Here is a 121,896-nt window from a genome sequence, read left to right on the forward strand (position 1 = left end):
TATTGCACCTCACCCAGAGGTGTGATATCTCACTCTCAGGTAAGGATGGAGTGTGGATCAGGACCCGACACCTGCATGCATTACACCACATTGCCGTGGGGCAGGGCGACCAATATGCCTCTGAGATGGGCACGACAGTCCCTGACCCTGGCTGGAGTGGGGGGAGGGAACACTGAGGAAGGGGAACCCTGTAGTGCAGGAACAGGGAGGAAGCAGTTCCTGGGTGCATTGAGAAGGGAGTATAAAAGGTGGGCACCATCTTAGTTCAGTGCAGAGAAGTCTGAGCAGAAGTGGCAGGGAGCAGGGGCTCTGCAAGAGCTCTGCTCCGGAGGCGGGCCTAGTAACAGAGGCCCAGGCCTGGAAGAGGGAGAAGGAAGGAAGAGGAGCGGAGAAGGCTCCAGGAACGAGGAATGAAGGGATCCCAGGGGTGCGGACGGGCGAGTCGCCACCGCACGCCCGAATCCACCTGCGTGGAGGGGTCAGGCCAAAGGGGGAGACCGGTCCCCGAAACTAGTGGAGGCAGGAAACGACCCTCAGCTAGAAACCGGAGGCTCTGACATTTTATGTGGCGCAGCCCCTCGCTACACCCGCTAGGAAGGCACCACATAGGGTCAGGGAAACTGGCGCCAAGTTTACCAAGAGGAGGCCCGAGGCAGCCGGACAGAAGGGTTGGTAAGAAAGGCCAGACAAAGGACACACAAAGGGGGTCCTGTGAAGCGCTCCAAAGTTATCTGGGAGTTGTCTGAGCCCCTCACCTGGTGAGCACAGTACGACGTGGGCAGCTGTTACCTGCAGACGTGGTCTGGATAATAAGAACTGTGAGTAAAGGCCCTGGACTGCATCACTGACTCCGTGTCGTTACTGCTGCTGCCCTGCACCATCACCCCCATCCTCCGCATACACTGCCCTGAGGCTATACTCCTCCCGTGGGAAGTTATGCTACGCTCTGCTGCACCCACAACACCAGCCTCAGCGGTCTGCCCTGCAGCGGCGGTTCACTCTGACCGCAATCCACGGGTGGCGTCGTCGGACATTTAAACATCAAAACCACATAAATAGTTCCGCCACTGGTTTGACCACCCTGAGCCACGGAACAGGGTTGCCGCCACGAAGACTACAACCATCAGCATCCACCAAAAAGGGTCCGACTCCGGGTGTCCCAAGGCCCAGGGGGTGCATCAGAACATTTTCATCACCTTTCACAATCACCAATGGGACAAGGCAGGGATGTCCTCTGTCCCCTCTCTTATACATCCTAGTGACGGAGCACCTGCTCTCATCAATTCGCCATAACCCCAATATTAGGTGGATTGAGGTGGGAGGCACCGAGTACAAGTGCTCTCTATTTGCTGATGATGTCCTAGTATATATCACTCAATCACATATATCCATCCATGCTGTTATGGCTGAAATAGATCACTTTGTTACATGGTCAAATTTTAAAATCAATGCAGCGAAGTCTGAGGCCCTCGATGTCTCCCTCCCCAAATCCATATAGGATTCCATCCAGTCCAACTTTCCCTTTGCCTGGCCCTCACAGGGTATCAAATACTTAGGAATTCCTATTCATAGAGACCTCTCCCATCTATGTTATCTTAATTTTGGGCCCTTTATTGAACAACTCCATACAGACCACGGTTGGCAAGTTAGAACTGTAAGATTCACTACGTGAACCACTGGTGTTTTGTGGAAAAGCACATGTACACTGTGTTCCAAATTATTATGCAAAAAGTGTTTAGGAGTGATAAGGGAAGAATTTGTTTGTTTGTCAGTTAAACTCATTGATGGTGATGTGTGTCAGGGCTCTTTATATCACTGTAAGCAATTGCAGACACCTGTGCTAATTAGTTTGGCAGGTGTGTCCATTGAAAGGCAAGACTACTTAAGAAGGCTGTCTCACATTATTAAGCAGCCTACATTTTCTGCCAAAATGGGAAAGAAAAAGGATGTGTCGGCTGCTGAGAAGCAACAAATTGTGGAGTGTTTAGGTCAAGGCATGACTACAATCAACATTGTGCGATGATCAGGATGAAGTGTCTTGGCAATCAAGAAGTATGTAGCTGATTCACAGTACACACGTGTGCGTGCTGATAAGGGCAAATTGAGGACTCTTTCCTACAGGCAATTACGTCAGGTTAAAAGAGCAGCGGCAAAAAAGCCTTGTCATAGCAGCAGACAAGTTTTTGAAGCTGCTGGTGCCTCCAACGTCCCCCGAACAACAAGATGCAGGGTCCTTCAGAGGTTTACAGCTGTGCATACGCCATCCTGTCGACCTCCTCTATCCACTTCACACAAGCAGAAACGGCTCCAGTGGGCTAAACATTACATGAAGACTGATTTCAAAACTGTTTTGTTCACGGATGAGTGCCGTGCAGCGCTCGATGGTCCAGATGGATGGAGTGGAGGATGGCTGGTTGATGGACAACCCACGCAAACACGGCTACAGCGCCAACAAGGAGGAGGTGGAGTAATGTTTTGGGCTGGAATCATGGGGAGAGAGATTGTCGGCCCCTTTAGGATCCCTGAAGGCGCTAAAGATGAACTCCATAATGTATGTGGATTTTCTCAAACAGCACTTCCTGCCATGGTTCAAGAAGAAGAACCGTGTATTTCACAGCAAGATCATTTTTTTGCATGATAATGCACCATCTCATGCTGCACATAAAACATCTGCATCTCTGGCTGATATGGGCAAAAAAGGGGACAAACATATGGTGTGACCCCCATGCTCCCCTGACCTCTACCACATTCAGAACCTCTGGAGCATCATCAAAAGGAGTGTCTATGATGGCGGGAGGCAGTTCACATCTAAGCAACACCTCTGGGAGGGTATTCTGTCCTCATGCAAAACAATTGAAGCAGAAACCATCCAAAACCTGACAAATTCAATGGACGAGAGAGTTCAGAAGCTCCTTTCGAACAAGGGGTCCTATGTGAAAATGTAACATCACCTAGAATAAAGTTTTGAGTTGAAAACTGTTTGATTTCAGTTTCTAATAACCTGCTAATGCTTATAATTTCAAAAATGACCATTTTTTTGGTCTTTATTAAAATGAAAAGGTTGATCGAAAAGTTTGGGGGATCTAAGAGTGTGGCAACCCAGTAGTCATGATTACTTCGAATTCTGACAATATGAGGGTCATGTTGCAGGTAGTGCAGCAAGAAGGCACTTATGTGTCTTGCGCATCTCGGAGCCCCAAAATTATTTTCCGGGCTAGATGCAGCTAAAAATTATTATTAATTTTAAATCTGGTGGAGCTTAGTATAGATGGCCTAATAGGATCAGTGCTGCACATTGCTACAAAGCCCAAATTATTTTCCAGACAAGATACAGATAAACATGATTAGTAATTTTAAATCTGGTGGAGCTTATTATAGATGGCCTAATAGAATCAGTGCTGCACACTGCTACAAAGCCAAAATTATTTTCCAGCCAAGATACAGATAAACATGATTAGTAATTTGAAAACTTAAAACGGTTGGTAGGGTGATTTTAACCAATCATCAAGCTTTTACTCTCCCCAGGATGACACAGGGGTAGAAAAGTCGTTTCGGATCCATGATTTGTTCATCTTTATGAACGTGAGTCTGTCTACATTATCAGTGGAGAGCCGCGTGCGCTTATCTGTCAGCACACCACCAGCAGCGCTGAACACACGTTCAGACAGAACGCTGGCTGCGGGGCATGACAAGATCTCCAAGGCGTAAGTGGCTAGCTCCGGCCATTTATCCAGATTGGAAGCCCAAAAAGAGCAAGGGTCCAGTGACACAGTCATGGCTTCAATGTTTACTTGGAGATACTCCTGTACCATCGTCTCTAGGCGTTGACTATGTGTCAGACTTCTTGTCTCCTGTGGCCTTGCAAAGGATGGGCTAAAAAAGTGGTGAAATGATTCCGCAAAATTGATGTTACCAGCAGATACTGTGGTTCTGTTACGGTTTGAGTGCTGAACACTTGACGGTCCCACGGTTGGCAAGTTGGAACTGTGAGATTCACTACGTGCACCACTGGTGTTTTGTGGAAAAGCACATGTAAGATTCTGCAACAGTCTCTGCTGATACTCCTGCATGCGTGCATCCCTTTCTATGGCAGGAATAATTTCGGCAAATTTACTTTTGTACCGGGGATCTAACAGTGTGGCAACCCAGTAGTCAGGATTATTTCTAATTCTCACAATTCGAGGGTCATGTTGCAGGTAGTGCAGCAAGAAGGCACTCATGTGTGTTGCGCATCCAGGAGCACCAAGTCCCTGTTGTGTTGGTGGCGAGGTAACAATCATGCTTCCTTCCTCTGTCCTCTCCCCCCAACCTCGCACAACAGAAATGTGATCAAGGTCTCCCTCATCTGATGAGTCTTCCATCAGTTCGTCCTCCACTTCTTCCTGGGCTCCTGCACCTTCCTCACTAGTTTGGCTGCTACCATGCGCCCTGGTAAAACCATCTCCCCCACCCTCACATGCCTGCCGCCTTGGTGCTGCCGACCGTCTGGACCTTGCAAATGTTAGCCCTTCCGCATACAACTCCTCCTCCTCTACTTCCTCCACCTCCTCTTGTGCCACCACCTGACTCCGAATTCTGTTTAACATGTGCTCTAGCATGTAAATCACCGGAATAGTCATGCTGATAATGGCATCGTCAGCACTAAACATCTTCGTCGCCATTTCAAAACTGTGCAGAAGGGTGCATAGGTCCCTGATCTGAGACCACTCCTCCAGCGTGATTTGCCCCACCTCTGGATCTCGTTGGAGCAGGCTATATGTCAGAACGTATTGTACCAGGGCTTGTCGGTGCTGCCACAGTCGCTGCAACATGTGCAGAGTTGAATTCCACCGGGTAGGCACATCGCATTTTAGCCGGTGAAGTGGCAGGCCCAACGAATTCTGTAGAGATGTAAGTCGCTGAGCTGCGGGATGCGAACGGCGGAAGTGAGCACACAGCGACCGTGCCCTCTGCAGAAGGCCATCTAGTCTGGGATAGTGGGCTAAAAATTGCTGGACAACCAGGTTCAACACGTGAGCCATACAAGGCACGTGTGTGACATTGCCCCGGCGAAGGGCTGCACCCAGGTTTGCAGCATTGTCGCACACGGCCTTCCCTGGTTTCAGGTCCAGTGGAGACAACCATTCATGAAATTGGTTCTCCAGAGCTGACCACAACTCCTCAGCTTTGTGACTCACATTTCCCAGACATTTCAAAGTAAAAACCGCCTGATGACGTTGAGCCCTACTGCCAGCATAGTAAGGAGGTGTGCAGGATCCCTTCTGCGTAGTTAGAAAGCTTGTGGCATGACCAGACAGGCTTTGGGTGCAGGTGGAAGACCGAGAGGAGGTTGAGGAGGCAGAAGCAGTGGAGGAACTTTGACATAAAGAGGATTGACGCACAACTCGTGGGGACGGCAAGACTTGGACAGCAGCCCCTTGTCCTGCTGTCACCATAGTTACCCAGTGCCCAGTCAGCGACATGTAACGCCCCTGTCCATGCCTACTCGTCCAAGTGTCTGTGGTGAAATGCACCCTGTCACACACAGAGTTTCTCAAAGAAGTGGTGATGTTGTGTGCGACATGCTGGTGGAGCGCAGGCACACCTTTCTTTGAGAAGTAGTGCTGACTGGGCATCTGGTACTGGGGCACTGCGATGGACATAAGGTCTCGAAAATCCTCTGTGTCCACCAGGCGGAAAGGCAGCATTTCTGTAGCCAAGAGCTTGCAGATGGTGAAATTCAACCTCTTAGCTTTCTCATGGCTAGGAGGAAATGGTCTTTTACTTGTCCACATCTGAGGGACCGAGGGCTGGCTATTGTGCTTAGACGGGGTTGATAAGGGTGTCCCCGGCAAACTGCCGGTCTGTGAGGAAGATGCAGGCGGACATGTTAGGTTGCCTTCATCCAAAGGTGGTGCTATCGATGTCGGACAGCGCTCAACACCAGCTGGTGTTACCACCTCCAAAGAAAATGATGACCTGCCAATCACGCTGGCTGTTGCGGGTAAAGAGGTGGCAGGTCTGCGCCCCAAAACAGGTGTGACTGCTGTCCCCCCAGTCACAGAGGATGAAGAGGCCGCGGATGCACAAGATATGGCAGATGGTGGTTGGCCCGGCCGGCTAGGCCGCATTGTAGCACAGTGAGCTTCCCACTGCAACTTATGCTTCATGTCCATGTGCCGGTTCATGCATGAAGTACTCAAACTATGTATTTTTTGGCCTCTACTTAGCTTTTGCTGACAAATGTTACAGATAACACGAGTTGGGTCATCTTTATAGATCTGAAAAAATGCCCAGGCTATGCAAGGCTTAGCACCCATGCGACCTGAAGAGCCACCACGACTTGTGGTGAGAGGCAGAGTTGTGTTTGAGGATGCAGTTGTTGACGTGCTTCCAGTACTACGTCTCTGTCCAGGAAGGCGCAACCTGACCTCGTCGTCACTGGCATCTTCCTCCACCTCCTCTGCTGACCTCATCTCTTGGCTGACTGTGGGTTGACAGTAAGTGGGATCTCCAACCTCATCATCATCACCCTGTGCATTATCACACCCGTCGTCCTCAGAGCCAACCTGTTCCTGCCCTGACAAAAAACTAAAGTTGTCGCTCCAATCAGGTATTTGAGTCTCATCATCGTCTTCCTCATTGTCTCCACCAACAGGAGTTACAGTTTGGGAATGAGGGTCTACATTATGGTCAGAACCTTCTGCGTCTGGTCCTGGATCCGACTCATAAAGATTCTGGACATCAGTGCAGATCATTTCCTCGTCTGGATTCACAGAAGCGCTGGAGTCGACCTCTGATTCCCAGGCTATAGTATGAGTAAACAGCTCTGCAGACTCAACCATCTGTTCTACCTCATACTCAGACGGGCAGCTGGAGATTTGGGAGCTGTGAGGAAGCAAGTGCGATTGGGGTGACACCTTTGAGGACTGGAGTATTTGTGATGTTGAAGTTGATGTGGAGGAGAGCCCACTTAAAGGAGCACTTGATATCCGTTGAAGCACCTGCTGTTTTTGTGCCTCATCTGGAATTTGTAGCGATTGGCGTGGCCGTAAGAAAGGGATCTTATCACATTGTCCGCTAAAAGAAGTAGACATTTTAGTTTGGCTGGAAGATGGTCTTTCTTCTGCAGATGTTACTGTTGCTTTAACACCTACCCCACGGACACAACCTTTTTTCCCCTTCCCAACACGCCTATTCCCCTTTCCACCAGCAGCAGGCCTTTTTCCACTCATTTTGGTGGTTAACTAATTCACAACTCTGGAGTTGTTTGCACAAAAAAAGAATGGATGGGAACCGAGCAGAGCTGAGTGGCCAAACTGTGGTATTAGGCCAAAACTATTGGCTGGGTTAGATGGAGAAAAAAATTATATTCGATTTACAACCTGATGGAGGTCAGTATAGATGGACTAATAGAACAAGTCCCACACACAGCTAGAAGCCCAAATATTTTTTCAGAGGTAGATGCAGAAAAAAAATATATTCAGTTTGCAACCTGATGGAGGTCAGTATAGATGGACTAATAGAGAAAGTCCCACACACTGCTAGAAGGCCAAATATTTTTTCAGAGCTAGATGCAGACAAAAAATTATTTTGAATTTGCAACCTGATGGAGGTCAGTATAGGTGGACTAATAGAACAAGTCCCACACACTGCTAGAAGGCCAAATATTTTTTCAGAGCTAGATGCAGAAAAAAATTATATTCAGTTTGCAACCTGATGGAGGTCAGTAAAGATGGACTAATAGAACAAGTCCCACACACAGCTAGAAACCCAAATATTTTTTCAGAGGTAGATGCAGAAAAAAATTATATTCAGTTTGCAACCTGATGGAGGTCTGTATAGATGGATTAATAGAACAAGTCCCACACACAGCTAGAAGCCCAATATTTTTTCAGAGGTAGATGCAGAAAAAAAATTATTTTTAATTTGCAACCTGATGGAGGTCAGTATAGATGGACTAATAGAGAAAGTCCCACACACTGCTAGAAGGCCAAATATTTTTTTTCAGAGATAGATGCAGAAAAAAATTATATTCAGTTTGCAACCTGATGGAGGTCAGTATAGATGGACTAATAGAAAAAGTCCCACACACAGCTAGAAGCCCAAATATTTTTTCAGAGGTAGATGCAGATAAAAATTATTTTTAATTTGCAACCTGATGGAGGTCAGTATAGATGGACTAATAGAGCAAGTCCCACACACTACTAGAAGGCCAAATATTTTTTCAGAGCTAGATGCAGAAAAAAATTATATTCAGTTTGCAACCTGATGGAGGTCAGTATAGATGGACTAATAGAACAAGTCGCACACACAGCTAGAAGCCCAAATATTTTTTCAGAGGTAGATGCAGATAAAAATTATTTTCAATTTGCAACCTGATGGAGGTCAGTATAGATGGACTAATAGAGAAAGTCCCACACACTGCTAGAAGGCCAAATATTTTTTCAGAGCTAGATGCAGACAAAAAATTATTTTGAATTTGCAACCTGATGGAGGTCAGTATAGGTGGACTAATAGAACAAGTCCCACACACTGCTAGAAGGCCAAATATTTTTTCAGAGCTAGATGCAGAAAAAATTATATTCAGTTTGCAACCTGATGGAGGTCAGTATAGATGGACTAATAGAACAAGCCCCACACACAGCTAGAAGCCCAAATATTTTTTCAGAGGTAGATGCAGAAAAAAATTATATTCAGTTTGCAACCTGATGGAGGTCTGTATAGATGGATTAATAGAACAAGTCCCACACACAGCTAGAAGCCCAATATTTTTTCAGAGGTAGATGCAGAAAAAAAATTATTTTTAATTTGCAACCTGATGGAGGTCAGTATAGATGGACTAATAGAGAAAGTCCCACACACTGCTAGAAGGCCAAATATTTTTTCAGAGATAGATGCAGAAAAAAATTATATTCAGTTTGCAACCTGATGGAGGTCAGTATAGATGGACTAATAGAAAAAGTCCCACACACAGCTAGAAGCCCAAATATTTTTTCAGAGGTAGATGCAGATAAAAATTATTTTTAATTTGCAACCTGATGGAGGTCAGTATAGATGGACTAATAGAGAAAGTCCCACACACTACTAGAAGGCCAAATATTTTTTCAGAGCTAGATGCAGAAAAAAATTATATTCAGTTTGCAACCTGATGGAGGTCAGTATAGATGGACTAATAGAGAAAGTCCCACACACTGCTAGAAGGCCAAATATTTTTTCAGAGCTAGATGCAGATAAAAATTATATTCAATTTGCAACCTGATGGAGGTCAGTATAGATGGACTAATAGAATGATGCTATGCCCAAAAGATTTTACTTCACTAGGTGCAGTAAAAAAATTGGTATTCTATACACAGGTGGTATATCTTGCAACACAGATAGGCTACTCCACTGACTAACACACTCTGCAATAGGCCAAAAAGGATTAGCTTTGCTAGATTCAGCCAAATGCTGTGAAAAAAACTTGCACAGCACTGGCACAGACCTGCCTGGCAAAAACTGATAGGAACTGATGTAACCTAGTCCTGAAAAGGACTGCAATTACAATTAGTCTTTACTCCCACAATCTATCTATTTAAGAGCACAGACCTGCCTGATAAAAGTCGTAGGAAATGCTGTAACCTAGTCCTTAAAAGGACTGCAATCACAACTATTCCCTACTCCCAAGCTATCTGTAGATTTGTGCGAAAATTGGCTTGAAATTAACAAGGTATAGTGCACACAGCAACAGCGGTGCCGTCTAACACGCAGCTGCAGCAGTGAGAAAATGGTGGCGACGGGGAAAATGGCTGGGTCTTTTAGGGCAAGGACATGTGACATACACTGCCAATGACACATGCCCTTGCTTGTGTGAAAAACAGCAGTTCGCTCCGTGTGTGTGCTGCTGATAGGCTGACAGACTGCACCTCCCCACTGTAAATGCGGGAAAGAGAAAAAAAAATGGAGATCTTCATTATTCCTGCAGAGATCCATCCCCTGCCCCTCCCCCCACCCCGCTGTACACTCAAACTGAGTATTAACATTAATTTTCATCATTACTGAGAAAAAATCCAGTTATGATTTTGGTGCACGAACAGTTATCGAACATAACCTCGAACAGCCGAATTTTTCTCAAATCGTTCGTGTTCGCCGAACGGCTCGAACACCGCCCAAAACAGCTCGAATTTCAGATTGGCGAACAGTTCGAGTAGAACAACGCTCATCTCTACTCACCACGGACGGCAGGTACAATTCTGACTCTGTATTGCTATGGCCAGTCTATGCCCAGTCTCTAGTTTGCACTGTGGGGGATGTTCGTATTAAACCACTTTTGATCAGAGGTATGCCAGAATGGTGACTTCCAACTTAACAAGAGTACTCCAAGCCTCAGGCTGTGCTGCCTTTATCTAACCTCTTTGGTAGCTTCTGCCAAAACAGACAATCCAATGTGACAGCTTGTGCTCTGACAAACTCACAATAGCTTGCGCCATTATTGCAATCCGCGAGCTCTGCACCGATTCCTTCTTCAGGACTGGCAGCTTCTTCTTAGACTAGGTGCACACAACTGTCTGATTTATATCCAGAAAAGTCGGACGATTGTAATCCATATGGTAGTCTGAATGCAAGCCGAGTGCATCTAATTGTGAGATTTTTTAATCGTATGCAATCTGTTTTTCTTGTCCGTTTTTTTAAAATTTCCTATAAAATTAAAGGCCTCTTTGATCCTAACCCTATAAAAACAACCACACTAAAGTCAAAGGATTGGAGCACATTGATTTTATTGGGATATCCCAAAGTGAATACTTAATGTTGGTCTGCTGTATTGAGCAAGCTCTCAATATGGTTTCCTATTTGGGTAGTGTGAAGGTAATTTGGAGAGCGGCGCTGAGTGATTATGGATCTGAGGATGTATTCCAAACTATGGGTTCATCCTCTGGTCAGCCAACAAGCCTCTGTATGGGGAGCTAAGGCGCAACCTCGACAAATTGTTCTCATTTTGTCGCATTCACTATGTAACCATTGATCGCCCTGATGGAGGAGCTTCGTCCTGGCCTTGCATTCTGAAATACAACGAGGCATTGTATTTCAGCAGAGGAATGTCTTGTTATCACCCTCAGGTAAGTTTAAACTGCTAGATTTGATTTGTGAAGTCTCCTTTAAGGCTGTTGGCTTGATAGTTTCAGTCCTTTTCTTGAATGTTCTCATTGATTATATCTCTCAGCAATGTATTTGATTCTAGTGGTGCCCAATTTATAACAGAGGTGCTGCAGCCCTTCCTTTGCGGACTGCTATTATCACCGGTGTGTCAGAAGTGACAGACAGTTGCCCTGCAGTTGGTTGCAGAAGATCTCTTTGTTTGGCATTACAGACACCTTCTTAGCTGTCTCACTCTAGGACCCAGCAGCTACCTCCCTCCGGTTAATTGACACCCAGGCCTGGGTGTTTAACTACTTGCTGGTTGCTAGAGGGAGGCACCAGTGATATTCACATGTTTCCTTGTGAAAGCCTTGAACAAGTGCAGTTACTTCCTCTCTGTGGTGCTAAGAGGATGTGTGCTCGTGTCTCTGAAGTCGGCTCAATCTAAGCTACTTTCCGCAGCATCTGTTTAACTTGTTGTCTTTAGTTGTTAGTGGGGACTGACTAGTGTTCATCCCCCCTTCCCTAGCTAGGGCCTAGCTCTAAGGAAATACAGGGTCTATGGTTCCGGTGGAGCAATTGGTGAGGAACCAATATAGGGACGATAGGGGATACAGGTGATATCAGATCAGTCTAGGAGGTCTCCACTCCCCCTTTCCCTAGTGTCTGGGCTCCCTTCCCCTTATCCCTTCGTGTTGAACTTAGTCTTTCCCACACCTTGCGTCACAGCTATGGCTCCTCACAAGCTTAACTGCTGCAATTAAAACCGCCACAGGCTGGAGGGTGGAGTGCTCGGTCAGAAAGCCAACATAAAAATAGCAAAAAGACTGACTGCCACTTCCAAATCAGAAAACTGGTGTGTACAGGTGCGAACTAAGAGAAACCATCTCTATACATAACAAACAAGTAAAATTGCACTCTGTAGTGCTAAATCATGTAAACATGAAATATATGAAATGTGAATAGCATTACTGCTCTGGATAATAAGTAAAAAATGGAGATGCTTAGCACATAATTTGGCCATTTCATGCATGCCCAGCAGCCAACGACAAGGCGATCTCTGGTTTGCTGGGAACCTATCTAGTGTAAACACTCTCCTAGGGTAAAGCCTGCGTTTAAGGGTAGGTAGGATCCTGCTGCAATTAAAACTGCCACAGGCTGGAGTGCTCGGTCAGAGAGCCAATATACAAAAAGCAAAAAGACTGACTGTCACTTTATTTTTTCTTATTATCTAGAGCAGTAAAGATATTCAAATTTAATATATTTCATATTGTAATGCAGCGGCTTGCTTGGCATTACGGTAATGGTCCAGGATGTGTTTTGAGCTGACCATGTACCTTCCCCCTCAGGTGACTGGTCACATGACTGTGACATAGCACAGGTCCTGTATGCACAGAATGTCAGATCACATGACTGTGACATCAGCACAGGTCCTGTGGGTGTGTACTACAGGATATATAAACCCTGGTAGTCTTGACACAGTGGTGTGTGTAAGGCGTGAGGCCTGTTCCTGTGTGGGACGCCGCTAGAGTGTGAGGCCTATAGAAGCCTGAAAGGCAAAGGCTGGATGTTGGCGGTGTAAGCATACCAGTAGCCTTGGATGGTACGAGGGCTGGAGACCCCCACCTGGGAAGCCTAAAAGCCACAGTGGTGGCAGAATAACCCTGAAGCAGCTAAACCCCGCCAAAGGTAAAAACACTGAGTTATATGGACACTTATGTTGTTGCCTAGCTGAGGGCTGTAACTGGAGCCAAGTGGACGTGTCTGTCGCTGGAAAGGCTCCCGAATGTTATGTGTGCAATATGCCGGTGAGCCACTAAGATGGACTGTGTGATAAGCAGTTATGAAGTGCAATAAACAGCTGAAGTGTGAAAAGTGAAAAACGTGGCTGGCGTGCTTTAATTGACCCGGTGCAGCGAGTATCCCCCAGTATGACGACTAGCGCTGCCTTACATGTGGTTCGAGAATGTGGGCAATTGCAGCCCGGTTGCTTGGGGCAGCTGCAGCCTGGTTGCTAGGGGCAACGGCAGCCTTGTTGCTAGAGGTAACGGCATTGAACGACAAGTGTGGATGCAAGCATCTTGCTATGGCTCGGCGGGGTCACGAAGATTAAAGTGACGCGCCCCTGGGCCTGTGTCGCGCTGCGTTGCGCACGCGGGAGCTTACCCGGAGCCGGATCTCTTGAGGGTTGTAGTCTCGTGGCGGTGACCCGGTCCGTGCCCAGGGAGTCAAACTGAGCGGCGATGTAACAGCGGTAGATGTAGGACGACTACGCCACCCGTTGAATGCAGCTATGGAGCTGCCGCTGCAGGACAGTCCGCTGAGGCCGGTGGATGGATGGTGCAGCGTAGATGGTATAACCCCCAACGGGAGGGGTATGGCCTCAGGGCAGCAGATGTGGATGATGGGGGTAGCAGGAACCACTCAGAGACGGTGCGGTGTAATTCAGGGTCTTTACTGGTAACAACGATAGACCCTCCCGGAGTACTTGCTAGTGAACGGGGCCTGGTCAGTCCTTGAGCAGATGGGATCTCCCCTGGCCAGGCGGAGTTGTAGGCCTCCCAAACTGACTGTACTCTTCTGGCTACCTTGCTAGAAGCGGATATAAGTAGCCCACGTCCCTGAGTGTACCGTGTGGTGCTCACCCGTATGGCCGGTGACTCGGGGCCTTCTAATGGCTTCCGCTCCACGATGGCGGTGCTGGTCCCACGCGTGTGACCGTGCCTTCGGGTTTCTGGGCCTGAGGACCTGAAATCCCCTGCCGGTCGGCTTCTGCTGCTGGGTAAGAGTTAGTCCCCACAGCCTCGGACGCCGGGTCCGGTAAGAAAGCTTCTCAGTCAGGGCGAGCTCTGCAGCTGCCAGCCCCTGACTCGTAGTAGTATTGCTTCTGCTGTTTCTTGTCTCTACTCTCCTTGACTGACTAACCCTGCTTCAGCCCCGGGTTTATATAGGGGAAGGTCTTCCCCTCCCAAGACTGGGCAGGAGGTGTGGCATGCACAGGATCCCTGACCAAAGGACCTCCCACCTGCTCTCAGACATAACATTACATTACTGTGGGAAACCAGACCCCTGGGGTGCCACAAAAGCATCTGGCTGCAACTCGGTGGGGTTGCGAAGATTGTCGTCGCACTCAAACCCGGTTTTGCTGTGGCTCGGCGGGGTCACGAAGATTAAAGCATCTTGCTGTGACTCGGCGGGGTCACGAAGATTAAAGCATCTTGCGGTAACTCGGCAGGGGTTACGAAAATTGTCGTCGCACTCAAACCTGGTTTGCTGTGGCTCGGTGGGGCCGCGAAAATTTTCTGGGGAGAGCGGTGTGTGTGAATAGTGTACCGCGATGGCTGTGAACGGAGCAGCAAAAGAAGATGAAGCTATTGAGCGATTAAAGTGCCGGTTAAAACCGCAGCAGGTATTTGAGAAACTTCTACAGGACATGGTGCAGGAACCGCAGGAGCTGTGGGAACCGTATGGAATGGCGGCAGTAGACCATTACGTGAACTCTCCGGGGGCACCATTGTTGTCCCAGAGTGCCCGGGGAGGTGGTAAGAGCTGTTGTGAATTGAGTCCTAAGACTATTGTTGATTTTTCTTGTAAAAATTCCCCTACCGATGTGGTTGTTAAAAAAGGGGGCGGAGTCTAAAAAAGGGGTGGTTGTTCAAAACAGCGTGGAGTATAGAAAATCAAAAAAATTTACTGGTGGTGGGTTGGTACCGCCTAAAAATGACAATGTGACCGTTGATAATGGAGCAGCTCCAGTAGAAGGGGGTGACGTCAAGGTGGGAGGTGACTTGCTGGTCCACGACACCATAGGGAGTGACGCAGACCCCGCAACTGACGGTGACACTACAAAAGTAGAAAGAGAGTTCAGTCAGGAGGGGCTAGACGAGGGGAGAGAGTCCCCCTCTTGTCGTCGACGGCGCAAGGGCCACATAAAGGTTGCTCCTGTAGTCTTTGCTGCAAGTGAAAATAAAGAAAATGTAGTTCTGTGTGCCTTTGTTTCAAGTGTGGATCCTTCCTCCTTTAGAAGCAAAAGAGGAGGCGGCCAGTCCTGACTAAGAGCTGGAGCCTATCAGGCAGCAGTATCAGAGTGACGTGCAGCAACTAAGGGAAAACCTGGGGAACGTGTCCTCAGACCAGCTGAACCTGGAGTCTGAACAGCAGAAAATATACCAGGTTGAGAGGAACTGGCAGCGAGACCTGGAGGGAAGCGACGAGGAGGTTAACCAATGGAAGGAAGCGTTCTACGAAATAGAGGAGGACTGCCGCAAAATCAAGGAGGAGGTTTTTCAATTAGAGATTGACAAAGCGGAGTGTGAAGATGAGTTGTGCGAGGTGAAAGGTCGCTTCTCTCTGGTACAGTTAGAGCTGTCTGCCCTCAAGGCAGCACTGCAGGATGAAGTTTCTGGGCGTGAACAAAACCTAGAACAACTGCTCGAACAGTTCAACCGGGAGCTGTGTAACTCCAAGAAGGAATATGGTGAACTCATGAGGGAGCTGCAGCAATTCCAGGACCAAGTAAAGCCTCTAATGCAGGAGAAGGAGCGGCTGGTGGACTCTCTGTACCAGCGAGACCGGGAGCTATCAGCCCTGAAAGAGGCAATAAAAGATGAAGTGTCTGGTCATGATCGTGAGGCAGAAAAGAGGCATGAAAAGTTCAATAGGGAACTGCAATGACGCGCCCCTGGGCCTGCTGTGTCGCGCAGCGTCTCGCGCACGGGGCTTACCCGGAACCGGATCAGATGAGGGTTGTAGTCTCCGAGTGGCGGGGACCCGGTCCGTGCCCAGGGAGTCAAACTCAGTGTGTGGCAGTCTTGATAGATGTTATTTGAGTGTCGACTACGCCACCCGTTGATTTGCAGCTATGGAGCTGCCGCTGCAGGGCAGACCGCTGAGGCCGGTGTAGAATTGTGCAGCGTGATAGTATAACCCCCAACGGGAGGGGTATGGCCTCAGGGCAGCCGACATGGAAGATGGGGGTAGCAGGAACCACTCAGAGACGGTGCGGTGTAATTCAGGGTCTTTACTGGTAACAACGATAGACCCTCCCGGAGTACTTGCTAGCGAACGGGGCCTGGTCAGTCCTTGAGCAGATGGGATCTCCCCTGGCCAGGCGGAGTTGTAGGCCTCCCAAACTGACTGTACTCTTCTGGCTACCTTGCTAGAGGCGGGTATAAGTAGCCCACGTCCCTGAGTGTACCGTGTGGTGCTCACCCGTATGGCCGGTGACTCGGGGCCTTCTATGGCTTCCGCTCCACGATGGCGGTGCTGGTCCCACGCGTGTGACCGTGCCTTCGGGTTTCTGGGCCTGAGGACCTGAAATCCCCTGCCGGTCGGCTTCTGCTGCTGGGTAAGAGTTAGTCCCCACAGCCTCGGACGCCGGGTCCGGTAAGAAAGCTTCTCAGTCAGGGCGAGCTCTGCAGCTGCCAGCCCCTGACTCGTAGTAGTATTGCTCCCACTGAGCTTCTGCTGTTTCTTCCTATGCTGCTTCTCTTCTCTACCTCTAACCCTGCCTCAGCCCCGGGTTTATACAGGGGAAGTTCTTCCCCTCCCAGGACTGGGCAGGAGGTGTGGCATGCATAGGATTCCTGACCAAGGGACCTCCCACCTGCTCTCAGACATAACATTACATTACTGTGGGAAACCAGACCCCTGGGGTGCCACAGCAACAAATCAAGAGAGACTATGAGGATCTCCTCAAGGTTAAAGAAAAAGTATAGGATGATAAGGCAGATGCAGAGCACATGCGCCAAGTGGTTGAGACCACTCTGCAGGACACCCGTGATGAAAATGGTGATCTCCGCAGAAAGTCCCTAGGTCTGGAAGCTCAGGTGAAGGAGCTGCAGACGTTCTGTGATAATCTCCAGAGGGCAGAGACGTGCCTTAAGGAAAGAATCAGCAAGATGGAAGCTGAGCAGAAACAGATGGAGGAGTCTATCTGAGAAGCCACAGATCAGGGCCAGGAGTTGGCCACTGGAGATGGGAGGTATGAAACAGATACCTCCTTGAATAATACGAGCTCGGATGATTCGGTGGATGTAGGAGCCGAGATCAAGGAGCTCAAGGAGTCACTACAAGCCCATTGGAAGCAAGAGAAGCTTCAGAGGCTGGCTGTCGAGAGCCGAGTGGGCGCATTGGAGACAGAGAGGTCTGAGAGAACTCTATTGTTAAAGGAGCAGCTGAAGCAGGAAGAGCTTCAGAGATGGGCTGCTGAGAGGCGAGTAGCCGAGCTAGAGGAAGAAGTTTTCAATCTCAAAAGTCGCCTGGCAAGGTATCATTCAGTGAACGAGGCCTCCTTGGAGAAGGAAAAGAAAAAACAAGTTGCACTCACTCCCTTATACCATGAGAAGGTGGACCTGAGGAGAGCTAAGAGAGTGTTAACCGAAGATAAATATGAAATGGAAGTGGTCAAGACGGAAATCCTTGAGTTTGTAGCTGTGAGTCAGCTCAGGGGAAGCATACAGGGTGAAGAAGCTGAAAGTCAGTTGCTCCTGAAACCTGAGCTAGATGATCTTTTGGGGACCACTGGTGAGACAGAAACGTCCCGGTACAAATGCCTCATAGATGTACCCGAGGATTTGAGGGAAGAATGCACCAGTGAGTCCGTGCATGAAGAGTTTAAGAAGGCCGTGGGAGCCTGTAAGGTGTACTCAACCTCAGGAGCTAAACAGCTGGTGGTCCTGTCCACGACCGAAGTCACAGTGAAGAGGGTGGCGATCCTAAGTGACATGCACTGGCGATGTATTTGCACGAAGCGGTTTCTCCGGTTGAAGACGTCACAAGCCGTTAGACAACTGGAGCTTATGAGAAAAGCTCACAGTCTGCGGGAAGAGGTCATCCGGGTGCCTCATGTTCTGGTGAGAAAGCTCATTGGTAGAAATGGCTGAGCCATGCAGATGATGGTAAAGAAGTCTGGGGTGGTGAAAGTAAGCAGTCCACATGATCGTCAGGACTGAATACCAGATGAAGACGGCGTGGTGTCATTCTCCGCTGTAGGAGCGGAAGAAAGCCTGGAATATATGCGCATGCTGATAGAGTACCGGGTGACCTACCTGCGAGAGGTAGAACAGTTGAATCTCGCCAGACTACAAATGGAAAGGCAGCATCGCCTGAGCAGCAGAAAGTGGCAGCCGTCTAGAAATTGTGAGACCAGACAGAGAAAGGGCCCCCTAAGTAACAGAACAGCTACAGCTGAAGTTAGGGACCTTTCAAGATGTCCTGAGAGTAGTGGGCATGGGTTTAGAGGTAGTGAGACCTCCAGTAACTCAGGTTTGAGTGGCCCATACAAATGACCCAATAGAGGACGGAACAGTACGGAGTTGAACCGGACCTTAGATACCAGGGCATGTGAGTCACACTGCTGTATTGACCGCTGGGAGCGGGGGAGGTCTGACAAGGTTACGACTGACCGCTGGGAGTGGGGGAGGTCTGACAAGGTTACGACTGACCGCTGGGAGCGGGGGAGGTCTGACAAAGTCACGAGGTCAGTGACAATAACGAATGGTAGGTCCCTAAGGAATGGGCTAATGTCGATGACTAATGTTCCAGGCGCTGAACAGCGCAATTGTCAAGTACATGGTCTCGGTGTGAACTGTGGGTTGTGAGGTAATTGTGTATACTATGTGTTCAACCCCACAAGTTTGAACAGAGGGGGGGGATATGTAATGCAGCTGCTTGCTTGACATTACGGTAATGGTCCAGGATGTGTTTTGGGCTGACCATGTACCTTCCCCCTCAGGTGACTGGTCACATGACTGTGACATACCACAGGTCCTGTATGCACAGAATGTCTGATCAGCACAGGTCCTGTGGGTGTGTTCTACAGGATATATAAACCCTGGTAGTCTTGACACAGTGGTGTGTGTAAGGCGTGAGGCCTGTTATTGTGTGGGACGCCGCTAGAGTGTGAGGCCTATAGAAGCCTGAAAGGCAAAGGCTGGATGTTGGCGGTGTAAGCATACCAGTAGCCTTGGATGGTACGAGGGCTGGAGACCCCCACCTGGGAAGCCTAAAAGCCACAGTGGTGGCAGAATAACCCTGAAGCAGCTAAACCCCGCCAAAGGTAAAAACACTGCGTTATATGGACACTTATGTTGTTGCCTAGCTGAGGGCTGTAACTGGAGCCAAGTGGACGTGTCTGTCGCTGGAAAGGCTCCCGAATGTTATGTGTGTAATATGCCGGTGAGCCACTAAGATGGACTGTGTGATAAGCAGTTATGAAGTGCAATAAACAGCTGAAGTGTGAAAACTGAAAAACGTGGCTGGCGTGCTTTAATTGACCCGGTGCAGCGAGTATCCCCCAGTATGACGACTAGCGCTGCCTTACAATATTTGCATGCTTTAGCACTACAGAGTGCAACTTTACTTGTTTGTTATGTATAGAGATGGCTACTCTTAGTTCTCACCTGTATACACCAGGTTTCTGATTTGTAAGTGACAGTCAGTCTTTTTGCTATTTCTTACAAGCTTGTCTGTGGCTGTTGGCACAACGTTGCTGTAACCAAACTAAGAGGTTTGTCCACAATCAGCTCTGCTAGGCCACATAAGTGGAACCAGTATGGTGTGTCTATATTTAATTTTATATATGATGGGTTCTGGTGCTCATGTCACTTGTAGATACAGTACAGACCAAAAGTTTGGACACATCTTTTCATTTAAAAATTTTTCTGTATTTTTATGACTATGAAAATTGTACATTCACACTGATGGCATCAAAACTATGAATTAATACATGTGAAATTATATACTTAACAAAAAAGTGTGAAACAACTGAAACTATATCTTATATTCTAGGTTCTTCAAAGTAGCCACCTTTTGCTTTGATGACTGCTTTGCACACTCTTGGCATTCTCTTGATGAGCTTCAAGAGGTAGTCACCGGAATTGGTCTTCCAACAATCTTGAAGGAGTTCCCAGAGATGCTTAGCATTTCTTGGCCCTTTTGCCTTCACTCTGCGCTCCAGCTCACCCCAAACCATCTCGATTGGGTTCAGGTCTGGTGACTGTGGAGGCCTGGTCATCTGGCGTAGCACCCCATCACTCTCCTTCTTGGTCAAATAGCCCTTACACAGCCTGGAGGTGTGTTTGGGGTCATTGTCCTGTTGAAAAATAAATGATGGTCCAACTAAACGCAAACCGGATGGAATAGCATGCCGCTGCAAGATGCTGTGGTAGCCATGCTGGTTCAGTATGCTATCAATTTTGAATAAATCCCCAACAGTGTCACCAGCAAAGCACCCCCACACCATCACACCTCCTCCTCCATGCTTCACGGTGGGAACTAGGCATGTAGAGTCCATCCGTTCACCTTTTCTGCATCGCACAAAGACACGGTGGTTGGAACCAAAGATCTCAAATTTGGACTCATCAGACCAAAGCACAGATTTCCACTGGTCTAATGTCCATTCCTTGTGTTCTTTAGCCCAAACAAGTCTCTTCTGCTTGTTACCTGTCCTTAGCAGTGGTTTCCTAGCAGCTATTTTACCATGAAGGCCTGCTGCACAAAGTCTCCTCTTAACAGTTGTTGTAGAGATGTGTCTGCTGCTAGAACTCTGTGTGGCATTGACCTGGGCTCTAATCTGAGCTGCTGTTAACCTGCGATTTCTGAGGCTGGTGACTCGGATAAACTTATCCTAAGAAGCAGAGGTGACTCTTGGTCTTCCTTTCATGGGGCGGTCCTCATGTGAGCCAGTTTCTTTGTAGCGCTTGATGGTTTTTGCAACTGCACTTGGGGACCCTTTCAAAGTTTTCCCAATTTTTCATACTGACTGACCTTGATTTCTTAAAGTAATGATGGCCACTCGTTTTTCCTAACTTAGCTGCTTTTTTCTTGCCATAATACAAATTCTAACAGTCTATTCAGTAGGACTATCAGCTGTGTATCCACCTGATTTCTGCACAACACAACTGATGGTCCCAACCCCATTTATAAGGCAAGAAATCCCACTTATTAAACCTGACAGGGCACACCTGTGAAGTGAAAACCATTTCCGGTGACTACCTCTTGAAGCTCATCAAGAGAATGCCAAGAGTGTGCAAAGCAGTCATCAAAGCAAAAGGTGGCTACTTTGAAGAACCTAGAATATAAGACATATTTTCAGTTGTTTCACACTTTTTTGTTAAGTATATAATTCCACATGTGTTAATTCATAGTTTTGATGCCTTCAGTGTGAATGTACAATTTTCATAGTCATGAAAATACAGAAAAATCTTTAAATGAGAAGGTGTGTCCAAACTTTTGGTCTGCACTGTACATAAATGTGTTTTTTTTTTTAAATTTTAATAGCTTGTGCAATTACAGAAGGGTTTGATTCACATTATGCCATGTCCTTCCTCTCTCATCAATTAAATACTGTGGTTACCAGGCACCATATAATTGCCATCAGTGCACATAGCAATTGCTACACTAACCCAACCAAAAAGCAATATCATGTTCAAGCACCTTGTGATCTATAGATGATGTCAGTGTGGCCCTAATCACAGAAGGGAATGTGCTCCTTTAGTGAAAATTAGTGATGAGCGAGCACTAAAATGCTCGATTACTCGTTGCTCGGGTCGAGCAAATTGGAATACTCCGGTGCTTGACCCGAGCAACGAGCCCAATGTAAGTCTATGGGAAACTCGAGCATTTTTCAGACGGCAGTCTGCAGAGGGCCTAAAAATTGCCCAAATCGATGGGAACAGTGCTCAGATGACATGGGGACAGCATGGGGAAGACTCCTTGAAGCATCTCTGACTCCCAGATCACTGCTGTCAACAACGTGGTCAGAGTATTACTCCACTTTTACGGACTCACAATAAAACATCCAAAAACGAAACCAAAAAGGATTTTCCTGGGAAATATGTTAAGAAACATCCTTTCCAGGGTAATGACTTGTATATAAAGCAAAATAAATAACCAAAAACAAAAATACTCCTCCACACCTTTGGCTATGTTCACACGTAGCGTTTTTTATGTGTTTTTTCACTTTTGCATTGCTTTCAACCGTGACAAAAGCATTCACCAGGAAATTTCATTTTAACATTTTACAACCTTATCTGGCCATGTGGTGTGTGAGATATCATCAGACACATCGTGTTTCATTTATGAAGGAGGGACTCTGAAAGTCACAAAGCCTATTTTTATAGTGCCATCAGGCGACCTTTACTATTCTTAAAGGGCCAGCAGTCGGCCCTCACTATTTTTAGAGAGCCATCGGCCGGCTATGTTTTTTGTTCCCATTACTAAAGAGTAGGTCTCCTATACTGTTATTGCATATGCAGTGAGTGGCAGAGCTGCCCAAAATTTGGACGCATCCCAATACCACTTTGAAAATTTGGATGCACCCCAATACCCCTTTGAAGAGACTTAGAGGAGGGCCTCCTGAAAACAATGTTCCCATAATTAAGAAGTAGGTCTCCCATTGTGTTTGCCTATGCAGTGAATGGAAGGGCTGCCAAAAATTGGAAGGCACACCAATGCCCCTTGAAATAGACGTGGAGGAGGGCCTCATAAAAAAATGTTCCCATTAGAAAGGAGCGCGTCTCCTATACTTGTAATGTCCATGCACTAAGTGTATGGGCTGACAAACATTTACCCCTGGGGGGTATACATGAACATGCTGTATAAAAAATTTTTTTTATGGGCATCATAAACACCCTTTGAAAAAATTATGTGGGTGTTGCATCTCAGACCACGGTCACCCTGGTGATATGGTGGTGGAGGATGAGGAGAAGGAGGAGGACAAGAGCAAATAGACAAAATCAGGAAGCGTATGCCCTTGTGTGGGTGTGAAGAGGTGCATGGGAATATTCCTCCCAAAAAAAGACACTGGATTTGAGTTTATGTTACGCTGCTATCACACGGTGGTGTTGAGAAGTCTGGCCCAATCCAGCCCTTGTTCATTTTTATAAGAGTCAGCCTGTCAGCATTTTCAGTTGACATGCGGACACGCTTATTAGTTATAATTCCACCAGCGGTGATAAAACACTGGCAGCAGGCCAGGCTAGGACCTCCAAGGCATAGAGAGCCAGTTCATTCTACGTATCCAGCTTGGATACCCAATAATTATAAGGCACAGAGGAATCACGGAGGATGTTGGTACGGTCGGCAAGGTACTCCCTCAGCATCTTCCCAAATGTTGCACTCCTTGTGAGAGTACCCCGCGCCTCAGGGCTTGTGCGATGGGAGGGGCTGAGAAAATTCTCCCAGAACTTTGACAGTGTTCCCCTGCCTCTGTTGGATTGAAGTTGTGTCTCTCTCTCGCCTGTGCTCCTTGGTTGTCCAACGAAGTGTGACCTCTGCCGCCAGCGTTTTCAGATGGGAATTTTTTTAATTGTTCCGCAACAAGGGCCTTCTGGTATAGCCCCATTTTTGTAGACCTGCCCGCCTCAGGAATAAGAGATATAAAGTTCTCCTTGTAGCGTGGGTCTAGAAGTGTCACCAAACCGTAATGACTGTCACCCAAAACAACCCAACAACCTTTTGACACTGCTCTGGGTTCAGTAGTGGTGTGCTATGGTCCTTTAGGAATTGGGACAGGAAGGTCGGGCGAGAAGATGTGGATGTTTGTTGTGGCACAATTTCAGCTTGCCCACGGCCTTGGCCTCGGCCTCTGCATGCACCATCACCATCACGTCCAGTTCCCTGTCCCTTGCCACGCGCCTTGCCCATTTTAAATGGAGGACAATATCTTCCACGCTCACTACAAATGGCTGAATTTGGAGCGAAGTTATATGTAATCCGTGTGATGGAGAAACCACAGTTTTAAATACCTGGCCTGTAGGTAACTATTTTGAACAGCAAACCGGTGCCAAAAACTTTGCTGACACACTGAAAAAAAATTTGAATGGAGGCCAAAAATGGCAGTATTTTCAGTGCAATTATTTGTGATCCGTGTGACGGACAAACCACAGTTTTAAATAGCTGGATTTTTAGCGCTGTAATATGGAAAGGACCTGGCTGTATTCTGCAGTGTCAACAAGCAAATGGCGCAGAAAAATGGTGTTCTCTGGATTGCTTTTCAAGCAAATAATGAGGATTAAGATCCAAAAAAAATTATTCCTGGCCCCTGAGACCTGGGCCTTTGTCTAGAAATATGTAACAGCAGCAGAAGGCAGAACTGGAATGGAGCCTCTTGTGCTACATGCACTGCAGTCTGCTATATACACTGCCTGCCTGCCTAAATACCACCTGCCTGATATCTCTGCAGATGGATTAGTCCTCAGAAGGACTGTTTGTTGAGATGGATATGTGTAAGGTACTTGTTTTCTCCCTACACTACCTAATACACAACCAAATCTCTCCCTAGCTCAACAGCACCTCTCCCTACACTGCCTGATTGTGGAGTAGACTGATGAGCACAGCGGCGCCAGGTCTGATATAGATCTGATGATGCTGTGCGACCAGCCAATCACTGTAATGCCACAACCACCTGCGGCATTACAATGAGTGGCAGGCAATCCCTGCATGTTGATTGGCGCTCTAAAGAGCGCCAAACATGCAGGGAGGGGACCCGAGCATCGGCCCGAGCATCTCGCAAGTACTCGGCGAGCTCCGAGCATCTCGAGTACTGAGATGCTCGGACGAGTACCAAGTACTTGCGAGTATGCTCTCTCATCACTAGTGAAAATGTATTTATAATCCGTGATACATTGTGGAACATTATGATTGAAATTCATGTTTCCTTTTGTTTGTCCTACAGGTTTCTGGCAACTGGGATTTCTTTTGCTGCCTCGCATCTGGAGTTTCTGGTTGGGAAGTCCACCATCTCCTTCATTGTGCACTCCACCTGTCAAGTCATCTGGGACAAACTCCACCAATCGGTGATGCCGGATCCTACCCTCCAACACTGGGAACATATTGCCAAGGGGTTTGCACAAAATTGACAATTTCAACACTGTGTTGGGGCCATGGATGGGAAACCCATGTGTGTGAAGATGCCGTCGCACTCAGGGTCCCGATACTACAATTATAAACAATACTTTTCTGCCGTGCTCTTGGCCTTGGCCGACAGCACCTACAATTTTATAATTGTAGATATCGAGTCCTATGGAAGAACTGTAGATTCTAGAATCTTCAAATCTTCCATAATGGGTCGGTGGATTCAGATTGTTCAAATTGCCAATTGTTTACAATTTTTTTGTAACGCCAGAGAGTTTTTTACACTATGAAATAAAACAAAATTTACTTTAGAAAATGTGTGTTGTGCAAATGATTTCATGTAAGCCATGAATATCTTGTCCAATAACTTGTCAAACACAATGGTCACAATTACAACACAGGTTTTATTTTTTCATGTACAAATATTTACAAGGATTTCTACCTTAGCCCCAAGAAATGATTTTTGGAGGGACAAACCAAACAATAGGGCAACATTCCCTAAAAACTCATTAATACATTAAGGAAAAGGCAAAAAAGAATGTGTTACATATAAAATATACCTTACAAATTATAAAACGTACTGAGAGATCTAACCAGAGGTGCATTGGTGGGGGATCCTGACATTTAGCTGAAGTGGCCGCAATGTAGCTACAGAAGAGGGTTGTAGGATGGGATGTAGTGTCCGACTGAGGATCATGATAGGTCTTGCAGAATGGGAATCAGGATATGGATGCTCTCCCTGATACCCACGCACAAATGGTGTGTGATGTGGTGGTGCACAATACCCATGAGGCTCACCTTGTGACCCATCTCCAGCTCGGTAAGGCTCATATTGGCCAGAATGACCTATTTAATAATGGGAAGGAGCAGGCAAGTGTTGGGAAGGCACAGAGGGGTAGATTTACATGCTGAATGCCATTGGAGCTTGTTTGTTGCCATCACATCAAGATACTGAAGATCTCCCTGAGGTCATCGGTGGAGACGCTGTGTTCAAGACTATTTGGAGTGCCGCCCAGGTCCAAAGGTGAATAGGTCTTGGGACTTGTAATAAGAGATAACTAATTCGCGATAGACCTAGGCATATAGTAAGGAGGAGGCAAGTATTAAAATGTTAGAATTTTATTGGTTGCATCAAATATAAAATAAGGTAAAATAGGGGGTATATAGTAAAAAGTGAGACAATCAGAACAGAGTGGTGTGGATTCAAGGTTCCTTAGGATGATTGGTTGGGTTATAGATCCTGGAAATGGTGAATTTCCTGGTGGGAGGAAAAATAGGTGAATCAGAAGTTAAACTGTAATGGAGAATGTACTTGTAAGTAGGACAGGACAGGTGTTTACCTGGTTGATGTAGGGTGTGATCTTGGAACCGTCTCTGGTTAGGTGCAGTCAAGCGGTTTGGGGGGTAGCCGGTACGCTATCTCACGTGGGTCCTGGTGTGGGACTAACTGGCCCGAGGAGTGAAGGTCAGGCGAGGGCCTGAAATGTGACAATCTGTAGAGATATGTGGATTAGGTTAGAGAGGAATAAGGGCCTGCCCACTGCATGGGTAGACTGTGTGTGCAGTTGACTTACTGCTTGGATGTCGATGAGATTTTTGTGGATATTACTTTGGGACTTCCTGGTTTGGGGTACCTCTGGTGGGGATGATAATGATCCCCGCAGGGTCTGTGACCCAGGAACAGTTGTCTGGTACACAAGGAAAAAATTAGTATGGTAGGTAGGGTGGAAGTGGGGTGCTGGGAATAGATCACAGGCGTATTCCCACAGGTGGAGAAGGATGACCTCGACTAGTATCGGGTGGTAAGCTGCTCCTGGTATTAGGGAGTAGAGAGTACTCACTGTTATGGCGTTTGCAATGTGTGTGTAGACACACAGTGAAGTCCAGCAGCGGTGGTAAGCTGCTCCTGGTTTTAGGGAGGAGAGAGTACTCACTGTTATGGCGTTTGCAGTGTGTGTGTAGACACACAGTGAAGTCCAGCAGCGCCTGTATTGTCGGTAAGCAGCGGCAGAGGCTGCGGTTCTGCGGAGATGAGCCTGAGCAGAGAGTGGCAGAATGCTGCAAGGTCTGCAACCGCTGGCTTATCTCCGGTGGAGCAGTCCAGCAGTGTGTGTTCTGTCGGCAGGCAGTGACAGAGGCTGCGGTCGTGCTGGTGGATAGGTACTCACTGTTGCGATGGGTATTTAGCGGTGGAGGTCCGTAGCCAAACTGTGTGGTCTGGACTAGTTGGTGGTTGCTCGGTGTACAAATGGCGTTTGGTGGTAGCAAAGGTCGGCGCTGAAGGTGAGGCACTTGTTGATCTTGGTGATTCATCAGGGAATCTTGGTTCCACCCGCCATGACCCTCCATGTTTCTCCATGAAGTGTTTGGATAGAGGGTGGTCTCTAAATTTATTTCTAATGTTTCGGAAGTGTTCATAAATTCTGATGGTCATGGGTCATATAGTGCGACCTATGCATAATTTGTCACATGGGCACTTTAGGCTGTAAATAACTCCTTTTGTGGAGCAAGTGATGAAATTTGCAATAGTATGCTTTATATTACCACTCTGGATGTTTTTTTGTTTTTTAGCGTGTAGAGTTTTGCAGACAGAACATTTGCCAAAGAGAAAGAAGCCTTCTGCCCCTCCGGTAGAGGTAAGGTGTATGGGTGTTTTTCCTGTTTTTTTTATGGATGGGGCGATCATATTGCCCAGATTGTTGGCTTTCTTGAAAATAAATCTGGGATGTCGGGAAATTTGATCACTAATGATTTTATCCTCTTTTAGGATTTGGAGTTTTATTTTTTTACGATTTTCCTTAGAATGTTGGTATTGGCATTGTATGGAGTTATGATTGGGATGTTGAAGTCATCTAGGGTGTTGGTTTGTGGATGTCGGTCTTCCAAAGGTCCTAGGTCTTGGGACTTGCCTCAAATAAGGTGCAAAAGGACTCTTCCCCATCATCATTCACGGTGCGAGATAGATACTCCAGCACCCTGCTATGTATCTCGGCCTCTGTGCTGGTGGTGGAGGTTCTTACTCTTCCGGCTCCCTCTTGGCACACAGGAAGCGTCCGCTGGTAGCTCCAGTTGCACAGTTGTACTGGTGCTTGGATCCAGCTCATCAGGGTTAGCAATCTCTACATCCCTTACATTGGTTTTGAACCTAAAATGTTCAAAGAAATATTAGTACCACTTACCAGTGGAAAAGCCAAACTTCACTTGCCATAAATGCAAGTGGTGTCCCTGTTGGAGGATAAGTTGCGAAGTCTAGAAGAGCGAATAGCTACCTTTAAAATTATTAAGGAAGGTGAGGAATTCTTAGACAGAGCAAAAGTATCTCTTCAGAATACACAAAGAGAAGAAATGTGTAGTGCACCTGAAGAAACAGAAGAATGGAAGCATGTGACCCATAGAAGCAGGAGAATCAGGAGGCAGTCAGCATCTATACTGCTCAGGAACCAGTACCAGGCTCTCCTGCAGGAGAACGATGATCGAATACACCAAGATAAGACTTTGCCAACAAAGAACAACCTTGTAAGCCCTCAGAGTCCTATTGGATGGAGAAAGAAAAATGTTGTGAAGAAGAAACGGAGAGTGGTGGTCATGAGGGATTCTCTGTTGAGAGGAACAGAGGCCGCTATCTGCAGACTGTAGCATCGGCGTCTCTGCCCCGTACTAGGCAGAGACGCCGTCCCTCTCACCTCCCCGCTCCTGGCGCGGCGTCCTCCAGCGCTTCTCTCCCCGCTGCTTCCGGCACGCGCTCCTTACCCGGCAGTGTGCTTAGGGCGCGCTCCCCCTCTCTTAAAGGGACCGCGCGCGCCATCCTAAAGAGTCCCCGGCCAATTGCCGGAGGACCTCCCATATATAAGGCACCTCCTCCAAAATGGAGGTGCCCGAGCAATGTTGTTGCAAAGCCTTCACTCTGCTTCAGCCCTCAGGTCCCGTTGCCAGTTACCTGCCAGCCACCTGCCTGTCCAGAGACTCTTGCCCGCTCACCTGTTACTTGCCTGCTAGCCTACCTGGAGGCTCTGCCGTCACTTGCCGTGACCACCTGCCTGTCCAGAGACTCTTGCCTGCTCACCTGGGAGCGCTCACCTGCTACCTGCCTGCTAGCCTACCTGGAGGCTCTGCCGTCACTTGCTGTGACCACCTGCCTGTCCAGAGACTCTTGCCCGCTCACCTGGGAGCGTCCACCCGCTACCTGTCTGCTAGTCTACCTGGAGGTTCTGCTGTCACTTGCCGTGACCACCTGCCTGTCCAGAGACTCTCGCCCGCTCACCTGGGAGCGCTCACCAGCCACCAGCCCGCTGCCCTTCTACCCAGAGACTGTCCCTGTCACTTGCCGTGACTACCTGCCCCTCTACCCAGAGACTGTCCCTGTCACTTGCCGTGACTACCTGCCCGTCTTCCCTGGGAGCCACCCGCTTCCTTACAAGGACTGCCCCCTTGTATAGTTGCACTGAGGTTCCACCTCCCAGATCCGTTACAGTTTGCTCGGGCCATGGAACCCGGTGGCCCCCAGATCTCCGATCTGCACCAGGAAGTCTTACGTCAGAAAACTCAGCAGGAGGTGGTACTGTCCTATCTATGGTCCGTTAACTCTCGTCTAGGCGCATTGTGTGACTCGTCTATGTCTACCTCTGGTCCAGCCGTGCCCATTCCTGCGGTACCGCAATTCAGTCCCTTCATGGTACCCGACTATGGACCTCGGCTTCTGGCACCTCCACGCTTTGCCGGTGAACCTACTTTAGCTCGGGGTTTCATAAACCAGTGCACCCTGCACTTTGAGCTATTGGCATACCAGTTCATCTCCGACCGGGCCAAGGTGGCCTTCATCATGTCCCATCTCACTGGGGAGGCACTGGCATGGCTAAATCCCCTGTGGGAGAGAGGGGATCCCCTGGTGTCCGACCTGCCGTCTTTCCTCGCTGCTTTCCGGAAAGTCTTCGATGAACCTGGACGGAAAACCTCTTCTGCCTCCTCTCTGCTACGTCTCCGCCAAGGGAGTCTCACCGTGGGCCAATATGCCATACGGTTCCGCACCCTCGCTTCTGAGCTTGCCTGGGAAAATGAGGCTCTGGTGTCCGTCTTCTGGGAGGGTCTTTCCGGTCGGATTAAGGACGAATTAGCTGGTCGGGACATTCCTACCACTCTGGATGACCTGGTGTCACTAGCTACCCGGATTGGCATCCGGTTCCAAGAACGTGCCAAAGAGACTACCTGGGAGAAAGACTTTTCTTGCTCTGCTCCTACTTCCCTGAGACCTGCCTCTCAACCAGTCACTCCGCGGGCGCTCTCGCCTTAACCTATGCAGATCGACCAGACCAAGATGGTCAGATCTCGCCAAGAATCTCGCCGAGCCGAGGGAAGCTGTTTCAATTGTGGCAGTATGGAGCACTTCATCCGTTCCTGCCCGGAGAAGCTGGGAAACGCCAGTGTCTAGGACCGCTCGGAGAGGTCGTCCTAGACAAAAGTAAGCCCTCTCCGTCTCTGACTTTACCGGTCTCTATTGCTTGGGGAGAAAACCGTCACTTTGAACTCGCCCACCTGGATTCTGGAGCTGCTGGTAACCTCATCTCCCAGTCTCTGGTAGAGAGATACCGTATTCCCACCAAGTCCCTGGCTGAACCATTATCAGTCGCCTCCGTGGATGGAAGACTTCTCCCGGAGACCATCCTGCTCGTCACTGAACCCATAACCCTGCAGGTAGGAATGCTGCACTCTGAGGAAATGTCATTCCATGTGCTGTCCGGACTTTCTCACTCCCTGTTGCTAGGTCTACCTTGGCTCCAGACACACGAACCCATATTGAATTGGCGATCCGGTGAAGTACTCCGATGGGGTCCAGACTGTCATAGGACCTGCCTGGTTCCGGTCCGCCCAGCTCGCCCTCCGCCAACTCCAGCTAATTTACCAGGTCTCCCGGCTCCTTACTGGCCCTATGCGGACGTCTTCGGTAAGAAGGAAGCAGAGACGTTGCCACCCCATAGGCCATATGACTGCCCGATCGACCTGGTACCTGGCACCACTCCTCCCCGTGGGCGTATCTACCCATTGTCTGCAGCCGAGACCCGGGCCATGTCTGAGTACATTGAAGAGAATCTGGCTAGGGGATTTATCCGAAAATCTATCTCCCCAGCTGGAGCTAGATTCTTCTTTGTCAAAAAGAAAGACGGCTCGCTACGTCCCTGTATTGACTTCAGAGGACTCAATCTCATCACAGTAAAAAACAAATACCCCCTGCCGCTCATCTCCGAATTGTTTGACCGTCTCAAGGGCGCCAGGATCTTCTCCAAGCTGGATCTACGAGGAGCATATAACCTGGTCCGTATCCGTCAAGGAGACGAGTGGAAGACGGCATTCAATACCCGGGACGGTCACTATGAGTACCTTGTGATGCCCTTCGGTCTCTGTAATGCTCCCGCTGTCTTTCAAGAACTAGTCAACGACATCTTCCGCGACCTCCTGTACTCCTGCGTAGTGGTATACCTGGACGATATCTTGGTCTTCTCTCCGGATCTCCCCAAACACCAAAGGGATGTTCGTCAGGTCCTGTTTAGGCTTCGGCAGAACCACCTCTATGCCAAATACGAGAAGTGCCTCTTCGACCAGACCTCCCTACCGTTCTTGGGCTATGTCATCTTCCAGACAGGTCTGCAAATGGATCCCGAGAAGCTCTCTTCCGTTCTAAAATGGCCTCGTCCTGAAGGTTTGAAGACGATACAGCGATTCCTGGGCTTCGCTAATTACTATCGTCTTTTCATCCCACACTTCTCGTCTCGGACTGCGCCCATATCTGCACTTACCCGTAAGCGGGCTAATCCCAGGACATGGTCGCCTGAAGCCGAGGAGGCCTTCCTTTCCTTAAAGAAAGCCTTCGCCTCTGCTCCCGTCCTGCACCGTCCGGACTGTAATAAACAATTCTACCTGGAGGTTGATGCCTCCTCCTCCGGAGCCGGAGCAGTACTCACCCAAAAATCTTCTACCGGGAGAATGGTAACCTGCGGCTTCTTCTCCAAAATCTTCTCCTCGTCTGAGCGCAAATACTCCATAGGAGACTGTGAATTGTTAGCCATCAAATTGGCACTGGGGGAGTGGCGCTATCTGCTTGAAGGGGCTCTCTACCCGGTAATTATCTACACGGATCACAAAAACCTGGCATATCTCCAAAATGCCCAGAGACTCAATCCTCGCCAGGCCCGGTGGTCGTTGTTTTTTGCCCGCTTCGACTTCATTCTTCATTTCCGTCCGGCGGACAAGAACGTCAAAGCTGATGCCTTGTCCCGGTCCTTCCTGTCCTCCGATCAAGAGGAGGAGCCTATGCACATCATCGACTCCTCCAAGGTGATGAAAGTGGCCCCCTTGGATCTGACTCGTCTCCCACCCGGTAAGACGTTTGTAGCTGTACCAGATCGGGAGAGGGTTCTTCGCTGGGGACATTCTTCTAAGCTAGCTGGCCATGCTGGCCAAAAGAAGACCTTCCAACTCATTACCCGGCATTACTGGTGGCCTACCCTTCGTAAGGACATGGTAGACTTCGTCGCGACCTGCTCATCCTGTGCCCGTAACAAAGTTCCCAGACATCTACCAGCCGGCCATCTCCTGCCCCTTCCCGTACCTGCTGCTCCTTGGCAGCACATTGCTATGGACTTTATCACCGATCTTCCTATTTCTGCCGGTTGTACAGTCATTTGGGTTGTCGCTGACCGCTTTTCTAAGATGGCCCACTTCATTCCCCTGCCTGGTCTCCCATCTGCACCCGAGCTGGCTAAAGACTTTATCCACCACATCTTCCGTCTCCATGGCCTGCCCCTCCACATCGTGTCGGATCGTGGGGTTCAGTTCACCTCACGCTTCTGGAGAGCCACATGTAAGCTGCTAGACATCACCCTGGACTTCTCCTCCGCTTACCACCCACAGTCCAATGGTCAAGTGGAGCGGATCAATCAGATCCTGACCAGTTACCTCCGGCACTTCGTTAATGCACACCATTCGGACTGGGTGGATCTCCTACCATGGGCCGAGTTCTCTTACAATAACCATGAGAGCGAATCCTCTTCCAAATCCCCGTTCTTTATAGTCGGTGGCCAACATCCCCGGATTCCACTTCCTGTCTCCGTTTCTGTGGACAACCCTGCTGCGGAGTCTCTTGTCAGCGAATTTTCTACTATTTGGGAGAGTACCAGGTCCGCTCTTCTTCTGTCATCTGAGCGGATGAAGAGATATGCTGATAAGAGACGTCTGGATCCGCCTCAATTCCGTCCGGGAGACAAGGTTTGGCTCTCGTCCAAACATGTGCGGCTCAAAGTACCCTCCTTCAAGTTGGGCCCTCGATTCATCGGTCCCTTCGAAGTCCTCAGGCAAATTAACCCTGCGGCCTACAAATTAAATCTCCCGGCCACCCTACGGATTCCCACTTCCTTCCACGTATCTCTCCTCAAACCCGTTGTCTTTAACTCTTTTTCCAATAATCCAGGTACCCCTCCTGCTCCGGTTTCCGCTGATGACGTCTTTGAGGTAGAGAGTATTCTGGCCTCCAAGAGGGTAAGAGGAAAGACCTTTTTTCTGGTAGATTGGAAGGGGTTTGGTCCTGAGGAGAGAACTTGGGAACCCAGGGAGAACATCAACGCCCCGCTTCTCCTTGAAAAATTTCTTTCTGGCCAAAAAAAGAGGGGGCCTAAAGGGGGGGGTACTGTAGCATCGGCGTCTCTGCCCCGTACTAGGCAGAGACGCCGTCCCTCTCACCTCCCCGCTCCTGGCGCGGCGTCCTCCAGCGCTTCTCTCCCCGCTGCTTCCGGCACGCGCTCCTTCCCCGGCTGTGTGCTTAGGGCGCGCGCTCGCTCCCCCTCTCTTAAAGGGACCGCGCGCGCCGTCCTAAAGAGTCCCCGGCCAATTGCCGGAGGACCTCCCATATATAAGGCACCTCCTCCAAAATGGAGGTGCCCGAGCAATGTTGTTGCAAAGCCTTCACTCTGCTTCAGCCCTCAGGTCCCGTTGCCAGTTACCTGCCAGCCACCTGCCTGTCCGGAGACTCTTGCCCGCTCACCTGTTACTTGCCTGCTAGCCTACCTGGAGGCTCTGCCATCACTTGCCGTGACCACCTGCCTGTCCAGAGACTCTTGCCCGCTCACCTGGGAGCGCTCACCTGCTACCTGCCTGCTAGCCTACCTGGAGGCTCTGCCGTCACTTGCCGTGACCACCTGCCTGTCCAGAGACTCTTGCCCGCTCACCTGGGAGCGTCCACCCGCTACCTGTCTGCTAGTCTACCTGGAGGTTCTGCCGTCACTTGCCGTGACCACCTGCCTGTCCAGAGACTCTCGCCCGCTCACCTGGGAGCGCTCACCAGCCACCAGCCCGCTGCCCTTCTACCCAGAGACTGTCCCTGTCACTTGCCGTGACTACCTGCCCCTCTACCCAGAGACTGTCCCTGTCACTTGCCGTGACTACCTGCCCGTCTTCCCTGGGAGCCACCCGCTTCCTTACAAGGACTGCCCCCTTGTATAGTTGCACTGAAGTTCCACCTCCCAGATCCGTTACACAGACCAGATACAACCTCAAGAAAAAAATGTGCTGTCTTCCAGGTGCAAAAATCTAAGATCTGTCTGACAAGATATCAGGATTCTGCAGACCTACAGATGACTACTCATTCCTGTTAATACATGTGGGGACAAATGACACTGCAAGAAAGGACCTGGAAACCATCTGCAGTGACTTTGAAGACTTAGTCAAAAAAGTGAAAGAACTGGGAGCACAGGTGGTCTTCTCATCCATCCTCCCAGTGGATGGCCATGGAACAAGGAGGTGGAACAAGATTCTACAGGTAAACAACTGGCTATGTTGATGGTGCCATCAGCAAGGATTTGGATTTCTGGATCACGGAGTGAATAACCTATATGATGGACTACTTGCTAGAAATGGGCTGCACCTTACCAAGACTGGAAAACACAAGTCATATTTGGAAGTCACCTTGCTACAGTCATCAGGAGAGCTTTAAACTAGAACATTGTGGGAAGGGAAGCAAAAGGCCAGGGAAAGCCATACAGCAAACAAATACTATTGAGAGCTCTGCTATTAAAAGTGGAAAGGAAGAATAAAGACAAAAAAGTCAGAATAATAAAAAATATTGGAGAAACAGAAACCGATCACAAACTAAGATGTTTCTATACAAATGCCCAGAACATGGGCAGCAAACAAGGAGAATTGGAGCTACTAATGCGGAAAAAGAAATATGATGTCATTGGCATCACCGAAACTTGGTGGGATGATACACATGATTGGAATACAAGGCTAGAAGGATACAACTTATTTGCAAGAAACAGACTTAATAAACGGAGGAGGTGTATGTTAGTTTGTTAGAAAAGCGTATATCTGCACAGAGATTGAAGCTTCAGAGACTGGGAGTTCTGTGGAAACTGTTTGGGTAAGAATACAGGAAGAGAACAATGGAAAGGACACCACTGTAGGAGTGTGCTATAGGACACCTGGTAAGCTGAAGATATGGATGAACTCTTTATGCATCAGATGGCTAAGTTATAAAAAAAAAATTATGTAGTGATCATGGGAGATTTCAACTATCCAGACATTTGTTGGGAATCTCTCAGGCAAAAGTAACAGGTCCAGCAAATACTTATCTTCTCTTGCTGACAACTTTATCTTCCAAAAGGTAGAAGAGAGAACAAGGGGATCTGCTACCTTGGATCTAATCCTATAAACAGGGAGGAATTGGTTGAGGAGGTAAGGGTGGCTGGGACCTTATGAGACAGCGATCATGCTATCATAGAATTTTGGATAACTAGAGGAGGAAGACCTGTGAAGAGTCAGACTTTATGGATGGACTTCAGAAGGGATCCAATTGCTGGATGTCCTTAAGGACAGAAATGTCCAGGAAGGATGGGAAATTTTGAAAAATGAGATTCTGAAAGCGCAATCATTAACAATTCCTCAAAGAGGGAAGAATGGGAAGCATTTAAGGAAACCAAGATGGGTGAGTACAGGACTTAAACACATGCTAAAAAGGAAAAAAGAAATGTTTATCAAATGGAAAGAGGGAGGCATATCTAAAGAAGATTATAATGCTGTCTGAAGAACCTGCAGAGCACGTATCAGATTAAGAGAAAGCTGATAATGAATTAAGGCTTGCAAGAGATGTCAAAAGCAATAAAAAAGGATTTTGGGGATATGTCAAAAGTAAAAGAAAAGTCAAAGATGCTATAGGAATTTTACAGGATAAAAATGGTAAAGTGGTTAAAAATAATGCTGAGAAGACCGAACTTTTAAATTAATATTTTCCTCCTGTGTTCTCTAAGAAAGTACAGTACAGACCAAAAGTTTGGACACACCTTCTCATTTAAAGATTTTTCTGTATTGTCATGACTTTGAAAATTGTACATTCACACTGAAGGCATCAAAACTATGAATTAACACATGTGGAATTATATACTTAACAAAAAGTGTGAAACAACTGAAAATATGTCTTATATTCTAGGTTCTTCAAAGTAGCCACCTTTTGCTTTGATGACTGCTTTGCACACTCTTGGCATTCTCTTGATGAGTTTCAAGAGGTAGTCATCCGAAATGGTTTTCACTTCACAGGTGTGCCTGTCAGGTTTAATAAGTGGGATTTCTTGCCTTATAAATGGGGTTGGGACCATCAGTTGTGTTGTGTAGAAGTCTGGTGGATACACAGCTGATAGTCCTACTGAATAGACTGTTAGAATTTGTATTATGGCATGGAAAAAGCAGCTAAGTAAAGAAAAACGAGTGGCCATCATTACTTTAAGAAATTAAGGTCAGACAGTCCGAAAAATTGGGCAAACTTTGAAAGTGTCCCCAAGTGCAGTTGCAAAAAACATCAAGCGCTACGAAGAAACTGGCTCACATGAGGACCGCCCCAGGAAAGGAAGACGAAGAGTCACCTCTGCTTCTGAGGATAAGTTTATCCGAGTCACCAGCCTCAGAAATCGCAGGTTAACTGCAGCTCAGATTAGAGACCAGGTCAATGCCACACAGAGTTCTAGCAGCGGACACATCTCTACAACAACTGTTAAGAGGAGACTTTGTGCAGCAGGCCTTCATGGTAAAATAGCGCCAGGAAACCACTGCTAAGGAAAGGCAACAAGCAGAAGAGACTTGTTTGGGCTAAAGAACACAAGGAATGGACATTAGACCAGTGGAAATCTGTGCTTTGGTCTGATGAGTCCAAATTTGAGATCTTTGGTTCCAACCACCATGTCTTTGTGCGACGCAGAAAAGGTGAACGGATGGACTGTACATGCCTGGTTCCCACCGTGAAGCATGGAGGAGGAGGTGTGATGGTGTGGGGGTGCTTTGCTGGTGACACTGTTGGGATTTATTCAAAATTGAAGGCATACTGAACCAGCATGGCTACCACAGCATCTTGCAGCGGCATGCTATTCCATCCGGTTTGCGTTTAGTTGGACCATCAATTATTTTTCAACAGGACAATTACCCCAAACACACCTCCAGGCTGTGTAAGAGCTATTTGACCAAGAAGGAGAGTGATGGGGTGCTATGCCAGATGACCTGGCCTCCACAGTCACCAGACCTGAACCCAATCGAGATGGTTTGGGGTGAGCTGGACCGCAGAGTGAAGGCAAAAGGGCCAACAAGTGCTAAGCATCTCTGGGAACTCCTTCAAGATTGTTGGAAGACCATTTCCGGTGACTACCTCTTGAAGCTCATCAAGAGAATGCCAAAAGTGTGCAAAGCAGTCATCAAAGCAAAAGGTGGCTACTTTGAAGAACCTAGAATATAAGACATATTTTCAGTTGTTTCACACATTTTTGTTAAGTATATAATTCCACATGTGTTAATTCATAGTTTTGATGCCTTCAGTGTGAATGTACAATTTTTATACTCATGAAAATACAGAAAAATCTTTAAATGAGAAGGTGTGTCCAAACTTTTGGTCTGTACTGTGTATATATATATATATATATATATATATATATATATATATATATATATGTGTGTGTTTTTGCGTTTTAGTTTTTTGCTCCCCTTCTTCCCAGAGCCATAACTTTTTTTATTTTTCCATCAATATGGCCATGTGAGGGCTTGTTTTTGTGGGACAAGTTGTACTTTTGAACGATTTAACCATATAGTGTACTGGAAAGCGGGGAAAAAAATTCAAATGCAATGAAATTGCCAACAAAGTGCAATTTCACAATTTTATTTTTTTTTTACCATGTAAATGCTAAAACTGACCTGCCATTATGAGTCTTCAAGTCATCATGAGTTCATAGATACCAAACATGTATGGGCTTTTTTTTTATTTAGGTGGTGAAAAAAATTAAAAGTTTTGCACCATTTTCCGAGACTGGTAGCGTCTCCATTTTTCGGGATATTGGAGTGGGTGAGGCCTTATTTTTTCTGCGCCGAGCTGATGTTTTTATTTATACCATTTTGAGGTAGATACGATGTTTTGATTGCCTGTTATTGTATTTTGTTGCAATGTTGCGGCGACCATCTCGTTATGATGTTTACCGATCGGATTAATTCTTTTCATATTTTGATAGATTGGGCATTTCCAAACGCGGCGATACCAAATATGTGTATTTTTTTTTAATTCTTTTATTTTGAATGGGGCAAAAAGTGGGGTGATTTTAACTTTTAACATTTTTAATAACATTTTTTTTACTTTTAGCTTGCTTCAATAGTTTCCATAGGAGACTTGAAACTGTGATCATCCGATTGCTTGGTCTACACCTAGCAGGGCTTCAGCGCTGTGAACTGCTTGTCTAGGTAACTGGCCACTCTAAAAATGCAGAGGTAGCCAGTGACCTAGACAACGAGCTATACATTATACAATTAAAAAATCACTCCATTCCTGGATTTTTAATAAGAGTTGTTTGTTTTTATCCATTTAAGAACTTGAGACAACCCCTTTAAATGTAGTTGTTTTTATAGTTTTGATACCCAGTTGTACAACATGTACATTGAATACGTGCTAATGCAAGACGTGTTCAAAAGCACAAGATGTATGTCGTACATATGCGGTGTATGTGCTGACAGACACGATCCTCTTTCATTTACAGCTTCACTTCTCTTGAGTGATTAAGGCTTAGGACATAAGATGGCTTTTAACGCTAATGCTTCTTCAGGTTAGCAGAGGACATGTTTGAGTGAAATGTCTTATATTCTTACTCATGTAAAACATGGACATAATGATACTCATTACTGACGAGTCTCTCACTAAAGATTCTCAACACTGAAGTCAGTCATCAAAATGACAGAATTTGGTTGCTATGGCTACAACTCTATATTTAAAGGGGTTGTCAACAATGGAACAATCCCTTCTTAATTGCTCAAGTGTCCCACCTAAAAACAACCCAAAAACATATTGTTACCTCGAGGACTGGATATTGGCGCTCTGATTCTCAGCAGTCATGTCACTTGACCATCGCAGCCAATCAATGGCCGCTATATTATAAAAATAATTGTAAAAATCTAAAATAAAATCACAAGATAGAGAACAAAAAAAATTGAAAAAGTATTATACCAATACTGTCTTCATGTTTAAACCCTGACGATTTGTGACCTACCAGATCATTCCAGTGTTTCATGGAGCGAGCTGGAGGTCACAACGGCACATAAGTTGTGCCCACAGGATGCTGTTGTTAGCTCAGTTTAATTGATAGCCGAGCTCCCGTTGTCACAGCCCCGATGTATTTAACCCCCCTAAATGCCGTGATCAATGCGATTGCAGCATCCCTCTCCCACTCGATCTGCACCTGATCACGGGACCCGATGGTTGCCATGACAGCAGGAGGTCAAATAATGACCTCCCAGTCGAAGGCCTGTTAGACCATGCCAGCAGCATGGTGTAAAGGTCATTCTTTCAGTGTAACACTGACAGGTATGATGCATTGCAGTACATGTGTATTGCAGTGCATTACACCACTTATCAAAGTAATAAACGTTAAAATCCCATAGAGGGACTAAGTAAAAAAGTAAAAAAAAAAAATTGTAAAAGTATTTAAAAAAAAAATAAATTACAAAATAAAGAACAAAAAAATGAAAACCGATAAATACATATATGTATAAAGAAAAAAAAGTACGGTACACATATTTGATACCGTTGAGTCCGGATCAACCTGTCACACTATTTAACCCATTCGGTGCATACCATAAACAAATAAATAAAAAACATGTAAAAAAACTATGCTTTTTCATCATACCACCAAACAAAAAGTGGAATAAAATGCGATCAAAAAGTTATATATAAATAAAAATGGTATCACTAAAAACTTCTGCAGAGAAATAAAAAAAGCTATATTATTATTATTATTATTATTATTATTATTATTATTATTATAATATTACATCTTATAATCTATCTACAGGATAAGTGTCAACTTTTTGATTGGTATGGGTCCAACCGCAGGGATCTGCAACGATCAGCAGAATGGGGAATTGTTATCTCTGCTAGCGTATTTTTATCCCCTTTGAAAAATGGATGCTCAAACGTCACTCCATTCATTGTCACTGGGGCTGTTAGAAAAAGCTGAATGTAGTGCTCGGCAGCTTCATAGAGCATGAACGGAGCAGCGGTCAAGCATGGAGACTGCTGCTCCATTCTAAAATAAAAGGTCATCAAAGTCATCAACTATTCTATAAATAGTTGATAAAGTGTTTTCACAAAAGAACCTCTTTATGGTAAAATTATTTCTTAATGCCTTCAGAAAAAAAATTGATTGGGCTGATGATCTTATTAACACCTTCCCGATTTTCCATTTTTTTTCTTTTGTTTTTTCCTTCTCTTCTTCCAAGAGCCATAGCTTTTTTTTCTGCTGATATAGTGACGCGCCCCCTGGGCAGTGGGGATACCGAGAGCCGGGCCTTGTAGATGCTGGGGGTTGTAGTCACCGTGGCGGCGACCCGGTCCGTGACCCAGGGCGGTCAAACCAGGGTAGTCTATGTGTCTCAGTTATAGATAGTCCAACTACGTCACCTGTGGATTGCGGTCATTGGTAACCGCCGCTGCAGTGCAGTCCGCTGAAGCAGGTGGTGTGCGCAGCAGGGTGATGTAACTCCCCACAGGTGGAGTGTAGCTTCAGGGCAGCGTGTAAGGATGATGGTGGTGATAGTGCCTGGATCAGTAATAATGACACGGAGTCTTTGCAGTGCTGTCCTGGGGTCTTTACTGGTGACAAGTATATAGGCCCCGACGGGAGTACTTGCTATGGATGAGGGCCTGGTCAGTCTGGGAGCAATCCTAGAAGTCCCTTGGCCAGGTGGAGTTGTAGGCCTGCCGTTCTGATTGTACTCTTTTCGCTATCTCGCTTATAGTCGTGTTGTAGCCCACGTCCCTGAGTGTAACGTGCTGCTCACCCGTATGGCTGGCGACTCGGATCCCGTGTATTCCTCGCTCCTCTGTGGCGGTACTGGTCCTTTCGTGTGCTGAGCCTCCGGGCTCCTGTTGGTCAGGAGACCTACAATCTCCTGCCTTGCGGTATCTGCTGCTGGGCTTGAAGGGTCCCACAGCCTCGACTCCGGTGTCCGGTCCTCTGTATCTACTCCGGCTAGGACGAGCTCTGCACAGCTCCAGTCCTCAGCTCCTTGCTCCTGTGTCCTATCTGACTCCTGACACTGAACTAAAACTAACCCCGCCTCCAGACCCAGTTATAAAGGGCAGGATCCTCCCCTCTTCTGGTCTGGAGCAGGAGGTATTGCATGTAGTGCGTTCCCTGACGAGGAAACTCCTGTTTTGCTCCCAGACATGGTATTACTACCACTGTGGCAACCAGACCCCCTGGGGTGCCACATTAGCTGTATGATGGATAATTTTTATTTTTGCAGGACAAGTTGTACTTTTGAATGACACCATCCATTTTATCATGGGATGTATTGGAAAACAGGAAAAAAAATCCAAGTTCAGCATAATTCCGCTATTCTTTTTTGGGTTGACTTTTTATATTGTTCATTATATGGTAAAGATGACTGGGATATATGATTCTCCAGGTCAGTACAGGTACAGTGATACCAAACATGCATAGTTTTTTCTTTTTAATTTAAATCGTGAAAAAAATTTCAGAAATTTGTAAAAAATAAAAAAATACATTTTGTGGGTGTTGTCACTTTCTGAGACATGTAGAGTTTACGATTTTTGGTCGATGGAGCTGTGTAATGACTTGTTTTTTGTGCCCTGAGCAGAAGTTTTTATTGATCCATTTCGGGGTAGATACAATATTTTGATTGCCTCTTATTACACCTTTTAAAAGGTGCCGCGGCAGCCGAAAAGCCATCATTTTAGTGTTTCGATTTTTTTCTCATTACGCCGTTTACTGATTGAGTTAGCTAATTTTATATTTTGAGAGGTCGCAGCAATACCACATATCCTGCAGTTGTTGTGTATAGCAAAAATCACTGTCTCCTATGAATGCCTGCCACAGGCTGGCTTTCGTAGGAGTATCATCATAATAGGGAAAGGGGTCTTCAGGCTGTCATGACAACCTATCAGCATCCCGCGATCGCTTCACGGGGGCACCGATGGGTTGTTAGAACAGCATACCCCCCGGGCCGTACTCTATAAATGCCGCTGTCACAGATTTCAAGCGCCATTTAACAGGTTATCAGCTGCGGGTGGAGCTCCGCTCCATTTGTGCTGATAGAGGCAGATAATGGCTGAATAACACAACCATGATTCACCAGGAAAGATGTGGGCTCTGTTCCCAAACCAGCTTTAAATCAGGGAACCGACATATAACCTACCAGTACGTCATATGTTGGTAACAGGTTCAAAGGTTATTCTCAAGTTGCCTCTTAAAGGGATTGTACCATGAACAAAGTACATATTAAATAACAGATCTTGGAATAATAATAGGCTCTACAATTGGATGTGTTAAATAAATGTTCCTGTGCTGAGATAATTTTATAAATGTGGCCCTGCTATGTACTGTGTAATGCCTGTGTCTGACCGTGCAGAGCTGCTCTAGTTCATGGTTGGCACATACCACATTACCATGAGGTAACACATTTCCCTGTCTGTTTTATCACAGGAGTGAGTGTTTCTGCTGTGTCACCAGTCCTGTGTGCTCATCATAAATCAAGTCAGTGATATAAAAGAACAGCGGCTGCTGGAGCTTCTATGTCACTGGCTCGATTTATGATGAGTAGTGATGAGCGAATGTGCTCGCCACTGCTTGGTACTCGCCCGAGCATCTCACTGTTCGAGATACTCGGTGCTCTGTGAGTATTTCCTGGTTGCTCGGGTGGGAGCTCTGGTCTCCTCCCTGCATGTTTGGCGCTCTTTAGAGAGCCAATGAGCATGCAGGGATGCTTGCCACACTCTGCAACGCTGTAGCCATATTGGTTGTGAATATTACAGTGATTGACTGGCCGCACAGCGTCATCAGGTGTATATAAGACCGGGCGCCGCCATGCTCGTCACAGTCTACCCCGGAATCAGGCAGAGTAGGGAGAGGTGCTGCTATGTCAGGCAGAGATTTGCTTGTTTAGAGTTAGTATAGGTATACCTATAATATCCATCTGAACTAACAGTCCTTCTGAGGACTAATCCAGCTGCATATAATCAGTGGTGATAGCAGGAATTAGGCAGGCAGGCAGTGTATGTGGCAGACTGCGGTGCATATAGCAAGAGGGTCCATTGAACGTCCTATTAGTCTAGGTATTCCACAACATATATATATATATTTCAGAGCTAGGCAGGTGTAAAGTGCCTCAGCGAGGTAGTCGTGGGCGAGCTGTAGCCCATGCTCGCTCTCGCACCCTACAGACAATATGTGTCCTCCCTCTGATGTGTGGCTATGCATGTGGTGCTCTCCACTTGCTTCAAACCATCCGATCGTGGCTGTCTCCAGGCATTTCTCTTCTGGGACCATGGCAGCAATAAATTCAGAGGACACGAGGTTCTTAACCATAACTTGAACTTTACTTGGGGAAGAGGGATATGTACAATATTTACAGGCAGATATAATGGATAAGGCACGACAGGTTTTCATCTCCCTCACAGGCGCTGGCAACATCTTCAGCCCTGGTTCCCTCTTTAAGTGAAGCATTTCTGTGACTCTAGTCTCTAGCCCAAGAGAATCTTCCTCAATACCAACAGTGTATCTGGATCCTATATTTCCCTGACGCACCCCCTTGGCCGTGGGGTACTCGGGAGCTGGGCCAGTCGGTGCTGGGGGTGTCACAGTGGCAGTGACACGGTCTGTGACCCAGGGCGGTCAATAAAAGGGAATGTTGAGAAAAGGGGAATTAAAGTTTTATATAAATGTTCGTGACGCCACCTGTGGTAGGCGGCTATATGGAGCCGCCGCTGCGGTGCAGATCCTCTGGAGCTGATGATGACGCAGCAGAGTTGGTTCAGCTCTCCACAGGCAGAGCTTAGCTCCAGGGCAGGAAATGGTGATGTTATAGATGTTGCTGTGCAGTGTAGTGCAGGGGATGGCGCAGTTAATAATCAGTCCACAACTTAATGGCGGTTTCCTCTTATCTTTACTTGCGGTGGGTGGGCAGACCGGGGCACGGGTACTAGCTGGTAGTAGAGGTCCGGGCAGCCTTTAATCAAGTTGGGAATCCACCTCGCCAGGTGAAGTTGGAGGCCTTCCCTTTGCGCTAATCTCTTGGCCCTGCTGCTTATAGCTGTGCTGTGGCCCTCGTCCCTGAGTAAAACGTCTTTGTGCTCACCCATATGGCAGCCAGCTCGGGGCTTCCTGGAGTGTCGTTCCCACGTGGTGGTGCTGGGCCCTATGTGCTGCTGAGCCTCCGGGCGTCTGATGGGGCCAAGAGACCTGCAGTCTCCTGCCCTCCGGTTTCTGCTGCTGGGCCTTCAGTGCCCCACAACCTCGGACTCCGGTGTCCGGTTCTTCTGCGCTCCTCTCTGGGGTGAGCTGCCGTGCAGCTCCGCTCCCCAGGTCTTTCCTCTTCGCTGTCCGGAATTCAACTCCTCTCACTAACTCCGCCTCCAGATTCCAGTTGCTAAGGGGAGGAGCTCCCCTTGCTGGTCTGGAGCCAGGAAAGTGTTGAATGCTTCCAGGCATGCATCACCCCTTGTGAGGGAGGCAATGCCACTGTGGCAACCGGACTCCTGGGGTGCCACATTCTCCCCTAATTAACTTCAGTACTCCCGGACTGAGAATACCTTTTAAAATTAACTATTAACAATAACAATTCACATTACAAATATTTTACAAAATCTCAAAAAGCAAAAATCACAAAAAACCCAACAATAATTGGTAGCAGTCACTGCGGCACTTAGTCTTTACGCCACAATCCAGATAACTGAAATTTGGCTGGTGGGAACCGCATCAACCCACTTTGTGTATCGTCCCTGGGCGTGGCTTCAGGGCACTCTGTCGTTGGGCCTGGTCTTCGGCCATGCCTGCGGTTTATTTTCAAGGCCACTTGCTAACTATTTTCAATATTGTCCTGACCACACCTAGTCCTGTGGTCCGATTGTCCATAAATTTAACAACTATATATATCCAAGATTATTTAACTGTTACAACTATATATAACATACTCTTTAGTTCTCTTACACTTTAGTTCCTCCAGCGGGCAGGGAGCTGATCTTTAGTACTCTGGGTCGATCTACATAGTACATTTGTTGTCACTAACCTACCCTGGTCCCTAGTGTCTACCCCTGGTGTGGTGGGTTCAGTGTGAACTACACTACGGGTAGTCTGAGGTAACACCGGTAGGCTGGGTAATCTACTACAAATTATTTGACTCACCCTGGGTACGACAGGTTCACTGCTAGCAGAGGGTAGATTCTCCTGATCTGCTGCTGATGAAGCATCTGTCTCTGGGGCCGACTGGTCTTCCAGATGTTCTGGAGCCTCTGCAGCTTCCGGTGAGGCCGCTTGGAGAAAGGTCAGGACAGGTACCACAATTGCTCTGTTCACCTGCGTCCAAGACCGGGGAAATGCTCCAAGGACTGTCTGGACCGTTTCTTCCACCTCTTCTGTGGGCTGAGGGCTGTCTTGGTCTTCTTCTTTGTGTTTCAACAGTTCAGGAGATATCTTCAAGTGGTCTCTTGAGACTGCCGCTGAAGTTTCCCCTCCATCTTTACTGATGAGGCACACTTTGGTGTTATCATAATTCGAGGGTAGGGCGGTGTATGGCTCATCCTCCCACTGGTCATCTAATTTATGGACTCGTCTCTTCCTCTTAAGTACCAGTTCTCCAGGTGACAAGGGAACAGCAGGTGCGTACTGATTGTAAGTTTTCTCCTGCTTCTGTCTCGCCTGGGACAAACTTCTCTCCACGCATTCTTGCACCTTACGGTATTGTTGCTGCCGCTCTGTATCCCAATCTGCATCTGGTGATGTCGTCTCTGGTGTTAAAACTCCCATGTCTAAGTCAATGGGTAGCTTACCAGGTCTTGCTCTCATCAGGTAAGAGGGTGTACAGTTGGTGGAGTTCACCGGGATGTGGTTATATAGGTCCACCAAATCTGGTAACTTCTCTGGCCACATGCTACATTCTTCAAGGGGCAACGTCTTCAACAGGTCTATTACCACAGGGTTCATTTTCTCGCACAACCCGTTGGTCTGGGGATGATACGGCATCGTCCTTATTTTCTTGCAGCCGTACAAGTTACAGAATTCTTGAAACACTTCTGCTTCAAAGGCTGGACCTTGGTCGGTCAGCACTCGTTCAGGGTAACCGTGCGGGCGACAAAAGTGTTGTTGAAACGCTTTGGCTGCCGTCTGAGCCATCTGATCTTTTACTGGCACTACAACCAAGAACCAGGAGTAGTGGTCTACTATGGTGAGAGCGTAGACATAGCCTGACAGGCTTGGGGCTAGCTTCACGTAGTCCAAGGTTGTTTGGTGATTATGGGCTGCAGGGGAGCCCTCTGGCTGTCACGGTTTTTCCGTCTGAGGTTGCATGGACCACATTCTCGACACCATCTCTCTTTTTCTTTCCTCATGCTAGCCCAGTAGAATCGCTCACGTAACAGGGCTTCCAACTTCTTCCACCTGAAGTGTCCTGTTCCATCGTGGTACGCTTCTAAGACCATTGGCGCATCCCGCCTCGGGACTACCACCTGCCAGACCAGTTCGTATGTTGATACTTCTTCGACACAGCTTTCCCTCGTAGATGAACAGTTTGCCCTTCTCCTTCCACAACTGTTGGGTCTCCTGTGGAGCATCTGGATCAGGGTGCAAGTCAGCTTGTGTCAGCAACTCCTTTACCAGGCGGACAGCCGGGTCGCTATCCTGCGTCTCTGCCCATCCATGGTGGGGCAATGGGTTGAATGCGGCCTCTTTGTTGGCGGAGCGCTTGTCCCTCACATAGTGGGAGCACTGGGTCACCACGTGACGATGGAAAGCGGGTAGCTTTATCTCCTCCAGATCTTCCGGGTCTTCTCCTCCATCTGGCGAGTTGGGCATCCTGGACAGCACATCAGCATTAGTGTTTTTATTCCCCGCCCGATACTTGATGGTAAACTCGTAGTTAGACAGTCGGGCCATCCATCGTTGCTCTAGGGCACCAAGCTTCGCAGTCTCCAGGTGCGTCAGCGGGTTGTTGTCTGTGAAGACTGTAAATCTGGAGGAGGCGAGGTAGTGTTTGAAGCGCTCTGTTACAGCCCAGACTATGGCTAAAAACTCCAACTTGAAGGAACTATAGTTGTCTGGGTTCCTTTTCGTGGGCCGGAGCTTCCTGCTGGCGTAGGCAATCACTCTCTCTCTGCCCTGCAGTACCTGAGACAGCACCGCTCCCAAGCCCACGTTGCTGGCATCCGTATGAAGTATAAAGGGTTGGCCATAGTCGGGGTAGGCCAGGACTTCGTCTCCAGTAAGAGCCATTTTCAGTTGAGTGAAGGATTCATCTTCTGGTTTACCCCATTTGAACAGAGGTTTCGGGTTCTTGGCCTTCTTGGACTGGCCCACTAAGAGGTCCTGCATGGGTGCTGCTATCTTGGTGAACCTTTGATGAATCTCCTGTAGTAGCCCACCAGCCCGAGGAACTGCCGCACTTCCTTGATAGTGGAGGGTCTTGGCCAGTCCTTGATCATGGTGACATTTTCAGGGTCTGGTGCTACACCTTCGGCGCTTACCACATGACCTAGGTACTGTACCTTGGGTTTCAACAGGTGGCACTTAGACGGCTTTACCTTCAGGCCAAAAGCAGAAAGGGCTTCGAACACCTCAGCCAGGTGCTCCAGGTGGTCTTCATATGTCTTTGAGTAGACGATTACGTCGTCTAGGTACAGCAGGACGGTTTTGAAGTTTTTGTGTCCTAAGCAACACTCCATTAAAAGCTGGAAGGTTCCTGGGGCATTGCAGAGCCCGAATGGCATGCAGTTGAACTCGCTGAGGCCCATTGGTGTCGTAAACACGGTATTTTCTCTGTCCGCCTCTGCCACAGGAACCTGCCAGTACCCACTGGTGAGATCCAAAGTGGAGAAATAGTTAGCTGATCTCAATGCTGCTAATGATTCCTCAATTCTGGGTGATGGGTAGGCGTCCTTATGTGTGATGCGGTTAATCTGCCGGTAATCAACACACATCCTCATTGTACCATCTTTCTTTCTAACGAGAACTAATGGAGCTGCCCAGGGGCTACAACTATCTCTGATCACCCCAGCCTCCTTCATCTCCGGTAACATTCCTTTGGCACATTGATAGTGAGCTGGGGGTACACTGCCGACTTCTCCACCAGACAGCTCTACCTGTTGTCTTTTCATCAGGGCTCTGATCTCCTTCTGCAGAACTCGCTGCTGACTGGAACTGGCAGTCTCTGCGACCTGTTACAACAAAATAATAATTTCCCCAAGACAATTCTCTATCACATTGGTGCCTATAGTTATCATAGGATGACTTTCTCGGCGATCAATATCAACAATAATCATTCCTTGTGATGGCAATTCTACTCGGCCAACTTTTAAGGTCACCTCTTTATACCCCACCTGAGGCAAGGGCTGACCATTGCTGGCATAGATACTAAGATGTTCATCTGGACGGCAAGTAATGTCTGAATCAGTCCAGTATTGGTTATAAAGGATAAATGGCATCGTTGTCACCTGGGACCCAGTGTCCAGCAGTGCGTTCATCGGGATGCCATCAAGCACGACAGGTAGGACCGGCCGTCCTCCCACGTACTTGTCTCGCCAGCTTTGTGGGCCTGGTCGTCTTACTCCTGGGGGTTTGCCCTCTGCCCCAGGGGTTGCTCGTTTAAATTACAGAATCGTGCGAAGTGTCCCACCTTTTGACAGCGGCGGCAGATGGGTTGTCCGTCCTTGTCGTAGCGATCGCTGTTCCTCCCTCTGGTTGGTGGAATTCTTCTCTGCCGTCGCCACGGGACGTCATCTGGACTGGAAGCCAGCTGGATTCTTTCCTTTGGAGAAACTTGCATGGCCTGCACGGTTTTGGTTAACGCAGCCACACTTTTGGTCAGCTCCTGGACCTGAAGGCGTAGGTCTGCAGACGGTTCATTGTATAGAGTCTGCGCGTTAGCCTACACAGGTGCTGGGGGAAAGGACGCCACCTCCTGGTGGTATGTGATAGCTGGGTGTCGGAGGGGTGCAGTGCCACCTGGGGTTGGTTCTCGCAGCACCCGGATGGCTCGGTCCTTAAATTGTGCAAAGTCCAGATCAGGGTTTTGCAGAGCCATAATGCGCAACTGTGTCCGGTGAGCATTAGACAGGAGCCCCTCAATAAACTGCTCAGTTAGCAATCTGTCCTCATCTCGCACACTGTCGGGGTCTACCTGTTTGATAGCTCGCAGTGCCTCCTGCAGGTTTAGAGCATAGTCCCGTACACTGTCCTTCACCCTTTGTTTGCACCTGTAGATCTTCATCTTAATTTCTGCTGCGGTGCGGGTGTCAAAGGTATGTTTCAACCGGGCCAGTATTTCCTTGACAGTGCCTTTGTCCCTGCTCGGCCAGGACTTCACCTCTCTCTGGGCTGCACCGATTAGCTGGCCTATGAGGATGCTGACTTTTTGCTCTTCAGACAGGGGGTACACTTTAAACAAATTGCGCAGTCTCTCCTCAAAGTCGTTCAGGGTGTGCGACTCCCCTGAGTACTGGGGCAACCACGCCGCCCCTGGTATATACGGCATTAATAATTGCATTACAGTGGCGGCGGCCGCGGCTGAATCCTCTCCTCAGTTGGGCATCCTCCTCCCCCCTAGTGAACCTCAGCCAGGTCCTGGGCGTCTGCTGATGCACCAGTATGCTGCTCTGCAGGCGGAAGGATCTCTTACCCGGCGGTTCCAGATCTGGACCTCCTGCTTCCCCTCGGCTGACGGCAAATGACGTGATAACACAGTTCAGTACAGTCTATGGCACACAGGACCCGGTTATACCGGGCTTTGTGAATCCTGTTCGTGACGCCAAGTTGACGCGCCCCCTGGGCCGTGGAATACTCGGTGCCGGGCCGGTCGTTGCTAGGGGAGATGTCACAGTGGCGGTGACCCGGTCCATGACCCAGGGCGGTCAATAAAAGGGGATGTTGAGAAAAGGGGAATTAAAGTTTTATATAAATGTTCGTGACGCCACCTGTGGTATGCGACTATATGGAGCCGCTGCTGTTGTGCAGATCCTCTGGAGCTGATGATGACGCAGCAGAGTTGATTCAGCTCTCTATAGGCAGAGCTTAGCTCCAGGGCAGGAAATGGTGATGTTATAGATGTTGCTGTGCAGTGTAGTGCAGGGGATGGCGCAGTTAATAATCAGTCCACAACTTAATGGCGGTTTCCTCTTATCTTTACTTGCGGTGGTTAGGCAGACCGGTGCACGGGTACTAGCTGGTAGTAGAGGTCTGGGCAGCCTTTAAGCAAGTTGGGAATCCACCTCGCCAGGTGAAGTTGGAAGCCTTCCCTTTGCGCTAATCTCTTTGGCCCTACTGCTTATAGCTGTGCTGTGGCCCTCGTCCCTGAGTAAAACGTCTTTGTGCTCACCGATATGGCAGGCAGCTCGGGGCTTCCTGGAATGTCGCTCCCACGTGGCGGTGCTGGGCCCTATGTGCTGCTGAGCCTCCGGACGTCTGATGGGGCCAGTAGACCTGCAGTCTCCTGCACTCCGATTTCTGCTGCTGGGCCTTCAGTGCCCCACAACCTCGGACTCCGGTGTCTGGTTCTTCTACGCTCCTCTCTGGGGTGAGCTGCCGTGCAGCTCCACTCCCCAGGTCTTTCCTCTTCGCTGTCCTATATTCAACTCCTCTCACTAACTCTAACTAACCCCGCCTCCAGATTCCAGTTGCTAAGGGGAGGATCTCCCCTTGCTGGTCTGGAGCCAGGAAAGTGTTGCATGCTAGTGACTCGCCCCCTGGGCCGTGGGGCACTCGAGACCAGGATTCTGTACGATGCTGGCTGGTAGTAGTGGTGGCAACCCGGTCCCGTGGCTCAGGGCGGTCAGACCAATGTTGTGGCAGTCTATTTATAGATTGGTGTTTTGGAATGTCCGACTACGCCACCCGTGGATTGCGGTCAGGGATAACCGCCGCTGCAAGGCAGACCGCTGAGGCTGGTGTTGGTGTGCAGCACAGGGATAGGATAACTCCCCACGGGAAGAGTGTAGCCTCAGGGCAGTGTAGGTGGATGCTGGGGGTGATAGTGCAGGCCGCAATAGTAAGAGTTCAGAGTCCGCTTCAAACAGTCCAGGGTCTTTATTGTAGGGATTATTAATGACCCAACAGTAGTACCGGTTATGAATGGGCCCGGGTGTCTGAGAGCATTCGGGCGAGCCCCACTGGTCAGGGTGAGTGTGTAGTCCTACCGTTCTCTCTATGCTCTTTCTGACTATCCCCCTCTTCGTGGTGTAATAGCCCACGTCCCTGAGCTGGCCATGTACTTTGCCTGTATGGCTTGCGACTAGGGCCTTAGGTACCTTTTGCTTCTCCTTGCTGTACTGGTCCCTCTGTGTGGCGGAGCCTCCAGGCTTCTTAGGCCAAGGGACCTGAAATCCCTCGCGGGTAGGTTCTCTGCTGCTGGGCTTGCAACCCTGACAGCCTCGGACCCCAATGTCCGGTTGTGTGCTTCTCTCAGCCAGGACCATCTCTCGTCGCCTCAGTCCCTCGCTCGCAGTCCCTCCTCTGCCTCATGGACTCCTCAGCTGCTGCTGACCTGTCCCTCTTCTCTGAGAACCCTTCTGGTCACTTCAGAAGTGGGTTCTGGTCTCTCTAACCCTGCCCCAGTTCCAGCTTTTATAGGGGCAGCCTGCTCCCCCTACTGGCCTGGGACAGGAGGTGCTGCATGCTAATGGTCCCTGACCAGGGAACCTCCCTCCTGCTCTCAGTCACAGCCTTTAATATTTGTGGCATCCAGGCCTGGGGTGACACACTAGTATACCTGATTAGGGGACCCCTGCTCGCTTCCAGGCATGGCATCACCCCTTGTGAGGGAGGCAATGCCACTGTGGCAACCGGACTCCTGGGGTGCCACATCCCCCACGTCTTAGCCTGCAGTCCTATCTTCCTCTGCTGCCTGCAAACTGAAAGTGCCCCAGGTCCTCAATACCTCCGCTGAGTTTCTCTGGCCGGCTAACAGGACTCTTGCGTAGGGAGATCTTCACACTGGTGATCCTCCTGTCTGATTGCACGGAGCTCCCATCTACCCTAGCAGCCACCATATAATCAGGCTGCCCTTACGGTTCACTGTCCCAACTCTTTCTGACTTGATCTGGAAAACTCACCACAGGTTTCCTAGAGTGCCCACCCTCTGTGGGCTGTCATCACAACCATTAACCCCATCACTGTCTGCAATACTGCTGGCAGACCCAACCTGGCATCTGCATCCGGGATAGTGGCATATTGTGGCTGGTTACCAATACTACAGCCCACAAGGATTTATATCAGAAACAAGCTTTATACACACTCGATGCTTGATCATGGCACTAAGTTCCCCCTCTACTCTACTGACTGGACCGCTGCAGCTAACCCCTTAGCTTGGCCTAACAACAATTCAGAGAGGTCTAACTCCAGGAGCATTCTCTTTTAGCTACATCAGTGCCAAAGGAAGTCTACATTCTTCCCCACTATTACACAGGCAGGCAGTGTATGTGGCAGACTGCAGTGTACAAGAGGCTCCATTCCAGTTCTGTCTGCTGCTTCTGTTACAGATATTTCTACAAATAAACCCAGGTAATCCTGATTATTTGGTTAAAAAGCAATCCAGAGAACACAGTTTTTCTGCTCCATTTGCTTGTTGCCACAGCAGATTCTTTCCTTATTACAGCAATAAAAATCCAGAAATTTGTAGTGAACGTGGAAAATATTGGCCTCCATTTAAATTTTGTTGCAGTCGCTGTGAAAAATAGTAACCTACAGGTCAGCTATTTAAAACTGTGGTTTTCCGTCACACGTGTCACATACAAGTTCACTCCAAATTCAGCCACTTCTAGCCTCCATTTAAACTTTGTTCCAGTGTGTCAGTGAAGTTATTGACACGAGGTCGCTGTGAAAAATAGTAACCTACAGGCCAACTATTTAAAACTGTAGTTTTCCGTCACACGTATCACATATCACTGCGGTTCAAATCCAGCCATTTGTAGTGAACGTGGAAAAATTGTCCTCCATTTAAAATGGTCAAGGCGCATGGCAAGGCAATGAGAAGTGGACGTGATGGTGATGGTGCATGTACAGGACTCGGCCGAGGCCGTGGGCAAGCTGAAATTGTGCCACAACAAACACCAACAACTTGTCGCTCAATCTTCCTGTCCCAATTAATAGGGGACCGCAGAACACCACTATTGAACACAGAGCAGTGTGAAAAGGTTATTGGTTGGATAGCAGATAATGCTTCCAATCAGTTTGCCACCACCACTACCACCCTGTCTTCCACACGGTCAAGTCTCAGTAGCCGTGAGTCTGGACTGCATATTCCTCACCCTGATCCTCCTTCCTCCCACCATGCCAAGTGCCCGGAGACAACTGATCCCACACTTTTCCATTTATAGATTCGAGCCTCTCACCCGCTCCACTTTAAGAGGGGCAAGAGGAGATCGCATGTAGCAATGCCCAAGTATTTGAGCAGCCACGGTCACACGAAGGCGGTGGTGGGAAACTGTCACAAGAGGTGGATGATGATGAGACACAATTGCCAGAAAGTCACGAGGAGGACCAGGGTGCGGAAGAGGATGACGAGGTGTTGGATGATATAGTAACTGATCCAACCTGGCAAGGTGACATGCAGAGCGAGGACAGCAGCACACAGGGGGAGGGAGGCACCACAACAGGCAGGAAGAAGCAGTGTGGTGGCCGCAGACACAAGGCGGGAAAGAGTTCCTCGTAACGCCAACACGACGGAAGTAGCCAGTACAACTGTCAGGTCTTCCTGGTTGTTTTTTAAAGACTCTGCCGATAACCCAAAAAAAGGCCATTTTCACCACCTACATGGCCAGAATCAGCAGGGGTAGCAAAACTAGCAGCCTGACCACCACCAGCATGATCAGGCACATGGCAGCGAAGCACCCGACTAAGTGGGCTGAACCCCATGGTCCAGCAACAATGTCAGCAGGTGACACCACTGCTTGTTCTGCTGTTGTGCATGCAAGCCAATCCCCTGTCCATGGCGCATGCCAAGATGCCTCCCGCCCTGAACCTGTCGTTGAACACTCTCAACTAGCACCATCAGCAAACACGTCCATGTCCTTGTCCCAGGACAGCGTTCAGTTGTCCCTACCCCAGTCCTTGGAACGCAAGCGCAAATACGCAGCTAACACCCCACAGGACACACTACTAAATTCACACATTTCGCGAATGCTTGCTCTCAAAATGTTGCCTTTTAGGCTCATGGAGACGGAAGCTTTCCTCAACCTCATGGCTGCGGTCGTCCCTCGGTACTCGTCCCCAGCCGCCACTATTTCTCCCGGTGTGCCGTCCCCGCATTACACATGCACATGTCCCACAACATTAGCCGTGCCCTCAACAATGCAGTTACTGGGAAAGTCCACCTAACCACGGACACGTGGACATGTGTTTGTGGGCAGGGATGGTACATCTTGCTGACGGCACACTGGGTTAACATAGTGGAAGCCGGGACCCAGTCGGACCTTGAGATGGAACATGTCCTCCCGACGCCGAGGATTGCGGGCCCTGGGTCAATCAGGGTTGCCCCCACAGTCTATAGCTCCTCCATCTCATCCTCCTCCTCTTCAGCATCCATCTCCGAAATGACCACATCAGTCGCAAGCTGGAAGCACTGCAGCACTGCCTTGGCCAAGCGGCAACAAGCTGTGCTGAAGCTAATATGCTTAGGTGACAAACCACACAACGCTGAAGAGTTGTGGACAGCTCTGAAAGAGCAAACAGATCTGTGACTGACACCGCTGAACCTACAGCCAGGCATGGTCGTGTGTGACAATGGCCGGATCCTTGTGGCGGCACTGAGGCGAGGCGAGCTCACACACGTACTATGCCTGGCCATTTATGTTTCATCTCGTGGTTCAGCGGTTTCTCAAAACCTACCCAGATCTGTCGGATCTGCTTGTCAAAGTATGCCGCCTGTGTGCCCACTTTAGAAAGTCAGCTGCAGCTTCCGCCGCTCTTGCCGTGCTTCAGCAGCGTTTGCAGCTTCCGGCTCACCGACTGGTGTGTGATGTCCCCACGCATTGGAACTCTACATTGCAGATGTTGGGAAAGATTTGTGAGCAGAAGAGGGCAGCTGTTGACTACCTGCATCAACAAGGCCATCGTTATTCAGGTCAGATTCCACACATAAAACCTCAAGAGTGGACATGTATGTCAGACATCTGTACCATCCTCCAAACCTTTGAGGACTCCACCAAGATGGTGAGTGGTGATGACGCTATAATTAGCGTCACCATCCCACTTCTCTGTCTTCTGAAATGCTCTCTGCTATCAATTAAAGAGGATGCATTGCAGGCGTAGCAGGATGAGATGGAGCAAGGAACCATACAGGGTGATTACACACAGCCCAGCCTCATCTCATCCCAACGTGGATTGGATGACAATGAGGAAGAGTAAGAACAGGAGCTAGTTTCCTGCGCTATAGACGGTACTACCTGCACAACTGCCATACCGTCTGTTCAGCTTGGATGGCCTGAGGACCGGGAGGAGGAGGAAGAAGAGGAGGATGAGAGCATGGTTAGTCGTCCTCTTGGTGAGGACACGGAAGTCTTGCCTCTTTGCAGTCTGGCACACATGGCTGAGTTTATCTTATGCTGCCTTTCCCATGAACCTCGCGTTGTCCAAATTTTGGGTGACAGTCATTTGATTGGTGACGCTTGTAGACCCACGCTACAGGGAGAACTTTCTGTCTCTTATTCCCTTGCAGGGCAGGCCTAATAAAATGGTGCAGGATGAGAAGGCCCTTGTTGCGGAATCATTAAAAAAATTCCCATCTGAAAACGCTGGCGGCAGAGGTCACAGTTTGTTGGACAACCAAGGAGTACATGTGAGAGAGCCACAAATACAATCCAGCAGAGGCAGGGGAACACTGTCAAAGTTCTGGGACAGTTTTCTCAGGCCCTCCCATCGCACAGGCCCTGAGGCAGGGGGGTACTCTCACAAGGAGTGCAAAGTTTCAGAAGATGGTGAAGGAGAACATTGCCGACAGTACCAACGTCCTCTGTGATTCCACTGTGCCTTATAATTATTGGGTATCCATGCTGGACACGTGGCATGAACTGGCTCTCTACACCTTGGAGGGCCTGGCCTGCCCTGCCGCTAGTGTTTTGTTAGAGCGGGTTTTTAGTGCCGCCGGTGTAATTATAACCGATAGGCACATTCGCCTGTCAACTGAAAATGCTGACAGGCTGACTCTTATAAAAATGAACAAGGGCTGGATTGGGCCAGACTTCTCAACACCACCGAATGATAGCAGCATAACATAAACTCAAATACAGTGTCTTTTTTGGGAGGGTCCTAACTCTATTCCCATGCACCTCTGTCTTCACACCCAGACATGGGTATACGCTTCCTGATTTTGTCTATATGCTCTTGTCCTCCTCCTTCTCCGCATCCTCATCCTCCACCACTATATCACCACCATATGTACCATATCAAAAAATATCTACGTCTCTTGCAAGGGGCATTGGAGTTCCTCCAAATTTTTGGCAGCCGTTGCTTTACTGCATAGGCAAACACTATAGGAGACCCACTTACTAATAATGGGAACATTGTTTTTAGGAGGCTCTCTGACCTCTTCGTTTCTTGCAAGGGGCATTGGAGTTCCTCCAAAATTTTGGCAGCCCTTGCAGTCACTGCATACGCAATAACAGTGTAGGAGACCCACTCGTTAATAATGGGAACAACAAAGAATAGCTGGCTGATGGCTCTCTAACAATAGCGAGGGCTGACTGCTGGCCCTTTAAGAATAGTAAGGGCCGCCTGATGGCCCTATAAAAATAGGCTTTGTGACTTTCAGAGTCCCTCCATCATAAATGAAACAGGATGTGTCTGATGTGTCACACACACCACATGGCCAGATAAGGTTGTAAAATGTTAAAATGACATTTCCCGGTGAATGCATTTGTCTTAAAAAATAACGTAAAAAAGAACAAAACAGTAGGATCTTTCTTTAGTATAAAAACCAGAGTAGCCAATGTAACCTCAATGTAATCATTGTTCAGCTCCTGCACCTCCTCCTCCAGTTTGGCCTCCATCTCCAAAAGACCACATCAGTCACAAACTGAAAGCACTGCAGCACTGCCTTGGCCAAGCGGCAACAGGCTGTGGTGACGATAACATGCTTAATGCTTAGGTGACAAACCGCCCACCGCTCCAGAGTTGTTGAAAGCTGTAACACAGCAGCCTGATCTGTGGCTCTCACCGCTGAACATACAGCCAGGCATGGTCGTGTGTGACAGTGGACGGAACCTGGTGATGGAGAAATTACAGCCGGAGTAGATACGGTTTCCCAAAAGTCAGTCCTTTCACCGAGCTAAAAAATATGGCTGTGGTGAAATACAACTCACCGACAAGCTGTGGACTGGCTCTGTATCGTCCCTGGCCACATTCAGTTGACCACGTGTTTGTGGTTAAGCGGTCCTTCCCAGTAAGTGCACTGTGGAGCGCACAGGTAATGTTGTGGGACCCGTGCTTGTGGAAGGCGGAGACGACACCGGGAGAAATAGTGGCGGCTGGGGACTGAGTATGGACACCCGGTCGCCGCCATGAGGTTGTGGACAGCTTCCGCCTCCACGAGCCTAAAAGGCCACATTTCAAGTGCAAGCAGCTTTAGAGATCTTCCTGGGAAAACTGACAGCTGGAGTAGATGTGGTTTCCCAAGTCCTTTCACCAAGCTAAAGAATATGGCTGTGGTGACATACAACTCTCAGAAAAAAAGCTGTGGACTGGCTCTGTACCTTCCCTGGCCACATTCACTTGACCATTTGTTTGTGGTTAGGAGGTCCTTCCCAGTAAGTGCACTGAGGAGGGCACGGGTAATGTTGTGGGACCCGTGCTTGTGGAAGGCAGAGACGACACTGGGAGAAATAGTGGCGGCTGGGGACCGAGTATGGACACCCGGCCGCCATTGCCATGAGGTTGTGGACTGCTTCCATCTCCACGAGCCTAAAAGACCACATTTCAAGTGCAAGCAGCTGTCAAAAATTTTGCAGTATAATTTTGCAGCCTGTGGGTGGGTTGGCTGGCTGCATACTTGTGCTTGCATTCCAAGGAATGGGGTAGGGACAACTGAACGCTGCGCTGGGACAAGGACGTGGACAGTGAGTGTTGCAAGTCTGCAATGACAGGTGCATGGCGGGAGGCATCTTCGCATGCGCCAAGGTTCACTTATGATGGGCACACTTAGGCAGTGACCTGGGAGTCAGAGATGCTTCCAGGGCTCTTCCCCATGCTGTTGCCATGTCTTTTCGGCAGTGAATGCATGTGTCTGATGATGTGTCACACACCACATGGCCAAATAAGGTTGTAAAATGTTAAAATGACATTTCCCGGTGAATGCATTTTTCTTGGTTGAAAGCAATGCAAAAGTGCAAAAACGCATCAAAAACGCTATGTGTGAACATAGCCCAAGGTGTGGAGGAGCATTTTTGTTTTTGGTTATTTATTTTGCCTTATATACAAGTCATTACCCTGGAAAGGATGTTCTTTAACATATTTAAATCCATTTTGGTTTAGTTTTTGGAGGTTTTATTGTGAGTCCGTAAAAGTGGCGTAATACTCTGACAACGTTGTTGACAGCAGTGACCTGGGAGTCAGAAATGCTTCCAGGGGTCTTCCCCATGCTGCTCCCATGTCATTTGAGCACTGTTCCCGTTGATTTGGGCAATTTTTAGGCCCTCTGCAGACCGCCGGGGGGAGCCGCCGGAAAAATGCTCGAGATTCCCATAGACTTACATTGGGCTCGTTACTCGGTTCAAGCACTCGAGCATTCCAATTTGCTCGACCCGAGCAACGAGTACCCGAGCATAGTGCTCTCTCATCACTAATGATGAGCTCAGGGGGCTGGAGACACAGCAGAATCACTTGTCTTTTTGTTAATCAAAGTGGTCAGTGAATGATAAATGTAAAAAACTGATACACACCAGTTTATTTATACTGGCGTCATCGCTTCTGTAATTACTGGATCAATAAATAATATGACAGCTCCATTACAATTTGTCATGACCCGTCTTCTTTTCCAGTTATTGTCTTATAATGGGTTTCTCTTTTCTTTGAATAAAATAGTGCAGCTTGTGATTCTACTGTGACCTTCAAAATGCAGTCGAAAACCAAGACAGGATCGAAATAAATGTGGATGTCTTAGTCTACATTCACACTGCATTCACCATTGCTTTCATGGTTTCAGTCTAGGGCTTCTGTTCATCTGGATCCCTGAAAAACTGAATCATATGTCCCCCTGATGAAGCCATTCAGTAAAATGAGGCAAATGCAATTTAAATATACTACTTTTGCTCTCCTTTATGACTGTGTCTGTTGTTCATTGTGGCTTCAAAGAGGCGCAAGAACATCTGCTTCATTTATTCTTTACGTGGCTGCGGGAAAAAACCAAGCCCGCATTTGGCAGCCCCATAAGGAATGAATAGAGCAGCGATCAAGCATGTGCACTGCCGCTCCATTCTAACATGGATAAAAGTTTCCCATCTTCTGTTTGGTGCAGTTCCCAGCGGTCAGAGACCCTCTGATTCATGTTATAGCCTACTCAATGGATAGGTGATAACTTGTTTTCACCAGAGAACCCATTTAAATATAGAGCTAAGTGTTAGAAACCTGGTTACATTGGTGACACAAACAAAGATTGCGGAAACGAGAGGACCATTGGCACAGAAGCATTTGTCAGCACAGTGGCTCAGTGGTTAGTACTGCAGCCTTGCAGCGCTGGGGTCCTGGGTTCAAATCTCACCGAGGACAACATCTGTAAGGAGTTTGTATGTTCTCCCCATATTTGCGTGGGTTTTCTCTGGGTTCTCCAGTTTCCTCCCATACTCCAAAGACATAGTGATAGGGAATGGAGATTGTGAGCCCCAATGGGGACAGTGCCCATAATGTCTGTAAAAAATTGTCTGAGTTGTAAAGAGCTGCGGAATATCTTGGCGCTATATAAAAAGATTATTATTATTCGAAGTGACTGGGGATATGAATGGTGAGTATATTGGGGGAAATGGAATAGTAATAATATACCATATGAAACTACACCAGGCTGTTCCCCAGAACAGCCAGCACTAAAGTCATCCCTGAAACGGAAGGAAATCCTTCCAGGTCCCAGTTGCTGTTGTTTAACGAAACTGCCCTAGTTAGAAAATTTTTGGAATCTTCAGTAAAAAGGTCACCCAACGTATCCCACATGTTCATATCTTAAAAAAGTGCTGAAGATATTTCATAAATATTGTCTTCAGCAGATAACGTTTTTCTATGTGTCTTCCATAAAACTTGAGTAGCTCCATTGCGAAATCTATCCCAGAGTTTATTTTCCTTAGGCCACATTCACACGTTCATTATTTGGTCAGTATTTTACAGTATTTGTTAGACAAAACCAGGAGTGGGTGATAAATACAGAAATGGTGACGTGTTTCTATTATACTTTTCCTCTGATTGTTCCACTCCTGATTTTGGCTTACAAATACAAAGGTAAAAAACTGACCAAATACTGAACATGTGTACGTGGCCTTACTCTAAGGGTACGTTCACACAGACGAATCAGTCTGTGTTTCCGAAAGTTTAGCGATCAAACATAGGAAGGGGACACCCTCTGTCCGTTCACCCCATCAGTCCCCCATCATTACAATCATGGAGTGTTAATGGGCTGCTATGGCAATCAGGAGATTAACAAAGGCCCTCATTGCTACCATCTTAGTACACTGATTAGAAATTGCCAGAGGAAGGGTGTAATAAAATGCCTTCCAGTTTTAGGCTAATATCACAAAAGGGTATAAAAATATGTCCAAGTTTCATTGAGAAAAACACAAAGTTTTCATCTTAATCAGTTTTTATACATCAGCAGTTATTAAAATTTACAAGGCCTGTATCAGGATGGACGTGCCGTGCAGTGAAGTTGGCTTATAGCCACTATTACATGTGACCAGACCCGAGTGAAGAATCGAGCGAGCACATCTAAGTGGGGAGCCGAGTGACCAGAGCTCGGTAGCCGGAGACGAGAGACTACAGCTAACAGATACAAGCCGAAGGAGCAGAGCCAGAGCCGAGAGAGAGGCCATTGAAGGACATCCGTGTTAGCTGTGACTTCCGGTGTAGACATACGGGACACAGAGGACTGGGGCCGTGCATCAGGGGATGAAGGTGGCCAGTGTAACGAGTGTATAAAGCTACTTATTGATAAGGGACAGCATAGCATCATAGGCTTCCATTAGGGCATGTATTACAGCTCGTATTGCCTAGACAGTGACAGAGAGACGGTGGTAACGGGCCCGATAGTGATGGTAACGCACCAGAGGTTATGGTATTAGGAGCAAGACATCACTGATGACAATATATTTTGTTTATTTGTAATAGTAGAACAATAGTGTGTGATTAGAATTTTGCTGATATTCCGTAGAGCCAAATTGCTATATTCTATTGTACAATAACTCACGCTCCTTTCACTATTTGCTTTATTCTTTACATAGTGCCGTAGGCATCACTTATACTTGTGTTAATCACCCCTGATGTGCTGGAAGCAATACGTGTGTTTTTTTTATTGCCCTTCCTTGCCTCATTATACAGGTGCTGTATCTGACTCTATCTTGACCTATTTGGCTCACAGGATTTACTGTCTATTCTCCATGGGACCTGCTTATATTATGATTACATCTTGTGTGCCTGACATCTTTTGCAAATAGGGCTTCTTTTGGGCTGCTATGCCTTTTTAGGTATCCTTATGCACTTGCACTTAATATGTAGGCCCTTGACACAACTTGGACAGGCCCTTGTGACTCTTTTTTTTTACATATTTTTTTACATGTTACACATTATAATGTTATGATGTATTAGGCTTACCATCTTTGAACTTAATCCATTTGCATTATTATTGGCTTAAACTTTATATGCATTGTTGGTGGGCATCTTTGGGTCAATTAATTCTCATATATGATATTTCCCAACACCTGACTTGGTTTGGGTAGAACCTTTGCCTTATCATTGGACTGGTTCAGTATAAGCTTGTGTTGTTGTTCTTAATTGTTTTTAGATGTCTATGTTGTCTGCATTAATTATGTGCCAATAAAGATTGTTATATATTTATTATTTTCCTGTGAGATCCCCAGTTCTTGCATATCTTTTTCTTGTTGTTCATATTTGTTGATTAAGTTACCACTGTGTCCTCATCCTCTGCTGTGTCCGCGTACCTGTTTACATTTGGCGGCCTGGTCGTCTCTCTCTCGGGTCTGCTCAGATCTATTAGCTCTGGTCTCTCGTCTCCGCTTCTGGCTACCCAGCTCTGGTCACTTGATTCATCACTTGGATCTGGTCACTCGATTCTTCACTTGGGTCTGGTCACTTGTAATGGTGTCTATAAGCCAACCTCGCTGCACCGCACGTCAGTCCTGCTTCAGGTTCAAGCGCCAACTCCTCCCCTTCACTGCCCTTCTGGGCCTTTTTACATAGTTACATAGTTACATAGTTTATAAGGCCGAAAAAAGACAAGCGTCCATCCAGTTCAGCCTATTTCTTGTGCACTGCAGCTATTCCGCAGCGTTGATCCAGGGGAAGGCAAAAAAAACCCATGCGGTATAGGCCAATTTACATCATTGAGGAAAAATTCACTTCCCGACTCCAATCTGGCAGTCAGATTAAATCCCTGGATTAATTAACTATCACTAAGCATAAGATGTAATTTTATTGTTCTCAAGAAAGGCATCCAGGCCTCTCTTGAACTCATTAAGTGAGTTGAACATCACCACTTCCTCTCCCAGAGAGTTCCAGAGTCTCACGGCTCTGACCGTAAAGAATCCCCTTCTATGCTGGTGCAGGAACCTCCTTTCCTAAAGACGCATAGTGTGCCCCCTCGTCTTTGTCACGATCCTTGGTATAAACAGGTCATGGGAGAGATCTCTGTACTGCCCCCTGATGTATTTATACATGTTTATGAGGTCTCCCCTAAGCCTTCTCTTTTCCAACGTAAATAGGCCTAATTTAGACAACCTCTCTGGGTATTCTAGTCCCTCCATTCCCTTTATTACCTTTGTCGCCCTCCTTTGTACCCTCTCTAGCTCCAATATGTCTTTCCTGAGCACCGGAGCCCAGAACTGTGCACAATATTCTAAGTGCGGCCTTACCAGCGCTTTATACAGAGGAAGAACAATGTTCTCATCATATGCCCCTATTCCTCTTCTGATGCATGCCATGACTCTATTTGCCTTCGCAGCTGCTGCCTGACACTGGGCACTCCAATTTAATTTGCTATTAACCAAGACGCCCAGGTCCTTCTCCATGTCAGATTTCCCCAACGGTTTCCCATTTAATATGTATGGGTGACTGCTGTTTTTCTTTCCCATGTGCATGACCTTACATTTATCGGCATTGAACCCCATTTGCCATTTTTTGGCCCAACTCCCCAATTTATCTAAATCCTCCTGTAGCTGTGCCCTATCCTCATCTGTATTAACTACTTTACAAAATTTAGTATCATCTGCAAATATTGCTATTTTACTATGCAACCCTTCCACTAGATCATTAATAAATATATTAAATAATATAGGGCCCAAGACAGACCCTTGAGGCACCCCGCTAGTAACCCTGACCCACCCTGAGCTTACTCCATTGATAACCACCCTCTGCTTTCTATCACTCAGCCAGCTATTTACCCACTTGCACACATTATCCCCCAGACCAAGCATTCTCATTTTATATACCAACCTTTTGTGTGGCACGGTATCAAACGCTTTGGAGAAGTCAAGGTATACAAAATCCACTGACTCTCCCCGGTCCAGCTGTGAGCTCACCTCCTCGTAGAAGGCAATCAGGTTTGTTTGGCAGGAGCGATCCCTCATGAATCCATGTTGATATGGAGTTAGACACTTATTATCATTAAGATATTCTACAATAGCATCTCTAAGAAATCCTTCAAACAATTTACCCACAACAGACGTTAAGCTGACTGGTCTATAGTTCCCAGGGTCACTTTTAGACCCCTTTTTGAATATTGGTACCACATTTGCTTGGCGCCAGTCTAGTGGCACAGTCCCTGTCCATAAAGAGTGCTTGAATATAAGATACAGCGGTCTGTCTATCACATTACTTAATTCTTTTAGTACCCGGGGGTGTATGCCATCTGGGCCTCGTGACTTGTCTATTTTGATATTATTTAGGCGTTTCTGAACTTCCTCCTGGGTTAGGTGGGTGATATTTAGCGGAGGGTTTACTTTATCACTCTGCATTTCCTCCGATAAATTGTTTTCTTTTGTGAAAACAGTGGAGAAGAAGCTATTGAGTAGGTTTGCTTTACCCTCATCGCCCTCTATGATTTTACCCAGGTTATTTTTCAATGGGCCAACTCCATCAGTTTTAATCCTTTTACTGTTTATATAGTTAAAGAACAGTTTGGGATTCGTTTTACTTTCCTTGGCAATTAGTCTCTCTGTCTCCTCTTTTGCTATTCTTATTTGTTTCTTACAGATTTTGTATTTTTCCCTATAAGATATTAGCGCTTCCTCGCTACCTTCTTGTTTAAGTTTACTGAAAACCCTTTTTTTGTTTTCATTGCCCTCTTGACTTCCTCATTTAGCCACATTGGCTTCCTCCTATTCCTAGCCCTTTTATTCCCATAAGGTATGTACCTTCTACAGTGACTATGTAGGACTGTTTTGAAAATTTCCCATTTTCTATCCGTGCTCCTATTACTGAAGATACTATCCCAGTCTATAAGGTGAAGGGCATCTCTTAGCTGATCAAACTTTGCCCTCCTGAAGTTCAGTGTTTTTGTGACTCCCTTGCTGGGCACCCTACTGAAGCACATGTGGAATTGTATAATGTTGTGGTCACTATTTCCCAGGTGCCCCCCGACCTGCACCTCAGTTATTCTGTCTGGCCTGTTAGTTAATATTAAGTCTAAAAGGGCCGTCCCTCTAGTTGGTTCCTGCACAAGTGGTGACAAATAATTGTCTTTGATAATTGACAGAAACCTGTTTCCTTTCTGAGATCTACAGCTTTCGGTTTCCCAGTCTATATCGGGGTAGTTGAAGTCCCCCATAATAATCACCTCGTTATTTTTTGCTACTTCGTCTATTTGTCTCATTTTAAAATTATTAACTGTGCCACAGCTGTCACTTGACCTGGTGTCTCCTCCAATCTCTTCCCCTCAAGAATCAGGCACTTCGTTATGCTGTTCCTGCTGATGCAATCCTTTTCACTTTTTCTTGTCCTACAATCTTTGGCCAGTAGATGGCAGTGCGTGACTTGCGGACATCCTGATATACATTAACTGTGGAAATCTTCCCTTTGTCCATCTCCTTACGTGAGCACCGACCCCAATGCATTTGTAAGGGGGAAGACCGGGGTGTGAGTGCTTTCAGAGCAAGGGATCTGGAACTGCCGGGGCCGTACCTCTTGTTGCAGGGGGAAGACAGACTGCAAGCAGAGGAGCCATGTCACAGGGAAGCAGGGGGTGTGTCGAGAGAGAGAGCTGGGAGGTCAGGTGACAGAGGGACTCCTGGTGTGACGAGAGAGAGGGAGAGAAGAGGACGTTCGCGCGGGACAGTCCGTGATGTACCGCCCTTCCCATGACAGGGATACTGTAGAAAAAGTGGTGCGGATACTGGAGGAGATGCATGGGGATCCCACCAATGTAGGAGAGCTGAGGATACGACTGTTTCACCAAGTGCAGCAGGAGGGGGAGACTGTGACGCAGCATGTTAATGCCTTACAGAGGGTGCATGCCTATATCACTAGAAAAGGCGACATGGGGAATTTGGGAATGGGCCCCCCTGACGTGATCTTAAGGGACCAGTTTGTGGCAGGCCTCAGGGATGTGCAGCTGAAGCAGGCCTTGCGGGATCGCCTGCGCGCCAACCCATGTATGACTTTTCTAGAAGTGGGGGCGGAGGCACGTGTGAGAGAGCAGGAGATGGGGGTGACGGTCCTGGCAGGGATGGTCCGGAGTAATGAGGTACCCACTCCGCCTGCAGCTGAACCGGAATGGGCTTGAGAGATGCGGAAGGCGATACAGGAGATGCAGGATGAATGGTCCAGTCGCAAGAAAACCCCTGCCCCGACACCAGAGATACCCAGATCGATTGCCCCAGTTATGGAAAGAAATGAATTCAGGACCCACCCTGCAGGAGAGTTCCATAGAGGAGGGAGGCAGCCCTACACAGACAGAGACACGACCTGCTGGAAGTGTGGAGGCGCAGGACATTACGCCAGGGGCTGTGCTAGCCGAGGGCGGCCCCTGTCGCGACAGCCGATAAAATAGCGGGCTCCGTGTTTGGGGGACACAGCACGGAGCCTGAGGAAGGGGAAAGAAAAAGAGGAAGTCCCAAGGACCTAGTTTCCAGCAGCCCGACTGTCTGGGCCGAAATAAGCGGTCGGGCTGTTCACTGCCTGGTTGACACGGGATCCCAGGTGACTACGATGACAGGAGCCTACTTTCCACAGCGATTTCCAGAGATAGCGCGGCCTGAATGGGGACCAGTAATTAGACTCACGGCAGCTAATCAATTACTCATCCCAGTCGCAGGGGTGGTGTGGATGAAGATACGAGTGTGTGGAAAAGATGTGGGAAAAAAAGTCGTCCTGGTCGCAGGGGGAACCGGAAGTGGACCCCCGGTGACCCTCGGAATGAATGTGCTGAAAGAGATCGGGCAAATCCTGCTTAGTGAGCCGAAGGAGATTCCTCTAGACCAGTGGGACCCGCGAACTCCCCAAAGGAGGGTCTTTCAACAACTAATCTGAGCTGCCCAGGCTCAGGAGACGTCGAGTGAAGGGAAGATCCTGGGGAAAATAATAGTGCCAGCAGCTACGGCGCTCACCTTACCGCCCGGACAAACTGTACTCACATTACCCGCACGGGCCTGCACACCTCTTGAGGGGGTCGAAGTTCAGATAGAACCAACATCGATGGACAAAGCACTCCCCGGACTCTTGGTGCCTCGGACACTGGCTACCGTCCAGGGTGGCAATGTTATACACCGCGTGCAGAATTATTAGGCAAATGCTTTTTTTGATCACTTTGATACTTTTTATACATGTTGTCCTACTCCAAGCTGCATAGGCTTGAGAGCCAGCTACCAATTAAGTAAATCTGGTGATGTGCATCTCTGTAATGAGGAGGGGTGTTGACTAATGACATCAACACCCTATATAAGGTGTGCTTAATTATTAGGCAACTTCCTTTCCTTTGGCAAAATGGGTCAGAAGAGAGATTTGACGGGCTCTGAAAAGTCCAAAATTGTGAGATGTCTTGCAGAGGGATGCAGCAGTCTTGAAATTTCCAAACTTTTGAAGCGTGATCACTTAACAATCAAGCATTTCATGGCAAATAGCCAACAGGGTCGCAAGAAGCGTGTTGGCCAAAATAGGCGCAAAATAACTGCCCATGAATTGAGGAAAATCAAGCGTGAAGCTGCCAAGATGCCATTCGCCACCAGTTTTGCCATATTTCAGAGCTGCAACGTTACTGGAGTATCAAAAAGCACAAGGTGTGCGATACTCAAGGACATGGCCAAGGTAAGGAAGGCTGAAAAATGACCACTTTTGAACAAGAAACGTAAGATAAAACGTCAAGAATGGGCCAAGAAATATCTTAAGACTGATTTTTCAAAGGTTTTATGGACTGATGAAATGAGAGTGACTCTTGATGGGTCAGATGGATGGGCCAGAGGCTGGATCAGTAAAGGGCAGAAAGCTCCAATCCGACTCAGACGCAAGCAAGGTGGAGGTGGGGTACTGGTATGGGCTGGTATCATCAAAGATGAACTTGTGGGACCTTTTCGGGTTGAGGATGGAGTGAAGCTCAACTCCCAGACCTACCACCAGTTTCTGGAAGACAACTTCTTCAAGCAGTTGTACAGGAAGAAGTCGGTATCGTTCAAGAAAAACATGATTTTCATGCAGGACAATGCTCCATCACATGCATCCAACTACTCCACAGCGTAGCTGGCCAGTAAAGGTCTAAAAGAAGAAAAAATAATGACATGGCCGCCTTGTTCACCTGATCTGAACCCCATAGAGAACCTGTGGTCCATCATAAAATGTGAGATTTACAGGGAGGGAAAACAGTACACCTCTCGGAGCAGTGTCTGGGAGGCTGTGGTGGCTGCTGCACGTAATGTTCATCGAAAACAGATCAAGCAACTGACAGAATCTATGGATGGAAGGATGCTGAGTGTCATCCTAAAGAAAGGTGGCTTTATTGATCACTAATTTTTTTTGTTTTTTGCATGTCAGAAATGTTTATTTCTAAATTTTGTGCACTGACATTAGTTTACCTGGTGAAAATAAACAAGTGAGATGGGATTATATTTGGTTTTTATTAAGTTGCCTAATAATTCTGCACAGTAATAGTTACCTGCACAAACAGATATTCTCCTAAGATAGCCAAATCTAAAAAAAAACCGCTCCAACTTCCAAAAATATTAAGCTTGGATATTTATGAGTCTTTTGGGTTGATTGAGAACATAGTTGTTGATCATTAATAAAAATAATCCTCTAAAATACAACTTGCCTAATAATTCTGCACACAGTGTAGTGTGGTGTGTTAATCTGGGCGAAGATGATCTCACACTCCATCCCAGGGTGGAAATAGCCCAGTTTCTGGGAATGCCAGAGAAGTTGGTGCGACCTGATGTGGTACAGCTGTCCGCTGTACGAGGAGACCCCTGGACTCTGGCGGTCACCGTGCCGCCGGAACCCCACCGGGCTAGTGCGAAGGGGGGATGAAGAATCCTAGAACGAATGCAGGCTGAATTGACGGGACTTACACCTCGACAGGTGCAGCAGGTTGGGGATGTGCTGGAGCGGTACCAGGAAGTCTTTGCTCGCCATGAGGATGATTTTGGTTGCACCAAAGCCATTACCCACGAGATTCCTACTGGGAGCGCTGCCCCAGTGCGGGAGAGATACCAGCAGATACCTCCCCAGATGTATAAAGAGGTTAAGGAGATGCTAGCCCATATGTTACAGAATGGTGTGATACGGTAGAGTCAGAGTCCGTGGGCAGCCCCGATTGTCCTGGTCCGGAAGAAAGATGGGACCCTGCGGTTCTGTGTGGACTATAGACGACTGAATGTCTGTACAGTACGGGACTCTTACCCACTACCCCGAATCGAAGAGTCCCTTTGGGCCTTAGGGAAGGCAAGATACTTCTCCTCCTTGGATCTGGCCAGTGGGTACTGGCAGGTGCCCGTGGCCGAACACGACCGTGCGAAGACGGTGTTCATATTACCCATGGGACTGTTCGAGTTCAATCGGATGCCCTTCAGCCTAACGCCCCCGGGACGTTCCAGCGTCTGATGGAGAGGTGCCTGGGCGATTTGAACTTCGAGGCGACACTGATTTACCTTGACGACATAATTGTCTATGCCGCCACCTTCGAGGAGCACCTCCAGCGACTGGAGCAAGTACTGAGTCACCTACAGAGTCATGGCCTAAAGGTGAAGCCCCAGAAGTGCCACCTGTTCCGCAAACAGATCGAATATCTCGGTCATACTGTGGCACCCCAGGGGTCTGGTTGCCACAGTGATAGAAATATTATGTCTGAGAGCAAGTGGGAGGTTTCCTGGTCAGGAGCCCTTAAGCATGCAACACCTCCTGTCCCAGACCAGATAGGGGAGGATCCTGCCTTATATAAACTGGATCTGGGGCGGGGTTAGTGAGTCAGAGCCTGGAGTTTGTTCCAGACACAGGGAAAGTAACAGCGAGGAGCTCTGTAGGAGCAGGAGCTGAAGACCAGGGACTTGAGCTAAGCGGAGTTCGTCCTGGCAGAAGACGCTAAGAACCGGACACAGGAGTCCGAGGCTGTGGGGACTTATATATACCCAGCAGCAGAAACCCGCCGGCAGGGGATTTCAGGTCCTCTGGCCATAGAAGCCCGGAGGCTCAGTCACGAGCAAGGGACCAGCACCGCCATCGAGGAGCGGAGGCTATCAGAAGGCCCCAAGTCACCAGCCATATGGGTGAGCACCACACGGTATACTCAGGGACGTGGGCTACTTCCACTCGCTTACAGCAAGGTAGCCAGGAAGAGTGCAGATAGACGGGGAGGCGTACAACTCCACCTGGTCAGGGGAACTCCTGTTTGCTCGCAGACTGACCAGGCCTCTTATGCTAGCCAGTACTCCCGGGAGGGTCTGCCTTATTATCACCAGTAAAGACCCTGAACTGCACTGCAAAGACTCTGCATCGTTCCTGCTGCGCCCGTGCACCATCACTCCCATCATCCACATTCCCTGCCCTGAGGCTATACTCTTCCCGTTGGGAGTTATCCCATCCCTTTGCTGCGCACACCACACCAGCCTCAGCGGTCTGCCTCGCAGCGGCGGTACACCCTGACCACAATCCACGGGTGGCGTAGTCGGACATTAAACCATAAAAACCCTATAAAAGACTGCCACTGGTTTGACCACCCTGAGCCACGGGACTGGCTCACCGCCACGGAGACTACAACTCCCAGAGACCCGGCTCCGGGTAACCCACACACGTGCACACACGGCCCAGTGGGCGCATCAATACTGTGTCCGGTGAAGGAGTCAGGCCCACCCAGGAAAAGGTGGCCGCCGTACAGGAGTGGCCTACCCCGAAGACAGTGAAGGACGTTCGGGCCTTCCTGGGACTTGCCGGGTACTACCGAAGATTCGTGAAGAACTTCACCCGCATGGCCAACCCATTGCTGGAGCTACTTAAGGGAGTGCCGGCGGGCTCCAAGAATCAGGCAATTCGGTGGGGAAACAGCCAGGAAGAGGCCTTCCGTGCCCTAAAAATGGCCCTGACCGAGGCCCCAATACTTGCCTATGCGGATTTCTCCCAACCCTTCATACTCCACATTGATGGGAGCCTACATGGTCTGGGAGCCGTGTTATCCCAAGTACAGGAGGGGAAAGAGCGCGTGATTGCGTATACTAGCCGCTACCTTCACGACTCCGAGAGGAACCCAGATAATTATAGCTCTTTCAAATTAGAGTTGCTGGCTCTGGTTTGGGCAATGACCGAGAAGTTTGCGGAGTATTTGATTCGGGTCCGAAGTACTGGTGAGAACAGATAACAACCCGCTGGCCCACCTGGAGAATGCGAAATTGGGGGCCCTGGAGCAGCGGTGGGTGGCCCGCATGGCCAGGTACCGGTAAAAGATCGCCTACCGGCCTAAGGCAGAGAATACTCGCGCCGACGCCCTCTCCAGACTGACATATGAACGGCCTGATCATGACCGCGATGAAGATTTGGAGGCGGATGCGACCCCTAGCTTCCGAAGTTTCATGGGACCGCTGGCTGCGGTGCAGGGACAGATAGGAGAGACTTCGGAAGAACAAGTGCTAGGACGGCCAAGAGGTGACTGGATCCGACTTCAACAAACTGACAGAGAAGTTGCTCAATTACGTCAATGGGTGGCTTTGCGGCAAGTCCCCAGTCGAGGAGTACCCTGTCCTCGGGAGCACTGAAAATGCTGGGACAATGGGAGAGACTGTGTTTGCGAGACGGGCTGCTGTACCGACGGGTGCAGCTACTGCGAGAGTTCGGGACCACCTGGAAAGTGGTGATCCCAGAGAAGTTGGACGGAGTAGTGGCTAAGGAGGCTCATGAAAGAGGGGTTTACTTCGGACCAGAGAAGACATTTCAGTGGTTGCAGAGGCTGGTGTATCATCCCCAACTGCGAGCAACAATAGAAGACACTTGTCGAAGATGTCGGAGCTCTGGTAAAGCCCCCGGAGCAGCGGGTCCACATACAAACTATTGTGACTTCTGCCCCCTTGGAGGTGCTGATGATCGACTATTTGACTGTTGGACCGGCGCATCTCGGGTATGAACATTGCCTGGTAATGACAGACCACTTCACCAAGTTTGCGGTAGTGACCCCGACCAGAGACCAGACCGCCGAGTCAGCTGCACAGGCCATCTGCCGAGACTTCATTCGGGTGTACAGCTGCCCAAAGAGGATTCATTCCGATCAAGGTGCCTGCTTCCAAGGCCGGGTGATGGAAGAGCTGCACCGGTTGTACAAGATTGAGAAGTCACGGACTACTCCTTACCACCCTCAAGGAAATGGGGCCTGTGAACGCTTTAATCGGACACTGATCCAAATGCTTCGCACGTTGGAGGAAGATCGGAAGGTACGATGGCCTGAGTTTGTGGCCGAGCTGGTGTGGGTCTACAACAACCGAGTGAATAGTACGACGGGGTTTACTCCTTATACCTTGCTGTTCGGACGAAAGGGGCGAGAGATCACCGAGTTAGAGCTGGACCCCGTGGAGGACTACTCACGGACGGGGGTGTCTTCCTAGGTCTGAGAACATCGGCATCGACTGCAGACCCTCCGACGGTTGGTACAACAAAAGTTTCAGGAGCTCAAACATCATGAGACATTGCCTCTTCGAGGGACAGCTCTGAGGCCCGAGGAGCGGGTGTTGGTTCGGGACAGGCGGCCCCGGGGCAAATTGAGTAGGCGGTGGGAACGGACCCCGCACCGAGTGAAGCGCAGGATTGGCGCTGAAGGACCTGTGTATGAAGTTCAACCCGAGGGGGCTGAAGGAGCCCCTACCAGAGTGGTTCATCATAGTATGCTGCGACCCTGTCTGTCTAAAGATGACGAGGGTGGAGAAGAATCACCTGCTTCTAGAGAGGGACCTGTCACAGTTGCCCCAAGCCACGATGTGGACGAAGAAGAGTTGTTGATTCTACCTCCAAGCCCCAGCACTCGATTACCTGCAGTCCCCAGTGCAGGCGGCGAGGGAACAACAGCGGTTGAAGCCACCGGGCAGGCGGAGATTGGAAATCCGAGTGACCCTGCACCCCCCATCGGTCAAACTGAGTTACGCCGGTCAGAACGGTAGACTTGCGGCCAGCCAGTGCATTAGCGTTTAGTGCTCTGATCTATTTGCACAGATGTCTGAATGAGCCTCAAGTCCATGTGGTTTCCGTTTGTGGGGTTCTTATTTTTCACAGAAAAAACGCACATCATGTTGGGTTTTTTATTCTTTCAAAAACTATTGAACTTACTGAAAAAGCAAATGTGAACCTAACCTAAACTCGTACAATGAACTGACAATGAATAAAAAACATTGGCAAAATTTGCTGTTTTTTTTTTTGTTCATCCTATATCACAAATAATTGAACAAAATGTGATCAAAAAGCTGTTATCCTGCAATACACAAGCCCTCACACAACTGCATCCGGTGATAAAGTAAAAAGTTATGTTTCTCAGACAACAGAGACACAAGAAACAATTTTTTTATGTTTTAATTGTTCAAAACGAATTGAACAAATTGGTATTGCCCTAATTGAGCCGATCCACAAAGTAACTGTAAGATGTCCCTTATACCAGCGGAGAATGGTGTAAAACCGAAAGGTAAAAACAAGCCACAAAAACTGCAGAATTGCTATTTTTTACATTGCCCCCCTCAAAAATAAAAATTCTACAATCTAATCATTAAATTATATATACTCCAAAATAGCACCATTAAAAAAAAAACTACTCGTGCTATTAAAAACAAGCTACACTGAGAAAATCTATATATGTTATAGATTTTGAAATACAACAATGAAAAATGTACAAAATATGCAGGTCCTACGTGAGCTATGTGCAGACACGGGGTCTTCGTTGGAGTTCAAAAATGATAAATTTTTCATGTGGAAATCATTCAGCTGCTTCTTTGGGGAATTTTTGGAGGAGTTTTTATTTTCCTGAAGTGATTTTTCTTTTTTTGCAGCATATTCTATAGGGAGCCGCTTCAAAGAAGAGACATGTACTTTTTATTTTTCCAACAGATGTTTTGGTGTAAAAAAAAACACTTAAAAACTCATATAAACAGCAAACAGCATTGCCATTGAGTAGGAAGCTTCTTTAAGGCTTTTTTTGTGAAGGGTGGATATTGAAGCAAACCTCTCCAGACTAAGCCCTGTCCAACCAGAAGGCTGCAAACAACACTTCAGGGGAAAAAAACTTTTCCAAAACTTAATGAAAAGAAAAAATCCTCCAAAAATTCCTAAAAAATCAATGTTAAAAACAGGTAATTGTAAAACACAGCCTTAAAGGGGCAGTAGTGCTTTATAAGCAATTCCTTTTCTTGGTTGTGTGCAGAACCGTCCGCCTTTACATGGGAAATAAAGGGTCCGCTAAGACTACATCTCCCGACAAGCACCGCGCCGTCTAATGGCAGTCTCGAATGGTCCTCTCGCGAGAGTTTGCCCTGCCGGTAGTTGGTGCTCAGTAACAGCCCCGGCCGCTGTCCCCGGGCTCCTCGCTGTACGGCGTGCTGTGAGCTGGTCTCCCCTGACGCATTGTGTGTACAGCCGCCGGTGTGTCCGCTCTTGGTGCCGGAGCCCGCGTCTTCCTCCTACCCTGAGCCGCGCCCTCCTGTCAGTGTGTACACAGCAAACATGGCCGATCCCAAATACGCCGACCTGCCGGGCATCGTGAGTAACCAGAGCGGGGCCTGATCGCTGTGCGGTGTCCGCCAGTGGCCGGACCTGCCATTCTCTGCAGCTACCAGGCCTGGGGCTCCGCGTGCTGGGACTTGTAGTTCTACAGAGGTACCCAGGCTGGCAGCTGCGCTGGGGGGCTGAGGACTGGCTGCAGGACTCTCCATCGCATCTGTATGGGGTTAACACTAGTGTCATTCTTCCCACAAAGGCAGGTAATCCCCTAAGTATAGGATCCGGGACCCCCAGTGCTCTGCAGACCCCTATCTTGTAAGCAGCGGAGGTGCACAGGCCCAGCCCCTGCTCCATTCATTGTCTATATGACTGGCAGAGAGAGCCGAGTACAGCGCCTGTATTCCCAGTAGTCCCATAGACAATGGAAGATGGGGGTCTGCAAAGCGCAGGGGTCCTAGTGATCAGACTCTAATTAAGGGTGACACAGGAATTGGCAAAAATCTGTGTTAAAAAAACACCGCATCACTGCCTTAATACAGTCCTTCACTCCAGCGCCTCCGTTCTTTACCTGCGTGACCACTGCAGCCAATCACTTTTCTTTGCAGTCTGAAGCCCTACAGGGCTGAGGCCAGTGATTGGTGTGGTAGTCAGATAGGTAGATGTCATATGACCCTGCGGGGTTTTTAACGCATTCCTTTCCTTTAGGCCGCGTTCCCATGATGAGGTTTTGGTGCGTTTTTGCTGCTGCGTATTTTTGCTATAGGAGAACCGCATAATCTTACGGTTCCAGTAAAGTGGATGGGATTTATAGAAACCTCACGCCCACTGTGCTTTTTTTTAAATATTTTTTACTCCGTGTAAACTGAGCTGCGTTGCGTGACAATTTCTTTTGCCAATACGTGGAGTTTTCTGTGCGGATTTTCCCATAGACTTGCATTAGATGTGAAAAATCCACAGGTAAAAAACGCACATGCATTTCCACGACCGAAACTTATCAAAAACGCAAGTAATCCGCCCCTACGTATGGCAATAAAGTTTTGTCAAAGCCAAATACCAGGAAGTATCAAAAACAAAGCAGCTTTATTTAAAGCATGACACCAACAACAGACAAAAAACTCCACTTCAAAAACACAATAAATACACAAGTAACATAATTTAAATAATAGGTGCAAAAATTCTGCAGCATCAAAAACTCACCAGAAGCTCAACATGGCCGAAGAGTCCAGCCCGGTATATGGATCGGTTCTGTAATGGAGCCCACTGATGGGTGCCTCAGATTTCTGATGGGTCCTGGTGATATTGACTGTAAGGATAGCACTTCAGTGCAGATGACCGGTTTCTCCGCATCCCAGATAATTGGTCTGATTATGCTGAATAGAGAGAGATCCAATTTTCTCAGCGGGGTAGAGAGAGGAAAAAAAACAGTTTCTCTGTTATATCATCCGAGTGCGGTCTGATTTTCTTTCGGAAACCCATAGAGTTGAATGGGCTAGTGCCATCTGATTCTTGGAGGCAAGTTGTGCATGCTGCAAATTAAATTATTATTTTTTTCTTCGGACTGATTTGGTCCAATGCAAAAAATCAGACGTGCACAGTCCCATAAAATAACATGGGGACAAGTACTATCCGTCAAAGCAAGGATGGCACTGTAGTGCAGACGATTCCTCCCAGCAGAGATGGCTGTAGTCTTGTGACCCCCACATACACTAGATGGTTGTCCAATCCTGCACAAATCAGTGGGTTTGGTTGTTATTAAATAGACAGACACAGCAGGCATCTTTCCAGATGACAGAGAGCCACCGACCTGCTAAATTAGCAGTTCATTGATATTTTTTTGCCCGACAAATGTTCATTATGATAGAAATCGGCTATTTTCCTCATCTGTATATGGGCACCTTTACACCTTACACTGCCGCTGGTTACATGTTATGGTGCCCAAATACCTTCAGTGCTTGCTGGCCGAGCATGTATTTCACAGGCCCAATCCTTCAAGTCTAACAGAGTCAGAGGGCCCCGTGCACGCTGGATGATCGTCTGACTTTGCTGTACTGTGTATGGACACCTGTGGGCACTAATAGTGATAGAGGCTTATTACCGGGGATGCTGTACTGGTGTATTTCCCAAAACATTTCCTTTACTGCACAAGTCCTTTACTGGGAGCAGAATAGTAATGGTTAATACACATGAGAGTTGTTGGTCGCATGAGTGTTCAGCTGCCCTCTACCTCATGGTTAGCACAGTGGCTCAGTGGTTAGCACTGCAGCGCTGGGGTCCTGGGTTCACATCCCACCAAGGACAGCACCTGCAAGGAGTTTGTATGTTCTCCCTGTGTTTGCTTGGGTTTCCTCCGGGTTCTCTGGTTTCCTCCCACACTCCAAAGGCATACTGATAGGGAATGTAGATTGTGATCCCCAATGGGGACAGTGCCCATAATGTCTGTAAAGCGAATATAATGGAGCTATATAAGTAAGCAGTAAAAAATAATAATACCTCTCCTGATTCACCCATGCACATGAAAGCTTGGCTTATATTAATGTGTCATGTATGGGGAGAGGGGAGAAAGCTGCTGCCATACATATCTCCCCCAAAAAACTAAAAATTTGGTGTTTCACTTTCAATATGTCCAAATCTTCTCTCTTTCCTGAGGCCTCCTAGACACAGAGCAAGCTTTTTGCTATAGAACTTGTAAATTGCTGCTCTGAAGCTGGCGTGATCATTGGATTCTGTAGTCCCCCTTGCTCTTCCGGGGCTGCGCGTTTTTTTTTTCCCCCAGGGCTCTTCCGGGGCTGCGCGTTTTTTTTTTCCCCCAGGGCTCTTCCGGGGCTGCGCGTTTTTTTTTTCCCCCAGGGCTCTTCCGGGGCTGCGCGTTTTTTTTTTCCCCCGGGCTCTTCCGGGGCTGCGCGTTTTTTTTTTTCCCCCAGGGCTCTTCCGGGGCTGCGCGTTTTTTTTCCCCCCCGGGCTCTTCCGGGGCTGCGCGTTTTTTTTCCCCCCCGGGCTCTTCCGGGGCTGCGCGTTTTTTTTTCCCCCCCGGGCTCTTCCGGGGCTGCGCGTTTTTTTTTCCCCCCGGGCTCTTCCGGGGCTGCGCGGTTTTACCCGGGCTCTTCCGGGGCTGCGTGGTTGAAAATAGTGAGGGTGCAGAGCTGGAGCAAGCTGTGGAAATATGGCAAGTGGTCCAAACTATCAAATAAATAATCAGAAGTGTGCTGAATCTGAAGAGTAATGTTGAGAATAACCCTTTCCTGTGTATGAGGGCATCTCACACACAGCACCAGGTACCAGCACACTGTTTATTTTTTTTATAGTTACACATAAAGAAACAATGCCGGCTCACCGACAGCCACAGGTGCCCGGATCTCCGTCCTGTTTAGACGTGATTAACAATGAAAAACTTTAGCTGTTCCAGCTCCTCCGTTAAAATCCCAAAATGTATTCAGTTCCTATTAAAACGTGTACATGCTCCTGAACCGCACTCAGACAGGGAAGGTACAGCGAGGCGTTTTGTTCACAAGTGATCTTTATCAAAGCTTTGCAATGAACCTTGACCACCCTGCAAACATCCAATGGTGTCCAGTAATGGCCGTAGTGCGACAGCTCCAATACTGCATCATGGTTTACACTTACCAGAAATCACATTGCAGGGGTGAACATGGACTTACTGCTTAGCTATTTCCGTTATCTCCCATGAAAGTGAATGGAGAGAGAATGGCACATGCCCGCTCAACAGTCATTCTAATGCTGCACTCACAATCGAGTACAGACTGATGAACGGACTGGCTGCCTTGTATAAGACTGCCAAGATCAGAGCAGGACACTGGTGGCCAGTCCGTGCATCACAGTTAGTACTTGGACCCTGGCACACGGATGTGCGAATGTGGCATAACTATGGCAATTGACTCTCCAGGGAGGCCGGGCCGAGGACACCTGTTATACGCGTAGGGGTGGTACTTGCATCTGTCGGATGTTTAAGGCATATCCTGTGAATATGCCTTAAGTGTCTAAGGTGGGAGGACCCGTTTAAGCAACCTTGGCTCAGAATCATCAGTAAAAGCCTTTATGATTGTGTTGGTTAGCAGCTGGATAGAACCTTGTATCTCATTTCTCCTAACCCCCATTAGTCATCATTCTTCATGTTAGGATCATCAGGGTGTGGTTTGCCCGGACAGCTGATCTTTCCCGTCTGTGATGTCCGATATTTCCCTACATATTTGTAGCTCATCTGTAAGATAAGGAGTAATGATTGTGACTGTGTGATTTCCCCTATATCCATCAGCTGTGATCATGCATCCATGAGTAGCGATCATTCCCTTGTTTTCTAGTCAGTTACTGAGAAAGCAGAGTAATGTCCGCCATTGCACGTCAGTGGCTTTCTCTTCAATCCTCCGTTATTGAGCTGAAGCAAAGCTTGGTGGAAACCTCCATTAGAATTGATAGATGTATTCTATGTCTCCAGTACAGCATTTGCTAAGCCTGACACTTTTTGCCTTCTTACCATGTTTCGTATAAGAAGACACTGTCCTGAATGTCAGCGTGCAGCCTCTGATTCATAAGGGTATCAAAAAAAGAGATAATTGTTGCCTGTAAAAGACTTAAAGGGGCTGTCTGATCTCAGAAGAAAAGTCTGCAGTCGCTGCATGTGACTGCAGACTGACGAATAGTGACAGTGTGCGATGTGCACCCTCACTAATCTCTATGTAGGGGGCAGTCATGTGTCTAAGTTTGCTATTTGACACATGCCGACTAAACTTTTGCGCTTCTCTCAATTCTCTATTGATGGAACCCGGATTAGAATATTTGGCATGTGACCGCAATTAGGTAAATCACATATTTGTGGTCACGTGGCTGCCCATGTGCTTTTTTTATTGGGACCACTGTAGCAAGAAGGGGTTGTCCAACCTTTTTTAATTCTGTTAAGAGCATCGGGTTCTGCCTTCTTGTACCGCCCCTCTGTGGAGCACTACTACAGGGTATAATACAGCCTCAAAGTGCAAAACACTGGGGAGGGCTGTATAGTAGATGCTGTTACACTCCCAGGATACATGTACTCTGGGACTGGCACTGCTGGGCATGTTCTGCAGCCTTGGCACTGCTGGTGATCATGGAGGTCACCTTCGCTGGTTGCTGGGCAGTTGTTCAGCTGCATGTGGGTAGTGCCAAGCGGGATCTGCACTTGTAGAGAGGTTTCATTTCTGGGATTGATGTTCTTCCTAATAAATGACTAGGAGAACTCTGGAATAAAATGGTTACATATCCCACTCTATTATCCTCTAGGCATGATTTACATGATCCTATATGAATGTGGTGACTTTTTATTTTGTTTTGCAATTCCAGGCAAGGAACGAGCCTGACATTTATGAAACTAGCGATTTGCCAGAAGATGACCAGGCAGAGTTTGATGCGGTAAGAAATATTTTATTATTGGTGCAGATTCTACAGGACAGCGGAGGAACGCCATAGTATTGTAGAAAATCGCATGCTGTCTTATCCTACCACTACAAATGAGTATAGGAATAGGTTCAATGTGACCGATCCTCATACTGACATTTATAGCTACACAAACTGTTAATCAAGATGTATCCCATGAAAGGGACTTGAGAAGCCCGTCATTCTCTCAGAACACTGCTCTGACGTGCATGAACCATTGGTCACAGGGCTCTGTTCAGACCCATAGTTTGTACTGAGCCAGTACACCACTCTGCAGTCTCATGAAAAAGCTGTTCACTTCAGAGTGGTGGTGTGCGCAATATATAGGGCATCTCAAGACTTTAGTGCCCTTTTCCCCTTTTTTGAATGGCATCTCTGAATTCCTATACAGGCATGTTAACTGTGCAGCTCGTGGAAATTAGATATTTAACAGTGATTACACGAAGATGAATATTTACCACCTATGAGTGTCCCAAAACTGCCAACGCAGTCCTAATTGGAGGCCGTTTGCATTGCCTGGATCTTTCTGGTGGAGGTCAACATTTTCTCTTAATTGGAGCCTCCAATATAAGCCTGAATTACTCCTATACTACATTGTGTGGTGCAAGTTACAATATATTCGAGATGAGCGAATCGATTCGTTGGACCCTTGCCCCCAGCAGCCATTGTAGAGTATTCCATGGCCGCCCTGTTAACCTCCTCCCACCTGCCAGCATCCCCAGCACCTCTTATTTGTAGGCTTGGTACAATGTCATCATCGGGGGGAGACTTAGGTGCAACGTTGTGCCGGGTCTACTACATAGTAGAGGTGCTGGGGATGCTGACAGGTAGGAGGAGGTTCGCAGGGCACCCATCCAGTGGCCACGGACTACTAACATGGCTGCTGGACCAGAGGCCCACAATTCGATTCTACTCGCTAATCTCATATACATATATACTGTATATTAAGAGGGCAAGATGAATCTGGGAAGTTGTATTGTCATACGTTTGTTAATGACACATCTTTGCACAAAGAGTTCCCCTTTGCACATTGTTCCCCTGGCACTAGGAGCATGGCACTATGAGATCTTATCAGTCACAAATAGAAGAGCATACTATACATATGTATAAATCTTTTTATAAAAGCATTGCTATTGGCACCCAGTGCTCATGGATACAGTGTGGACACAGTCTCTGGAGATGGGGCTTGTAAAACAAGCCCTAAAGTTGGCAATACGCTGAAGATCTTTGATGGCTAAAAAAGAAGGGAACTGTACTTTCAAGAAACTTTGCATAAATCAATAGTACAGACAGGTATAAGAAGCTTTGTAATGTATCTTGTCAGAGATATCGCTTCCTTCCCCACTTATCAGGCACTTCTCCTCCCCCTGCCTCCTGAACTTGTCATCCTCTGTCAAAAAGCAGCTCAAGTCCATCCTGCTCAGAGGAGATGGACTACCAGTGTCATGTGACAGCCCATTATCATCTATGGGGAGAGGGAGGAGGAGTAGTGAAGGTAACGGACAGAGAGATAAACAAGATGCAAAGCTCTGTAACAAGTTTTTACCACACAGAGCTTGATTCAGAATAACACAGCTCAGCTCTGCTGTATAATGTCCTTTTATCAACACAAAATTATTAAAAAAAACACATTGTTAATCCAGGCTGGGGATAAATAATATGCAGCCCCCCCCCCCCCTAAGTAAGTAAACCAAATGAATAGTGAAGTACTCCCATAGCATCAATAAACCAGAAAACCTTTTTATTTACCAAGTAACTAAAAATTCAACACCGATAGAAATATGTAATAAACGTCTAAGAAGGAGAAAAATAGTTGGGGGACCTTCAAGATCCAATGCAGTACATATCAATGATCATACTAGCAAGCACCATCTCAACCAGTTCCCTATAGGAACACTTAAAGATTAGTGGACTAGTATATGAGTGATAGAATTAAAGTGACAGTGCTCAAAAATGCCATATATTTGCTCAGTATGCCATTCTCAAGGGAAATGGCACTTCACCTTGAGAGAGCACAACCCGAAACGTGCGTCGGGGCAGCTTTTGGTGGGAGCATCTAATCCTCTGTTATTATGGGTAAGCATTACGTGGCATACTGAGCAAATTATATGGCATTTATGAGCACAGTCACTTTAATTCTATCATTCTTATATACTACTCTACTGATCTTTCTGAGTAAGAAAGTTAAGGCAAGTGTTCACACTGATGTTTCCATTGTGACGGAGGGAATGACACGGAGTTTTTCTAGCAGATGCATGGAAAAGTTCTAGTTAAATCCACTTTTCTGTTTCAGTTTTGCCAAGTTTGGGAGTTTCTTGCACCAGTTATCTCACATTTAAACTGAAGTTATTAATTGATGAGTTGTTCAATGATGTTCACAACAATTTTTTTTCATTGACAGAGTAAAGAACACGTAACCTGACTAAACTGCGTTATTAATACTGGTTATGATATCCCAAAGCAAAAACTATGACTGTGACACTAGTTTCCTCCTTACCTGAGGCTGGGGTACAAGCTTCTCTATGTATTACTTTGTATGTATTACTACAGCTGTGACCCGGGCTTGTTAAAATATAACCATAGGGCTAGGGCTGGCCAACGTGAATTCATATTGTTGCCCAATAATCAGGCTCATTATGGGCTACACTAAAAGGTATTTCCAAATGTGCCAGTCAAATTATTGATCATGCTCTTCATATGGAAAGGGGAAGACGCAGAATATTGCTGCTCTAGTGATGCAGCAGCACAAGTTCTGTCTCTTACTGATGCTTAAAACTCTGCTTTTTGTTCTTTCTGCAGCAGATTTTGTGATAAAAATCCACAGTACATCTGCCACATGATAGACATTTGTGAGTTTGAAATTCCAAACAATAAACATTTGATAGACCTAAATGTGGGTTTTCAGTATGGAACTATAAGTGCTGTTTATGGATGTCATTTCCAACATTAAAAGTAGTCATATATCCACAGTACAACACCCGGCTAGCTCATAAACACTGAATGGGGTAGTGGCATGATATGTTGGAGTAGCCCTTTAAGCTCCGTTCACTTAATTTTATCAACAGATCAGATCAGGGACATGGCTTGTACAGTAGTGAATCCTAGCATGTATTTGCACCTTTTTTATGATATGTCCAGAAGCGTGGACAGTCATAAAGAAGGCGTACAGGCATATTTTCGGAGTGCAGATGGGATGGAGCGGTCAAGCAGAGCATAAATAGACTGACTGTTACTAGCAGGGAGCAGGCCATGCCCCCGGACTGCAGGGAAGGAGACATTATCGGGGGCTGGCTGCTAGTTGAAGCCAGGATCAGGCCATGCCCCCGGACTGCAGGGAATGAGACATTATCGGGGGGCTGGCTGCTAGTAGAAGCCAGGAGCAGGCCATGCCCCTGGACTACAGGGAATGAGACATTATCGGGGGGCTGGCTGCTAGTAGAAGCCAGGAGCAGGCCATGCCCCTGGACTACAGGGAATGAGACATTATCGGGGGGCTGGCTGCTAGTAGAAGCCAGGAGCAGGCCATGCCCCTGGACTACAGGGAATGAGACATTATCGGGGGGCTGGCTGCTAGTAGAAGCCAGGAGCAGGCCATGCTCCTGGACTACAGGGAATGAGACATTATCGGGGGGCTGGCTGCTAGTAGAAGCCAGGAGCAGGCCATGCCCCCGACTGCAGGGAATGAGACATTATCGGGGGGCTGGCTGCTAGTAGAAGCCAGGAGCTGGCCATGCCCCCTGACTGCAGGGAAGGAGACATTATCGGGGGACTGGCTGCTAGTAGAAGCCAGGAGCAGGCCATGCCCCTGGACTACAGGGAATGAGACATTATCGGGGGGCTGGCTGCTAGTAGAAGCCAGGATCAGGCCATGCTCCTGGACTACAGGGAATGAGACATTATCGGGGGGCTGGCTGCTAGTAGAAGCCAGGAGCAGGCCATGCCCCCGACTGCAGGGAATGAGACATTATCGAGGGGCTGGCTGCTAGTAGAAGCCAGGAGCTGGCCGTGTCCCCGGACTGCAGGGAAGGAGACATTATCGGGGGGCTGGCTGCTAGTAGAAGCCAGGATCAGGCCATGCCCCCGACTGCAGGGAATGAGACATTATCGGGGGGCTGGCTGCTAGTAGAAGCCAGGAGCAGGCCATGCCCCCGACTGCAGGGAATGAGACATTATCGGGGGGCTGGCTGCTAGTAGAAGCCAGGATCAGGCCATGCCCCCGACTGCAGGGAATGAGACATTATCGGGGGGCTGGCTGCTAGTAGAAGCCAGGAGCTGGCCATGCCCCCTGACTGCAGGGAAGGAGACATTATCGGGGGACTGGCTGCTAGTAGAAGCCAGGAGCAGGCCATGCCCCTGGACTACAGGGAATGAGACATTATCGGGGGGCTGGCTGCTAGTAGAAGCCAGGATCAGGCCATGCTCCTGAACTACAGGGAATGAGACATTATCGGGGGGCTGGCTGCTAGTAGAAGCCAGGAGCAGGCCATGCCCCCGACTGCAGGGAATGAGACATTATCGAGGGGCTGGCTGCTAGTAGAAGCCAGGAGCTGGCCGTGCCCCCGGACTGCAGGGAAGGAGACATTATCGGGGGGCTGGCTGCTAGTAGAAGCCAGGATCAGGCCATGCCCCCGACTGCAGGGAATGAGACATTATCGGGGGGCTGGCTGCTAGTAGAAGCCAGGAGCAGGCCATGCCCCCGACTGCAGGGAATGAGACATTATCGAGGGGCTGGCTGCTAGTAGAAGCCAGGAGCCGGCCGTGCCCCCGGACTGCAGGGAAGGAGACATTATCGGGGGGCTGGCTGCTAGTAGAAGCCAGGATCAGGCCATGCCCCCGACTGCAGGGAATGAGACATTATCGGGGGGCTGGCTGCTAGTAGAAGCCAGGAGCAGGCCGTGCCCCCGGACTGCAGGGAAGGAGACATTATCGGGGGGCTGGCTGCTAGTAGAAGCCAGGAGCAGGCCATGCCCCCGACTGCAGGGAATGAGACATTATCGGGGGGCTGGCTCCTAGTAGAATCCAGGAGCAGGCCATGCCCCCGACTGCAGGGAACGAGACATTATCGGGGGGCTGGCACCTAGTAGAAGCCAGGAGCAGGCCATGCCCCCGACTGCAGGGAATGAGACATTATCGGGGGGCTGGCTGCTAGTAGAAGCCAGGAGCAGGCAATGCCCCCGACTGCAGGGAATGAGACATTATCGGGGGGCTGGCTCCTAGTAGAATCCAGGAGCAGGCCGTGCCCCCGGACTGCAGGGAAGGAGACATTATCGGGGGGCTGGCTGCTAGTAGAAGCCAGGATCAGGCCATGCCCCCGACTGCAGGGAATGAGACATTATCGGGGGGCTGGCTGCTAGTAGAAGCCAGGAGCTGGCCGTGCCCCCGGACTGCAGGGAAGGAGACATTATCGGGGGGCTGGCTGCTAGTAGAAGCCAGGATCAGGCCATGCCCCCAACTGCAGGGAATGAGACATTATCGGGGGGCTGGCTGCTAGTAGAAGCCAGGAGCAGGCAATGCCCCCGACTGCAGGGAATGAGACATTATCGGGGGGCTGGCTCCTAGTAGAATCCAGGAGCAGGCCATGCCCCCGACTGCAGGGAACGAGACATTATCGCGGGGCTGGCACCTAGTAGAAGCCAGGAGCAGGCCATGCCCCCGACTGCAGGGAATGAGACATTATCGGGGGGCTGGCTGCTAGTAGAAGCCAGGAGCAGGCAATGCCCCCGACTGCAGGGAATGAGACATTATCGGGGGGCTGGCTCCTAGTAGAATCCAGGAGCAGGCCATGCCCCCGACTGCAGGGAACGAGACATTATCGGGGGGCTGGCACCTAGTAGAAGCCAGGAGCAGGCCATTGTCCATGATCTGTGGCAGCAGTGAGGAGCCACAGATCCAGAGTCGCACTAAATTGCAGGTACTTTGAGGGTTACAATCAGCACTATTCATGTTAACGTTATAGTTTAAAGAGGCATGGCCATTAGAATATTTTTATCTCCTCAGAGTACCCCTTTAAGGATCGTTCAGGTAGTGGACAACCCCTTTAATGAAGCAGTTAGGCCATTTTTATCTCCTATTTTCTTGTATCATTAATTTCTAGATTTAGTTTTCCTTTAATTGGCTAATAACCAGTCATTCCTGGCACGTACCATTATTACAATGAGGACAGCCTGTCTCAGTACTAAGAACCAATTTTTCTAGGTTACCCGTATTTTCTAATTGACTCTCAGAATGAAGTCTTTCATAGGTTACTGCTTTGGGAAATCATCCGTGTGTAATTGTGTAGATGTGCTCCATGACAATTGTTCCTAACACTCTCACCCTCCCTTTTTGACCACCTTGCCTGGACACTAGTTTGCACAAGTAAGACCACTCATGCTTCTTTTTTTGCATGCTGTTTGTGTATTTAATGATGGTGAATGCATGCAATGGATTTTGATTTTTAATCTCCATTGATTTATCTATGACATAATCTTGCCAATCTTGCACATGAGAGCTTGAATTGTGCTGATATCTTTGCTCATTTGACCAATCATCTTTTCTTTATTTAGAAGAGTGACACATGGCATTTTCCAGATCATAAGGATTATTGTGATTTATTAAATACTTGCAGTGTTATATTATATGTCCCAGTGATGTCCCAGTAGACTTTGGAACAGTCTCTAATCACATTGTATTATGTGAAGGTTTGATCAGACGTTGCTATATCGTAAGGTCGTGAAACCAATAAAGCCATGAGCCTTTCTATGATTGAGTGCTTATTCACAAGACCATATACACGTCAAAAAAGTTAATTTATTTCAGGTCTTCAATACAAAAAGTGAAACTCATATATAGAGTCATTACAAACAGAGTGATCTGTTTTCAAGTGTTTATTTCCGTTAATGTTGATGATTATGGCTTACAGCCAATGAAAACACAGAAGTCATTATCTCAGTAAATTAGAATAATTAACAAAAAACACCTGCAAAGGCTTCCTAAGTGTTTAAAAAGGTCCCTTAGTCTGTTTCAGTAGGCTCCAAGCTGTTTGAAGCCTAGTGTGAAGTTTCCACAATCAGTGATGGTTTGGGGAGCCATGTCATCTGCTGGTGTAAGTCCACTATGTTTTATCAAGACCAAAGTCAGCGCAGCCGTCTACCAGGACATTTTAGAGCCATTCATGCTTCCCTCTGCCGGCAAGCTTTTTGGAGATGGAAATTTCATTCTCCAGCAGGACTTGGCACCTGTCCACACTGCCAAAAGTACCAATACCTGGTTTAACAACAGTATCACTGCGCTTGATTGGCAGCAAACTCACCTGACCTTAACCCCACAGGGAATCTATGGGGAATTGTCAAGAGGAAGATGAGAGACACCAGATCCAACAATGCAGACGAGCTGAAGGCTGCTATCAAAGCAACCGGGGCTTCCATAACATTGATGCAGTAATTGATGCAAAAGGAGCCCCGGCCAAGTATTGAGCGCATATACTGAACATACATTTCAGTAGGAGAACATTTCGGATTTTAAAAACATTTTTCAGGCTGTTGTTATTAATTATTCTAATTTACTGAGATAATGACTTGTGTTTTCATTGGCTGTAAGCCTTAATCATCAACACAAATAAACACTTGAAATAGATCACTGATTGTAGTGACTATATAATATGAGTTTCACTTTTTGTATTGAAGAACTGAAATAAATTAACTTTTTGATGATACTCTAATTTTGTGAGAAGCACCTGTAGTTTTGGGGTGGGTTCCAGACCCAAACTAATGGCCTCATTTTTGCCTGTAGGGCTGTTAGTTCAGGACTGGAGGTTGGGCCTGGAAATTGCAATAATAAAGTAGACCATAAAATATGGTTGCATGAATAAGCCCTTTCCTCTTCTGCTTTAAAGTGATAATGCGGCTCTGCTCATTTTTGCATTGGGAGATGAGCAGGGCCAGTGACGTCACATCTACAGATATCTGCGGCCTCTTGTGCGACAACAGCCAGTATCGCTCACATGTCCTATTCTAATGAGCTAATCTAAGGTTGGGTACATACTAGGGTTTTTATATTTTTGTTTTTCTCTTCCATTTCAGAAGCAGAAAAACAAAACACGATTAATCAGCGGATGCAAAACAAACCCACAAAGCGTGTCTGTATTTGCTTCTGATTTTTAAAGGGAATCTGTCAGCAGTTTTTTACTATGTAATCTGAAGACATCAGGAGATGAGGGCTGAAACACAGATTTCAATGATGTCACTTATTAGGCAATGTGCTGTTGTACCCTTACAATGAAGGTTTTATCACCAGGACATTATCACTGCCAGGACTGGTGAGCCCTGGTCTGACCATGCCCCTCTCTGATAAGCAGCTTACTGTCAATATACAATGTATACAGAAAGCTGTGGTGTGGGTGGGGGCAGCTTTCTGTGCTTAGCTACAACTAAAAACTCTGTCACAACTGCTGCACGCAGTAAACTAATTGACACATCACTGGGATCGGGGCCTCTTTTCCTACATTATGCTGCTCTCAGATGAGGTAGCAAAAACCTGATGACAGATTGCCTTTAATACAAAAGCAAAACCTATCCATTTTAAAAGGAAACAAGTCTAGTGTCACCCTAGCTTAAGCTATAAGGGCATGCTGGAAGTAGTAGTTCTACAACAGCTGGAGATGCACAAGTTAAGACCTCTGCTGCAAAGGATCTCAACTTAAAAAGCTTGTAATCCGTCTGTTGAGCAGACACTTTTTAGTTGAAGCCTGATGCACATGTCGGGGCTACAGGTCAATACAACCTTCGTGTTGTGCAGAGCTGTAATAGGGCACCATCTCTGCAGCCCTGTTGTACCTCTGTATTACAACGGCATAGATGTATTCCATGGTATGTTTCATTTAATTCTGTAACACAAAGGTTTTTCTCCCAAAAAGCACAAGGTTCTGCGTGAACCACCATATAATAAAAGATGGAGTCCGTGGTGACTCCTAGCATGGAGACGCAGGAGACGGTGTATTTTTTACGCTGTGCTCCCAGTATAAGCCTGCAGCCTGCCACACACATGGTTTGCATGTCCACATATCCATCCCACTCTATTTGCAGATCAATATTAGGAGTGATACGTACTTTGCCTCGTAATATATCCCAGTGCTTGGGGGAAAAAATAGCATATACTCCTCCTTTCCCACTGCTCCTCCTTATCGCTGTCCATGTCCCCCTCCTGTGTTTTCATCCTTCTGCTCTGGCATGGTGGGCTCTTGATCTCTGAAGTCAATCTCTGTGACCACTGATTGGCTGCAGCGGTCACATGCTGAGCATGCCAGAAGAGGAGGAGATTGGAGTGGGACAATAGATATTTCTTCTATTTTATTTTTTTTTCTCCCACAATGGAGACCTATATAAACAATAAGGACCTGTATGGAAAACCTATTTAGGCAATTGCACTAATAAATTAGGCATGTTAACAAATATTTTACACAAAGGACCACACAACTTCCCAGAGAGATGTCACTATATATCTCCAGTGTTGAATTTTTAGTTTTTCGTTATTAGGTGGTAAGAATTATCAGCTAGCAGGAAGGTATTAGGTCTTCCAAGCCAGAGAGCACTGGCACCACGTCTGCAGTACCGTACTGCTGCCTATAGATCCAGGGGAGTATGAGACGGGGGCATCAATGTGACTATTAGAGCGGAGTATCTGCCCCTGTGAAGGCGGAGAACTTTCTGTGCCGCAGCTTTTTTCACAAGGCTGTATTAACCCATCCAGTCTGTACATGGATGTCATTCCACTGCACTAATAAATTACTAAAGCTTTCTGCTAAGCTTGTATGATAATGCTTCCAGCAACTAACTGTATGTGTTCACCAACCAGGCATCTGCCATAATGCCAGTAAATGCCCTTGCCTAATACAGCTTCCTCATATACTAGGTCATAATGGAGGAGATCATTTCCTCTTAAAGTTTGGATCCAAGGGGTAACGTTTCTCCTTGCAGAGAGTGACATGTCAAACCTGACATACCGAGCTGAGGAGGCTTTTAAGCTGCAGTGCTCCTCTGAGAAACATAATTTGCATAATTCCCAGAGGAGTATTGTGGCTTAAAAGTCTCCTCACCTCGGCATGTCAGGTTTGACATGTCACTCTCTGCAATGAGAAATGTGATCCCGGTCAGACACCTCTCACACATCCAAGCCAGATCTCACACTTTGCTCTGATGAGTGGCAGTACCCCGAAACACAGTGCCTGCAAATTGAGATTTTGGTTTTGGCTATTATCCTAAGTCATGTGACAAGGCTCGTTAGATAGTCGATAATGACTTTTAGGAATGGTACTTCCTATAGGTGACACTAGAAACCAACAATTTTGCCTGTTAAAGTTGAAAATTCTACCTTGGTAAAAGTAAACTTGGTGGCAGGGTTTACCCTATAATGGGTTAGGATTGCAGATTATCGGCCTCCTAGTACTGTTTGTATTGATGTCCTTATTATACTGTAAATGTGTTTGCTGCTGTATTGAAGATTAATCTGCTGTCTTCTGTCCCTAGTCTAGTCCGGGATCGCCATCACTCATCTCTGCACTTCGCTGGCATCACACCCCCACTGCATAATTGAGAAATCAGTGTGAACAGGATCAGAGGGACGACTTTCTCTCCTCATCTCTGCAGGATGGCAGCGAAGTGCAGGGTGGAGTGATGACGCTTCCAGACTAGTCTGGGGACATAAGCGTGGAGATTAGGTTTACATCTTTCTGCAATTACATACACACGTCTTTATACTAAGGATGTAATTACAAACATCATTAGGAGACCTCACTCCTAACACATGGGGCAGATCCTGCTGTCAGGTTCCCTTCAGAAGAATCTGTTCATCAGTATTGGTGTCCGGGAAATCTTGGTGTTGCCCCCAATTTCTCACATGCATTATCGCTCATCTTTCCCAAACTTCTTTATTCCCATGGTCAGTTGCAGATAGGCGTAATAAAGGGACCGCAGATCTACTGACCCCTCTAACAGTGTCCCAGGGATCTATGGTTTTAGGTCATAGACGCATGGTTGGGTCTGGACTTGCAGCCACAAATTCATCATCTGTATTACCCGTATCGATGCTATGGTGGCTGTTATCTGTTCTCTCAGAAACCAATATAACTAAGGAATTGATAAATCTGATTTTTTTGTTTTGTCCTAGCTATTTTCCATCTGCTGTCACGTGAGTGACTGGTATAATTTTAAGTACGAGATAAAGATGAATTTCGGGCAGCTTGTAAAACCAAATCTTGTCTGATTCTGATGTCTTTGGGAATCTTATGGTGCTGTTAACCTATACGTTGTCACTGTGCACCTATATATTGCCGCATGTGTATTTGTCTAATACCGAATATCTTTTTTTTTTTTTTTTTTTTTTCTTCTTTTAACTGTTTGTTCTATTTGTCATTCACCTCTTGGGAAAACTTCAAGGAGCTGGTAAGAAGCCTGCCATTGTGTCTGCTTGCCTCCGTGCTGTGCCTAGCCTGCTGTGTCCTGTCTGCAGTAGTACTACATTCCTCTGTGCCTTACTAATACTACAGACTTTTTCATATGCTGCTTTGTATCTTTAGTATAATGATTAGGAAATGTAGATCTGATCATTCGTAATGGTGTGCAAGCCTGGAATGTAAAGAATGAATGCTCAATTTGCATGTATTTGTGTGTGTTTTTTCTTTTTTGTAGTAGAGCTGTTTGGTTTGTTAACCAATCATGCAGTAATGATGCTGTTTTTTTTTTTTTGTTTGTTTGTTTTAAAACCATTTAAAGGGAACCTGTCACGTTGAAAATAGTATCTGATCAGCAGGGAGGATGATATAGCAGGAGGAGCTGATCAGATTAAAGGGGCATTTCTGTCTCCATGATCCTATCCCAATATGTAGAAGATATAATAATATTAGCAAATACCTCCAATTAGAAATTTAGTATAGTTCTTCAGATTCACTATGTCGCTTACTTCATGTAGGGCATTGCAGTAGCTTAGGTATCCATGGTTACGACCACTAAGAGCTGTAACGATCTGTCACTATATGAGTGGTCGTAACCATGAATACCTAAGCTACTGCAGTGCCCTACATGAGGTAAGCGACATAGCGAATCTGGAGAACTATACTAAATTCCTAATTGGATGTATTGGATCCTCCTTTTGCGGCAATTACAGCTGCAAGTCGCTTTGGATAGGTCTCTGAGCTTTCCACATCTTGCCACTTGGATTTTTGCCCATTCCTCAATGCAAAACTCCTCCAGCTGCTTCAAATTGGATGGTTTCATCTGGTGAACAGCAATCTTCAAGTCTGATCACCGATTCTAAATTAGATTAAGGTCTGGGCTTTGACTAGGACACTGCAAAACATTTACACACTTCCCCTTAAGCCACCCGAGTGTTGATTTCAGTCATTGTCTTGTTGGAAGGTGAACCTCCATCCCAGTCTCAAATCAGTGACAGGCTGACACAGGTTTTGCTGAAGAATATACCTGTGTTTCGCACCATCCATCTTTACCTCAACTCGAACCATTTTCAATGTCACTGCTGCCGAAAAACATCACCACATGATGCTGCCACCACCATCTTTCACTGAGGGATGGTGTTCTTGGGGTGATAAGCTGTGTTGGTTTGGCGCCTAACATAGTGTTTACCTTAGTGTCAAAAAGTTACATTTTGGTCTCACCTGCCCACAGCACAGTCTCCCACATGTCGTTTTTCAAACTCAATATGAGTCTTACAATTTTTGAGTGTAAGTAAAGGCTTTTTTCTGCCCACTCTTCCATAAAGGCCACCTCTATGGAGTGTATGGCGTAGGCTACGGTCACACTATCATTATTTGGTCAGTATTTTACATCAGTATTTGTAAGCTAAAACCAGGTGAGGAACAATCAGAAAAAAAGTATAATAGTAATGCGTGCACCAATTCAGAATTTTTGACCCACTCCTGGTTTTGACTTACAAATACTGATGTGAAATACTGATAGTGGGACCGTAGCCTCATTGTTGTCGTATGGACAGATACTCCAGTCTCGGCTTGGGAATTCTGCATCTCCTACAGCATACATGTCAAACTCTGGCCTGCAGGGTAGTTTTATTTGGTCCGCGACACCAGAACCACCCCCCCCCTAAGTGGGGCCCATTATACTGTATGGAGGACTATATGAGGCCCATTATTCTGTATGGAGGACTATGTGGGGCCCATTATACTGTATGGAGGACTATGTGGGGCCCATTATACTGTATGGAGGACTATGTGGGGCCCATTATACTGTATGGAGGACTATGTGGGGCCCATTATACTGTATGGAGGACTATGTGGGGCCCATTATACTGTATGGAGGACTATGTGGGGCCCATTATACTGTATGGAGGACTATGTGGGGCCCATTATACTGTATGGAGGACTATGTGGGGCCCATTATACTGTATGGAGGACTATGTGGGGCCCATTATACTGTATGGAGGACTATGTGGGGCCCATTATACTGTATGGAGGACTATGTGGGGCCCATTATACTGTATGGAGGACTATGTGGGGCCCATTATACTGTATGGAGGACTATGTGGGGCCCATTATACTGTATGGAGGACTATGTGGGGCCCATTATACTGTATGGAGAATTATGTGGGGCCCATTATACTGTATGGAGGACTATGTGGGGCCCATTATACTGTATGGAGGACTATGTGGGGCCCATTATACTGTATGGAGGACTATGTGGGGCCCATTATACTGTATGGAGGACTATGTGGGGCCCATTATACTGTATGGAGGACTATGTGGGGCCCATTATACTGTATGGAGGACTATGTGGGGCCCATTATACTGTATGGAGGACTATGTGGGGCCCATTATCCTGTATGGAGGACTATGTGGGGCCCATTATCCTGTATGGAGGACTATGTGGGGCCCATTATCCTGTATGGAGGACTATGTGGGGCCCATTATCCTGTATGGAGGACTATGTGGGGCCCATTATACTGTATGGTGGACTATGTGGGGCCCATTATACTGTATGGAGGACTATGTGGGGCTCATTATACTGTATACTGGTTGGCCCACGACTTTGTTCAAGTTTTTAACTTTGGCCCTCTGTGTGTTTGTTTGACATTCCTGTCCTACAGGGTTACCTTTTGGTCTCTGTGCTGCTTCTGTGATTAATGCCCTCCTTGTCCGGGCTGAGAGTTTTGATGGGTGGCCCTCTTTTGGCATGTTCTTTCCATTTGATGATAATGGATTTGATGGTGCTCCGGGGGATCATCAGAGATTGGAATATTTTTTTTATAACCCAACCCTGACTTGTACTTCTCACACTTGTTTGGAGATCTCCTTGGTCTTCATGCTGTTGTTTGGTTAGTGGTGCCTCTTGCTTAATGGTGTTGCAGCCTCTGTGGGCTTTAAGAAAAGGTAAAGTGAATATACTGACAGATCATGTGACACTTACATTGCACACAGGTGGACTTCCTGTCACGAAGCATGTGACTTATGAAGGGAATCGCTTGCCCCAGAAATTTTTAGGGGCTTCATAGCAAAAGGGGTGATTACATATGCACATGCAATCTTTAGTTATTTGATCCCATAAATTTAATTAATGTCTGTTTTTTTCACTTCAACAGCTTTAGACTATTTAGTGCTGATTCATTGCACACAAATTGGATTACAAAAAATATTTTAAACACGTTGTATTGTAACAAAATAGGTAAAAAGCCAGAGGGATGAAAACTTTCGCAAGCCACTGAATCGCATACAGCTGCAATTCCAGTTTGTGTTTGACCCAGATTGTGTGGCACATGAACAGTGGCTATGGGAGTGTGAAGGGGGCTGGCTGACTGCTTAGTTAGTGTTAAGTTAGCCCCTTTGTATGTTCATGCAACAGCTATGACACAGGAATTGGCTTACCTATTGACGTGAGCCCGTCTGCCAGCCCCCTTCACACACAGCACTTTTCATGTGCCATACAGAAAACTCAAGTGTCAAAACCAAGCCTAAACTGGAGCTACCAGGAATGGTGCTCATATCTGAAGAAGATATAAGCACGTTGAACTATGTCTACACCGCCAGTAGACATTAAACATTCAGGCGATCTGCATTCTATTAATAAGTGATATTCTACATGGTCACTGCATAGTAGGGCAGTTGCAACACTATCCAGCTGTAGGACACTGCGGGACTCCCCATAGAGAAGGCAGGCAGGAGTTATCATCTTTGCTGTCCCTATTTCTGTATACACAGTGCTAAACAAGCGCTGTGTATACAGTAATAGGAGCAGAGATGTGATCTCAGGGTATAGGAAGAGAGTAGGAACTGCAGTGTCCTAGGAAAGACTGAGCCAGCTTTGCAGGCAGGTGGTTTTGTTTCCATTGTAACTGTGGCTAAAATACCAACCCCAGTTACAGGGGAAATCAAATTTAAAAAAAAAATTACATTTAAGTACCTTTTTTTTTTTTTATGTTGTCCCTCAATGATCTTTTATGACATTAAGGGGGGCACAATATGATATGAATGAAATAAATGGCAGGTAAAATAAATAAAGCCATAAAGCCACTACTAATCCAAATTACTAGCCCCATCCCACAAAAAGTGTCCAATATAGAATAATTGTTACAGAAAGGGGAAGAAATTGTAAAAGTTTTTTTTTTTTTTTTTTTTATATGACCACACACACATTTCTTGTATTTTCTCACCGAATTCGCTGGAGAAAAACCCACAACATAAAGATCTCCCCCTATGTGTCACAAAAAAAAACATGCAAAAGTTACTTCACTATCCGAACGAGAATTTTTTTTTTTTACAGCTCTTGAGACCACATGTTCAAAATCGCCCGGTCCTGAACTGGTTAATTTAAGTACATGATGAAGTTGTATGTATTTTCCCACTATAGTTGGTGATGGCGTATCTGTACGATGTGCTGTATATTTTTTTTACTTTTTTTTTTTTTATTGAAAAATGCTTCAGAATATACATTATACAACAACAAGATATGCATCCAGATTTTGTTACCAACATTAACAAATGTCCATTCAGAATATTGTTACAAATATGACATCATATTCTTAATCATACTGTATATATCTGTAATACAATAGGATATACTGATGTATGTTTAAAACACTGCACTCGTCGGAATATCAAGACTATAAGAAACAGATCAACGATTAAAATCTATATATAGTTTAAAAATGGAAAGAAGAATACACTCTTTTGGTGCATTTTATATCCGGAATCTTATCCCATGTATCTGAAAATCTGAAGCACATCACGGTAGATAACGCAAAATTGAGGAAGTCATAGCATTGGGGGACAAGTGTGTCAGGGGGGTGATTCACACCATTTCTCCCAAATTCTATGAAACTTTTGTGGACATCCTCTGTTCCTATACACTATATTCTCATATGGTATTATATCATTCACCAGTTTCCTCCATTGATTGACAGTAGGTGCCCTTCTTCCCCCATCCATCTCAGTTCTATTGTCTTCCTGGTGAGTAATAAAGTCTCACTGAGAAGTCTTTTATCACAGTGTGGCCAAGTTTCCTCAGCCACAATTGGATGTACTGTATCTTACCATTCCTGGTGTTTGACAACTGGGACTTCACGACAATCCTCCGCACCATCACTGGTGCACAGCCATGGCCATGCGCTACACATATGAACGAGGAGAACATAAGAGTAGTGATGATCGAGAATGCTCGAGATTTACGAGCATGCTCGGGCGAGCACCTATTATCTTCAGCGTGCTCTGGGGTTAAGTTTTCGTCGGCTCCGTGAACATGATTTGCGACTGTTTGACAGCTTTAATACATGTGAGGAATGCTGGAAAAACCGGCATTCCTCACATGTATTAAAGCTGTCAGTCGCAAATCATGTTCACGGAGCGACGAAAACGTAACCCCCGAGCACGCTGAAGATAATAGGTGCTCGCCCGAGCATGCTCGCTCATCACTACATAAGAGTAGCAGGTCAAGATGAAAACAAAGACTGGGCCACGATGGAGGGTTAGCCAAGCTAAAGTGAGGAGAGCACTGAAGAAGGGTGAACTAACCCTACTAATAAAAAATCTGCAATCCTGCCTAAAACTACAATTCTGTAAAACCCCTTGCATGGTGAAAGTAAAGTTTTATGCTGCACCACACGATAGCGGTACTTGGTGCTCTTCATCTAAATTTTTCAAAAATAAAAATACAACCAATATTAGAAGGTAATTCCCATTAATATTTTGTCATATTACAAGATTGCTGATCATCTTGGGATGTGACACAGACAATATTACAAAGGTTATTCCCATTATTTTCTTTTTATACATTTTATATGAAAAGCACCAGTACCGCTACCATATGCCGAGAGTGGTGCTGCATAAAGCTGTACCTCCACCATGCAAGAGGTGTTCTACCTAATTGTACTTTTTACCACAATTGCACACTGTGTAGCTAATATAGCTTCTTCACTGCTCTCATTTTTGCTTGGCAAATCCTTTATCATTGTATTCCTTTCATCTTGACCTTCTTCTGTTACGTTTTCCACCCTCATATTTTTATAGCACACGGGCCTGTTACTGATTTTGTTTTTGTTTCTTTTAATAGGGAAATTTGTGCAGATCATTGTATATCACACTGGAATGCATTGAATCCATTTGTTTTTTAATGTTCTGACAATAAATCCCCCAAAATCAAAAGGTGTATGTGCCAAAAAGAGGGCTCCAAATGAAACAATTGTTGATGGGGCTGAATGAATTCAGTGGTCTGAAGATGTTAGATTTTTTTTATGCCTTTTTGTCATGAGATCGATTATGCCTCTCAGGATTCTTTTAGCGATCACCCTACTGGATAGATAACGCTGTAATTTGCGTAGAAATGCGCATCATGTTCTGTCTTTGTGATTTCTTCTGACCGATCCTAAACCTGAAAAGACAAATCATGTGTGTGGAAAATCACTATTTCCTCCTGTACTCCCTGCTCTTGTATTTGTTGTGAACAGTGGTAGGGTAGAGAAGAGTAATGTCATCTGCTCACTCCTGACCCCTGACTGTGTCCCCACTTCTGCTTTAGGAGGAGCTGACCAGCACTAGTGTAGAGCACATTATCGTCAACCCCAATGCTGCGTATGACAAATTTAAAGACAAGAAGGTTGGAACTAAGGGACTTGGTAAGTGTGAATTCCTTCTTCTTTCTGGGTACTGCACAACATATAAATAACATTAACCACTTCATCACTGTGGGTTTTTTGTGTTCTTTTTTTTTTGGTTTGTTTTTTTTTACTCCGTTTTCAGGAGCCATAAACTCCCCCATCCCCCACCCCATCAACCTAGCTAATATGCTGGATGGAGTGGTGGGAGGGGGACCAAGTGGGGTGAAATGGTGAAGAGGAAATAAAACAGAATTTCAATATTGTTTTTTTTTCTCTACTGTATTCGTGTAGAAAAGAAAAACAACAACCTGGCAATATTAGGTCAGTACGATTACGCCAATACCCGAGAAAAAAAAAAAAAACATTTAGAAAAAAATATATAAATATATGTGTGTGTGTGAACATATATAATATTATTATTTTAAAAAAATGTTGGTTTCTATCACCATTCTCTGTGACCCTTAACGTTTCTTAAATTCTTCTATTCATAGAATGTTAGAGTTGGAAGGGACCTCCGGGGTCATCGTGTCCAACCCCCTGCTGAAAGCAGGATTCACTAGATCATCTCAGACACACATCTGTCCAGCCTGTTTTACTTCCATTGAAGGGGAACTCACCACCTCTCGTGGCCGCCTGTTCCACTCATTGATCACAGTCACTGTCAAAACGTTTTTTCTAATATCTAATCTGTATCTTCTCCCTTTCTGTTTCATCTGATTGCTTCCAGTCTTTCTTTGTGCAAATGAGAATAAAGCTGATCCCTCTACAGTGTGACAGCCCTTGAGATATTTTTAGACAGCTATGAAGTCTCCTCTCAATCTTCTCCTTTGCAAGCTAAACATTCCCAGATCCTTTAACCTTTTCTCGTAGGACATTGTTTGGAGATCGGTCACCATCCTGGTAGCTCTTCTCTGAACTTGCTCCAGTTTTTTGTTGTCTTTTTTTCTAAAATGTGGTGCCCAGAACTGACCACTGAATTCCATATGAGGTGTCTGACCAAAGAGGAGTAGAGGGGGATAATTACTTCACGTGATTTAGACTCTATGCTTCTGTTAATGCAACCTAGAATTGGGTTTGCCTTTTTTTGCTGCTGCATCACACTATTGACTCATGTTCAGTCTGTGATCTATTAGTATACCCAAGTCTTTTTCACACGGGCTGTTGCTTAGCCCTATTCCTCCCATTCTGTATATGCTTTTTTCATTTTTCTTGCCCAGATGTAGGATTTTGTTTTTTAAACAGGGAGAAATGCATTCTGTTCTAGTTTTAGATCTTTTTGAATCAGGGTGGATTTGATTTAAATCTAACTGATTTAAATCACGATTTAAATCACTAGTCAGTAAGGCTTGATTTAAATCAGTGATTTAAATCAAAGTTTCTACCTAAACTAGTTCTTGCTACTTTACTTTAACATGCAAGTAGATGAAGATTTTTAGAATCACTTTTTATATTACCTTTTTCTCCCCAGTTTAATGGGTTAATCATTCATATTTGGACACTACTGTTCTGTTGTACTTAGGAAGGAGAAAAATAATCCTGACCTTAATAACAATTTAAATAGATTTATTCAACTGAAACAATAACAACATTACAGCATAAGTTATTTGCTTAAACAAACATCCATGTTTGTTAACTAATTTGGCTAAACAAAATATATATATATATTTTAAGAAACTTAGACTGTCAGCCCAGCCGACACATGAAAAACTTAAATACTACTGTCCCTGCTGTCCTCTGTAGCTCACTCGTCGTCATCTTCATCATCATCTTCTTCTTTGTTCCTATTCATAATCTGGAAAAGAAAAACAAGCTTTCCTGCTTTTTTGGGTCCCAACCGATTTCTCAATTTAGAATGAATGAGTCCAAAGGAAGAGAATATTCTTTCAACGCCTGCAGAAGAAGCTACTGCTGTTAAAAGTGAAATCATTACTTGAACAGTCTCTAAATCCAAGCGCTTAAGTGACTTCCACCAGTTTACTGGTGTGACCTTCCTTAAAATATCTTCAGCAAACATATATTTCTTGAATGGTTCCCCCTTAGCTCTGAAGTTTGTTATAGTTGGCATTAAAGATGGATGATTGCTGGATACCCATGTCATAGCTAACTCCTCTTCCTCAGCACTTAGGTTTTGACCCTGATATTGGATATTGACAATATTTGCCAAAAAATGAGCCGGAGTCAGTGCTTGTCCCATTCGTTTGTTTACTGCTTGTAATTTAATTCTGTCCATGTGTAGTTCTGTTTTTAAGTGTTCACTCAGTTCCTTCCAAATTTCAACAGCATCCGCAATAAAACAACTATTTTTCTGTATTTTGTTTAAAGCTTGAGAGATGGGTTTCAGGAAGCTCAGCATATGTTCAACATTTCTCTAAAGCCCAATGTTGAGGATTTTGGCCGTGACAGTGCCCATCTATTTTATCTCGATTTTCTTCACAAAGTGTCATCAGAATAGGCCAGTTTTTGATATACTGCTCAAAACAGTCCACCACAGAGTTCCATCTAACATCTTGTGGGAGCGTTAGCTTGGTTCCACCCATCCTTTTCAGAGCTGCTGCAGCAAAATGATTATTACGGAAGTATTTAGCAATTTCAACAACATTAGCCTTTATTTCTGAAACACTTAAGTCTTTGGCTAAGAGGTGCAGCAAATGAGCACTGCAACCATATGTTATTAGCAGCTTTGTATTCCCTCCCTGCTCTTCTAAATTTCTTCTCATCTTGGATACGTTTGCAGCATTGTCAGTGACCAAACTGCATACTAGACATTTGAATTTTTGTTCACATGTTATAGCTTTTACTGCCACTTCTTGTAAGTATTCTGCTGTGTGTGCATTTCCTGACGTATCAGTTGTTTGTGCAAGGAAGACTTTACCTTCTTCTGTTGTTATACAAGCACATACAATAGGATCATTGTGGACATTACTCCACCCATCAATACTTAGGTTAACAATTTTACCCTCCAGAGCTGTTGCACATTGCTCCATTTCTCTGTCATACACTTGATCCAGCAATTTCCCTGCAACATCAGCTCTGCTGGGTGGACTGTATCCTGGTCTCAGTGACTGAACCATATTAATGAAATGTGGGTTCTCAGTCAGACGGAAAGAAGAGTTCGTTGCATAAATAAACTGGGCAATTTTTTCATCAATCAACTCTTTTTCTAATCTGCTAGTTCTTATCACAAACCTATCTATGGTGGTTCCAGGAGGTAAAGGTTTTTTCTTCCTTTTGGGTGATGGTGATATGTAGCTGTGGGTGTCTGATGATGATGCTGCTGCTAATGAAGCACTATCCTGGATGGATAACTCTGAAACTGTAGAACAGGATGATGGTGATCTTGGAGGTGGATAGTTTCCAGAATCCATGAATTCCCCTAAACAAAAAAAGTCAATGCTGTTATTTTATTGTTTATACAATTTCTGCTTATTGTACACAACACATCACTGCCCCTGCCCCAAAAAGAATATTTGTTTTTCTTCATAACTGTACCAAATGACAGTAACATGCAGTAATAATAAGAAATATAATTTTTCTCACACATGACAGTTCAGTCTTTAGAAATAGGATTCAATAAAAATGTTTACCAACAGATCCTGCCTGTTCAGAAGTGTTTCTTTGGTCATCTTCATCACCGCACTTCTCATGATGTTGCCTCATTCGCGCCACCAGTCCTTGCATCTCTTTGTTGCATCGTTTGCATTTTGCACGCATGCCTGCCTTACCGATAGGCGAAGGAGCTTCATTAAAATATTCCCAAACTGGGTCTCTTTTACGGCCTGCTGCCATTATAAGGAAAGAATGTAATAAACCTCAGATCGTACACACAAACAGATCCAGACTTGTCTGTCTGTGGCTATGCTGCAGTATTGTGCTCAAAGTTTCACTTTCATTTTCTTGTCTGCTTGCCCTTCCTCCTCCTCACACTTAGATTCACATTCTTCTTGTGTTGTGCAGATCTATTCCACTCCAAACAATCCGAAACATATTGTCTAACTTCTTGGACTTGGCACTGAAGGGGTTGATTCTGTATTCATAGGTTTGTAGAACAATAGGATTAAGGTCTTTTTCTCAACTCTGTTCATGTTGTAACATTTTTGCCGTGAAGAAGAGGCTGGGACCTCTGCGGAGTCAAATTCAGTTTTGAGAACTGCGTAAGTAAAGCGAGCGTCTGTGATAATATAGGAGAGAAACTGCCCACTAATCCTACAGAAACCTCTGGAAGAGCATGGCATTGTGAATGTTACACATATACAGCCTTTATTCTACTGAGTTAAACAACTCCGCTTTATCTCATGATGGAAGAACCTTTGGATGGTAAAATATTTTCCTCAAAAAGCAGTTTATTGAAAAAAATCCGATTTAAATAAAAAAAATCCGATTTAAATCAAAAAAATCAGAATTTTTTGATTTTTAAAAAAAAAACATTGATTTTTATCCACCCTGTTTTGAATCCTCTTCCTCTCTTCTCTAGTATTAGCTGTCCCTCTTGTGTCATCAGCAAATTTAATCAGTTTACCCTCAATTCCTTCATCTAAATCCTTGATAAAGATGTTGAACAACACAGAGCCTTGTGGTACCCCACTTGAGACATTCTTCCAACTCGATGTGCAACCATTTATGACCACTCTTTGGGTCCGATCACTAAGCCAGTTATGTATTTACCCAACAGTTGCCTTGTCCATTCCATAGTTGGTCATTTTTTCAATAAGGATGGTGTGAGATAGTTTGTCAAATGCTTTGCTGAAGCAAAGATATACTATATCTACTGCGTTTTCCTGATCCATGCTGTCAGTGAAGGAAATTAAGTTGGTCTGACATGACTTATTAGTTACAAACCCATTCTGGTTTTGGTTAATCACTTCATTCTCATAAAGGTACTTGCATACATGTTGTTTAATAATTTGTTCAAAAATCTTTCCTGGTATAGAAGTAAGGCTCACAGGCCTATAGTTCCCTGGGTCCACCACCTTCCCCTTTTTGTAGATAGGGTCAACATTCGCTCTTCTCCAGTCTTCTGGGACTTCTCCTGTTCTCAAAGAATTTTCAAAGATTATGGAGAGTGGTTCAATAATTTCCCCTGCTTTCTCCTTTAGTACCCTAGGTTGCAATTCATCTGGAGCTGGAGACTTGAATTGATTTATGTTAGTTAAGTATTCCCTCACGATCTCTCTGTTTATAGATAGTGTGGATTCTTCTATTCCTTCAATAGTACAGTGAAGATCAGTTGATGTTACATTTACTTTGAGAGAAAACAGATGCAAAATAAGAATATAAAAGTTCGGTCTTCTCAGTATCATTTTTTACCACTTTACCATTTTCATCCTGTAAAAATCCTATAGTATTTTTGACTTTTCTTTTACTTTTGACATACCCCCAAAATCCTTTCTTATTGCTTTTGACATCTCTTGCAAGCCTTAATTCATTACCTAATACCTAATTAAATCATTACCTTAATTCATCACCTAATGTACACCATACTGACATTTTTATTCGTTTATGCCATTTAGGGTTACATACAACATCCCCATAGCTGTTTTTCCCATTTTTCAGAGGAAGTGAGGCCACCAAAAAAACTGCAATTCTGTCATTTAGATTTTTGTCCTTCTCGTTTAATGTATAATTTAAATCATTTAATCATTTCAGATTTTGATCGGCCTTTTGCGGACACGATGATACTAATTTATGCTTATTTTTTATTTCTCTATTGTTTAACTGAGAAAAGGGCAGTGATTTTCCACTTTTACATTTTTATTTTATTTCTTTAGTTCCCTTAGGGAACTTGAACCTATAATCATTTAATTGCTTATACTATAGAAGTTTGGTATTGCTGTAATCCTGCAGGATCATATTGCCAGGTCATTTTTACTGTACAATGAACGTCGTCAAAACAAAAATTTTGTGTTGTATGTTGTTTTTTCTCTACATTTTCACTGCACTTAGAATTTGTTTTCATGTTTTTCAGTCCATTATATTTTAATGTTATTGGTGTAATTCAAGACTACAACTCGTTCTGCAAAATAACAAACTCATACTGTTAATTTGATGGAAAAATAAGAGTTATGGCTGTTGAAAGGTGCGCCAAAAAAAAAATTGGAAAACTGCTGGCAATATGCAGTTAGACCCCCTGCACTGTTATTACATCAGTTAACATTATTTGGCTGTGAAGCTGATAAAGGGGTATTCCCATCTAATGTGGGGCTGGCATATGCCATCACTTTGGTTAGACTTCTGCGACGGGGCACAAGGCTGTGCCACAACATTGTATAAAGTTTGTCATTATGTGTCTCTCATCTATGGTCAAGTGACATTATTTCTCCTATGAACAGATTTCTCTGACCGTATAAGCAAGACCAAGAGGACCGGATACGAGTCTGGGGAGTATGAAATTGTGAGTCCATGTTGTTTTATACTGTACGATCAGCTTTTGTGTTCTAATAAATCACATGTGACATTACAATTTACTAGATGCCGCTCTTACTTTTCTTTATCTAGACAGTTCTTCCATTTTGGTCTAATTTAACAAAATCTAGTTTTTAAATTGATTGCTGGTGTTTGTTTTTTGTTGCTAATATGGTCAGTTGCTGCAAACTGTCCCAGATGCTTTACTTTTTCTACAGTGATATTCTCCTTTTGGGGCCTAATTTTTGTGTTGAGATGGCACACCTAGGGGCTTTTATTTTTAGGTCACCGGCTGCCGTAACAACCCATTTAGAAGCCACAATTTTGTTAAGTGGTGCTGATGATTGCAACAGTCTTCCTGCTTAACCCCTTAGATTTTGCTATTCACATTGGCTGTTAAGGAGTTATATTGCATGGGTGGGATTTCTCCCTGACCCAGGCTGTTGCTGCAGGAGCCCAGCTGTATATTACCGCCAAGTTCTCCTGTGGATGGTGCAGCCTTAGCTCCTGAGTCTGCACCATGACTTACCTGTACTTGTTTGGGGGGGATGTGTTGGCTAGAATAATTTGCTTTCTGAATGGGGAAGGGTTGGAGGGATTCTGCTCGAGTATTGTTTTCTGACTTGTCAGTGGGGCCATCAGGACTTTTCCGTGGCGTTCCACGAGCTGTGATGTGAATAACCTTCAATCACTTCTATCATCTATGGAGTCACATGGTTAAATCTCCCAGTTTTCTTTCTTTCTTTTTTTCTTGTTGTGTAGCTGGGAGATGGAATAGGACTGAAAGAAACGCCACAGCAGAAATATCAACGGCTCCTGCATGAAGTCCAGGAACTCACCCAAGAAGTGGAAAAAATCCAGGTAAGTGTCCCCATGACACCTTGACGCTTTTCTGAAGAACTGGCTTAGGTTGGTTTAGGTGGTGAGAATATTTTATAATATCTCTGCCTATGTCACACAATGTACATGGGCATGCAGACCATTCTAAAGAGGCCAATTCTGCACATGTATCAGCAGTCAGTAATGTGAAGGCAATGTACCAGCACAACCAAGGTCATTAAACCTTTAGGCTATGTGCCCATGATGCAGAAATGCTCCGGATTTTTCGTGAGCGTTTCTGCATCTCCCTGGCAGAAAAAACGCATGCGGATTGTACATGCGGATTGTACATGCGTTTTTCCTGCCAGGGACATACGGATGTGGAGCGTTCTTCACATGCATTTCCGCATGCTGGTTGTCAAGCGTTTTCCAAGCGATTTTAGCATCACTTGGAAAGTGCTTGACAACTTGGTCACACTATATAAATCCATGCAACCGGCATGGATTTTATATAGTGTGACCAAGTTAGTTAAAAAAATAATAAAAATGGTAAAAAAACACATTATACTCACCTTCCGATGGCCCCCGGTCTCCTTATCCGATGCATCCGGTCTTCCCGGTGTTTCGCGGTTGTGTAAAAGGACCTTCCATGACGTAATTTAGTCATGTGACAGGTCACGCGACTGCCGACGTCAGCGGTCGCGTGACCCGTCAGATGACTAAATGACATCATGGAAGGTCTTTTTACACAACCGCGAGCTGCCGGGAAGCCAGGACGCATCACTATGGAGACCAGGGGCCGCCAGAAGGTAAGTATAATGTAATTTTTTCATTTTAATTCTTTTTTACAGGTACCATGGTACCCGGGTCTGAAGGAGAGTCTCCTCTTCTCCAAGACCCGTGTAACATCAGCACATTGAATCGCTTAATATCCACATGTGCACATGTAGTCATGCGGATATTAAGCGATTCAATGCAAGTCAGTGGCGGCGAAAACGCCGCGATTACGCAAAATAATTAGTAGTGCAGCGGAATTTCTGCAGCATGTGCACAGCACATGCGGATTATCATTGGGGAACATTGCAGACCTTCTACTAAGCGTTTCTGCAGCGGAATTGCTGCTGCGGAAACGCTTAATCGCATAGTGGGCACACAGCCTTAACTACATTCTGGTCAGTATTGGGACACACATAATATGAGGTTACAATCCTTTTTGGCAGATGTTTATTTGGCTATTGATCACAATTTTTGCTTTCTATAACTAAACAGAGCACTCTTAAGGAATCTGCTGCTGAAGAGAAGCTGACTCCAGTCGCCCTGGCTAAACAGGTGGCTGCTCTGAAACAGCAGCTAGTGTCCAACCACCTAGAGAAGTTGTTGGGTCCTGATGCTGCCATCAACCTGACAGACCCCGATGGAGCACTCGCAAAGTAAGTAATCCCTTTTACTACCTGACATATTGGGTGAGCTGTGCTTTCATTGTATTTAAGCCTTTTATTTTACAGTTCAGTTCTCTCTACAGAACCTAGCCGTTCATCAGTATTGATTGAATTAAGTGGACAGGTCGCATCATAAACCAAAGTTCAAGACTGAAGATAAATGATCACTGATAAAATACTTGTGCTTTGTTCTGTTATATATGTATGTTCTGTATATATTAACATGTATATATTTTTTAAGGATATTTGTCAGTAGGGTTGTCCCTCCCAAGCCATCTATATGGGCTAGCAGGTCTTAGAAAGCTGAATAACATACCTTCATATCTGCGATTCAATGTCTTATTCCTGAGAAATCCACTTTTTTCTTAAGACATTTTTGAGTTGTTAAGATCTGTGGGCCGGACACTGATTTCTCTGAGAATCTGCTTCCAGAAATTATTTTAAGTGAAAGGAGGCATTTCCAGTGTGAGACATGTAATGACTGACAGTCTACTCTCCTGATCTTGTGAAAGAAGCAGGTCCCGGCACTCACGTGTAAGGAATCAACTCATTTATTCCACATATAGATTAGCAAAACATTTTAGCCATGAAGGAAGACCAAATTATGAAACGTTAGCCTTATAAGTGCGAGCCGCCAGATGTTGCCTACACTTTTAATGTCTTGTAACTCGGCAGATGCTCCAGATTCATGAAGGGATGTGCACCGCTTTATGATTCAACAGTATCTGACTACAGCATTCATGAATGGGGCTCTTAAACATCTCCATCCTGTGAGATTCACTTCTGACACTGCATGTTGCAGTTGCATGTATGATTTTTACATATTGTGCATTTTATTGCATAAAATAAGTACTTGATACAGTAGAAAAACAGAACTTAATATTTGGTACAGAAACCTTTATTTTTCAATTATAGAGGTCAGACATTTCCTGTAGTTCTTGACCAAGTTTGCACACACTGCAGCGGTGATTTTGGCCCACTCCTCCATACAGACCTTCTTCAGATCTTTTCAGGTTTCGGGGCTGTCACTGGGCAACATTGAGTTTCAGCTCCCTCCAAAGATTTGTTTAGTGCTACCAGTCCGATCGTGTAAATTAACCTGTAGCACAGTTTCCCCCAACTCCAGTCCTCAAGAGCCTCCAACAGGTCATGTTTTCAGGATTTCCTTACTATTACACAGGTGATGGAATTATTTCCTGTGCAGGTGATTCAATTTTCTTCTGTGCAATACTAAGGAAATCCTGAAAACATGACCTGTTGGTGGCTCTTGAGGTTTGGATTTGGGGAACACGGCTCTAGCAGATGAGTCGGGGAAAGGTGAACAGTCAATTCTTTCTCTATCTTATGTGTTGCCCTTCTTTGATTTTTGCCATAGGCGTTTACTAACTCAGTTGGATGCTGCTAAAACCAAAAAAGGTCCAGAAGGAAAAAGCCCAGCAAAGGGTTCAGCTAAAGATGCTGGAGGCTTAGTGACCTATGAATTACACTGCCGTCCTGAGCAAAACAAGTTTTCCCAGGCTGCAAAGGTGCGTAATGGAAGGGATAAATCTGTGTTTTGCCTGGACTCCGAATATTTCTGTTAAAGGGGTTGTTTAAAGTTCCTAAATAGATAAAATTGTGAAATGCTTTTCCAACAAAGCAACTTTGCAATTTATCTCTTTATTTTTTTCGTTCATGTATACAGCTAGTTACCAAGGTTATAGGTTACCTTGCGATCTCAATGTGGCCGGTTACGTAGGCAAGGCGCAAGTCCACTTGCAGGTTGTATTCTTTAGAGCCTGCTCACAGCACTCTGAAATTGGCTTAATTGTTGGGTCGGGTCAGCTTTAATTCTCCAACGGTGCTCCCATGCGGCAGAGACAAAGCTGGCTCCGCTACCAGCCTGGGAGAGCAATCTGCAACAAGCAGGAAGGAGGCAGAGGAGCAGTGATTATTCACTTCGAGATTGTGATCTGGGTGGACAGTATTTTGCAACATTCAATTCGCCCTGCTAGCCTAGCAGAGATGTAGCAGAAATAATTGCCTTGCTGCCAGTGTTTGCTGTACTCAACTCAAAGTGACCACAGCAAGTATAGCGTGTGACAGAAATTACTCCCTCTTATCACCCCATTGGCTCCCTGCAGTGCTATTGCAAGTAGCCAATGGTTGCAATAGCAGCTGGAGATCTAACATAGGCCTCTGCGTCTGCCATAGATCAAAACCCAATAGTCTGTATCAGAGGCATCATGGTCTATTAGGCAACCTGTCAGTATAACACGGACAGGCTGTATCATGCTTCTACATATGTATTACAGAGTATTACCAATACTATTATAAATCGTGTGTTTAAGTCCCCTTGTGGATTAATAAGTATTTATATAATTAAAACATCTTTTTAAGTGTTGAAAAAAGGAAAAGCAAAATTAAAAAAGCATTTTTTTACAGTAGTCATTTATTCTAATAAACAAACTCCTAAAAATAAAGATATTTATCTGATATCACTGCGTCCTTGACAACCAGTATAATAAAAAGATATAATTATTTATACTACATGGTGATCGCCAGAAGAAAAAAAATTAAAAACTACTTCAGAATTGTCATTTTCTCTATTACTTCGATGGGTGACACAGGAGACTGAGTGTACTGTGCTGCCACTAGGCCGAAAAAGTTAGCTGCTCCTCAGCGGGGTAGGAGTGGACCAGGTACTTGCTGTCTCACTAAGGCCCCTCTTCATCACAAAGAAGACAAAAGAGGAAAGAAAAAAAAATATGGGGGACTCCTGGTCTAACTACCCAGGGCACAACACTTATGTCCCTGCACAAGCCCCCCACAGTCAGAGTTCTCTGACCCTATACTTATGAAGTGAATACCTATGACTGGGCTCATCTCCCTCCTTTTCCGCTGGGGTACCTTCCTACCTGTTTTTTTTTTTTTTCCTTTATTGCGGGGCCTATTTATTTCAGGTCGCGGCAGGGAGCCCTCTTCCGTGGTTTTCCACCACCCTCTCCCCCTTTCCTGGCAGATCCTTGTAAACTAGGCCCTGGCTTCTGCCAAAGGCCTACTTCTCTCAAACCACGCGTCCCCATCTCCCTACCATCGCTTGTGCTTTCTCCTGGTGCCTTCTCTTGGCCACACCCTCACTCAGCAGCCAATCGGATATCTCCTTCGGGGGAGCCGGCATGGATCTGCATTCCCCGCGCGTTCTCCAGGACTCCACCCCCTCCTCTTCTACTTGCTCGGCGCCTTCTTCCTGCATGACGCCATCCGCTCCACAGCGTCTCCTCTGCAGGCTGACCAGTGAATCCACAAGAACATAACAGCAGCTAGCGCCGGTGCTCCAAACGTTTCCAGAAACCCTCAACGTCAAGGATCAGGACTCCCCTATCACGGAGCCCACAGTATTCTTCAAGAAGGCCGAAATTCCCTCCCCGGGTGTTTTCCAACCATAAGGAATTTGACGGTGGTATGGTGGAGCGAGGGTTACTGCAGGTTGTAGGCTTGTCAGAAGAGGTGGGTCTTAAGGTTTCTTTTGAAGGTTTCCACGGTAGGTGAGTGTGTGATATGTTGGGGTAGAGAGTTTGAGTAGGGGGGCTGCACAGGAGAAATCTTGTATGCGATTGTGGGAAGAGGAGATAAGAGGGGAGTAGAGAAGGAGATCTTGTGAGGATCGAGGTTGCGTGCAGTTAAGTACCGGGAGACTAGGTCACAGGTGTATGGAGGAGACAGGTTGTGGATGGCTTTGTATGCCAAGGTTAGGGTCTTGAACTGGAGTCTCTGGGCATATCACTAGAAACCTCATGCTGCTCTCAGATGGGATAGTAAGAACCTGGTGACGGATTCCCTTTTAAGGGGTTAATCTGTTTAGATATCATTGTGATGTTATTCATAGCAAAACTATTGCATTACAGGTGGCTGAGCTTGAGAAGAGGCTGGGTGAACTGGAAGCCGCTGTCCGCTTTGATCAGGATACACAAGTATGTTGTAATTGTCTGGAGTAATATCTAGTAAACTTTTTTGGAGATTAACAATCCTGTATGACTAACCCCCCTCTCACCCACCTTTTGCAGAACCCCCTCACTGTTGGATTACAGGGATCAAATCTGATGGTAAGTACATCTGTTACAAGATCAGATGGGTATGTGTTAATAAAATGGCTATTGTGCTTCCTGCCAAGTATGGCTGTTAAGTGCCCATTCACATTAGATAAGTTATCACACACCACTGACTGTGTAATGTGTATCCCTGTGTGCTGAGACTTTCCTGATGGCAGAGAAGGATTGGATATGCAGGATTTTAACATGCCTGACCCTTAGTTTCTGTGAGAGATAGTGTTTGGAAGTGAAATAAACACGCATGGTCAAACACGCATTCATGCTTGTGGCGGATTCGTGAGCAATAACTACTTTCTGAAAATGTATTCGGCTGAATGCTACATTAAGTGTCTGACCATCTTTAGAACACCAGAAGACACCTGAGCTGTAATCACGGGAAAAATTATGCTCTATATTATTTTTTTTTATCATTCATGCAATCTGCTTGGAAATGAAAAATGCTTCTGACAATTCATGACTACAAAATGGAGAAAAAAAAGTCTAAAAGTCCAGCACCCCAAGGGAGAGGAGAGAGTCAGATGGACGCCTCTTGGTTTTTGGGCCAAATCTTACTATAGGGATAATGGTCCCAAAAATGAGATGAGGCAGCACTCACCTGGATGATACATAAAGAATCCACCTGTGTTGTGTGATGAGAACACTGCTTTTCAGAGATAATGACTGACACTAGTCTTTCCATAGGACTGTAATACGGTTCTGTCTTGCACACACCTTACCTTTTGCATCTCTTCTATGGTGGATTTGGTTCTGTTGTGTGCACTTATACAGTGTGTAATGTAAGTAACCTGTCTTTTCAGGACACCGTAGAAATCCTACAGGCGAAAGTAAACATGTTGGATGTTGCATCTCTTGATCAGGTGGAGGCCAGGCTACAGGTGACACAAACTGTTATGGGATAGAGTTTCTTTAGATTTATCACATAATGATTGACCAACTCGTCTTCAGTTCCTTGTTTTCCCAATGTTATTAAATGTATCTGCATTTTGTTCTGTAGAGTGTCCTGGGAAAGATGAATGAAATTGCAAAGCACAAGGCGGCTGTTGAGGATGCGGATACAGAAAGCAAGGTACTGTAACTGGGGACATAACTGTACTGATCACAGGGATAATGAGGGAGGTGTTTATTTAAGAAGGGTAAGATCTGATGGCACCACACCCTCAGATACACAGTTCTTGTGTTAGTTTAGGCTTTTACTATATGTATATTGATTCAGTGTGTGTCAGCATTTACATAGTGTACAATCTACTGTATTCAATAGAAAGACTGGACTCTGAAGTTTATTTTACTCATTTCTGTCCAGGTGCATCAACTCTATGATATTGTTCAGAAGTGGGACTCCATGTCTGGCACTCTGCCCCAGGTTGTCCAGAGACTGGTGACATTAAAGCAGCTTCATGAGCAAGGTAATACACATTTTCTTAGCTGCTAACTAAGAATTGGCACCCAAAGTTATTAGTTTTGAAATCCTGCTGGCATAATATGTGCCATACAGAGAGTCTTCAACCTACTCGGATCAATGATAACTCGAGATGCAGCGACAACACTGGGAATCAATAGGAGATTAGCTAGGGTCAAATCGACAGCAATGAAGTCACTGGACAAGGTCTTCAAATCAAGGAACACAGCTCTTATATACCGTATTTTGCAGACTATAAGACGCACCCCAAATTTTGGGGAGGAAAATAAGAAAAACATTTTTTTTTTTTAAGAAAATGATGATGCGTCTTACACTCCAATTTATCTCCCCAGGGTGGGGGGGCTATTGCGGTGGAGTGGGGGCACTGGAGGCAGGGTCGCTGCTGCAGGAAGCTGACGACAGCAGGTGTGGGGAGATGGTGCGGGCCCTGGGCTGTGATGAGGGGGAGCAGAGATTTCAGTCTGCACATGCGCCTCCTCCGGTGGCCGTTTTCCTGATACCCAACGCAGGGGAATCAATGGAAAAGTGCAGGGACACCGCTCAACGACGACAACTTCTGACAGCTCAGGGCCTTGCAGTGCCAGGATACCACTCTCCGCCCAGTCCAGGGCCTGCAGCATCCCCCACTCCTGCAACGGCGATCCTGCCTCCTGTGACCCTGCTCTACCACAGCCACCCCCCCACATTCGATAAGCTACCTTCGGATTATAAGACGCACCCACATTTTCCTCCCAAATTTAATTAGAAAAGTACATTACTTTGTTTGGTCTTTTCTGTGGTAACATACGGATGCAAAAGCTGAACGATAAAGAAACAAGACGGAAGAAGAATCAACACCTTTGAAATGTGGTGCTGGAGAAGGATGTTATCAATAGATGGCAAGAAAAACAAACAAATCAAGCCAGACACGTCACGCCAAGCTACTACTTTCCTGCGTTGGACACATCATATGTAGAGAGCAATCACTAGAGAAGGACATCATAGTCAGAATGATAGAAGGAACAAGGCGAAGAGGAAGACCAGCAACTCGATGGCTAGATACTATCAAGATAACGGCGGAGAAGACCCTGGTGGACCTATCTAGGCTTGCACAAGACTGATCTTCCTACAGAGCGTTCCTCCATCAAGTCGCCATTGCTTGAGGTCGAGCCGAAGGCCATTAAATAATAAACTGGGAAACTCTGCAAAGAAAGTGCTGAACCATCAGGACTAGATCTACTACAGGAGCATGTGTTGTCCTTGTTCACTGCTTCTTACTTCTAGCCTCCTTGAAAAAGCTCTGGTTTAAAGACCCCATACACATTAGGCTAACGTCCCACTGATATCAGTAAATTCGACCTAAAGTCTTATGTATATGGACGTCTCCAATGAATGCTTGTTGGGGGTAGATGAGGATCTGGCTTGTATGATTTTGGATTGCCGATCCTTTTTTCTTTTAGACATGAGGTGCTGCCAGCAATGTCTGGCAGCGACTCTCATAAAGGACACATGAGAGCTAAGCTAAGTGAGAGCTCTTATATATGGGAGAGCCAAGTGAGGCAGCTGTCGGCCGAACAATTGGCTGAATCATTCTTTGATTGACAGCTATCTAATGTGTAGGGGGAGGGTTAAGATTCATGGCGACAGTTGTTGCCATGACACAGACATTTTGACAAAGTGACTATGCATCAGGAGAATCACCTTAACCCATACCATACTGCACTATAGGAATTTCTGCTATGGGGCTGTTCGGTAGTCAGACAGCTGGTAATGTTTCTGATTACCAGACTATTGAAGAGTTACTTTTCATTTCACAACAGGTGTGACCATCCACTGCATCTTCCTCTTATTGTTAAATTCTATGAAGAGATGCTGATAACTGAATGTAAATGAGGGGTCACAGCGCTGGTTTAAGACTACATCCCCTTCACTGATTTTCCTCCTGCACCGCACTGCTACAGCCCCCAAAACATTCAGGGTGCTGCAGCTTGGCTGCATTCACATGAGTATGAACATATTTCCCTGTATATCTGGATGGTTGGAGCACCACTGTGTGTGTAGAAGGGAATGCAGTCCTATGCCAGCGCTCTGACCCCTGCACACTTACAGTAAGTCCGGAGGGGCTCCTAGAGGGCAAACCCCATTGGTCATAAAGTGTTCTTGCAATATGCTTTAACTGTAGCCTCTTACCAACTGCTGTAACGCATTTTCATGATGGCACTTAAGGGTACTTATGCCTCAGCGACTCTCTTTCACGTCGCTGAGGAATAAGGCTGTAGGCCACCCCAGTGTCTGAAATTCTCCGGGGTCTCAGCTACCAGGGATAGCTGAGACCCTGGAGAATGTGATCAGGGCTGGTTTTTCCGGTCCCCGATCACGGAAAAAAAAGTTTGACCTATCACAGTGATCAAAAGAAAAAAAATAATTAATCAAATCCCCCTTTGTCACCGCCTTAGTTAGATAAAAATTATAAAATAAAAAAAAATATTTTTTCCATTGGTTGGGGTTAGTGTTTAGGATAAAGGGGTAGGGTTAGTGTTTAGGATAAGGGGTAGGGTTAGCTTTAGCATTAGGGGTAGGGTTGTGTTGGGGTTAGGATTTTTTCAAAAGTAAAGAAAAAAAAATATGGCGACTAGTGTTGTGCGCAAATGCTCGCTACTTGAGCTTTCATCGGGTGCTCGGGTATGCACTGAGTATCGCGGGTGCTCGAGTGACATGCTCGAGTTCCTGCCCCACATTTCGTGGCTGTTGTACAGCAAAAAAAAAAAACACACAGGGATTGCCTGCCATACACTGGCAATTCTAGCTTTTTTGGGGTGGGGGGTGTCTAACAGCAGTGAAACATGGGGGGCGGGAATTTGAGCATGCAATTTTTAGCCCCGCGATACTTGGTGCATACCCAAGCAACGAATGCAAACTCAAGTAGCGAGCACTTGCACTCAAGACTAATGACAGGATATTCAATATGATGATCTAATGTTATCAAATTCTGTGTCATACTTCTGGGTTCAAAATGCTCACTATACCACTTGATAAAATCCTTGAGGGGTGTAGTTTCCAAAATGGAGTCACTTGTGGGGGGTTTCCACTATTTAGGCACATCAGGGGCTCCCCAAACGCGACATGGCGTCTGCTCTAGATTCCAGCCAATTTTACGTTCAAAAAGTCAAATGGTGCTCTTTCCCAGCTCTGCCGTGCGCCCAGACAATGGTTTTCCCCCACATATGGGGCATCGGCGTACTCGGAAGCAATTGCACAACCAATTTTGTGGTTCGTTTTCTCCTTTTACCCTTGTGAAAATGAAAAAATTGGGGTCTGAAGTAAAAATTTGTGTGAAAAAAGTTAAATGTTCAATCGTTTTCCTTCAATGTTGCTTCAGTTCTTGTGAAGCACGTGGAGGGTTAATAAACTTCTTGAATGTGGTTTTGAGCACGTTGAGGGGTGCAGTTTTTCGAATGGTGGCACTTTTGGGTATATTCTGTCATGCAGACCCCTCAAAGTCACTTCAAATGTGATGTGGTCCCTAAAAAAAAAAAAAAAAAAAATGGTTTTGTAAATTTTGTTGGGAAAATTGTGCTGATGTTAAATTGACATGTGGGAAATGTTATTTATTCATTATTTTGTGTGCCACATCTCTCTGATTTAAGAGCATAAAAATTAAAAGTTTGAAAATTGCTAAATTTTCAACATTTTGGCCAAATTTCCGTTTTTTTTTTCACAATTAAACGCAAGTCTTATCGAAGAAATTTTACCACTATCGTGAAGTACAATAAATAATGAAAGAAAAAATCTCAGAGTCAGGGGGATCCGTTGAAGCGTTCCAGAGTTATCTCATAAAGTGACAGTGGTCAGAATTGTAAAATTTGGCCTGGTCATGAAGGACATAATAGGCTCCATCACTAAGGGGTTAAGAGAGATGAGAAGAGCTCTTTCTATCAGGTGTAAAAGAGGCAGCAACTATAAGTCCTCATTTAATCTTTGATTATTCCTATTTTAGAAGGTACTGGAGGTCCACACCAAGTAATACTCCACCTCACTAAGTGATAAGGAGGGCCTGATAAATATTCCAGTGTACTGGAAACAGGACAGCTGTGTCTATTACAATTCACCAATTATATCTACATCGCTGGTTAAATATTGAAGTGGCAATCCGTGTGTGTTTCAGCCATGCAGTTTGGACAGCTGCTTACCCATCTGGACACTACGCAGCTAATGATTTCCAACTCCCTGAAGGACAACACCACTGCCCTGGCCATGGTACGTAATCCTTTCTTCATCCCATCCCGTCTGTTGAGCTTCCAGTAAGCTCCTGCCGTCTCTGTCTAAGAAGAAAAGTTCATGTGAGGAGACTCGTCCTGAGGATTGTTTTACAGTCTGGTCTACAATGGGTAATCCATTATGTGCTACATTTTCTTTTTGCGATGCTTTACTTCTCTACACGTTCCCGATCATGGCTTTGTACTGTAATTGCCTGCTTTATTTCACTGTCCGAGACTTCTAGATTAGTGGATGACTCATTTACATATTTTACATTAAAGGGAACCTATCATGTCAAAAAAACGCTATTAACTTGCAGATAATGGGGTTAATCTGCCATTTAATGGCGTTCTGAAGCTATTCCCTAGAGGTTCCCTTTAATGTCATCTATAATATAAGCAGGGATGTGTCCTTCTGTTCGAAGCCTCTATAGACTGAGCATGCTCAGTGTGGCGCCATGATGACAATATGTCCAGGACAAGAGAGATAGAAAGAGAGAGACAAATTTGTGAGTACACCCCCATATTATCAGTACATTATATATACAGCAGTCAACATAAGTGAGTACACTCCCTGTATTCTCAGTACATTATATACAGCGCTCAACATAAGTGAGTACACCCCCTGTATTCTCAGTACGTTAAACATACAGCGCTCAGCGTAAGTGAGTGCGCCCCCCTGTATTCTCAGTACATTATATACAGCGCTCAGCATAAGTGAGTACACCCCCTGTATTCTCAGTACGATATATATCTGCACGTATGCATACCACACTGCGGTGCCATTTTATTGATTACACTGTATATGCGAATTTGCAGACAATGTCTTTAAAAAAATGGCGCAGGATAGCGCGGTATGCACACGTGCTGACTCCGGCACCATTAATACAATTAAAAATGTACCAATAAAAATGCTCGCCACCCAGTCGTAGAACGGGTTCAATAGCTAGTACAATAATATCAATAGGTAAAACGCTTTCAGCCACAAACTTAAAGGGGCATGCCCATCTCCAAGATCTATCCCAATATGTAGTAGGTGTAATAATAATCATATTGGCAAATACCTACAATTAGAAATGTAGTATAGTATTTTGGATTCGCTATGTCTTTCTTCATGTACAGGGTGTTACAGGACCTTAGGTATCCACGGTTACGTCCACTGATAAAGTGACAGTTATCTAGCTGCTAGTGGTCGTAACCGTGGATACCTAAGGACCTGTATTGCCTGCACATGAGGTAAGTGGCATAGCGAATCAAAAATACTATACAACATTTCTAATTGGAGGTATTTGCTAATATTATTATTACACCTACTACATATTGGGATAGGATCTTGGAGATGGGAATACCCCTTTAAGTTTGTGGCTGAAAGCGTTTTACCTATTGATATTATTGTACTAGCTATTGAACCCGTTCTATGCCGGGGGGGCGAGCATTTTTATTGGTGCATTTTTAATTGGAGGTATTTGCTAATATCCAAGGAAATCTGTCGATAGGATCAACCCTCCTGAGCCATCTATATGGGCATGCTGGTCATAGGAAGCTGAATAAAATGATTCCTTCATATCTGTGATCTGATGTCTTATTCCAGAGAAATCCGCTTTTTCTTATAGGTAAATGAGCTGTTTCAGGCTATGGGCCGGACACAGATCTGCCTGTAGAGCTTATTTTAAATGAAAGAGGGTGCGTATTTCTCTGAAATAAGACATTAGATCACAGATATCAAAAAATCCTTTTAACAATATTTTTTATTGATTTTTAACATCTGTAATTATACAATAAAATTAGGTCCATTTAGTCTACAAACTCTCAGATTTGTTTCTTTTCTTCCATTTTCAAATTGAAAGGGTCATAAACTGAGTAATTTAGAAAAAATAAAATTAATAAAGTAAAAACATATAATTTCCCAACTACCCTCCCTCTACCCAGACCTGCAGGATATATTTATATTTCCAGTGTTCACGTCTATCCTACCGCTCTCATAACCATTGTAACCCTTCGGATGTTACAATTCCTTATTTAATCTCTATACAGTGTTCTGTCAGCCTGTATCTCTCCCCTCTTTTCCCTCCACACTAAGATCAATTATTTTTAACTTCCCCAATGTTCCACCCAAATCTTCCAGTAAATACCATCTGGTCTGGTCAAAGGGCTTCATGATTTTATGAGGTTTCTCCTTTTGTATAATATTTGAGTAAAAAGCCTTTCCATTCTATCACAAGTGATTTTATACTTCTTTCTTTATCACCTTCTGCTTCCATCCTTCCCAAATGGAATATGGCCTTCACTTGACCTATTATCTCCTTCCAATTTGGAATAGATTCAGTTAACCAATGTTTTAACAAGCTTCTTTTGGCTTTTAAACAGATTGTATGGAATATTCAGGTTAGTTTTTCCTTCTCTTTGTGTTGTACACCTTCCTCATTCCTCATAGTGGAAAAGAAATGGTAACGGATATATCAAGAAATCCTTTTATTGAGTTTCCCATGACCTGCTTAGGAGGGTAGATCCTACAGATTCCCTTTAATTCATGCATGGTTTTAAATCGTTACTCTGCTTTTGCTGCCTTTTCCGTGTCCGTCACAAGATGTCCTGGATGCGTGAGTGTGTAGTAGAAATAAACGGATCACTTCACTCAACCGTGGTCCAGGTCAGTGCTCTCTGGTCGTGGACAGGGACTGTATGAATTTCCTTACCCTCTGGGTTCCCAGGCTCGGTTTCTGATTAGCTGAGCTGGTGAGACGTCACCTCTGCGCTACACAGATAACGTCTTGCCATGCTGATGAATCAAACGCTGCACCATCGAAACCGGAAGCTCAGGAAATTTGCGCAGCTCCTGTCTGAGATCACATACCTGGACCATGGTTGCGTGAAGCGATCCGTTGATCTCTGATGTCTAGTTTCCTTATATATGAATGTACATTTTAGATCATGCATATTTTTCTTTCAGCAAGTCATAGTCCCCCAGGGCTGTCAATAACCACATGCATACTGTAACTCCGCAGGAGTGTGATATGGACGGAACATGTGCAGCATGTACCAGTATAGTCAATGAGAATCTACACAATCTCATCCATGTGCTGTGGAGAAAACCCACTGCGGGAAATTGACCAGTGCTGTGTATTTTAAAGGGGTTGTCCACTACTATTAATAATTGGCCATTCTATTTTTATTTTGAAAATAAGTATCTTTGTAATTGCGTTGCAGTTACAGCCTGTGAGCGGCGCTATCGCTGGCCGCTCACAGGCATCACATGACCCCCGGCTGCAGCCGGCTCTGACATCTGTTCATGTCACGTCAAGTTCCGGCTGCAGCCGGGGGTGACTCACTTCTGCCTTCCACGGTGGATGCTTGGATGTGGGTGGGGTTACCCCCCGCGCATCACCCCCATCATCCACCGCGCGCTCTCCCTGTCCTCATTCATTGGGAAAGCGCGCCGTGGATGCTGGGTGTGACGCGTGGGGTAACCCCGCCCACAGCCCAGCATCCACCGCAGGGATTGCGTCACTGATGTCACGCCTCACTTGACGTGACATCAGTGGCGGGTCACGTGATGCCTGTGAGCGCCCAGCGATAGCGCCGCTCACAGGCAGTAACTACAAACCAAGGTATTTACAAAGATACTCATTTTCAACATAAAAATAGAATGGCCAAATATTAAAAGTAGTGGACAACCCATATAAAGCTGCAGGATGACCTTTTATGCTGTAGATTTTATCCATAGTAAATATGCAGTGAAATCTCACCATGTGGATTGGATTTTTCCATAGCAAAAAACTCCCATCATAATCGACACATGTGCATGTACTCACACAGTGTCTGCATGTCATTCCAACCTTGCATATAGTTCCTAACCTCCATAGTTCTTATCGGTCACTTCACAAATACCCAAAAGTTTTTACCTTCCAATACTGGGCTGAGCCATGCAAATGATTAACCCTCGTGGATATTGATCCTTCCGGAAGTAGATACAGTTTGCAGCTAAAGTCATGCTTTATGGCATCTTATTTCTTCCATGCCACACGCCACAACGTCACATCTTTCCCTCTTTCCTTGGTATAGAAAACCTGGTTGCTATTATCTTGTGTAGCACATTAGATCTTGGTTAAGTCCGAGAAGTCATTACAGCCATGTCGTCTTCTATACAAGTATAGACTTCATTAAATAAATGTCTATTTTCACTCCAGGTCCAAAAGGCCATGAAGGAGAACCTCGCTACAGTGGAGGACAACTTTACAAATATTGACTCAAGAATAAAAAAGCTGGGCAAATAAGTCGCAATTTCTCCATACAAGCCTCAATGCCGCAAAGTGCAAGAAACGAGTTCCTACAAACGCTGCACTAAGAAATTCCTCCAAATCCCCTTTGCCTAATAAGGAAAGTTTTACTATTGTGTAAATATATAGTCTCGTTAGCATCCAGTATTACCCATTCCTCTGCTCATTCCCCTGGTTATGCTTAGAGTGCTTGACCTATACCCGCCATGCAAGGGGACAACCCACCTGTGCTTTACCATGGGCCAAGCCCTCAGGAAGTATGGCACTCAAGTTTTCAAGGTGTTGCGTTTGCATGCTGGTACTTGTGATGCGGACTGGGACTGTCTGGGGACGAGACAACTTTCTTAGGCTTTTTATTTATATCTGTATGTCCTTATACTCTCTGGTGCAGAATGTCCATAAAGGTATATCTGACCCATATACCAAGTTTACTATAACCCCATTGCTGACTGGAGGGGATCTGTTCTTCACTAACTGTCCTCTAATAAACATAAGTAAATTATAAGGATAAAAATCTTGAAACTTGATAGGCTCTTTCTTACATAAAAGTAATCTTTACAAAATGAGTGTCCTGTGATTCTGAATCCTGTGTGGCACAACATTTACAGAGCACAGCTTGTATCATATCACGAGTGTAGGAAGGTGGCATCTAAAACCATGGAAGCGTGCAGAAACATGCCTGCAGTTTTTCCACGCTTTTTAAAGCCTCACACACTAACCATGCGAATCTGCTTTTGAGATCCAGGTTTGTTGCTTGCCTATTCCAGTTTGTAATGCCAGGGAATGACTTGTGCTACAGCACTACTGCACCACAAGAAGCACCTTCTAATGCATGTGGATCTTGCCTTGGGTTCTTAAAGAGGATCTGTCAATTTAAAAGATTAATATCTATACATAATAT

General features: G+C 46.1%; 2 protein-coding genes across 2 annotated transcripts; one reads left to right on the top strand and one right to left on the bottom strand.

Annotated features, from left to right (window-relative positions):
• Positions 1–74,570: 74,570 nt before the first annotated feature.
• On the top strand, positions 74,571–121,509 carry DCTN2 (dynactin subunit 2). The gene is made up of 14 exons (XM_073663307.1): positions 74,571–74,849; positions 80,139–80,207; positions 98,240–98,336; positions 104,645–104,706; positions 105,480–105,578; positions 106,806–106,966; positions 108,351–108,501; positions 110,863–110,928; positions 111,022–111,060; positions 111,864–111,941; positions 112,061–112,132; positions 112,367–112,469; positions 116,628–116,719; positions 120,906–121,509. Exons 1-14 carry the CDS (start codon positions 74,814–74,816, stop codon positions 120,990–120,992), a joined length of 1,212 nt encoding a protein of 403 aa, XP_073519408.1. The 5' UTR covers positions 74,571–74,813; the 3' UTR covers positions 120,993–121,509.
• On the bottom strand, positions 99,865–102,587 carry LOC141250904 (uncharacterized). The gene is made up of 2 exons (XM_073670161.1): positions 101,903–102,587; positions 99,865–101,691 (listed from the first exon to the last, which is right to left on the bottom strand). The coding sequence occupies exons 1-2, from the start codon at positions 102,102–102,104 to the stop codon at positions 100,676–100,678; spliced, it is 1,218 nt and encodes a 405-aa protein (XP_073526262.1). The 5' UTR covers positions 102,105–102,587; the 3' UTR covers positions 99,865–100,675.
• Positions 121,510–121,896: the final 387 nt, after the last annotated feature.

Source organism: Phyllobates terribilis, unplaced genomic scaffold (assembly GCF_046119375.1).
Source record: "Phyllobates terribilis strain yellow unplaced genomic scaffold, ASM4611937v1 Scaffold_2__4_contigs__length_985480577, whole genome shotgun sequence".
NCBI lineage: Eukaryota > Metazoa > Chordata > Amphibia > Anura > Dendrobatidae > Phyllobates > Phyllobates terribilis.

Coding starts and splice junctions, on each gene's coding strand:
- DCTN2 (XM_073663307.1), top strand. CDS start 74,814: ATGGCCGATCCCAAATACGCCGACCTGCCGGGCATC. Junction 80,208..98,239: donor ACCAGGCAGAGTTTGATGCG/GTAAGAAATATT, acceptor CTTCTGCTTTAG/GAGGAGCTGACCAGCACTAG. Junction 104,707..105,479: donor AGTCTGGGGAGTATGAAATT/GTGAGTCCATGT, acceptor CTTGTTGTGTAG/CTGGGAGATGGAATAGGACT.
- LOC141250904 (XM_073670161.1), bottom strand. CDS start 102,104: ATGGCAGCAGGCCGTAAAAGAGACCCAGTTTGGGAATATTTTAATGAA. Junction 101,692..101,902: donor TGAACAGGCAGGATCTGTTG/GTAAACATTTTT, acceptor TTTTTTGTTTAG/GGGAATTCATGGATTCTGGA.